This window comes from Sorex fumeus, unplaced genomic scaffold, assembly GCF_029834395.1.
Source record: "Sorex fumeus unplaced genomic scaffold, SorFum_2.1 ptg000061l, whole genome shotgun sequence".
Lineage (NCBI taxonomy): Eukaryota > Metazoa > Chordata > Mammalia > Eulipotyphla > Soricidae > Sorex > Sorex fumeus.
In genome coordinates, this window is record NW_026606118.1 from 30,594,742 (window position 1) to 30,696,785 (window position 102,044).

The 102,044-nt window shown below is 37.4% G+C and overlaps 1 protein-coding gene across 2 annotated transcripts; it reads left to right on the forward strand.

The window, feature by feature from the left end:
- Positions 1 to 6,870: 6,870 nt before the first annotated feature.
- Positions 6,871 to 96,073, forward strand: HBS1L (HBS1 like translational GTPase). Of its 2 annotated transcripts, XM_056125889.1 has the most exons (18): positions 6,871 to 7,043; positions 11,750 to 11,815; positions 20,145 to 20,258; positions 23,390 to 23,584; positions 62,804 to 62,912; positions 66,713 to 66,966; positions 67,434 to 67,599; positions 71,308 to 71,425; positions 75,446 to 75,592; positions 78,705 to 78,779; positions 79,538 to 79,655; positions 80,018 to 80,086; positions 82,432 to 82,536; positions 85,729 to 85,819; positions 86,186 to 86,294; positions 90,142 to 90,242; positions 94,036 to 94,180; positions 95,597 to 96,073. In XM_056125889.1, exons 1-18 carry the CDS (start codon positions 7,001 to 7,003, stop codon positions 95,606 to 95,608), a joined length of 2,037 nt encoding a protein of 678 aa, XP_055981864.1. In that variant the 5' UTR covers positions 6,871 to 7,000; the 3' UTR covers positions 95,609 to 96,073. The 2 variants fall into 2 exon arrangements, with proteins under 2 accessions (XP_055981864.1, XP_055981865.1); XM_056125890.1 differs by lacking the exons at positions 62,804 to 62,912; positions 66,713 to 66,966; positions 67,434 to 67,599; ... (9 more) ...; positions 94,036 to 94,180; positions 95,597 to 96,073 and adding an exon at positions 25,018 to 30,284.
- Positions 96,074 to 102,044: the final 5,971 nt, after the last annotated feature.

Here is a 102,044-nt window from a genome sequence, read left to right on the forward strand (position 1 = left end):
CAACTCAGGTGCCAGGTCATTCATCATGTTGACTTCTCGACTTAGGTACACATAACTGTTGCATTCAGAGATGTTCGTTCCATTGAGAGCAAATGGGATGTCAGGAACGAGACCATTTCTCATAAACATTTTCTTAGTGAGATTCAGCTGTAGTCCGCTGCCACACTCTAGGATGTTTTCTGGACTGTGTGGCCGCTTTGTGGCTACGCGACACACCATAAGACACTTAATACCGATCTTCCAGGATTGCCAGACCATATTTGATAGGGTTCAAATATGGTTTGAACCATGGGAATGCCTGCAAGGGTGATTAGAGGCCACCCTAAAAACCTGTATCCCTCTCAGAGAGCCTGACAAGCTACTGAGAATATCCGCCCACATGGCAGAGCCTGGCAAGCTATCCATGGCATATTCGATATGCCAAAACCAGTAAATACCATGGGTCTCATTCCCATGACCCTGAAAGAGCCACCAATACAGTGGCATCTGATGTCTAATAATTTTATTGTTTGTATTATTTTACGCTTTGGAATAATAAGATAGTTTGAGTATCTCATTAGCTCACTTTCAAAGCTGATCATTTGAGCACACAGTTGAATATAATATAAGGTTTAGGTAAATGGCTTTATGTTGCAGCCTCTGAAATTAGATGAGGTTAAACTCAGAAGATGATCCATCATCTGTGTGTTGGGCACTAACAGTGTCTTTACGCTATGCTCTGATATCAAACTGAATTTCATTTTAAGCTCTAAATTACAAGGCTTTGTAATTAATCTGTAAACTGTATTCACACTGTTATTTACTTCTTTGTACTTTCTTAGCAATTTCCCACAATAAAATTAATTTACCCAAAAAAAAGATACTATTAAGTGAATGAAAAAAAAATTTTTTGCCTCATCCAACAGTGCTCAGCGCTCAGAGATCACTCCTAGTGGGGAGCCAGGGATTGAAACTGGGTCAGTCATGTTCAAGGGACTCAACCTTTCTACTATTGCTCTGGCCCCTGGAAAGATCATTTGTAAATGAGGAGAATTATCTCCAAATTATATGTCAGATAAAGAAATGGTACTCATGGTGACATAAAATGAATTTTCCATAGTGAAAAAGAAAGAAAGAAAAACCATATTCACTAAAAATCAACAACAGAGTTTTAAGAACCTTGCCTTGAATGAGGCTGACAGGTTTAATTCTGGGCACTGCATGGACCTGTGAACACCTTCAGGGGAGATCCACAACATTGACCAGGAGGAGGCCCTGGAACTGCAGGGGATCGCCTAAAAATAAAAAGCAAGCAAAAAATAACAAAGATTCAAGTGGTCAACTTATCAAAGAGGATATATAGAAGTGTGAAATAAACCTAATATCTTTAGACTGTACCAAGTGATAATGGGAGATATGAAAGAAATAGAACTACACTGCTGATGACAATATGGAAGATTACAACTCTTTTGGGAAGGAGTGGGGTTTCTCAAAGATCTACTGATAAATGATCCGATCATCTAGCCATTCTGCTCCAGAAAATCAAGACTATGTTCATATGAAGAATTGTCATAATCATAGTAGTCTTATAGAAGCCAAAACTGGGAATGACCAAGATGTCTTATTAATTAACTAGAGAAACAAGCTAGAGGACAGCTATAAATGGATTTGGTCTCTGGGGAAAAGGGAGGAGGGAGAGAGATGAACTTTTCAAGCAACTGCATAGATAAATCTCAAAATTATGCATAGGGAATGAAGTCATATTAAAAATACGTATCACATGTCTTTTTTAAAAAATGTTTATTAGTGAAACCCCATGAGATATAGTTGTAGACTTACAAATTTTTGTGCTTGGGTTTCAGTTATACAATGATCAAGTACCCATCCCTCCATCAGTGCCCATTTTCCACCACCACGGGTCCCAGTATTCCTTCCATCCCCCATCCCCCCATCCAACCCTGCCTCTGTGGCAGGGCATTCCCTTTTGTTCTCTCTCTTACTTTGGGTGTTGTGGTTTGCAAAAGAGGCATTGAATGGCAATCATGTTTTGGTCTATAATCTACTTTCAGCATGCTTCTCCCATCCTGGGAGGATCCTCCCAACACCCTTTATTTGGTGCTCTCTTCTCTATCTGAGCTCCCTTTTCCCCTAGCATGTGCATATCACATGGTTTTATATATAACCTTGGGGACAAAAATATAGTACAATGGGTAAAGTGCTTCCCTTGCACAAGTTGACCCTGGTTCAATCCCTGGCACTCAATATGCCCTCAAGTCACCAGGAGTGATCCCTGAGCACAGATGCAAGAGTTTAAGTCCTGAGCACCTGTGTGTCCCCCCAAAAAAAACAAACAAAAAAGAAAAATAATAAAGGAAATGCAAACTGATATACAGTAACAGATAATTAGTTGCGGCCTGGGAACAAGGTGAAGAAGCAGTAAGGGGCAGGAGGGAGTGATTTAAAAGGTATTTCAAAGGCCTGAAAGATACTACAGGGGTTAAGAAGATTTGCTCGCAGGTGGCACCACATCCTGAACTCTGACAGGAGTGACCCTGAGCACGGAATCAGAGGCAAGCCCTGAGTACTGCCAGGTGTGGCTCCAAAACAAAACTAAAACAGCAACAACTTCCTGAAAGGTACTTCAGGAACTTTTAGGAATCTAGATATGCTTATTATTTTAATGAGTTAATGGTTTTAACACATATGATAAAGGTAGCCGTACTACTTTTATGTTTCCTTTCTGGTTTTTAAACAAATTGATTAAACAACAATTGTTTGTATAGTTGTTTATGACAATTATTATTTCATAATAAGAGATTCTTTTTCTTTTTTGGGGGGGTCACACCTGGCAATGCACAGGGGTTAATTCTGGCTCTGCACTCAGAAATTATTCCTGGTGGTGCTGGGGGGATGATATGGGATGCTGGGAATCAAACCTGGGTCGGCTGCCGGCAACGCAAACGCCCTACCTGCTGTACTATTGCTCCAGCCCTATTTTTCTTATTTCATTTAAAAAGAGTCAGCACATCAGATACTAGGATGCTAGAGAAAAAAAGATAAAGCTTTCCAATTAGTGGCCTAGACAATAACATTTACTGAGTAGAAAAGAAGTTTGGGGCATGTAGTCCAAGAAGGCCTTGGCCACTATGACAATGAACAATGACAAATGGGAAATGATCATTCTGGACAAGAACTGAGAACTAAAAGGAGGTTAAGTGACATGCATGATGCATGTAAAGTAACAGTATTGCAAACCACAGTGCTGGAGAGAGAGGGGGAAGAGGGGGAAGAGAAGTGTCTGTGATACCGGCAGGCTGGTGAAGGGTGAAAGAGCAATAACTGGAATTGTACACTGGTGAAGTGTGGTTATTGGAACACTGGATGAACTGAAATGCCATCCTGAACAATTTTGTAACTGTGTGTTTCACAGTGATTAAAAATATAAAAAGAAATTAAAAAAAACTAAAAGAAATAACCAAAATAAGAGGGAGAAAGTTTTTAACAATACAATTCACAACTGTGCTTCAGAAAATCAAGTACCTAGGAATCAATTTAACAAAAGAGGTGAAAGACTTATACAAAGAAAACAATAGCTCACTATTAAAAGAAATAAATGAGGAAACTAGGAAATGGTACACATCCTGGGATTCTTGGATTGGAAAGATTAATATCCTCGAAATGACAGTCTTGCCAAAAGCACTTTACAGATTCAGTGTAGTCTCAATAAAAACAATTATGACAATTTTAAAGACATAGAAGAAGCACTATTGAATTTAATATGGAGTAATAAAACACCTTAGAATAGCCTAAGCAAAACAAAACAAGGCTTTGGGATACTGGTTATATTGCACGGAAGGTATCTGAAGACAACAGAAAGAAATTTCACTTACCTTCTATTTACCTTTCTCCACCTAGAAAGGATCTAGCTCTAAGAGAGCCAAAGAGGAAGCTTCTTTTCATTTCTTCTCCCCATTTTTTGAAGCGGTTGTATTATTTTTTTCTGGTAGAGTTTTACCAGTCCTTTATCAGATGATTAGTGTACAAAGTAAAGAAATTTCTCATTACTTGTCTGTGGGCTGTCTTTATATTCTGATCATCATTTCTGTTGAGGTACAGAAGCTTCTTAATTGAATGTATTGTTAGTTTGTCTTAGCTTTCACTTGCTAGATCAATGGTTTTTCATCCTTAATGATGCCTCTAGCTTCAATGTCATGAAGAGCTCTGCCTGTATCTTCCTCTATGTACTGAATGGATTCGAGACTGATATTGAGGTCTCTAATCAATTTTGTTTTGGCTTTTGTGGATGGCATTAAAAAGAGGTTTGAGTTTTGTTGTTGTTGTTTTTTGACCTGTGGCCAACTAGTTTTCCCAGCAGCACTCGTTGAAGAGGCTTTTGTTGCTCCTTTTCAGATTTCTTGCTCTTTTATTGAAGACTGACTATAAATCTGTGGGTCTGTCTCTGGATTTTCAATTCATTTCTGTTTATCAGAGGTTCTTTCCTTATTCTAGTATTACACTGTTTTAATTATTGCCACTTTGTAGTACAGTTTGAAGTTGGGGAAATGATGCCTCCCATCTTTTTCCTGAGAATCTTTTTGGCTACTGAATAGGTACGGGTGGACAAGGGGAGCAGTTATTGTTCCATATGAATTTCAGGAGTGTTTAGGGTACATGACATATTTCTTTGAAAAATGTTGTGAGTATCCTAATAGGGACTGCATTGAGCCTGTATAATGCTTTGAGGAGTAAGTGCATGGGAAATGGCCTGCAACAGAGGCAGGCTGGGGGTGGGTGGGATTTTTGGAGTGTTGTAAACACTGGTGAATGCTGACATAGATCAGTAAAGACTTATTGAAATTAACTTTATCTTCCATAAGTTTTGAAATCCATGCCTCCTCAAAACTATAGATTTCCTAGTGAATTTTTCACAATTTACTACCCATAATCCAAATTCCTTTATCCTCAATTCCACACATCATTTTCTTGTTTAAAAGATTTGTCTTCATCTCTGGTAAAGATTCCCACGTTTGTGTAGGTATTGAATGTGTATGCTTTTCCTTTAATCTATGACATTGAATTTTAGGGCCCAGTATGATACTCAAAATTTTTGGGAATGGGCCTGGAGTGATAGCACAGCAGTTAGGGTGTTTGCCTTGCATATGGCCAACCCTGGTTTGATTCCCAGCATCCCATATAGGGCCCGAGCACCACCAGGAGTAATTCCTAAGTGCAGAGCGAGGTGTGACCCAAAAAGAAAAAAAAAATTTGGGAAGTTCTTTTCTTCCTTTCAGGACCTATTTTATAGGACTTTTGATTTTAGCACCATTATTTCATCTACTTTTCACAAAACAGAAGACATGATATTTACATATATCTTGCTGGGGGTTCAGTAAAGTGGGAAATGAGGGAGATAGACTGAGAAGAGTGTTTCCATTTCTCAGCTCAACCCACCTCAGCACCAGTTCTGGGGGGAAATGCCTGGCTTGGATCAGAACAGGCCAACTCTGTCCTAAGCACAGCACAGGAATTCTGGGTCCAATGCTTTTCTCTCACAGGAGGCTGTGGAATAGTGAAGACAGACAGTTTTTATTTAATGAAACTTGCTTAGAAATATGTGAGGGTGTAGAAAGAGGGAGAAGTACAGACTTCTCTGGAAAGAAACAGAGCAAGCATAGAAAAAGACAGGCAAAGGAGACAAGCATTCCAGGGAGAACAAGAGTTTTGAAAACAAAGTCCCAAATGGTTTTGGGGGAGGAGCTTTTTATATACTTCTTTCAAATGTTTATTTTTCCTGAAAGTTAATTTGGGTATTGTCACAGAAAAGGCTTGAACTGTTGGTGATGTTCTTTCTCATATTCTCATCTGTTGTAGTGTCCAAGGTCTCTTCCTAATTTCAGGTTCTTCTATAAATATCCTTTTCTGAGGGGTCCACCCTTTTCTGGGTGGGCTTGGGACTTCTGCATCTGGGTGGTGCTTCTCTTTCAAGAGCTCAGGATTTGTATTTCAAAGGGATGTAACCATTATGCCCTTGAGCTACTTCAGGGCTAGGGAATCTTCTTCAATTTTATTATTCCCCAGGAATTGGAATAATAACTTCTAACTCCATCTCCCACCCCATATGCTTCCAACAATTTCTATTTTACAGATGAAGAAATTGAGCCCAAGAAAGTCAGCAAACAGTGGCATAACTTGTACTGAAAATCAGGTTTGTGAATCTAATGTTTATGGTATCCAGTGTCTCAATTTAGCCATGAATCCATTTAAAGAATTTTTTTTCTGAGGCTTGGACTAATTCATGTTCCAAATGTATACAAGTTTAATACTGATTAAGTACCTAATGTACCTTTAAAGTAACTTCAAATAAAAAAATGGGCAAGGTCAAAAGTAGAAAGAAGGAAAATGTTTGCAGTAGAGGCAGGGAGTGGGCTCCGGTGGAGGTGGCGGGAGGGATACTGGGGACATTGGTGATGGAAACCGTACACTGGTGGAGGGATGGGTGTTTGATAATTTTATGACTGAATCTCAGTCATGTAAGCTTTGTGACTATCTCACGGTGATTCAATTTTAAAAAAATGGGCAAGGCATTGTCCATACTTCTTATTTATCACACATGCATACTTTTAATTAGATTATGAGCACCAAATGTGGAAAACAATTTAGAATGTCTGGTCCTACAAATCCAAAAATTGCAAGCAGCAGGAGCTGTTGGCTTGAAACTCCGCCCATGCTAGCCTATGGGCGGGGCTACGCCCCAATGTAACCCGCATGCGCAAGCGTGAGCACCCTTTTCCTCTCCGTTCCTCCCCCCCCCACCCCCTACTCCGCCACGGGAGATTTTTGACCCTCAGGAGTTGCCGTCGCGCAGTGCGCAGAAAAGACGTCAGACGTACGCAGGCGCTCGGGGCAGAGGCTGCCGGAAGCCAAGATGGCGCACAAGTGTTATCCAGGCCGCGGCTGGCGCCTTATCTACATCTGAGGGGTTGTTTCGTCAGGGACTGTGGCTGACTCCCTCTCCGCCGCTATGGCACGACATCGGAATGTCCGAGGCTATAACTACGACGAAGGTAGGTGGAAACGAGGTGTTGAGACGTCATTGTTGCTGTTCCAGCTGGGATCCCACCTGCTTGGCATCCGCTGGGATGGGTGATTTCCTCGTCCCGGGAGGGCTGGGATACCGAGGGGGCTGGGTTGGAGAAATGACCCGGACCTCCGAGGGCCAAGCGAAAGACCCTGGGGGGGGGGATCTTATTGAGGGAGGGGGAGGTGCTGCGCCGCGTCACATGGGAAGGACGTTTGGCCAGGTCGGGTCCTGCGATCCTGAGGCACGTAAGCACTGTCACGTCTCCCTACCATTGTTTCCTACCAGGTCCGCACACCCTTCCCTGCCTCCAGCTTCTCTTCTTCCACCGCCTTTCCAGTCGTGCTCATGAGAGAAGTTGCTGGTGTTTGGAAACAGGGATTAACTTAATGCTTACGTTCAGCTGTTGTGCCGTAACTTGTGTTAAAAGTTTACGGGACCAAACATTTGCGTGTGTTCTCGCATACTTAGTGCAGAACCTGGCTTGAGCCGCCGCCGTCGTTACCGTATTTTCTGATCTTGATTCAAGTTAAAATCAGAAACTTACGGAGTCAGTCGAAAAGAAAGGCACATGTTATGTGATGTAGAAATGATTGAGTTGATCAGATGATCTTGAGCAGTATAGCTCAAGATAAAGGTACTTTGGACGTTAGAAGAAAAAAAAATTATCAGTTATTGAAGGGAGGCTTAAAAAGGATTTCATGGAATTATTTTTAAATGATATTTTTCAAAATTAAAAAAAAAAAAAGAAAAAAGCAGGGATGTTCCAGGACTTTTAAAGGACTTGGAGGTAGTTTGTAACCAGCACAGCATCTGCATGCAGTGAATAATAAGCGTCGCCAAGCATCGTGCAAGCTGAAATTAACGAGTCCGAATAGTGCAGAAGAGAAATAGAGACACATTACTTTGTACAATGCAGACATACAATGCTTTCAGTATGTTGGTGGTAATTACTGGTATACCCAGCAGATGATTCTAGAACATCATCGTGCCCTAAATGTAGTGGAGAGCAACTGATACCCTCCGTTACACTTGGCGACGGTCTTTCAGTAAGGATGGAACATTTTTGGTTCCAAGTGTCCACTTCAAAGTGGAGGCTATTCCGGGTATTTCAGGGATATAATTGTTGCATATGGACCTATTTTTTCCTAAGAAATGACTTTAGCCTTGGAGATGGTTTTGCAAATACAGTATGTTATAAAAGACTTGAATAAGCCTAATTACTGCTTATTATTTTAATAGGCGTTTGTTATTTTCTCAACCAATATTGTTTATTCTGTGTTGAGTACCTAAGTACAGTTCTAAGCACTGGAAAATGACAGGTATTTGAGGGAGATGAATAGGTTACAAGATTAGAGCATAAGATGCTTTAAAATAAATAAAGGAGAGACCGAATTGAAAAAACAAAAGTCCTCAAAAGGGGCCAGAGAGATAGCACAGTGGGCATATGGTCCCCAGAACCCAGCCAGGAGTGCTCCCTTAGCATACAGCAAGGCTTAAGATGTGAGTACCGCTGTGTGTGACCCCAAAAACAAAATAAATAAATAAATAAATATATAATACAGGGTGCTCTGTATCTAGGTGAACACCTTATTCAGGATGGCTGGGGAGTTTGTGTAGGATTTCCAGGTGAAGAGGGATTCTAGAAGGACAGGCGCTTGACTTGAGGGAGTTAAGTGCTGAGTTTCTTTGGTAATATGGGGTCTGGTAAGGTTGTCATCTCTTTAGAACAATTAGTGACATCATAACCAAGCTGTTCTATACTGTAGGAGGTTAGCCCTCTACAGTGTTTAAAAATTTCTTGAGTACCTCCTTAGTTTGTGCTCCAAGACCTATTGGTTCTTCTTTTTACCTTCCACTCCATTCTTTGTCATTTGAATAGTATTTAACATGGTTCCTTCAGCTACTAGTTTAATAGTTCCAGAAAGGCCAATCATATTTACACTTTGCGTATTTTATAGGACTACTCCGGGCAGAGCTTCACCAGGCCAGTGGTGCTTGGGACCACCAGGAACACACTTAGCAGTGCTCTTGTTTGGGGACATCAAAGTGGCTGTGTGCAGTGCTGGGAGATTGAGCTCAGGGCCTTTCACATGCTTGGCATGTACTCTGTCACTTGAACTATCTTTTTGGCCCCATCTGTACTTTTTTTTTATGTGTAAGTCAATGACTGGTGCGATGCTTTACTATAAATGCTCCATTATTTGTTGAGAAGGAGCCAGTTTACAAAAATTCCAGGCAAGAATTCATTTTTTCTTTGTATATTGTGATACTTTTAGGATCAATTTCTGCACTGGAAAATTGACCTAGAAAAAAAATATTCTTATCGTCTTCAGTATTTAGATCTTTTGTGTAAGGCTTCTCATTTATTTCCTAATGAAGTATTATTAACTCAGAATTGTCATGTAATTATATTGAGTGTTACACATATTGCCAATAACACTGTTACTCATCTAGTTTTTCTTTGCCATAAACATTTTGTCTTTGAACATGTTGTTCCTGTTGCTAACTAGCTACTGCCCCTGCAAATTGTATTAATTCTGTATCCTCAAGGATCTTACATTTCATTTTCAGTTGTCTTAGTTGTTCATATGTTATATGTTCATAGTTAGTATGTCTATGTTGCTCACATCAGACACTTGTCTTTTGGTTTTGCAATGTGTCCTAGTAGAGTATTGATTCATAGAGTCGGAAAATGTGGTTGTCATTGTTGTAACCTAATTGACGTTTGCGTAGTGTTAGTATTTGTCAAATGAATGAATGACCAAATATATTGATGTAAATATACTCATATTTTTTGTGGGGTTTTAATTATAAGTTTTACTAATTTATGATAAAATATGTAGTTTCAAACGTGTCAGGTAATTGGTTAGATAGATTTTTCCACTCATGGAATAAAACTGTGGTATCATAAACCCTCACAGTTGACATAGGTTCTTGGATATTGACATTAAACAAAATGATATGTTATCACAAAATACCAACAAACTTCTACATAAAAACTAAATGCTTCTAACATTAAGTAATGATTAGTATTAATTCTTTCAGTCATTTTCTAGCTCACTTGTGGCTGTTTGGGGACGCAGGAGACAGGAGCAACTGCAGTCCTAGTGCAGCCCTAGAATAGGGTGCCTCCCTGTTGGGCAGCCATATGCATTTCCACACTCAGGCACCCCTCTACGGATTCCTTATACATACCAGTTAAACTACTGTTCACATTTTGGGGATATGAGACAACACTGTAGTGCCTGGAGAAAACCCTGCAAGTCCTGGGCTGAGTGTGCAAAGTCCATACAGACAGTGACTCCAGTCGGAACCAGTTATTTTTTCTCACAGTATAGTAGAATGATTTGAACAGGACAACGCTTTTCAGAGACCTCCTGAAGAGTTCTTTGAAGAGAACTGTGTGATAGAGAGTTAAGATTGGCAGGAGGACTTACTGCTTGCCCATTAATGGTCATGGAAGGCTTCTGCAAATAGGTGACATTTCAGTGGCAGCCTTTAAGTAGAAGAAAGACACAAGTTTAGGAAAATCTACGCTAAAAACACATTTGTTAGTAAGGAAAAAAAAGTCAGTTAACTTAAATGGAATGAGTATGATCAGCTGTTTTTTTTTCTAGAGATTTCCAAACTTCACATAAAATCTGCTTTCCTAAGGTCTGATTATATACATTCTATGGGGGGGGGGATTTAATATAGAGGGGTGCATGCTGAAAAAGTGGATTGAGGACATCTCTCTTTTTCACCAACATTAAAAAGATAGTTCAAATGTGTATTAATATGAGGTGCACACTTGGAAAAAGTGAAATATAGTTTATTCATGGGGGGTGGTGTGTGTGTGTTGTGGGGAAGAGGCTGCGCAAGTAATGCTCAGGGGCCCAAGTCTACCTTCAGGACCAGTGAGGTCGGATGGTACAATACATAAGCCTGATGTGATGCTCTTTGGACCCAGAGGTGCTGGAGCCCCCAAGATCACCCTGTTGTACTTGAGGACCACCAGGGTCTTACCGAGTGTGCTTGGGGATTGAGGTACCATGGATTGCACATGTGATGCATGTGCTTTAGTTCTTCGAGTTTTCTTCCTGGCTCAAAACTTATTTAATTTTAAAATTGAAGAACTGTATGTGTCTTTGTAATTATAGAAAGTCAGACACTATTTGCTTTGTGAATAAAAGTTTTTAAATAATAGAATCATTATGCTATATATACTAGAAATGAATATATTTATGCCTTCATTCAAAATAGAAAAAGGAAAAAAATTTTTTTTTCAAAGTTGGGGAAGGAGTTGAGTTAGACCAAGTTTTTAAAAATTTAAATGCAAACTTTGTTTTGGCAAATTGAGTCAATTCAAGATTTAAACAATTTTAATGAATGCTTTAATTTGTTTTAACAATTCATATGCTTCCTTGTCAGTAAGAATATAAAAAGAGAATTGGAGAGAGAGTACAGGGAGAAGGGGGTAGCCTTGAATATGGCTCGTCCTGGTTCAGTTAATGTACCACACATGGTCCTTGAGCTTTGAGCACCTCCGGGAGTGATCCCTAAGTACCAGGAGTATACCCTGAGCACTGCTGACGTGACTCGCCACCACCACCCCACCAAAAAAACAAAACCAGCAACCCCCATCCCTGTAAAAACCCAAAGAATTTAAAAAGAACTTGTAAATAAATTTCTCTTATGTTTTTATTTTAGATTTTGAAGATGATGATCTCTATGGCCAGTCTGTAGAGGATGATTATTGTATTTCGCCATCAACAGGTGAACTTTAAAAAATTATTTGGTTTTAATTACTTGGATACATAAAAATGTAAGCATTCTTGTCATTCCAGGGCTGTTGTTCTTCATAAGACTGTAACGTTATGCAACAATTAAAAACATAATTGCACATTAACTATTAATGGTGTATAAAATAATTTCTTTGCCAAAGAATAGAATTTAAAGGTTTGATTGGGGAAACTATCATTGTTCCAGTATTTACAACATGCATTTAATCTCAGTTGTACTTGAATGTTACTTTATTCTATTAAAAGCCTAAAACTTATAAAGATAGATTATAGATATTTCTATATTTAGCAATCTTTTGAATATTAGGGACATTAAAAGCTTATACATAGGCTTCCGTATTTCTTTAACTTAGCTGCTGTTATAGTTTGTTAAGTAAACAGATGTGTGTAGTTCAGACGTCTGATGGTGCCCAGGAGTGAGTCAGAGTTCAAATTCCTGTGTGATGCCACATCATAGCTACCTTTTGTCTCATCTGCCAAGAGATTTCTTCTTTGCCATTATAGAAAGAAAGCACTCGTAGATTCTTTCCAGCAAAGACCTAAGTCTTTGATCCAGATCTTTTGTTCCTCTAACAAGATTTTTCTTCAAATTTTAGCCTACTTCATAAATAATTGGTTTAAATGGCCTGCTAAATTTTACTGTGCCAGAAAAGGGGGTGTAATTAAATACAGTCAGTTACAATATAAGTGTACTTCATAAAACTTATTTTCCACAAGGTTAAGTGTTTTATGTAATTAACATTTCCATCCAAGTCTGCCTTGTTTTTAATATCCTGGTCTGAGTTGTCCCATAAACTGGTTCTGAGCATTAATCTACCCCATGTAGCCTCTGAAAACAGTGTATATCCTGTTTAACTTTCTAGTATTTCCTTTTCTGTAAAAAGGCATAGGTATTATTGAAGTTGTCTTAGCAGCTCTATACTTACTATTATATTTTTTCCTAATTTCATACTCTGGAATATCTTAGTTCTTTGTACTTTTTATGTTGTCTTATTTAATCATGACCTTTCCTTTCTTTTAGTACTACACTTACCTGTCAAGATCCTGTTCAGAGATAGAAATTGTACCAGATATTTTACCAGAGAGAATTTACTATTAAAAATTTACTATTACTAATTTACTATTACTCTTTACTGTTAACTAGACAGTAAGAGAAGGGAAAAAAATAAGATACTGGAAGGGCAGTGTTTTTTGGAGGGAGTAATTTCAGGAAGCATTTGTAATTCCTAGTTCTTAGGGAATGAATGTGTAGGGTTAGAGCCAATCTTCAGAAATGTGTGGAGGGACTGTCTGGAATTGGGACTGAGACTGAGTCTACTTCACTGCTTTGTCTCTGAAGTTCAGAGAGAAAGCTGGGACTCAGACCTGCAGAGGAGGGGGGCTGCATGCCTGGTACTGGGATCTCAGAAGGGACCCTTTGAAGTTGAATTCAGCCTTGTAAAAAGGGAATTCTGGCCAGCTAATTCCTTGTAGAAATGGAATCCTGGCCAGGTAATGGTGTCTGGAGGAGGGGCACATTGAAGCTGGTTCTGGGGCTTTTGGAAAAATGCTAGCTGGTAACAATTGCTGTTGTGGGAATAATATGCTGGAACAATATGCAGTGTTGCTGGACTGACTAGACTGGACTGAGAGCAAAAAGGAAAGTAACATGTGCCTTCCTTTACAACCTTCCAGTTCCCCCTGAGCATCTCCATGAAGAGAAGCCAGCTGTCAATGACAGGCAACTTTGCAGAACCTTAACACTCATTGCCAAACAGAGTAAAAAAGGGCAGGTTAGAGCTGAGAGACGACGATAGTATTTCTTGAAAGTTTTTATTTAGGGATTCCAAAGATCAGATATTGTGAGAAATGAGAGTTAAAAGATACTTTGATTTCTTCCAAAGAACCTCCCAGCTCCCAGGCACCAGCAGGTTGTAGAGTGTCAGTATTTTTAGGTTAGTTCTTTGGGCTTCTGCAGTTCCCCCCTCATTTGATGTAGTGATGAAGCGTTGTCCGGCAGGGCTAATTCATCCATTGCTCATATTCCAAGTACACTAGAAAAGATGGCACACTCCTGAAACTGAGTTGGTGATATGTGTGTGATCTTTAAAAATTAGATCATTAGAGTTTTTCCAAAATCTCTTACTTAGCAGAGATTGAAGTGAAGATGGTACAGAATTGGATGTTAATAAATTAGTTCAGAGATGATTCCTCTAAACTAGAGATGCTGTTTCAATCAGGGCAGTGTTCTCCAGGTGTGGGTTCTGTACCTTTAGGTTCTCTTGAGGATTAAAAGTAATTTTTGGCTCCACCCCGGAGTCCAGAATGTGAGAATGGAGCACAGCCTGATTTACTAATCTCATCAGTCTCACCAACTCCTGATTATGGTGGGAGAGATTCACTCAATTAGGACAAGGGTGGTAGCATAGAGTCTTGAAATGGATGCAGCTGAGTCTAGAAATTGAGGTGTATCGGATTTGGAACTTGGTTGAATATGGCTTGCACAAGGATGGAACTCTTCAGAGAGAAACCACTGAGAGACATTTTAATATTGCAGGTTAATCTGTTTAAGTTTGTCTGGGTCCATAATCTTGGGTAATGAGCTGACACTGTACAATAGTTTAGGGAGGGTACTTTCCCCTTGAACTGCTCAGTTGTGGCCCCCAAGCTCCTACTGGATGTGACCCCCAAACCACAAAATCTAAGGGCGATTGTTGAATTTTTTGGATGATAGGGTCCCCTCTCCCCCTCTAGAACAGTTGATTTTGAGATGACTGTTGAACACATATTTAGGAAATGGGTACTACAAATATTATAAAACTTCACTTGAGCAGTTATTAAAAGTACTGCAAGATAAATGGCATATTCAAAGTTTAAAGTTTATTTGAGCAGACATCACTTTGAAACATGCAGGCCCAAACTGGAAGTGGCTGGCTGGAGTGTTCCACCCACAGGTACTAGAAGCCAGGTTTTGGTAGAGAAGACGGAATCAAAGCAAGGAAATTGTTTGATGGATACAGCTCAGCATTTTCATTATTTGGGAAAGCCTTGTTGGCGTTTTGTGATTGGTGATGGTTCTTAATCCTACAGCATTTACAGGAATTACTCAGGTCTAAGCTTTCCTTTGCTTACCAAGGCTTAGAGCCTTCTCAGTCTAATGAACTTGTTTGATTTCTTCAACAGAAATTATTCTCATTCAGTCCATTCCAATGCAGACCTTTTATTGGCCTCAATTGCTGTGTGAGGAAGAACCATGTAATAATAATAAATTTATAAACTAGTTTGGTATAAGGCAGCTTATTAAAAGTCTGATTCAGACAACATGCCACAGTAGTCTTGTGGGCAAGACTTCCTGAGTGAAGGATCCTGGACCAGCTTCTGCATGAAAGTGGGCTTGGAACTGGTCAGTTTGGGAGTTAAGAGAGGTCTCCTTAGATGGAAGAAGTAGCAGTGCTTGGGCAGTGACCTCTGAATGAGGATTGTTTGAGAAGACTCAATTCATTCATCCATTTTTCAATGGGAAAGAGGATTAGGAAGGAAAAGAACTAAGTGGTGGGAGGCAGTTTCAATTTCAGGTGTATAATAGAATATTGAAGACTTTTAACAAGGACTAGTAGTACTTTAGAAAAGAGACATGGCACAAGACAGTGGGTTAGAGGTGGGAAAGATGTAAGGAGATGGGGTTCTGACACCCAATTTCATCCCTGGTACCATATGGTCTCTGAAGCACCACCATATCTAGTCCTGGTACCCTGCAACCTTGCCGGCCTAGAACAGCGTTGCATTGCCTCACTGCCCCAGGGGTGACCCTTATTTAAAAAAATAAAATAAAAGGAGAGACATGTAGATCAGAGTTTCCGAACTTCCCACATGATACCAGTTGGCTGACATGTAGATCAGAGTTTCCGAACTTCCCACATGATACCAGTTGGCTGGGAGTAATTTTATTTTGTTTTTGCTTTGGGGGCCATACCTGCAGTGCTCAGGCCTTACTCCCATTACTCTGCACTCAAGGGTCACTCCTGGAGGTGCTCTGGGGACCATATGTGGTGCCAAGAATTGAACCTGAGAGATTGTATGCAAGTCAAGCAATGCAAGTTCAAGGGCTTTTACCAGCTGTGTGGTCTCTCCAGCCCTGGGATTACTTTTAAAGTACAGATTTCCCCTGTTCAAAAGGTCATCATCACTGAGGATTTCCAGAAGACAAAACCTAGAAAGTCGTCTGAGCTATTCAGATGATTTTTGCTTAAGTTGTTTAGAAAAATAATTTTGGGTAGTTTCAGAAGTCAGGTCAGATGCCTTAAATTTAAGATATGTTGAGAGTTTAATTTTTCAGACAGTATTTTCATCAGTTTGTGACTTAGATTTTTAAATAGGTGAAATTATATCATTTTTCAGTCTGTTTGTTTGTCTGTTTACCTTATGGACTCTCATTTCAAAGGACCAGTCCTTGTTTCCCCTACCTTCACTTTTTCACCTTCCTGATGCCCCGTCGTTTGGAAAATCCAGCCCAGCATTGGATATAGTATATACAGGTTTCTGAGTTGGATTTGCTTTCATGTCAAAGGGGAGAGTCATATGTCATCGACAGGTTGGAGCTCCTGAAAGGCAGAGTAGAAGTCTGGACACCGAGAACTTCTTCTTCCTTACCATGTTTCCGGAGTGAAAGTTGTGATGTAGTATCTCATTTTTTGCCTCTCTTAATTCCTTTATTTTTCTTAGGTTTTAACCCCTTATAGTCCACAGCAAGGAGAGGAAATTGGGGAAGATCTATTTGTTACTTTCATTTATATTTTTAACTTTTCTTAAAAATTCATTTTTATAAAGTTGTTCATGATTTATTACAATATACCAACACCAATCCTTATCTTCCTACCACCATTATTTCCACTTTTTCTAACCACCTCTCAAGCCTGCCCCTGTAGCAGGCCCTGAATAATTTATTTTATATTGCTTGTTGTAATTCTCTAAAAATGATAAAAAAAATACTTCTTTAGAAGAAAATGTGTGAATATTGTTGTATCTTACATTGGAGCCATTAAGCCCTTGTAGAAGGGATTATTTACATGTTGTTACAGGTTAAGCTTATATATTTTTTAAGCTTGTTTGTGTGTTTATATTTTTTTTAATTGAGATTGGTTGCCTTCTACTTTACATCCCATCCAATGTGGTGTGCTAGCCTGGTTCATCAGTGTAGTCAACTTTGAAGTGTCCCCTATCCATAAATGCGGCCATATTCTCCAGGAATTTAAAAATTTTGAATGGGGTGATACAGTTGGGAGTTAAATTTTTTACTGGATGGTGACTTGGGGTGCCCTGGACTGCAGAGCCTGTTGGTTAATGAGCTTATTTGGCACCAAAGGCAGTTTATGGATATGACTGCCAGGTTTCCTAAAGAACAGGGAGGTTGGTGTGGGTATCCCATCCCCAACTCCATGAGAGCCCAGATATTTCAATCACAAAACCCACATACCTGAGTTTCTCAGCAGATCAGTTTCTGGATGACGCGTGGTCTGAGCAGTGGAGCTGAGCCGTGAGCATAGCAGTGCTACAGAGTGTGGAAATTTTTGGTTCCTGGGGCTCTGTTTGTGCGGGTGGTTGGCTAACCTGCCCCCCTCCAGGGTGCCCCAGATCACTCAGCTTGCACAGGGTCGGGGAAGCATCTCTGCAACTTGATTTCTTTTGCGATTTATTTATTTTTCTTTTATTTAAAACATTTTTTTATTTTATAAAGTAGTTCACAATATTTGATTACATTTAATATTTGAACACTAATCCCACCACCATTACAACTTCCCACCACCATATTTTGGATATTTCCATCATGAACCTCAACCCCTGTCCTAAAGTGGAACAGAAGTAATATATTTTGTGTTGTTTGTTATGAAAAAAAAAAAACACTGAAAATGCTACAAAAATTTCCTTAGAGGAAAGAGTGAAGATTGTTGTATTTGACCCAGGGGCCGTTAAGCACTTCTATAAGAGATCGCTAACATGTTAAAGGTTGAGCCTTGTGTGCTTATATACATATATTTATCTGTAAAAAAAAAATGCCTCTAGGATTGGTTGCCTCTTACTTTGAACCTCATCAAATATGGTGCAGTACTCTTGGAGTCTGGGTAGGGTGTGTGTCCAAGAATATGTTTACTCGTGGGTGAGGCTCGGCCTGAGCGTGTGAAGAGCTGCCGTGAGCATGAGGGTGCTTGAGTTCTGAAGGTTTTTGGCTGCCTGGGCTGAGTCCCTTGGGGCAGGGAGGAGTCTCACCCACCCCCTTCTGGAACATGCCAAGTGAGATAGCCTGGCACAGCTTCCGGTGGCATGGTTATGGCGAATGTCATGTTATGCTCCCTTCCTGGAGAGAAGGACACGTGATCTGGATGGTGGCTGGTGACGAATTTATCTGGCACCAGCCAGAGGTGGTTTATGGGCGTGACTACTGAGTTGCTGAAGATGGGTGGAGACTGCCAGATGGGTAGAGGATCCCCAATCACCATCCCATTGAACCAAAGTCCTGTATACCCGGGTTTTCTGAGGATTCACTCGTGGGCGAGGTTTGGCTGGAGCATGCGGAGAGCAGCACGATTTATTTTTGAGTCTCTGGCTGAAAGCCAGAAATTTTTGTTACTTTTGAATAAGATCATTTATAGTGGTATAAATAAAACAGTATGTTTATAACTGTCCAGTTTACGTTTTTTAATAGTGTCACTTAAGCCTAAGATGCAGTTTAGATGCAGTGGACATTTTTTTAAAAGGATGTCATATTAAGTATTACATAATTATGAGTACATTTGATTGTAAGAAATTCCTTACTTGAGATTTTATCATGAAAATCAGTCATTTTAGAAAACCCATGAATATATATTCTAGACTATATTCTTGCACTGAAGGCAGGAAAAATAGGAATATACATATGCACACATAGGTATCTGTATATCTAGAGTTATATACAGACACATATATAACATATATACCTATATGTGTGTATACACGCATGCATATGCAATGCAGTATGTATGTTCTTAGAACTGTATGTACACAGGTGCGTATATGATGTATGTTTTCTTAGAATCTGTTTTTTTAGAAAACACAGCCTTTGAAGTCATCTACTAAAATAGCAACTAGGGAAAAGTAAAATTGTGGTTTTCCATTAACTTGGAGAATGTTATCAAAACTAGAAATCATCTTTTTTTGGTCACTTTGGGAACTTTCCAAGTGTTCCCTGCGGTCCTGGGGCACTCCTGGTGATATTAGGTTGAGCCAGTGAGAAGGTCTGAGCAAGTGTCTGATGTTTGGACCCTGCACTACTGGGCACCACTAGGCCACCTGGGCAGTGTTTGGAAGTTTCCAGCGTTACACCCAGTGATCCTGGGGTGGGTGTGAGAGTGGGCATGTGGTCCCAGGGTTTAAACTTGACTCTTTGCGTGTTTTGCATGTGCCTCTGACCACTGAGTTCTCTTTCTGACCCGGATGTCATCTTAAGGTTACTTTTCATTACAGCCTTCTTCGTAAACCTGGTAGACTGAAGTTATAGCATTACAGTCTGTGTAGGCATTATACATACATTTTGAATGTAGTTTAGTTTCATACTTGCCTTCCTGGAAACATACACAAAAGTCACATGTGGAAGTGTTAAATTGTTGAAAACAAAAAAATTTGAATTAATTGGGCATCAGGTTTAGGCAGAGTCAGTTTGGGTATTCATGGTTTGTCTTCTTTGCTTGCATTTGGTATTTATCTTTTTTCCTTTTCATGAAATAGATATAGTTACTGTTACATATTGTCACTGCCAGTGCTGTAGAGTAGCATAGACTAATGTCTGAAAGTCAAGATTAGTATATGATACAAGTGCATATGTAATTGATAATATATGTTGTTCAAAAGTTGAAGCCTATTTGGAGTCAGGCAAAATTAACACTTCTTAGAAAAAGAAAATTTCTAGCTTTGTCTGTATTTCAGTATTTTCTTAATTATGCAAATAAGAAAGTTGATAAGAGTTTGGGATATTTATACCAAAGGAGAGAAAAATCTCAGGGAATGTGGGCTAATACCTAGCAGTAACACAGAAGGTGGTATTTGAAAACTGGGTTCCTTGGAATGGTTTAAGAGATTAGATAAGGGAGGAAGATGATTTTGAGAGACTAATGAATAGTAGGGATATTTCAGCAAGGGTTTGGTATTTTTTTTCCCTTATTTTGTTTTTATTATAGAGTAAGGGTAAGTGATTATGATGGTAGATAGTCTTTAATTTATGGATTTTATTTTATTTTTTGCAAAAAAAAGTGGGAAATTACTAAATTATCATTTTGAATCATTTTATCTTCTAGCTGCTCAGTTTATTTATTCACGACGTGACAAACCTTCAGAAGAATATGATTATGAAGAGATGAAAGAGTCCTCCAATTCTCTTTTGAGCCATCAATTAAGTGGAATTGATCAAGGTATAGTAAATAAGTAGTGGTTCTTAAAATGATTGGTAATCAGTATACTCAAATGTACAAATTTTACATAATTGTGCTCAGTAATCATGGTACAACTTTTTATATTTAAGGAAAATTTACATTTTATTAATATATTCTGTGAGGGGTGTATTTAACATTGGTTTCATATTTACATAGTTGTTTTTAGTTACTGTAATCTTAGAACTGTCTTTTTTAAAAAAATATTTTCCTCAGGAGTCAAACTTGTAATTTGCTTTTCCCTGCTCCCCAAACTACATTTATTATTTGTAAGATTATGCGTCCTTAATGACTTTATGAAAGAAGCTTCTTTTCTTAACACAATGTATGGTTTCAAAGGTTTATTCAAAATGATACTTTTAGAGTTCTGGGGTCCATAGCTATAGTACCTAGAACTATTAATGAGCGGGAGAGGCATTTGCCTTGCATGCTGCTGATTTGGCATCCTGTGTGGCCCCCTGCACCTTGTCAGGAGTGATTCCTTAGTGCAGAGCCAGGAGTAAGCCCTGAGTTCCATGGGGTTTAGCCTGGAACCAAAACAAAAATCAGTTCCATTGTAACATCTGTAAATTAGATTTCAACAAAGACATTGTAAATGGTAATGATATTGGTGTTAATTTTGTTTGTTTTTGTTCTTTGGAAAATCTTAACAGAGGTATTTGTATTTTGACTTCATTTATATATATATATATATATATATATTTTAAACAAATGCACTTCTAAACATATTTTGTTTCGTTGTAGTAGAAAAGCTATAGCTTAAGTGGTCGTTTTGCAAAACTGAATGAAACGGCTAGGTATAACACAATAATCAATAGACATATACTTATGTACCTTTTGTAATTCCTGCAGTAACTCTGTAACCAAAATCTTTGAGGCAAATTCTAATTCATAAAGATAAGAGAACTGAAAATCAACAATATACATAAAACTTGAGGTTTTCAAATTCCCTCAAATTCTCCTTTGGTGTTTTCAAAAACACCATTTCTCAGAATGCAATTTATATTGCATTTCACGGGCTTTTATGAATAATACTCTGTTTTGAACAAAAAGTATTTGATCATTTTTTAGCTAATAAACAGTTTCTCAAATATTTGGATAATAAGTCCAACATAAATTTAAAGCTAATAATCTTAATTTTGGATACTAATGATTCCAAATACATGAACAAAATATAGGAATTACTGAAACTAAAAGAGAATGCTCAATAAAGTTAGCCTAGCATCAGGTCTCTACTAAAAGTTCCTTAAATTACAAAATTTTTTTTTTCACATAAACCAAAAATAGAGGTGTTAAGTTAGACAGTCCTACTTCATAAATCCTCAAGGTGAACTAGCTGGTGGAACCTCAGTCAAATGAACTTCTGTCTCATTTTTTTCCCTACAAAATGAAGACAAATAGCTAGCTTAAGTCTTGAGGTTGTTGTGAGGATTAAATACATTAATACCTGAACAGCATTTAGAATAGTACCTGAAAAGCATTTAGTAAAGGTCAGCTATAGTCATACTATTATTATCATGTCAATTACTTATATAAGGCAGGGAGGAATGATTAATTTTCATTCTCAAATGTAACTTTGAACTTCATGTCTCATAATTGAGGCATAGTGACAGAAGTACATCTATTCCTATTCTCTCATTTCACAAAGTAAACATATCACTTTCCTTAAATTATATTAATAAAATATTTTCCATTTCTTTTCTTGGATTTTGGGTCACACCTGGCTGTGCTCTGGTCTTCCTCTTGGTTCTGTGCTCAGGGGTCACTCCTGGTTCTGTAGTCAGGGTTCACTTTTCCCTCCATGGTCAAGGATCATGCCTAGCAGTTTTTGAGGCAAGAGATTATAATGCTGGTAATCAGACCAGGGTCAGCAGCATGCAAGGCAAGCACCTAAACCGCTGTACTGTCTCTTGGGCCCAACAAATAAATACTTCTGAGGACTGTATCTATTAGCTCCTCTACAGTTTTTTACACAGAAGTCAAAGATATTTGCAGAACTGACTGAAAAATTTTATTTTTTTCTTAAGAATCTGTTGGTTTTGCCCCTCTACTTAAGTTATTTTGCTTTTTCTCCATTTACTGTTGATTTGACAAGCAGATGTTAAATATTTTACTGATTTATTCAAAGATCAGTTCTCAAACTCCTAAATTTCCCATTTTTATATTGTTATAAACTTTCCATTTAAAAACATTTGTAAAACAGAGTTACACCTAGACAGTGAACAAACCACTTCAGCTTTACTCATTACCAACAATGAGTGTAATTCCTAGCAAATATTTTAGCAAAATGAATGTTCATGATCCTTATCCTCATCTTTGTGCATTTTGTATTAGGTTTTCTGCCAATTTGGAGTGGGGTATTTTGGGAAGACCAGTCCACCTAAGCAGTGCTTAGTGGGCCAAGGGCCACTTCTGGCAATTCTAAGTTGATGGTAGGCTTAAGGATGTGATGTTGCTCTGGTCCCATGGTGCATATATCACCAAAAGGGACTCCATTGGTGCTGAGGGGCTTCCAGGGCTATGCCTGGCATTGCTCAGGGGCCTCCAAGCCTATACCTGGCGATGCTTAGTGAGCCATGTTGTGCTGGGTACTGAATCGGACACATTCTCATATAAGGTATGTGTCTTCATCCCTATACAAACTACTTATACCTGTTTTGCCCATTTTTAAAGAGTTCTGAGGATGATCTTCAGTTGTTTGGGGAGAGCTAAAGTTACCCTAAAAGAAAGCTAAATATTGTAGTTTGAGACATGTAAGAATACTTGGTGATTAGCTGGACTACTTATCTCATAAGTTAGAAATACTTATCTCTCCCTACATATACTTGAAAAAAATCATCCTCACTTACTGAAAGTTGGTACTAATAGGTATATATATATGTATATATATTGAATGTATATTTCCCTCCAACATTTATCAGTTTTATTTAGAGAATATTTGTGAAATTAAGAGATATGATTTCTTAATGTTTCTTAGATAATGGAAAGATAGGTATGTTTAGATAGAAACCTTGTCATAAAAATGTTTATCAGAGGAAGTAATATTGAATATCTTCTTATAGCTTCAAATTCTTTTTTGGTTTTGAAGATAGAATTATTGTTATTTATTCTAGCTCGTCTTTATTCTTGCCTTGATCACCTGAGAGAGATACTTGGAGATGCTGTGCCTGATGATACACTGATTGACGCAGTTTTGAAGAACAAGTTTGATGTACAGAAGGCCTTGTCAGTAGTTCTGGAACAAAATAAAACACAGAAGTTGAAGGTCAAGAATGAAGGAGCAGTATCTACGGGAAAGATAGCAAAAGGTATGCTTTAACTTGTTTTCTTTTGTTGATAGTACTTTAAAAGAGGCTTAGATTTGTTTTCTAACAATAAAAAAAATGGGCAGAACATTTTGCATGTAACAGTAACTGAATAATATTTATTGATGTTCCTAGTTTGAATTAATATTTTGGTGGATGTTGGGGATCAAATTCAGGGACTCAAATATGTGAGGCATGTACTGTACTACTGAGCTCCAATCTTAACCCTCTAGTTTGACAGGTTTTATGTATTCTTTTGTGTGTGTGTGTGTGTGTGTGTGTGTGTGTGTGGTGCCAGATATTAAAGCCAAAGTCTCACACACGTGAGGCAAGTGTTACACTTGCTAAGCTTCTTTTTTCACCCCTTCCAGAAATTTTAAACTGAGTATTGTGTTCCTTCCCCCTTTTTTGTTTGTGTATGTTTTACTTTTTATGGAAATCAAATGTATGAATGGCTTCCCCTTTGTTAAAAGATTTATTTCCCCTCTGCTTACTTCTGTGAATATTTGAATACAGGGGAAATGAAATGAGGTAAAAATAAAATAAGCTTTTGCTTCTTGTTAGTAACTCAGGACTTTGTATTACTATGTATTTTAAAATTTAAATGAAGCTAGAGATGGAAGTTGATTGCCACACAGTTCATGTTAATTTTTTGATGCTTATATATATGGCTTAGTTTTATTTAAACCATAAGAATCATAATTATTGCATAATTATATATATTACACTGTATAATTTAAATTTGTAGAATTTAAAATTCATAGAATTTTAGATTAAGTTTGGAATTTAGCCAATATAAGAAAGAAACTCAGATACTTTTATATTAATTGGTGTGATAACTAGCAATAGGAGCTTGATGATTGATTCTGGGTCAATTATTTTATTATATACTTTAAAATTTAAAAAAATTGGCAGGGTGCACTTTGATCAACATAAGACTGAATATATAATCTGTTATGTGTGTATGAATGTGTATACCTATCTATGTAGTGTATCTCATGTCATAGAAGGACTTTCAGGGATTGATTTGTTTGCTTATTAATACATTTGGAATAGTGAGAAAGATAAACCTAGTTTTTCTATTTTTTCCCCCAAGAAGTTTTGAATTTGAGAGAGAATCCTGGCTATATTTCAAGTATAGTAGAATTGTATTTTATAAAATTTCTGAGATTCGAATTTTGACTAATACTTATATTTGAATATGTTACTTAGCAAAGAATAAAGTCATTTTAGATGAATAAGGGAAGGTAATTGTTCTTGATAGCTTTTGAGAGTATCTGCTTTTATTAATTATGGGATTATCAAGTATTTATATATTATCAAAAGAAACATTTAGTAATTAAATGCCTCGTTTCATGTTTCCTTTTGTTTGCTGGGACTGTTTCCTGCATATGTCAACCCATGCATCTGAAAATCAATGGCTCTTGTAAGGTAAGGAGTCTTATTATCTTCCTCTGAAGTTTCAGCTGATAATGTTCAGAGCTCTTGTCCTGAACCTGTAAACCATTTGGATTGTAGTAGCAAGCCCCTTGAGTTTTCTGGCCCAGTAGCAAAAGTTGGATCGTATCATAATTCCTCTGTTGTACCAAGTCACTATTTACTCCACAAAAAAAAGAAACTTGACAGACCTAAAAGTGAAAAGAAACTAGAATCATGTAAGTTAACAAAAGGGCTGTCACTAGCTGACCTTATAGAGGATATGCCAAGAAATTCTTTTGAACTTCAGCCTTCAGTTAGTATGTCATCTGCAGATAGTCTGGGAGGCCTATCTGTAAAGAATGTAGATGCTGATTTGTTAAGACCTCATGCATCTGAATGTATTCCCAAAGATGATTCTGTGTTCAAAGGAATACCAGATTTGAAATCCTTAATGATAAAGAACACAGCACTTAATAATTCTTTCTTGATTCAAAATAACTCACTACCTGACTTGAAGAACATTCCAGTACAAAATAGCTTAGAAAGTTTAAGCAGTCCATCGCACTTAAGTGCCCCATTGGAAGGTATAGTTCCCGATAATTTAAGTGCTAGCAAGATGCCTGAAGTGGGAAGTGTTTCGTCACTTGAACAGAATGCTGAGAATTACCTTTCAAAAAATGACAATTTACAGTTTTCCCATTGTGAAAGTTCCTCCCTAGCTGAACTATTTCAGGAACACAAAGAAAAAAATCGAAGTCAGTGTTTTATTTTATCTGATACTTGTAACCAGCCATCTACCAGTTTCACAGATCTGAGTTTGGGGTCCTTCCCCTTGTCACAACTCGCAAATCGGTCTCATTCTTCCACTGGAATAGCAGAATTAACAGGATCTCTGTCATCTTTGGCATTTCGTAAACCTTCTCCTACAAGAGACCTTGAGAATTTGTCTCTTTCTGATTTGATTGCAGAAACAATTAATATAGACAATTCCCAGATTGAGAAAGAATCCTCTAAAGTCAGTTTATCTGAAGTGAATTCACCTGGGATTGATGCAAATATTGATCTTAGTGTCCTTATAAAAACCCCAGATTTTATTCCAAAACCTGTATTAGAGCGATCAGTTGCTCCAACACCAACTAAACTTCTAAGTTCAAAGTTAGGGAAAAGTTCCAATACTGTTATGGATAATAGAAGCAATAAAAGTTCTCTGACTAGAAAACCACCATTTCCTCTCTCTTGGACCAAGGCTCTTGCTGCTAGACCTTCAGCTTTTGCTTCAACATTGTGTCTTCGTTACCCATTGAAAAGCTACAAACGACGCACTCTTGACCTTTATAAGACTTTTCTTTATAGCAGACAAGTTCAAGGCATAAAGGACAAAGAATTAAGTCCTGTTATAGCAATAACACCATTTGACTTCAAATCAGCATCTCCTGATGACATTGTAAAAGCTAATCAAAAGAAAGCTTTTACAAGAGAATAGTAACAAGAAAACCATGATAACTGTTGTAGAGCTTTTTATTTTAATTTCAAGTCTTTATATTATGGAATTTAAGTTGTGATTTTTATATTAAATTGTCTTAAGTCAGTTGATAACTGTAGTTGATACGTATTTTTTGCACTGAGATTTTTTACTCTTTTAGGGAAAACTGGCTTTTTTCATGTTCATAGTCTATAATGGGTGTTATGTTTACAAATAATATTGTGAAATCAAACCTCAGATATTTTTGGTTGAAGAGTCAACTTTAAAAGTTTTTACAATGACTTATTTTCTTGTATAAAACTCTTGTGCTTGAAGAAAAAAACCATCACTTCAGAATGTTTAGTGATGAAGATTTTTCTTAGTGTATGTGTAGTAGGTTTTTCTTAGTTTATATGGAGTAGAATAGCTGGAACAATTATATTTTAAACTGTTAGTGGTATTATTCTTAGCTTTATTATATGTGGGTGAATACTAAAATTTTTCTATTGAAAACTTATTAAATTCCTCACATTTAAGAATACTGTTCAGGTTGTTGAAATACATTTTGATGATAATAAATGAAGTATTTTAAGGGATCATATAACTATTTAAGTCAAATTACTACAGAGTATTTTTTTATACATATCAAAATCATTCGTCCTAAAGGAACACTTCAGAAATAAATATGTAGAAAATGTTTTCAAGTATGGTTGTATGTTCTTTGGATATACAATTTTATTCAGATCATTTTTAACTTTTTTTTTTTAAACAATAATGTGGAGTTTTTCTTCTTGCTACTGACAGCTGCTATTACAAAATTTCATTAATCAATTAATCACTGTTTTAGTGAAACAAACTTGTAATTCATCCCTTCTATCAGTGGTCTTCAATTGGCAGTAGAATCTTGGGGAAACAGATACTATCTAGACTTGGTGCTCCAGTTTTTGAGAGATGTCCTTTGGGTATCTGAATTTTAAAATAGTTCACCAATGATTCCTGTTGTATTACTTCTATTCAAGAATCATTCCCTCAGAGCAGTTTTCTCAGCTGTTTTTGGATCCTGCTCCATTAACCTTGTTTTTTTCCTGTGCTTTTCCTTGCCTTCCCTTTCCGTGTCCCTATCCAGTAGGTTGCCCCCTCCCTCCCACCAGCTCCCCCAGTCTCAGACTGTGGCTTCCTTGGAATATTCCATATGGTTCCCTTGCTGAGAAATGCTGCCTTAGAGAAAATTTAAAAATCAATGGAATGAAAGGAATTACTAATACTAAAATTATCATAGGACAGGTTGAAGTTATAATCCATAGTGATTGTTAATAGTAAATAGTAAAAAGTTGCTATTTAGGAATTACAGTTTTTGCATAAGAAGTTGCTATTACTTTGCAGAAAAAATCATGTCTAAGATATTATTACTTAATGCAATAGAAAAGCTGGCCTTTTCCTAGTAAAGAAATATTTTTCTCTGGCAGCTACTTTGCTATGTATTTTTTTTATTCTTGTTTCTGTTTATTTTTAGAGTGACATTCCAGTATTTTTAGTTATGTTTGATGTTTTTATATCCAGCGGTTTGGTGGGAAAACTTAAGATAGTATTATATCTTCATTGTTCTTGTGACCAAACGTTTTCTTGTGATGCCTTTTAGGTTTTGTTTTTAATTGCATATTTCAGTACAGTTAAGTACTGAGCATTCATAGTGAAGCAGAAGAGATCATATAAATCACAAGTGATATTTTATGATCCATTTTCAAGTTTGAATTACCCCAACTGCTGATTTTGTTTTTCCAGTCTTGAACCTTGATCAAACATTTTAGTAATTTTGAGCTATTAGTATGACTCATCAGCTAGATTTATATATAGTCAGTCTCCAGCTTAGAAGTTACCTGTATGCTACCAGTTTGTTTGGAACTGATGATAGTTCCTGGTTACATTAAGAGCTACACTTAATGGACTCTTTGCATATAAATCCAGTTAACAATGTTGAACAGTTCTACTATATTTTGCCTTTTTTGGGTAGCAACTAATTTTCAGGTACAAGTACAATATATCTGCATTATTTTAAGTCTTTCAGTTTGAACTGGATCTTCTTTTGTTGAATGATCAGGATTGTAACTACCATTTTACAGAAGTTCTCTATGAGAGGTTGCTGGTGAAGGCAGCAGTTTTTAAATGTCTTATTTTCCTTTTTGTGGCTGCTGCGTTGTCGTGCTTGTGCATGGCATGCACTGGCCCTGTTGACAAAAAAGTGTCAGTCTTCTCTACTTAAGGTAGAGCTATGAGGACCCACTGCCCCTCCCCTTTCCACTCCTTGCAATTGACTTGTTAAAAGACAAGTGCCTATTTGTTCATGGGTATAGTCTGTGTGACGATTGCTTGTCCTAAGTGCTTTTTCTGTGTTAGCTGCCTTTTATTGATTGACTTGTGTTCTTGGTAGCACAAAGTATTAAGAATTTTTGGTTTATTTTCCAATGTAAATGTCAGTATTGCTATACAGAGCCACTTGTACTTTTTGTTATGATCAAACATATCAGCATAGAAATAGAAAATAGTATTGTAATCATATTCTAAATGATATTATGCAAAAGATATTAAAATTGCCACCTTTTACTCATCTTTTTTTTTGTTTTGTTTTTGTTTTTCAAAAAATGTGACGATCATGCATGTTTTGTCCTTTTGCATTCTAAAGTCTTTGGGTCCCTTCTTGATTTTACTACTAATCACAAGTCACAGGGTTTTATTTCTATTTAAATCAAATATTTTGTTAACTTTACCTTTTTGATCTTTTCTTGGTTTTGGGGCCACATCCAACTTTGTTCAGGGCTTACTCCTGGCTTTGTGCACAGAGATCACTTCAGGCAGGGCTTGGGGGATCATATGCAGTGCCTGGGATCAAACCCAAGTCAGCTGCTACCTAGCAAGTGCTTTACCCTCAGTTCTATCTCCTTGGCCCCTTAATTTGTATAGCAGAACTTTCATTCTCTCCTCTTTCAGTCTCAATAGTTTTGAATGTTTTTTTTCCTTAAACCTCTTCACCCTTTTTCTTTTTACGTAAGTTCTAACTATTCTTACTACGTTTCTTAGTATTTAATGGGAGTTCTTGTGATTAATAGTCACACCAAGGATCAAACTAGAATTATACTCTTTTTTTATATGTGAAAGGAAGAAGCAGTGTTAGATAAACAAAATTAAAAGAAAAATGATGAAATTTTTTATGATTGTTTACCATTTAAATTGACCATGAAATTGATCTCACAGTCTGTTCGTTCCACTGCAAATGAACATGTACAGAGTTGTATATTGTGGAAGACCTAACAGCAGATTTTCTGTTTTGTGTTCACAAAAGTATGTGGTTATAAAATATTTTGTGTCTTGGAAATTGTTTTTTGTTAATCAATGTATATAAAAAATAAGTTTATATAAGTGATAAGTTGACCGGATAGAGGAGGGCTAATGTGAGTTATTATACTGGTTTTATCTCTGTTCATATAATTATATAATGCTCAATATATGCAGTTGTATGTTATACATTTACTTTTTGGGATATGTGACTTGTCACATTTAGAGTATATATATATGTATATACATATATATATACTCACGTATGTATATAAACTGTGTGTGTATGTATGTGTACATACAGTTTTGTAAGAGCTACATTGGGATGAGTTAAAGTTCTGAGATTTTTCTTGAGTGTGAAATGTATCACAATTACCCATTAGGATTTTTTACATAAGGTTAACATTTTGTAATGGTATTTTAATAACTTATGCTGACATTACTGCTTTATGTTTCTATAAACAAATTAAACTACTGATTGTGAAGAATTTCTTCTAAGGTATTTGTCATTTCAATTTCTTGCTTCCTGAAAGATACACACTTGTGTTTAGGCCTCATGGAAATCCTACAGTATAGAACATGGTGAATATTGGTAATGCAGTTGCAAAAATAGCAGTGGAAGATAAAAGAATTGATAAGGCATTTATTTTTGGTGTTGACATACTTGGTTAACTTCACTTAACTTTAAGGACACATCATTGCATGAGATGTACAAAGATGAGCCTTAGTGCAAAGAGGGGGAATTAGGAGCACTTAATTACATAATTACATTTATTATAACCTGGCATATATAACATTACATGACAACTTTGCCTTCTTGATTCAAGCTACTACCATCTTATCTGCAGTTTCTTATCTTGATCACACATCACCATCTTTCAGTTGCATCATCCTCAATTTCTCTCATTTACTTCTTATAACTGTTCAACAGTTATATTTTTTCCTTCCTATAAATAAGTAAAGCTATTTGTGTGTATATAGCCAGTTCCTTGTCATTATTTGTGGTAGTCATGTTTTATAAAATCATAGATTAGCACCACCAGACAAAAACATGAACACTGAAAACAAATACTGAAATATTGCTTCTCTAGGAAATAATGGGTTAGATAAGGCTCTGCTAACATGTTTTTTTTTTTATCAGTCAATACATAGCCTTGTGTGTCTGTTTAAAGGTTATTTACTGTATGTTCTTGACTCATTGAACTCACAAACAACAGCACTAGCTCTAATGCCTGAATGAAGCTTTTCTGACATTAAGCTTTTTATTTGTAAGGCCATGATATCATGGCCGCCTTTGCTTAGGAATGCCAAAGTAGCACTTGATTACTCCCCTTGGGAGCCATTTTATTTTTATTTTATTCTTGTAACTTATTTATCGTAGGGGACTCAAAGGCAGTGCCCGGGAGACACCAGGAACCCCACCAGTGGTTCTTAGCCACTTGAGCCAGTCCTGGATGCCATCTCTCAGGCCCTGTGGTTCTGGGAAATACTTGCCTGTTGCAGCAGTGCATTGGGGTCTCCAAGGCTGCACCCAGTTCCGGATACCATGTATTCCTGGACTCGAACCTATGCTGGATAATGCCAAATTGCTGTATCATCTTGGTCTTTGGCGACCATTTTAAACAGCAAACTGGTCAGCAAAAAAAGTGTTGAGGAAAGACGTGGCAGTAAGTCCGTCTTGGCAGAGGACACTTATTTATAGAAGCAGAAACAAGAGAAGATGGAGTGTCACCTTGTTGGACTTCGGCTGTGGATGTGCATGGGGGCGGGACTGGGGGACTTTGTGTCACAAGTATCAGATGAGTTACGAACAAGTATTTCTGAGCTGAATTTGCAGATCTGGAATCTGCAGTAATGGGGTTGAGCTGTACATTGCTCACCCACTGCTCAGCCCTCCTTGCTTTTTCTCATGAAGACCATTAGGCTGGGTTAGAACTTCTGAAATATTTTACTGGTGTTTTTTTCCCCCACTTTTTGCTTTCATTTTACCTAAGACATTGTATTTTTACAGAAACTTTTCTAAAATATAACTTTGAATTTTCTGCCCCATTGAATATAAACCGCTTAAATTACTTTTTAACTCCTCTCCTTAGTCCTGCCCAAACCTGTTCAGGCACACCTACCCAAGTTTCATCTGCCTCCGTAGTGCTTTTCTCCTCCATGTGGCTGATTGCTCTTCAGGTTATGGCTTACATATCACTTTACCCCCAAGTTTGGTGTTTGGAGATCCTTTGTACCTCAGATCCACCATATTTCTCTTATTTTACCATGTGAAATCATAACCTTCCTATCTTCCCATTACCTGGAGTCCTTCTATGAGGATTTCATCTGTCACTACTGCATCGACAGCTTAGAGCATACCTGACACCAAAATGTAGAAAAGGACTTAAATAAAAATAATTGAATTACCATAGTCTTGGTCCCTGGAGAAAGCTGCGAATAATCTTGTATATTATGTAAATGTGAATGTGTTCAAATACCTTTAGACAAATGGGAGAATGTTAGAAGATTGAACAGTCTCCTTTATCAAGGGATCAGGGATATCTTTTCTTACTAATGCATTGAAATCAGTCTCATTCTTTTCAAAAGCTGTAAAATATTCTCTAATTGTTTGTGTCATTGACAAACATTGTAAATATTTTGTTGCTATTGTTGATGATCCTAAGGGGAACATCCCAAATTTGTAGAAATTTTGTTTGTATGTTTGTTTGTTCAAGTCATACCTGGCATTCCTAGGGGTTACTCCTGGCTCTGCACGCAGGAATTACTCCTGCTGGTGCTTGGGAGTCAATGTGGGGTGCTGGGAATCCAGGTTGGCTGTGTGCAAGGCAAATGCCCTCCCTGCTGTACCATTGCTTTGGCCCAGTAATTGATTTTCTAGCTCTATGATGAACAACGGGAGGACAGTGCTACAATGCTACATGATAAGTATATATTTTAAAAGCTTTCAATCGATGTTGCCTCATTATTCTTATAATAAATATATTAATTTCTTTTCCATAAATTAACGAATATGCCTGATCCAGATTCTCACTGATACAGATAGTATTCTAGAATGTATTATTGACATAGTACTGCTTGTATGTCAGTAAAACCCAATGTTTTTTATAATGTGTAAGTCTTTATGACTGAGAGTAATTTCTTTGTTGTGTTGTCTATTCATTTCTTGAAAATGTCTACTCCTGTGTTTTTGTTTTTTGTTTTTGTTTTGGGGACACTCCTCGCAGTGCTCAGGACTTACTCCTGGTTGTGTGTACAGGGATCACTCCTGGTAGGGCTGGGCATGTTGCTTGGGGTGTCCCCAAAACAAAAACAAATACGCTCTTTCAGTTTATCAAGCTCTTCTCATGCTATTACCACATTTTAATTTACTTCAGCTTGGATATTTGGTAGTTTGGGTTCCTTATTCTTTTTTTTTTTTTAAATTTTTATTAGTGAGACACCATGAGGTACAGTTGTAGACTTACAAATTTTTGTGCTTGGGTTTCAATTATACAACGATCAAATACCCATCCCTCCACCAGTGCCCATTTCTGTGTGTATTTTATACACCATTTCTTTTGAAGTGCAGAAGCCTTTTAGTTTAATGTAATCCCATTTGTTTATATTTGCTTCCACTGGCTTGGTAAGTGATATTTTATCTTTGAAGGTGCCTTTATCTTCAGGGTTGTAGAGGGTTTTGCCTAAATTTTTCTCCATCTGCCTTATGGATTCAGGTCTCATGTTGAGGTTTTTAATTCATTTTGATCTGACTTTTGTGCATGGCATTAGATAGAGATCTGAGTTCATGCTTTTACATGTAGCTTCCTAGTTTTCCCACTACTAATTAAAGAGCCTTTCCTTACTTCACTTCATATTTCTTGCTTCTTTATCAAATACTAAGTGATTGTGTATTTAAGGTGTGTCAGGATATCCAACTCTTTTCCATTGATCTGCGGGTCTGTCTTTACTCTAATACACGCTGTTTTAATTACTACCGCTTAGTAGTACAATCTTGAAGTTGAGGAGGCTGATGCCCTCCATCTTCTGTTTCCCAAAGATTGCTTTAGCTATTTGTGGGGGTTTATTGTTCATATGAATTTCGGGAGTGTTTGATCTATTTCTTTGAAAAATGTCATGGATATCTATAGGGACTGCATTGAATCTGTATAATGCTTTGGGGATTAATGGTCACTGGACAAGAACTGTGTTGAAAATAAGTATAGGGATATATGTGATAACCTTTAAGTATCTGTATTTCTATATTTTGGACTATAATGCCCCAAAGGAGGGGGGGGGGAGAGAGAGAGAGAGAGAGAGAGAGAGAGAGAGAGAGAGAGAGAGAGACAGACAGGGAAAGACAGGGAAGATGGAAGAGAGGGAGGGAGGGAGGAGAGGAGAAGAGAAGAGAGATAGAAAGGAAAAGAAAAGTGCCTGTCATAGAGGTAGTTGGTGGTGAGAAATATACATTGGTGAGGGGATGGGTGTTGGAACAGTATATGACTGAAACCGAATCATGAACAAGTTTATGACTGTGTATCTCACTGTGATTCAATTAAAAAAAAAAAAACACAAGAAAACAAGAACGAAAAACCACCACAGAACTCCACAAACAAGGTATGGGACAGTGAGAAGATCAGGAGACGACAATGACAGTAAAATTCAGATAGTTTGTATGACACATGTAGCAAAAATTTTTTCCCATTTCTTTTAGTATGTTAATAAATTCAGTGCTGTTTTGTTTAGTATTAGAGTTTTAATTACTAAAGCTTTTGTATTAGGTTGTTAGGTTTTAGTATTTCATAGAATATCCGGGCTTTTCTCTCCAGTTTCATAGGTTTTGGGGAGGGGGTGTGAGAGTCCTCCCCAGCGACAGAGCTATACCCGCTGGTGCTCAGGAGACTGCAGTGCTGCAGTAGCGATTTGAGGTCTCTGAATGCCAGTCATGTGCTCCAGCCCTTTGGGCTATCTCTTTGGCTCTACTTTTTCTACAGTTTTCCTGGGTTATGTCCCATGACTTACAGCCGCTCTTGAGTTGCTGAAACATTCAGTTGTAATTTTTATTGGTATATTAAATTCTAATAAAAGCTTTTAGGGTGGGGAATGCACTCTACATAAATGCTGAAAAGCTTTAGATACAATTTTATAACCATTTTTTGTTTGTTTCCAACATAATTCAGTTGGTCTTGTTATTTTAATATTTTATTTGCTGATTTATGTAAGATTATTCCATGTATTCATAAAAGTATATGTGGTGTTATGTTGGACTTAAATTGTTGGACCTTAAATTTTCCTTCTGACGCTTGTAGAGCATTTAGAAAGTACTTTCATTATCCTTAAAATATTCAGATTATATTTGATAGGCGTTATCTTACTCAGTATTCTAGGGTCACATTTGAAATTTCAGTTTTCATAGAAAACTGTTTTATCCAGATTTCTAAATGTATTTAGCATTGTAATTTGCAGTCATATATGTTTAGATATTTCTATACACTGGTTAAATCTCCGTTATCATTTAAATGCTGGGTTTTTTTTTCTCTTTATCAGCTTTGTTTTTCTGGCATCTTGATTTATCACCTTGTAATAATTTCCTGTCTCCCCCAAAGATTAGTACCCAGGTATTAGTTTTATTGGGTGTTATTAGTTAATCTATGACCTAATCTGTTTTTCTTGTTTTATTTACCTTACTGAATGGAACCTGTAATTTACATGGATTTTTAATTCTTTCTCTTGAAAAGTTAATTTTAACATATATTTCAAGCAGTAACATACAGGAAATCATACAACAAACACTCCTGTGCTCATTGTCTAGTTTTACAGAAGGTAACATTTCTCCATGCCCAACCCAGATTTATACTTTATTGTGAAGAATAATAATTGTAGATTGAAGTCCTGCCTCCACATTTTGCTATTAACCGTGAAGCTGATATGTTTTGCTTTATCCTTTTACTTAACTGTGTTTTCACAGTTACTATGTTTTCTCTGAATATGGTATTTGCAGTGACTTATGGATTCTCTTAGCCTTACGTTATTTGGGGGTACTCTGAGAGCATTTTCTCAAAGTGGAAGATAATGTCCCACAACCTGGGGGTGGCTGGAATCATTTACGGGGGTGGTAATTGCCCTAGTTACATTTGTGGCGCACTTTTTTTTGTTTTTACTTAGGGTAGATTTCCAGGTGGGCACAAAGTAATTTTTTTTTTTTTTTTTTTTGCATTTTGGGTCACACCGGCGATGCACAGAAGTCACTCCTGGCTCTGTACTCAGGAATTACTCCTAGCGGTGCTCAGGGGACCATATGGGATGCTGGGAATCGAACCCAGGTCGGCCGCGTGCAAGGCAAATGCCCTACGCGCTGTGCTATCAGTAATTTTTTTTTTAAGTTTTCTAAACTAAGCATTGCTGTTATTTTCTGAGTGATTCGCGGTATTAATTTTTATCTACTTTTAAAAGCAAAGAAAAAATTTAAAGTCCTGGTTTGAGTCTTTTTTTTCTTTTTCATTGTTTTTGTCATGATTACTAGTTTCCTGGTACTGTTATCAGAGACTACATGCTTTGCCTTTATTTCTGAAAAATTACTAGGCTTTTGTTGGTGACCCGGTGGAGTTTCAGAATATTTTTTTGTAGACACTTGTCAAGAAAACTAGTTTTAGATAAAGAATTTATGTCATGTTTGTTTTTAAATTGTTACAGAGTTCAGTAAATTCAAATTCAGTAAATTTGTTTTCGTTCTAGGTTGAAAGAGGTAAATTTAAAGTGTATAATTGAATATTTCATTTCATTCCTTACCGATTTTATCCATCCAAAATTTTGTCCATTCTGATGTTTTAAATGGACATGTTCCTTCTGCATGTTCTTTTTGCATGTTCCTTCTGTGTTACTGAATTATTAGTGTGAAGTTCCTTTTTGCTTTGTCTTACGACTTTTATCTTAAATTGAATTTGTTAATATTAAAACTGTATATGATGCTTTCTCTAAATTCTTTTTGTTTATACCGTCACTTTTACTATGTTGAGTTGCTTTGGCTTAGTTAAGTTCCAGTATTGTGTGTAATTTGGGTTTGTCAGAGACTTTAAAATTTTTTTAAACATTTTTAGAACTTTTTAGGAAAATTACATACTGTTGCTTTTGAACTTAAATGTCAACCCCATCTCTGTATAAGTTAAGACAAAGTGAGTCTTACATCACCAATGGAAAAACTATATGTTCACATGGTTATATTAAAAAAAGGTCCTTCTACAAAATCAGTATCCACTTAGTATACAAACAGCAATTTAGAAAGAACTAATCATTTTTTAAAAAATTTTTAAAGTTTTTTAAAATTAAGAAAAATGTTCTAAAAGTTGAGATTTCTTCCACATATGGGATTGATAGGATCAGATATAATACCTTCCACTACTTAAAAATTATATTGTCATCTTTAATATTTGTGTGTACTGATAAATTGTTTATATTTTAACTTTGCATGTCATTTAACTTTTTTCTCCAGATTAAAAGCTATGTATTGGGACTGGAGAGAGAGCTCAGTGGGCTAAGCACATGCTCTGCTTGTAGGAGGGCTGGGTTTGATCCTTGTAACTGCTAGTGGTCTCTCCTGAGCCTCCTAGGAGTGACCCTGGTTACTAAGTCCAGGAGAGCCGGTGGTCATTTCTGGGTGTCATCCCAAACCAAATAAATACTGAAACAAATGAATAAATATGTTGTTCTCCACTAGAAAACTGAAGATATAATTGTACTTATACTTTACCTCTCCATTTCTCATAATATTGTTAATATTTTTAGTTCTTAAGGAATGTACCATTAAAACATTTATATTCTAAACTAAATTTACATTAACGAAATGATAAACTTTAAACAATTATTTTTATAAGTTCTGGCTTTCAAGGTTCAGTTCATCAGTTTCCTTTATTTGTGTTTGTTTGTTTGTTTGTTTTTGGGCCACATCTGGTGGGTGATTCTCAGAGCTCCTTCCTCTGCTCTCGGGAATTACTCACCATATGGGGTGTCAGGGATTGAAACCGTGTCTGCCATTGCAAGGAAAATGCCCTATACTATTTCTCTAGCCCCGTTTCTGATATTTTTGTTATTTTATTCATTGCCAAGATTTACAGCATCTTTTTTTCATTTCAAATTTCACGCTGTTTCATAAGTTTTTAACTAGCCATAGTTAGAAATTGATTTTTTTTAATGATTGTTTGTTTTCACTTACTTGACTTTACTTCTGATTTGATCACTCCTCTCCCTCTCCCCCCCCAACTCCCGAAATATGCATGTGTGAAATTCTTTCCAAATATGGAATATTTGAAAATGGTTCTGCGACCTTTATTTGCACTGCAAATTGACAAATCCACTGGAGAGCTTTGCAGATAGTGATGCAGTATTTTATATGTTGTCACCTAGCCAGATTCTGCTGTTTTATGTTGTGAGTTTAATTTTTCTTGTAGGTTTTTGTATTTAACCTGGCCTACTTTGTAACATCTCCTATTTTAGAAATTATTTCTTGTGTTCCGATTCTCTTCTTTACACCTTCCACCATCCTCTTTCTTGTTACCCGCTTGCTGGCCTTTTCCTGTCTTTTCTTTCTGTTTAGTTAGAAATGATATTTAAAATTTGTTCATTTTTTTGTCTTTTTAACCAGGTGTTTCTTTGTCTAAGGTCCTTCTTCACTGTGTTATATGTCCCCCTTCCAACTGTAAAACTAGATTGTCTTGAAAGGCTTGTGAGTAATTTCTCCTCGTGACCACAGGACAGACCATTTTGAAACAAAAGTTTAAGTTACTTACGTGTGATTTCACTGCTCTTATTCCTAACGATTTTATCATGACATATGACAAAATAATCTAGAAGAAAATCTATTTCTTTTTTAGAAAAACTTTCAGTAATTTTGTACATTTAGAATTTTGGAATGAAAATTAGCTGCTTGTCATAACAATAAATTGGACCTTTATTTCTAAAATAAAATAAATATTGGTTTCCTCATTAATTTGAACGTGTATAATAATAAATGCCACCAATGGCAAATGAAAAAAGTTAGAATAATTTCCTATTGTACTTGTGTCACACATTCATATGAATGAATTGCTAACAGTATATTCTGAGACTAAAGTCAGGAAATTATCTTTTAGTTTTTTGATGATTGTTTTCTTAATCTGACAGGAGAGTAGCATTCCCTAAACCACAAATTTGAGTAATGCATGTTCTTTATTTTTACCAAAATAATCCAGAGATTAAAATACATAAAATGTTTTTGTGTTAAGGAAAAATTCCTATTTTTGAAAGTAGGAAAGCCCTAGTTTTGATATTCTAACTTATTTGTATCAGATGATATGAACTATTGTAATAAAACATCAACTTGTAATTTACTTAGCTGTGTCACTTTACTTAAATGTAGGGAATTTAAAGTGTTTATTGTTTTGTTGATACACCTTTAAGTGTACTTTTACTTGAAAAATTTCTTTACTAGTTTATCACTGAATTTTACTTCCAGCTTAGAAGAATAATATACTTGCGCAGAAAACTTTAGAATTAATTGTCTTTCTACTTTAAAATTATGTGGGCCTTGAAAGGAAGTGGTTTATTTCAGTAAAAATGTAGTTCAAAATGTTCTCAGATAGGTCTTAAGATTCTCTTTGTATATCCACCTACACTGGAAAAACTGAAGCACTAATTGCTTAATTTAAAAATAATTTGCTTTCTGCTCTCCAGTTTTATCTTCACAAATAGTCAGTGACGGGTTGCGTGAATGTTGAATGCAGTTTTCTTTTCATTCTAAGTACTTTTCTTAAACCATGGAAGTTATAATCATTGTATATTTTTGTAGACATTTTAATGCTTCCAGCTAAGACAGCTATAGATACATTAAAGTTTTGCATATTTGGTATGTACTAAGCAAGTGTTCATATAGACGAAGGTAAATAAAATTCAGTTCAGCCAGCATTTCTTGCAAGGTCACTTTTAATCAGAAATTTGTGATAGTCATTGAAGACAAAGGTTTACATCTCAGAACTTTCTTTAGAATTTTGCAGTGACCCCTTACAGCCTGAGTTTGATATTGATAGACCCCAAAGACAAGCAGATGTTCTTATCCTGAACTCTTTACCTGTTTATTCTCTTAATTATGACTTAGTGCTTCCTTCCAGAACTGCTATCTTCCATTACGTGTATATATATGTGTGTATATATATATGTGCATATATATACATATACATATATATATGATCATTACCAGAATCTGTGAGATAGGTGAGAGTAACTGAGAGTCATAAAACAGTTTGCCTTATTCACAGGAATATTAAAGAGTACACTGTAACGCAATCAGTTTTATTTTTGAATACCAGCAGTTGTTTGCAACAGATCAACAGATTTTTTATACTTTATAGTTTAACCTCATTTGTTGTTTTTGACAAGCAACTAGTAAGAATAAAATTAAATCCCTTCTTAGCAAGACTGCTTTATCATTAGTGGAGACACTCAATTAAAAAATATTTTAAAATTAAAAAAAAAATCTAATCACAGTTAAAAACTTACTTTGAATTATTCTTTTCCCTACAAGATTAATTTACCTAAGATACTTGAAATTCATGTATGGAAATTATCATCAGTTTCTAAATCCTTACAAACTAGGAGTCAAGAAATACAAGTTCATTTGTAATTCATTTACTTATTTTGGGGGATGGCCATACCTGGCAGTGCGCAGCACTTATTTCTGGCTCTGCACTCAGGAATCACTTGAGGCCGGTTCATGGGACTGTACGTAATTGAACCCAGGTAGACTGCGTGCAAGGCAAGCACCCCTGTCACTACTTTGATACCACTTTCCCTTTAAAAAGCAGTGAGTTGATAAGACTCGTGCCCTGCATGTTGCTGACCCAAAGCCCAGCATCACAAATGCCCTTGAGCTTTGCCAGGAGCAATCCCCAAGTACTGCCAAGTGTCCACTCCCCCACCTCCAAAGAAGGAAAAAGAAAAGACAACAGTTCTGGCCTGGACTGGAGCTCATGCATGGAGAACCTTGGGTTCCATCCCATCACAACATTCCTCTGTGGGATTCAAAATGCTAAAAAAGAAGCAAGCAACCAAGAGAAAACCCAGCAATTCTATTTGACTTAAAAATCAAGAATTTACTTTTTTTATAGCTGCTGCCTGGTATCGGGGTGTGTGTGTGTGTGTGTGTGTGTGTGTGTGTGTGTGTGATCATCAACGATTTACTTTTGTATAGCTGCTGCCTGGTATTGGGGTGTGTGTGTGTGTGTGTGTGTGTGTGTGTGATCATCAACGATTTACTTTTGTATAGCTGCTGCCTGGTATTGGGGTGTGTGTGTGTGTGTGTGTGTGTGTGTGTGTGTGTGTGTGTGTTTTGGGGGCCATACCTTGTCAGGGTGCTCAGAGATTACTCCTAGTAGGCTCGGGGAACTATTTGCAGTGCTGGGGATCAAACTGGTTTGGCCATGTGCAAGGCAAGCACCATACTCAATGTACTATTACTTCAGCCCATGGTGCTACTTTTAATCACAAGCTTAAATAATCTATTTTCATAAAATTGGAAAATTTAAATGAGCTAATGGGAAGAAAAAAATCATGATTAATCCATAATTCCGAATTTAGAACTATTAGGATGTTGATGCACTTAAACCACAATCAGAGGCAATATTAAACATTTAAATCTAACTTCAAATATTGTACTGAATTCTTTTTATCTGTTACATAATATAGTACTCGTAGACCAGGAATATTCTGGGTTTGCTGTCAGATCATCTGAAACTAAAAAATCACTAAGTGTCTTGTCCTTTCCCATACAATTTGTAAATGGTGGCATTCTGAATAAGAGTTTTTAAAATTTATCTTTTAATCATGGTGAGATGCACAGTTACAAAATTGCTCACAATTGGGTTTCAGTCAAATGTTCCGACATCCATTCCTTCAACCAGTGTACGTGTCCCACCAGCAGTGTCCCTAGTTTCCCTCCTGCCATTTCCCCCCACACAGATACTTTATTCTTCACTCTCTCACTCTTTCTCCCCTTCCACCTCCTCCCCCTCCCCCCTCTTTCAGTAAGATGTTTTTGATAACAAATCCTCCCTTTAACCCTTACATCTGGGATATCAGTCTTTTTTATGAAAAATAGATCCATGCTTTACTGTTCAACTTTATAGACTCAGTTTTTTTACTCTATTCAATTTTACTTTAAATTGTAAATTACATATAATGAAAATGTACCATGATAAATCTATCTATAAACTTGTTCAGTAGTTCAACCAGTCTCTAGAACTTTCTCATCCCACAAAACTGAAACTCTTCCTCCCCTCTCCACTTGGTTTTTGTGGACTCCTCGGTGCTCAGGGTGCTCTAACTGGCTCTGCAGTAAGGGATCACTCCTGGGGAGCTTGGGGGACCATGTGAGATTCCAGGGAGCGAGTCCAGATTGGCCACATGCAAGGCAAGCATCCTGTCCCCTGTACTATCTCTCTACCTCCCCCAAAAAGCTGATGCTCTTCACTCCTTCAACAGCTCTCCATTTTCTCCTTCCCAACCCGAGCAAGCACCTTAGGCCTGTTCTTCTATGCCGGTAAATTTAGGTGTCACAGAATTATGCTATTTAACCAAACAGAGGAATTAAAATATATTGATTTATTACTGCCAAAAAATGCTTCATTAAACATTTTTGTACCTCTCTGCATCACCCTCCACCTTTCCCCACCTCCAGTTTTATAAGAATGTAATTCTAGAGATGTAGTGCTGAATCAATGGTTTGGGAACATTGTTAAAGGCTCTTAGTACATACTGTGGAGTTGTCATTTGGAAAGATGGATGCGCATTTATTTCTTCACTTTTTCATAGTAGCATTCAGGGCTGTTTTGCAAGGGACTAAGTACTTTTGATAGTTTTTGTATTTATATTGGCGTTTCATCTATTAATAGAGCAGGTTTTAGAGTAAAAGGCTTATGCAGCATTGGGGAACCTTATTGTGTTGATTGCCACCTATATGTTGCAATTTTATTAGAAAAATTAGTGTTATAGTCCTTGTGTCGGCTAGTTTGATGGTAAATATAGTAATATACTAATACATTTTTTACATAATGTTTACTAAATTTGGACTGTCTGGATTGTTGACGTTTTTCTTTGATAGCATTTTGAGATTTGCTCAGATTTCTCAGGGAAAGCTTAGACTAAGTAAAATTCCTTGGGGCAGAGTATCCAGAAACACTGATATATGTCGTTGTTTTCTGGAGTTTTGATGTATAAATAATTTCATTCTATGACTAGGGGGATAATACAGTGGGTAGAGTGCTTCTCTTGCTTGCAGCTAACCCATATTCCATCCTTAGCACTCCATATGGCCTCCCGAGACACTCCACAACTGACCCCAAAGTGCAGAAGGAGGAGTAAGCCTTGAGTACAGCCAAGTGTGACCCCAAAACAAAATAAAACAAAATAATAATTTTGTTCATAAAATGTAAAGCCCTATTTGCTCTATTTATGGCTTAATAATATAGTTATCAATAATATTTGTAAATGTAATTAATATGAATAAATATAATTTTTAAAGAATTGTTAGTACCTGTGACTTGTAAAGCCACTTAGAATATCTTCTTTTATTGTTATTATTTAATTAATTTATTTTGCTTTTTGGGTCATGCCCGGCTATGCTCAGGGGTTACTCCTGGCTCTGCACTCAGGAATTACCCCTGGAGGTGCTTAGAGGACCATATGAGATGCTGGGAATCGAACCTGGGTTAGACGCGTGCAAGGCAAACTCCCTACCTGCCATGCTATTACTTAGAATATCTTGCTAGTTTTTCTTTGGTGGTGCGGGCATGTCTTGGGCCATATCTGGCAGTATTCAGAGCTTACTTCTGGTTCTGCACTCAGGACTCACTCGTGGTGATGCTCAGGGAATCTTAAGCATATTATCTGTTTGAGCTCACACTGGATAATCAATTTTCTTGACAAATCCAGAGCAATTAAGATCTGAAGTAAACAAGGCATAACAAATACTGATCTGCCTGTATTATAAATTATCTTTATAATGCATGTTCCTTCTCATTTGTGGGATATAAAAAAATGTAGTTTGAGACTAACACCTGAAGACAGTAGAAACAAGGGTCAGGAGGATTGGTCCACACTTGGAAGCCTGCCCCAAGGGCTGGGGAGAAGGCAGTTGGGATAGTGAAGGGACCATTTGGACAATGATGGTTGGAAAGGATAGCTGTGGATTTGAGAGGTGCGTGCTGAAAGTGGGTGAAGGACCAAACGTGATGGCCTCTCAGTGTCTATTGCTACAATAATGCCCCAAAGTAGAGAGACAAAGAAGAACAATGCCTGTCATAGAGGTAGGCTGGGGGAGTGGGGGTGTGGTGGGAGGGATACTGTGGACATTGATGGTGGGAAATGTACATTGGTGAAGGGGTGGGTGTTGGAACAATGTATGACTGATACCGGACCATGAAAGCTTTGTAACTGTATCTCACGTTGATTCGATTAAAAAAAAAAAAAGTATGTGCCTTACCTCTACAACTAGCCTATAAATGGGCACTTTTTGATGCTTTTCTACTACTTGTAAAACTTTCCTGTCAGTACCAATAATTTTTTGGCAGTGATTATCAAAGCTTGATGGGCAAGAATTTCCTTTTCTTTTTATTTTTGGTTTTGGGCACACTTGATGATTCTCAGAACTTATTCCTAACTTTGCACTCAGTGATCATTCCTAGCTTTTGGGTGCCAGGAATTGAACCCAGTCAGCTGCATGTAAGGCAAGTACCCTACCCTCTGTACTATTGCTCCGGCCTGGATACCATATTTCTTAAAATGAACCTTTTCCTGAACTGAGAATAACTCACTGGTTTAGGGAATAGATAATTTTTTCCCCAGGTATTATATGATTACATTAAGTATTTGGACAAAATTCAGTATCTTATTGACTTGATATATACCACATATTAGACTTATGTTGTAGGAAAATGTCACAAAGTATCCATGGGTTAGTTAGAGAGGTAAGGCACATACTTTACATGTTCTCCCATTGTTCATCGATTTGCTTGAACGGGCACAGTAACGTCCCCATTTTTTTTGAGACTTGTTGTTACTGTGTTTGGCATATTGAATACGTCACGGGTAGCTTGCCAGGCTTTGCTGTGCGGGTGAGATACTCTTGGTAGATTGCCAGGCTCTCCGAGAGAGACGGAGGAATTGAACTTGGGTGGGCCATGTTGGCTGCATGCAAGGCAAATGCTCTACCTGCTGTGCTATGGCTCCAGCCCACTTTACATGTATATTTTATAATACAGGCAGATCAGTGTTTGCCATGTGTTGTTAATTTCAGATCTTAATTGGTCTGGAATTGTCAAGAATTTGATTATCTAGTGTGATAATAAATTAGTAGCATTTGCAGTAATATATACTTTAAAATCTAAATATCTAATCAGTCCCCAACCATAGAATAAAAAGGATAAGGTGATAGTACCACATATTTTGTTTTTAGAGGAAGAGTAACCTAGCATTCTAGTTTCAATTGGAAACTAAAATTGTATTAGAAACTTCACCTTTGTTAGGCAGGAATTGATTTAAACACTAAGTTCTAAATTATTCATATGTATATATATATATATATATTTTAAAATTTGAACTTTAATTTAGAAAAAAGCCACAACTGTGGATAACATTGTAGAATTTGGTTAGCTAACAAAGCTAACTTCAGTTTTGATATGTGGGATATTTCCTATTTGATGGTATTGTAAGGTCTGTTGTAAAAAAAAACAAAATTAACCTAAACATTCATATTTTAAAAACTTTTAAAAAAGTATATATATATATATATATATATATATATATATATATATATATACCCACTGGCCCTGCTCTACTGATTCCCAACTAAATCTCCTAGGAGATGCACTTCAAGCAGCTGAATCTTATGGAATCAGTAGTCCCTGCAGCTGGAAACTCCACCCTTGGGATTGACTCCAATATTGAAGTCAAATATAAAAAAATCGATTTGTGTGAAAATTGCTATATCTGATCACAGGTTTGTCAAGTCCTTCTTTAAGAATTAATTATGCTGTTTATTGCTCTAGGAGGTGTTGCACTCTAGAGACCTCAGGATCTGTGGTCTGGGCCAATGAGTTGACGTGGCAGTGGCTATGGGAGGCGGGTGTGGCTGCGGGGTTTTCTGGAAGTATGGGAGCTTCCTGGGAGGCTGCCCACTGAACTTCGAAAAACACCAGACTTCTCAGCATGGGCACTGGGGTACCTGAAATTGTTCCCAGATTGGTGTCTGCAGAGAATATTCTTGAGGTGGTGGAGTTGAGCCCTTGCTATGGCTGCCAGAGCTTTGCTGGGATAGGTACTCCGTGTGCCTGCATCCCAAGGGTGCCCTGGAGTTTCCAGCTGCAGGGACTACTGATTCCATAAGATTGGGCTGCTTGAAGTGCATCTCCTAGGAGATTTAGTTGGGAATCAGTAGAGCAGGGCCGGTGGGTCTTTATATATATACTTTTTTAAAAGGAGTTTTTAAAATATGAATGTTTAGGTTAATTTTGTTGTTTTTTTTTTACAACAGACCTTACAATACTATCAAATAGGAAATATCCCACATATCAAAACAATAAATATATTCTTGCAAACTCTTCCAATCAAATATTACAGCTGTGGGAATCAGTATATGTATGGAAATATGTTGAATTTTATGACCTTAAAGTTGGACAAAAGAAAATTGTTGCTACGTGATAATATTTTAACATTATCAGAAATTTGTTTAAAGATGATTAACCACCAAATTCGCAAAATCAATCTGGACAAAAACATAACACTGTATAGAAGAACGTGAACAGTTTATGTCATATTGGATAAATTAATTTCATGAGGTAGGAGATGCAATAAGAAACCAGATTGAAGGAAGATTTTTGTCTTGGAATCAGTCTGAAGTAAACAGGAACAATCAGGCATATGATCTTCAGAAATTTTAATTTTTTTTTTTTTTGTAAAATGATGGCCTTGACCAAGCAGCCTATAAAATTATGTGTAATTGTAAAATTGCATTGTTGTATTGAATTTAATTGCCATGCAAAGGCTCTTAAGTAATCTAAATACTATTTTCTTCCCGCTTCTTAACACTTAAGGCCGTTTCTCATTCTTAGTCTTCTGTGAGCTGTTTTATCCTTTCTGCATACTTGATTTTCCGGGTTTTTATCCATTGTAAATGTTTTGAAAGAATCTCATCCAGTCTGTGTCTAGATCTCCTAATGGAGTTCTAGGAATTTAGGTCTCTATTTTCTGTTTCTTACCAGTCTCTTATGCTTTGTTATTGCTCAGCAAAAGCCCACATTTAATCTCTTGCAAAATTCTCTAATTTCCTTGCTTATATTTCAGTTTTGCCTATCTATGTAGAATGAAAGCCACCTGAAAATTGGGGCTATTAATCATTTTTGTGACTTCAATGCCAAGACTTGTATTAACTTGGAAAACTCAGAAGACCTGGGATAGAATCTAAGTAGCAGTTTGAAAAGTAAATTTTTTGGTAACATCTTCATCCATCCAGAAAACACTTCTGTGGACTGCCATCATTCTGCACTTAATGAAAGGTCCATTTAAGAAAAGCAAGAATTATTTATTTGACTTTTTTTTTGAATGTCTATCCCAGTGGTAATGACATACCCACTCATTATTCTGTGTTAGACTTGGGCCTGTTCTTTCACCTCCTTAAATATGTCAGGCACCAGGCGTTTCTAACCTTGTAATATCTTATATGTCTCTTTATCTTCAGCATTCTAGATCAATCCATAGAATTCTTATGCATATTAAAAAAAAACAAAGTTCTAACTGCTCTCTCTTTAATCTTGCTTCAGTTCTTCATGTATAGTCAAAATAGTTTTTTTTTAAAAGCACAATCTGATAGGTTACTTTAATTGCTTAAACTCTTTTAGCGGCTCTTGTGTTTCAAAATCCAGTGCTCTACGTGAATTAAATTGACTTTATATCTATCACTGCCTCAACACTTTAATATCTCTTTTCCTAATGTTCCAACCATGCTGTTCTCCTGGCAGTTATGTATATTGTTTCATGTTTCCCTTAGCATACTATTGTGTAATTGACATTTTCTTTCCCAGCATAAACTATTTTTAAATATTTTTAAACTACGAATTTTTTTTAACTGAATCATTGTGAGATACATAGTTGCAAAGTTGTTCATGATTGGATTTCAGTCATACAATGTTCAAACACCCATCCCTACTCCAGTGTACATTTCCTACCGCCAAGTCTCCAGTTTCCCTCCCTCTTGCTCTCTCTCACTCTCCGCCCCGCCCCCATTCCATCTCTCCCTCCCCTTTTGGGCATTGTGGTTCCAGGCATGAATTATTATGTGGTTACTATAGAGTAGTTGTCTGTAGATTTCTTGGTGTTGAATAAGGAAAAGGAAGTCGGTATTTTGAATATTCTAGAGACTTAGGCTGTGTTGCTTTTGATTGGTAGTGTGAAACATGGACTACTTGATGCATATTTGCTTTGGGCATTTTATACGTGTTAGTTACCTCATATCTCTATTCTGTAGATTCTGTTATTTTCGTTTTACAGATGAGAAAACAATGGGCCAGAGAATTGAAGTCACTCAGTTGAAGCCTCCTAACTAGTAAGTGGTAGAGTTTGCTTCCATCTATGCTATCTGGCAGCTGACCATGTCTCACATACGTGACCAAATTCTAAGTGACTGGCAACTTAGGACATGAAGTGGTTATTGAGGCTTTCATGAGTGTGAAGGTGTGCAGGGAAATTCACATGTACTTCATTCTGTTGCCAATAGCACAAGGAAACAATTCTATGACTATATCAAAGGTTCATAGTAAACCTTTCTGAAATAAATCCACAGGTCTTTGATCATAGAACACTCAAGTTGACCTCTGTAAATCATTCATTGTCAAGAAGTCTTGGCTTCCTTGTATTCATATTTTTTCATGAATATAAGGATAGTTTTGCATGAGAATGGCCATAGCAACAACCGTGGTCATGGATGTAAGAAGCAAATTTTTGCCAGAGATTCTCAGCTAGTGAAAGGAACAGCAAGGAAGAGAGGGAGCTTGAGAGATAAATCGGGATCATGTTTCCAAGGAATGTGTGAAAGTAGGTTTTTTGATTGGCTGTGGGTGCAGTGCAGGGCTGGATACAAAGCCACTGAACATATTCTAGCTGGTGAGAAAGATGATAAAAACCTAGTTAAGTGAGAGAAAGCAGAGGTGCCATAACTAACTCTGCAATCCTCTAAGGAGCTGTTCTAGGTAACTGGGAAAGAAAAGTCCAAATCTGAGAAGTGTTTATGAGGAAAACATGAGTAGAATTTTGTACTAATTTTTTATATAGAGGTTTGTAAAAAACAGGGAACCCGGAATAATTGACAGGGGCTTTAAGCATGATGGGATAGAAAAGGACTCTTAAGAATTGCTCATTGTATGGGTAAAAGATGGGTAGATATGTCTTTGAGATGGTTTTTTGTACGTTGGGTGATCAAAGTATATTTTCCTAATAATACTTTGAGTATTCCTCTCCTGCAGGAGATTTTTGCCCCCCCAAAAGCAATTGACTATTTGGGAAAACTTGTTGGGTTTATTGCTAAACATCTGGAAATGGCAAAGCAAATAAACACGGTTCTCCCGTTGTTCATCGATTTGCTCGATTGGGCCCAGTAACGTTTCCATTTTTTGAAACTTGTTACTGTGTTTGGCATATTGAATATGTCACGGGTAGCTTGCCAGTCTTTGCCGTGCGGGCGAGATACTCTCGGTAGCTCACCAGGCTCTCCGAGAGGGGTGGAAGAATCAAACCTGGCTCGGCCGGGCTGGCTGTGCGCAAGGCAAACGCCCTACCACTGTGCTATGTTTTAACAAAATGTTAATATTGCCGAAGTTGATAAATCCTGCTTTAGAGAATATGATGAGCGCAGGTTAGATTTTTTCATGTGGAAAACTTTGTTAGCAAAAGAAAATTATCAGAGCACTGAAAAAAATCTACCAGTAATTGGTTTTGTTCAGCATCTTTTAAAAGTGTAAATGATGTATAATATGTTGAGTACTTAGGGTACAGTGAAACAAATCCAAAAAGATGTAGTTCTTGATTAGAAGGGGATTCTTGGTCCAAAAAAGGTGGGTACTTAACACAAAACAATGCCAAAACATTACTTTCGGTTTTACTAGGACATTCTGTTTATAAAGTTGCCATTGACCGTGTGAATGTGGTGGTACCGTTGTTTCAAAACAAGAGCTATTTTTCAGTGGTTATTTTCAGTTATATTCAGGGTCATTGAGGAAAAGAGTTTGGGTTCTGGCGCGCATATTTCTAAGTGTTTTGGCAAATAAATTTAATGAAGGTTTTTATAATATAGATAGATCAAGTCCCCTAAAGAATAGTATAAAAATTTTGTATGTTTTGAAATGATTTAACATGGATGCATTTTCTGTGTATGTTTATTGCTCATTCCAGAGGTGCTTCAAGTACTGTGAATTGAGCCTGAGCCTCCTGCATGCAAAGAATGCATTCTGCATAAGTAATCTTTAAAATATGTATGATTTGGGCTTCTTATTTTAATTACAAAAAGAATGTATAGCATTGTAATAGTACATAGATTTTGAAATGAACCTTACTTCCTCTTTTTCCTAATACCACATTCTAGAAGTAACCACTTTTGAAACCACCTTAGAAGTTACCACCTTAGATACTTGTGGATTTTTTAAATACCAGTGATATAGCTGTATTACCGCACCCTTCCCCCAGCTCCCCCGCCCCCCCCCCCCCACATTTTATATCTTGGTTTTTTTCTTCAGACGTATACATCTATTACTGTTGTAACCAATTGTCTGAGTGCATCAGAATTTTTTTTTTAGCCATTTTCTTATTTTTTGTGGGGGTTGGGGGGGTGGCTCAGTGTTGGTGGTCTTACCCAATGGTGCTCAAGGGTTATTGGCTCTGTGCTTAGAGATCACCTTGGAGACCATATGAAGGTGCTGGGGATCGAACCTCCATCATCCTTATGCAAGGCAAATACCCTGTCTTCTGTCCTATTATTCTGACCTGACTGCTTATTTTCTTACCTATAATTTTTTATTTTTTATTTGTAGTTGAACGGATTTTTAAAAAATTACTTTCATTGAGGGGGGGTCAGAGTGATAATATAGTGGGTAGGGCATTTGCCTTGCATGCAGCCAACCTGAGTTTAATCCCAGCATCCCATATAGTCCTCTGAACCCTGCCAGGATTGGTCCTTTTGAGTTCAGAGCCAGGAATAACCTCTAAGCAATGCCAGGTGTGGCCCCCATTTCCCCTCCCCCGAAAAAAGAGATTGCTTTCATTGAGACTGTATTACCATTGTATAGATTGATACAGCTTCTTACCTCTGTAATGATTCTTATATCATACACATTCACCAGTCACCATCCACAACCAGCCATTTGAACCCCTTTTCTTGTTCCACACTTCTCTTTGTTAACCAAAATTGTGTTATCAATCTAAGGGTTTCAGTTTTCGTTTGTTATGCCTCTTTTTAAAAGATTCTTTTGGGGATGGGGATGTAGGGGATTTCCCAAAGGTTTCCCAGGATTTTCCAGGAGTCCCAGAGGCTTCACCAGTAATGGTCAGTGGGTTGGTGTTTCAAGCAAAGGACCTGAAGATGTTATGCTACTGCTTGGACCCTGTGGTGCCAGGGACACCCACAACACCCCAGTGATGGTTCTTGTGGGACCATGTTGTGCCAGAAATAGAACTGCTGTGCTGTCCATCTGCCCCAGCTTTTTCTTTTTTGTATTTCCAAATAAGTTAAACCATGCATATGTACTATTTTCCTTTTGACTTATTTCACTTAGCATAATACTCTCAAGATCCATTCATGTTGCTACAAATGGCAGGGTTTTATCTTTTTTTTTTTACCCCCCTTACATGGTTCCAAAAGTACACCATATAGAAGTTAAAATTTGGGGGGAGGAGGGGAATCCACCATGCTGTTTCCTGTAGTAACTGCACAGTGTATATGCCTCAGCAATTCATGGAGACTCCCTTTTCTCTTCATCCTAGTCATCATTATTGTTTCTGATCATATCAGTCCAACAGATACACTCAGAGGTGAAATCATGAGGCTTTGGTTTTCATTTTCCTAATGATAAATGGTGAGGAACATTTCAGATACATTTGCTGGTTATCTGTGTGTCTTTGGTAAGATGCCTATTTAGGTTTCCATGTCCATTTATAAATCTGGTTGTGCGTTTCTGTTATTGAGTTTATCTGTTTTGGATACTGACCCTTTGTCTGGTACATGGTTTGCGGATACCTTCTCCCATTCATTGCCTAAATGATTTAATGATGACCTTTTGCCAGATGGAAACTTTTTGATTTGATACAGTCCCAATTGGTTTATCTTTTATTACCCTTGCTGTTGCTGATCAATCCACAGAGATCTTACTAGGTTAATGTCTTTCCACCTTTGTTCTCCTCTGTTTATTTTATGCTTTTATATTAAAAGTATTTTGTCCATTTGAATTAATTTTCATAGTTAAGATGGTGCTGTAGTTTCTTCTATGTGTGGTTTTCCCTTTGCCATTTATTGAAAGGTTTTTCTTTTCTGCACTGCATACTCTTGATTCCTTCGTCATAAATTCAAGGGCCTATGTGTGGGATATAATTAGTTTTGCTATTACATATATTACATATATACTAAACAATCTTCATGTATTGCTGCATAGTAGTAATATTATTTCTGTAAAACATTCTAGAAGTATGGTGCTGCACTGTAGCACTGTCCTCCCATTGTTCATCGATTTGCTCGAATGGGCACCGGTACCAGTAACGTCTTGCAACAAATTGTGAGACTTGTTGTTACTGTTTTTGGCATATCAAATACGTCATGGGTGGCTTGCCAGGCTTTGCCGTGCGGGCAAGATACTCTCAGTAGCTTGCCGGGCTCTCTGAGAGGGAAGTATGGTACATTGTAGTTTATTTTTAAATTTCTCCTTACCAAAGATTGTTCCAGGCTAACAGTATCTTGCTAACAGTGTGAGATAGCACTTCACTCCCTTTCCCTTGGCAAAACAAGATGCTTGTAAATAGGTAAAAATATTCAACTCAATCCTCTACCTCCTTCGCCCTTCTCATTCCATTCCTACTTTCCCCTTTTCAGTTCTTCTTGACTTCCTGCTCACCATCATCCCTCCCCTCCCATTTCTAGCCTCCCTTTCTTCAGCCATACCTTTGAGCTGTTTGCTTTGACCTTGTCTGATTTTTCTCTCATTTTCTTTTTCTGACTTGTTTTTGCTAGTAGGAGACTCTTACTATATCTATCTGTATCTACACCAACTCTCTCTGTATATATGTGGTATATATTTTTGCATACATTTTTTATATTTGCTTATAGTGTCTTAAAACAGAGAGGAAACTTCAATTTTTATGTAAAATTTGTCAGTTTTTTTTTTTTTTCAGGACTGGAAGTGGGGCATCTAAAGTAGTTACCAGGGCATCCTGAGGCCACTCTCAGCTACTGGGCCAACCAGTTAAATGCTGGAGCTCAGTAGTGGTGGGAGGTGCTGGCTATTAGAATTTTGGGACTTGTGCAGGCAAGACATATACACCTGATTCCTCACCTGTCTTTCCAGCACTTGTGCATCTTTCTCACGTTAAGGTTATAAATATATTCTTATGTATTTTTTCTTACTATATATATGTATATATATTTTTAACTTCAATTAACAGGGAGCTTATGATGTGCTAGACATGAGCCCTTTGCTAAGAAGCATGCAACCAATGTTCTCAATACAGAATGAATAATATTTCATTCTCCCACTGATTTGAAAAACCTCTTTGCATATATTGAATTTCTTACTACACATAATTATTTATTCCCAATTACCCAGTTCTTACTCATATGTAACAAAAATATATTTCTATTATTGGTCTATTTGCAGATATGCTCTTTCAGTTTATCAAGCTCTTCTCATGCTATTACCACATTTTAATTTACTTCAGCTTGGATATTTGGTAGTTTGGGTTCCTTATTCTTTTTTTTTTTTAAATTTTTATTAGTGAGACACCATGAGGTACAGTTGTAGACTTACAAATTTTTGTACTTGGGTTTCAATTATACAATGATCAAATACCCATCCCTCCACCAGTGCCCATTTCCCACCACCACGGATCCCAGTATCCCTCCCACACCCCCCCATCACCCCCATCCTACCCTGCCTCTGTGGCAGGGCGTTCCCTTTTGTTCTCTCTCTCCTGTTGGGTGTTGTGGTTTGCAAAAGAGGCAATGAGTGGCAATCATGTTTGGTCTATAATCTACTTTCAGCATGCTTCTCCCACCCTGGGAAGATCCTCCCAACGCCCTTTATTTGGTGCTCCCTTCTCTATCTGAGCTCTCTTTTCCCCTAGCATGTGTGGCTGGCCTCCAAGCCATGGAGCAAAATTCCTGGTACTAATCTCGGCCATTCTTGAGTGTTAGTCTCTGAGTGCCCGAGAACAGATGACTGGTTAAAGAAACTTTGGTACATTTACACAGTGGAGAACTATGTAGCTGTTGGGTTCCTTATTCGTATCCAAAAAATTATATTGGTCACCGACTCACTTTTTCAGATGAACTTCAACATCAGCTTGACTTGTGTTCCCCAAATGTAGTCCCTCTGAATTCTGTATGGCTTCTATACATCTATTAATAAAACATGAAGCATAAGTAAAATGTAATGCACAAAGTATAAGTAAATGAAGCGAGGTACATTCCCTGTGATACCATCTTTCCTATGATTAGGTACATGTTTGTTCTAGCATTTCTTGATCCTATAATGATTTAAAATCACTTTAAAACAAAAGGTTGATTGCTGTGGCAATGTCCAACCTAAAAATAATTACCTAAAACTTGCACTGACCACAAATTGTAGCAATTATTTTTAATTTTAGAGTTTTCTGGCAATGATAAGATAAAGCTGCAGAATAAAATTGATATTGTTTTAGTTTGGGGACAGTTTGCTTTCACATTAATTTAATTAAATTTTTTTTTTTACAACTTCTTGAAGTAGATTGCATAGGTCCTGATATCCTTTTGCAGGCAGGATAAACTCATTTTTTTGAATATTTGATGACTAGGTCAGGTTCAGGTTTCATAAATTACCTAGTGTCAGTCTTAGATTTCTAGCCAACTAGACTAATTAGAATTAATCATTACAGGGTAAAAGATGTCTATAGATTTTAAGGAGGATCTTAGGCTTAAGTGAAGTCTCATTAATAACTTGGGGAAAAATTAAGGGACTTACAGAATGAGATGTCAGCACATATTTTATCATTTAATCTTTTAAAATTATTTTAACATTGTTTATTAACTTATTGTCATATGCAAGTTTCCTATGTTTTCTTTTACCTATGATCTTAATGTGGCCTTCAGCATTTCTAAACAGTTTTAGTAGAGTTCCTTCCAGATTTTAGAATATTTTATTCTAGGTTTTTACTTTCTACTAATTAAGAGTTCTTAAAAATTAATTTATATACATATATTTTGATTTAAAAGTTCTTACATTAAAGTCTCATTGATCACTGACCAATCTTTTTCAGAATTTTTGCTTTATTGATATTATTTTGGAGGGGTAAGATGTGCCAGAATCTTAATTCATTCCTCACTCATGCCAGGCTTATATTTATTTCAACTGTCCCTACTACTGAACCACATCCTTAATCCTCATTTGACTCTTAAATATGCCTTTTCTCATGTTACTTTGGCTTTTTTATTCTTCAAGGTCAGGACAGATATTTTTTATTATACTTATATGATACTCAGGTGCATACTTTGATTTGTTACTATATATCTCACCTCCACAACTTTTTAAATTGTGAGAACAGTATATAGTTCTTTAAGCTAGCGCATGGTTCATATCTTTTTCCTTTTTCAATCTAGCTACATCAGGGACCGAGATTATATATGCCGCATTAGGAAATGAACCTCTTGGAACCTCTTTCTCTAAGCTGAAGTAGAATTATTGATGCCTGCTTGGTGTGTTTGTTATGAATGTAAAAAACATCATGCAGGAAAGCATAGGAGAGGGCTCATAGAGTGAAGTTGATTTTCTAGAACCCAGACACTTAAATATGTCTGATACTAAGTACAAACATAGAGTAAATTGAAATTTTTGCCTAAAGAAGAGATCTCATATCTTGTAAAAAATAGGTTACCTCTCAGAATTTAAATTTATAAGGATCATTTATTAAAGTCTTTATCAAATTCTCATTGATGGCAGGTGCTGTATTATGTGCTATAGACTATGCGGATATGTGTAAGGACAGTTTCTGCTCTCAAAGAGTCATTTAATCGTGTGCTTGAATGACCAAAGGAATGAGTCAGGACAGGGGAATTGTGTAGACCTGCAAGCAGAGAATTTCTTTAAATTTAATCTGTGACAAATTGGTGCAACTGGGAAGACTGAGTTTTGAATTCTTTGGTATATGCATTGAAGCATATTCATCAGGATAAACTATCTCAATAATTTCATGTTCAGATGAAAACCTTATATAGATCTCAGCTCTAGAAAGGAAGTAATACAGCCCTGGAAGGTACAGCCCATTCAGGGCTAGGAACAGCTAGGAACACTAGGAACAGAAGACTAGCAATAGCAGGAGCAAGAGGAAGCTCAGCTGGACAGGTAGGTGAGGTGATTAAGTGCAGGCTCTGCCAGTAAGGTGAAGTCTCCTCACTTGTGTTTGTTTGGTTGTGTTCTCCATCTGAGTGGAAAAAAAAATAAACGATATTGATTCTTTTCCGTTCCTATTAGATACTGTGCATTAATCACTAAAATATCAATCTTTAGGATGCCATTTTTTGTGTGTGTGACTGTGATTCAATTGAGTAGATTATAAATGATTTAGGAAAGGACATTGGTTATTTTCCTGTGGCATGATACATTGTACTTTTTATCTCCCAGTGGACTATTAGATTCACCTTGTTGTTTAGGATTTATAAGCAATTCATAGAACTAGAAATCATTTAATTCAGTATACAGTTGAAAAAAAGTTAAAGATAATGAAACTGAATAAACTGCCTAAGTCGTAAGGTAGATAAGTAGGTCAGGGAGGAAACTCACTAGTTGACACATTAGAAACCAGAACCCAAGCAGTACTCACTCCATATATACTTTTTTTTGAGATTTGAAAAATTAAGACTTATTCTCTTGAAACTGTAAAGATTATTAATTTCTAGCTGTTTTGGGTGGGTAGATTAGCTCAGATAACATTGTATACTTTAAGGTGATGTATTTGAATATTCACATGTGTGGCTTTTAATAATCTATGGCTGATTGTGTTCATTTCTGATCTGTCAGTAGCTTTTCTCTTGCCATTGGCATGATGCTAGTTAAGGGAACCTTGCGATATCGTTGTATATGTGAAAGTACATCCTATTGCTATTAATAGCAGTGGAAGTTTCACTCGATATGTGGTTTTCTTTGACTTTGGAAAACATCAAAATGGATTAATATTTCCAAAGTAGCCTGAGTTAGGCTTACAGAGGGAAGGTTTCAGAGTTAAATTATTGACCTCCTTGAAGTAGCATGCAGAATTTTGTGTGTGATGTGGTTTTCTGTCTAAAGTAACCCATTCTTTTTATTAGCTCCTTCAAAGGAATTTCTAAAAAAAATTTAAAAAAAAGTAAGAACCACTGCTCCAATGAGTGATAATAAAAGACTTTTTTCCTTTTAAAGAGATATTTACTTAACCAACGTTTTGGAAGTATGACTAATCTTGGAGTTGATACCTCATATAAAATAATTTCCAGAAATGAAAAATAATTATGCACCATAAATGTTAGCTTATATTGTGATTCTTTTTTTAATATTTGGGGAACTTTCATGTTATTATTTTTAAAGAAGTAAAAATTTTACAGTATTTCAGTATATTAAATATTTAAGTGGCTCAAGATTTTTTTTCTATTCAAAGTAGTTAGGAGATACTAAAATTAATCTTCATATGATGTGAGAATTTGGCTTGTGTGCCCTCAGTTAAGAAATATTTGTGCATCCCCATCCAAGCTCCATTCTTTTGACATTACCGCAGTCTAGCATGCTACTTTTGTTTTTTTGCTTTTAATCAGCAAGTCTTTCCACCCAGCCCTGTCCAGTATCATAATACTCTCAGTATCTTCCTTGTTTCCCTCTCTTCCTTTCAACCTTTGGTGCAGTTTTGGAAACTTCTTTTTTCATGAGAAGCAAAGTCTCCTATAAATCTGTTTAATGTTTTTCCTACTGCTTTGCCTTCATTTATCATCTTAAAAGCTACTGGATCTGGAAAGTGGAACTTATTTTTTTGTTTTGTTTTGTTTTTGGGCCACACCTGGTGGTAATCAGGGGTTACTCCTCGCTCTATGCTCGGGAATTACTCCTGACCATGCTTGAGGAGACCATCTGGGATGTGGGAGATTGAATCTGAGTTGGCTGTGTGCTAGACAGGTACCCTACCTACTGTACCATCTCTCCAGCCCAGGAACTTAATTTTTTTTTATTTATATATATATTTTTTTATTAGTGAAACACCATGAGGTACAGTTGTAGATTTACAATTTTTTGTGCTTGGGTTTGATTATACAATGATCAGATACCCATCCCTCCACCAGTGCCCATTTTCCACCACCACGGATAATATCCCCCCCACCCCCATCCCCCCATTCCCCCCTGCCTCTGTGGCAGGGCAATCCCCTGTGTTCTCTCTCTCCTTTTGGGTGTTATGGTCTGCAAAAGAGGCATTGAGTGGCAAACATGTTCAGTCCATAGTCCACTTTCGACATGCATCTCCCCTCCTGGGAGGATCCTCCAAACACCCTTTATTTGGTGTTCCCTTCTCTATCTGAGCTGCCCTTTGCTCTAGAATGCCCGACTGGCCACTAAGCTATGGAGTAATCATCCTGGTGCTGATCTCAGCTATTCTTGGGTATTAATCTCATATTTTGTTACTTTATATCCCCCAGATGAATGCAATCTTCCTATGTCTATCCCTCTCTTTCTGACTCATTTCGCTTAGCATGATACTTTCCATGTTGTACCACTTGTATGTAAATTTCATGACTTCATTTTTTCTAAGAGCTACATAGTACTCCATTGTGTAGAAGTACCAAAGTTTCTTTAACCAGTCATCTGTTCTTGGGCATTCAGGTTTCTTCCAGTTTCTGGCTATTGTAAAGAGTGCTACAATGAACAAACAAGTGCAGATGTCACTTCGACTATACATTTTTGCCTCTCTGGGATATATTCCCAGGAGTGGTATTGCTGGGTCAAATGGGAGCTCAATTTCTAATTTTTTGAGAATCATCCATACTGTTTTCCAGAAGGGCTGAACCAGTCGACATTCCCACCAACAGTGAAGGAGTGTCCCTTTCTCGCCACATCCGCGCCAGCATCCGTTGCTTTTGTTCTTTTGAATGTGGGCCAGTCTCTGAGGTGTGAGATGGTATCTCATTGTGGTTTTGATCTGCATCTCCCTGATGATTAATGATGTAGAGCATTTTCTCATGTGCTTTTTTGCCATTCTGATTTCTTCCTTGAGAAAGTTTCTGTTCATTTCATTGCCCCATTTTTGGATGGGGTTGGATGTTTTCTTCTTGTGGAGTTTAACCAGTATTTTGTGTATCCTGGATATCAACCCCTTGTCAGATGTGTATTCGGCGAATATCCTTTCCCATTCTGTAGACTGTCTTTGTATTTTGGTCACTGTTTCTTTGGAGGTGCAGAAGCTTCTTAGTTTAAGATAGTCCCATTTATCTATCTCTGTTTTCACTTGCTCAGACAGTGGCGTGGCATCTTTGAAGATACCATTAGCTTCAATGTCATGGAGGGTTTTGCCAACTTTGTCTTCAATGTACCTTATGGTTTCTGGTCTGATGTTGAGGTCTTTAATCCATTTTGATCTTACTTTTGTACGTGATGTTAGGCAGAGTTCTGAGCCCATTTTTTTGCATGTAGCCGTCCAGTGATGCCAGCACAATTTATTAAAGAGGCTTTCCTTACTCCACTTCACATTACTTGCACCTTTATCAAAGATTAGATGATCATATGATTGAGGGGAGATGTCAGTGTATTCAACCCTGTTCCATTGGTCTGCAGTTCTGCCTTTGTTCCAGTACCATGCTGTTTTAATTATTACTGCTTTGTAGTACAGTTTGAAGTTCGGGAGGTTGATTCCTCCCATTTTCTTTTTCCCAAGAATTGCTTTAGCTATTCGTGGGGGCTTATTGTTCCATATAAATTTCAGGAGTGTTTGCTCCATTTCTTTGAAGAATGTCATGGGTATCCTTATAGGGATTGCATTGAATTTATACAATGCTTTTGGTAGTATTGCCATATTGTGGCCTTTTCCAGTGCCTTTGTTTCTCCATTCTTTTTGTTCCCTTTATTTTTATTTTTTGTTTTATTGGTGGAGGGCACAAAACCAGGGTTTACTCCTGGCTCTGCATGCAGGGAACACTCCTGGAATTGCTCTGGGGCCCATATGTCATCCCCGGAATTTGGGGTCAGTCCTGTGCAAGACAAGCACCTTACTTGATATGCTGTCTCTCAGTCTCCTCTTTTTGGTCCCTTTAAACTACTCCTTTGAAGTTCTGTCGTTTGTTTCCTGGACCGAACCTTTTGCTAGTTCTCACTATTATCAGCCACACAAAACAAACCCAGTCATTTTCTTATTCATGAAGGGGTGGCAGCTGTTTTACAGTTTTCTTTTTCATGATCATAGTTGTGCATCGATGTGTGAAGACGCCAATAAGTCCAACCCTCAACTTTCAGTTCTGTAACTACCTGTTGCCAGTGGCCTTCAATACTCAACAGCAATTCATTAGATAAATCTCTTCAAAATCATGAATTCACACCTTCCGTTCTGACCACAGCCACCTAGTTGTGCTTTTTATAACAAACTTTTTATAACAATCTGTGGACTGGTCCAAGATTCTTGAACCTTGGACCAGTCCACAGTTACCCAGGTCATCCTATATTCTACTTTTGTTCTCTTATTGATTGTGTTCAATTTTCTCTTATTGATTTTGTTCTCTTATTCACTGATTGTTTTTTGAAATCCAGCTTAGAGCTTGTAATAATAAATTCATTGCCCTTTTTTCCTTGTTTTTAGTTTAGGGTTTTTTTTGTTTTGTTTTGTTTTGTTGCCAACAGGTCAACTATCAGTTCTCTTCTTGGTTAGGTAGTCTTAAGGGTTACTTTATATAACAGTTCATTATTATCTTAAATGAATCCTTAGCACTATCCAACGATTCTCCCCATTTCTTGGTTTTGGTTTGGTTTGAGGGCCACGTCTGGCTGTGCTCAGAGTCCACTCCTGAGTCTGCAATCTGGAAGCACTCCTGGCATACTCAGGGGAGTCAGGAATTGAACCTTGCTTTGCACAGTCTCCTCCCCCCTCCTCTCTCTCTCTCTCTCTCTCTCTCTCTCTCTCTCTCTCTCTCTCTCTCTCCCCTAAACTCCCTCCCCCCCCCCATATTTTTTATGTTAAAACATTTTGTGCAATAATTATTGAAACTTTGCTTCACCAGTTTTACCTTTATTTACCCGCAGTCTCCATGGGTAACAAGCTGTGTTATGGAGAAAGCAGAAATTACTCATTAGCAGAAATTGTTCACCTCCCAGAATCTTAACATACATATCTTTTGTTACAAGAGCCTTTCTGCTGTCTTAGTTCACTTTCTACTTGAGCTTTACAAGTTTTAGAAGTATTCATCTATATTATTCCTTCTCAGAAAGTTCTGAAGTATCCAAATTGGGCTTTAGTTTGTATATTCAACCAGTCCCTCTTGATTTTAACTTTTCCTTCAACTGATCCACATACTCCTTTTCTTCTAGCTAATTTTTTAATAGTCATTGTAATCTGTTTTTATTTTTTACTTTTGGTTTTGGGGCCATACCTGGTGGTGCTCAGGGCTTACTCCTGGCTCTGTGTTCAGGTGTTGGGGAATCATATGGGGGGTGCTGGGGACTAAGCCAGGGTTGGCTGTGTACAAGGCAAACACCCTACCCACTCACCATTGCTCTGTCCCTTACAGTCTCATCTGATTGCCTTTGGAACAAGGGTTGATTTAGAATTTATAATTTTTTTCTGATTTAGGAAAGATGGTGCTATGTTTGGACTATCTTTATTGTGATACTCATAGTGGGATTATGGGATATCTCTCTCTAATCATCAGCACTTTCTATGTGGAAATAGATAGGTCCATACCCAATGGTGCTCGAGGCTAGCTACTGGCAAGTTGCTTGGGGATCTGACTTCTGATGGTATACAGGGGACACATGGGGATTGAATCTGGGCTTCCTGCAAGCAAAACCTGTGCACTAGCACTCTGAATTATCTTTCAGCTCTCCCCACATCCATGTCATTCTTATGGAGAATTATGTAGCTGCCTTCAAGAGTCCCATGGATTGCACATATTTTTTTTAAAGGATCAAGCGAATGTCTTAGAGTTATACTTTGTTGTAGCTCACAGTTTTGTCTTCTTTTTAAAAATTTATCCGTGTTTCCATATTCACTGACACCTTTCCCATATTCTTTGTATATTAAGTTACTTCCTATACAGTATTTTATGCGAGTAAAATACATGTGATGTTTCTGCATAATGAAGCCAACTCTCTGCTTCTTCATGGGTTTATAGTTATCATGGGATTAAAAATAGTTTAACCATCTGCTAACTGACCAAACACTTTTAGTACTGTGAAAGCGTGTGGTAGAAGAGGGTAATAGGCCCTAGGTATACCATCTCAACAGAGCTGAAGAAACCACTCTTGTGATCTCTGAATACTGAAACTTAAGAGTCAGTTCAAAATTAGGAAGAGATTTGTTGGAGGGTAAGCATCACAAAGTCCTGGCTCTAGGGGATTTCCCAGAATCGGGTAACAGAAGGATTTGAGCATTTTATTATTTTGCTAATTTTTTAAAAAAAGAGATAAGAAATGTCTATAAAGATGAATTTAGTGAAATTGATATTTATAATATGATCCTGTTTTGAGAATTCAACTTTAATTAATTAGACTTATATTTTGCTCTTTAATTAGGAAAATCAGTAGGCTGTCAGTTATCTCGAAGTGAATCTGAAATTGTGCCAAAGGTTGCTAAAATGACTGTGTCAGGAAAGAAGCAAACTATGGGATTTGAAGTACCTGGGTAAGATTTTTAAACTCTTTCCCCTCTCCTTTTTTTTTTTAATTCAAAGTTGCATCTTATTATAAGGAAAAACTACTTCATCTTATTGCTAGCATTGAAGTTTGACAGGTTCTCAGTATGGTTTTACATAACAGAATATAATGAAAAACTAGGCTTGAATCTTCTTGTTAATATATTGTTAGTTTGCTCATTACACCAATGAAGCTTTATTGAAGTATAACCCTATGAGAATTCATATGCCACTAGATGGTGCGAGTAAGTAGTATTTGTGAATTACACATTGTTGGTGAATCATTGAATTTTTTCACTCTAAGAAAATTTATTTTTTAAAATTATTTTCATATTTAATACATTCAAAGTCTAACTCTCTACAGAGATGATTGAACAAATGTGTTCTAATCTTGGTTTAAAAGGTACCCACCCCCTTTACGAAATTTAGATAAAACTTGGTTTACTGAACGTAAGGGCTGGAGCCATAGCACTGCAGGTAGGGCATTTGCCTTGCTCCCTGCCTTCCCGGCCAACCCAGGTTCAATTCCTCTGCCCCTCTCGGAGACCTCAGCAAGCTACCGAGAGTATCTCGCCCTCACGACAAAGCCTGGCAAGCTACCCATGACGTATTTGGTATGCCAAACACAGTAACAACAAGTCTCACAATGGAGATGTTACTGGGCCCACTCGAGCAAATCCACGAACAATGGGAGGACAGTGCTACAGTGCTAATAAATGAATTAATCTATAGTTGTAACGTGTAAATTGTAATGTAGCTAGAATTTAAAATATGTATGAAAATGGTACTAATAGTCATTTATTAGATCTCTAAAATTCTTTCCTAAATTTTTAAGGAAAGTGAGTTGCATGAGACCTAACAACACATTTGAAAAATTTTTTGTTTTTTAAAAAAAAAATCTTGGGGCTGGAGTGATAGCACTGTGGGTAGGGCATTTGCCTTGCACGCGGCTAACCTGGGCTCGAGTCCCAGCATCCCATATGGTCCCCCTGAGTAATTCTTGAGTGCATGAGCCAGGAGTAACCCCTGTTCATCACTGGGTATGACCCAAAAAGCAAAAAAATAAAAAATACATTAAAAAAATTAAAATAAATAAGAAAAACTTACTTAAAAAAAATCTTTCTACAAATGATGATTGTTTTGGGGGTGGTGGACCACACCCAGCTGTGCTCAAGGCTTACTCCTGACTCCAAAGTCAGGAATCACTCCTGGCATGCTCAAGGGACCATCTGGGTTATGGGGGGTTCAATCTGGCTCAGCCATATATGCAAGGCAAGTGCTCTACCCACTGTATTATCACTCAAGCCCTCTGAAAACATTGTTTTAATCTGTTATAATTTTTTTAAAGTTTAATAATTTCCTGGGCTGGAGCGATAGCACAGCGGGTAGGGCGTCTGCCTTACAAGCGGCCAACATGGCCGACCCGAGTTCGATTCCTCCGCCCCTCTCGGAGAGCCCGGCAAGCTACCGAGAGTATTCGATATGCCAGACACAGTAACAACAAAGTCTCCAGTGGAGACGTTACTGGGCCCGCTCGAGCAATAATTTCCTGATCTATTATTTGTCAAGTTGATATATTTTGCCCACCAGAGAGACATGTAAGAAACTCTTTTCAAATATAAACAATAAAGTATTTTTGTTTTAAACTTGAATATAGTGGCTAGGGAGATAACTAAAATGATTTAGTGCACATGTAGAAGTCGGTTCATTTGAAAGACTGAGAAATGCAAAATTTGTTCAAGGAGCAAGCTACATTTGCTAAACCACTTTTGTAGGACTTTGGAAGGAAATTAGGAATAAAGTAAATGCTTAAGAGATTCTTTTCATTTGGTCTTAGCTCAGAGAAACATAAAACACTTTGAATCCAGATTTATATGCTATGGATTTCTTCATAGTGTAATTCCCAATGGCATCTCACTAAAAATATTGTGCTTTGCTGATACAATAAAATTTTCTTTACAAAGATCAGTAGCGAATACCTGTCTAGAAAGTGCATATAAAAGTTATCAGAACATTGCAGGCAACAAGTAACTGTTCAACCTCTTAAATCTAAACCATTAGCTTTCCAGTATTATTAATAACTCAAGAATAAAGATTAAGTCTCTAGCTTCATGTAGAAATATTCTACTTTGGGAAAGTAGTCCATTTATAGTAATAGAAAAAGTTACAAAATTATATCAGAACATACCTGAAAACACGTTTAACCAACTCACTTTTTGTTTTCTGCCAGTCATTGTACCATTGAATCTTGAGTGGTAATTTTTAGAATTTAATTTTACGGATTTTTTTTTTTTTAAATCTTGAAACTTTGACTTTCATTTTATAAGATCCAGACATTTTATTTATTTATTTATTTATTTATTTCACTTTTTGGTTCATACCCTGCAATGCTCAGGGATTACTTCTGGCTCTGCACTCAGGAATTATTCCTGGCGGTGCTCAGGGAATCATATGAAATGCCGGAGATACAGGTCATCCATGTGCAAGGCAGAGGCCCTCCAGACCCAGATACAGATTTTTTAAAATTAAGTACAGACTTAACTACTTTTCGAATTCAGTCCCTTTCCTTTAATGCTATACTATTTGGTGAATTAATTAGTAGTTTACCTGAGATTTACTTGAAAGTAACGTTCTTGTGAGAATAAGAGAAGAGCAAAGCTTTTAGGTTACTGAACTGTAAATGAACTGAAGTTAGTTCTGAGATCTGTGAAACCAGTCTGTCCCAAACAGCCCCTGGAGGTCTCTGCCAGGAGTTGAGCTTCTGTGTCTATCCACTCTTGAGCTGTAGCTTTCTCCCTTACCATTTTAGAATTACTGTAAACTTCCCTTGAAGAAAGGGTTCTGCAATGGAAAACAGAAAGGTTTGAAGCCAGAGACTGTGGCTTCTTTCAGGTTTATAGTCTTGGCATTCTGGTTGAATAGTTTGAACAGATCTTGTACATTTGTATTTATGACTCCCATGTACAGAGTTGTCATGTTGGGGATTTTATAACTAGCTATAGTTATTTATATAGGTCCAAATTAGAGTTTTATTTGTTCTCAGTCAATTTAGCCTGGAATCCTTTGAAGAACTGGAACATGTTCCATCTTCTGAAAAAATTCTCCCATCCAAGATGGATCTAATCAGTCTAGGTAGTATTTAAAACTGAGCACCAAAATTAGTGGAGATTTGCAAAAGCAAAGCAAAATGGGAATAGATACAAGATTTTTATAAATAAAAGACTCTTGCCTCAGACATGGGAGGAAGGACTAACTTTGCACTTTTGAAAATGCCACAAGAGAGGTCAGAGTAATAGCACAGAGGTTAAGGTTAAGACTTGAATGGGGCAACCTCGATTCAGTTCCCAGCACTGCATATGGTTCCCTAAGTACTTTGAGGAGCCATCCTTAGGTTCAGAGCCAGGAGTAAATCCTGAGCACAGCCGGATATGTTATCTCCAGGAACACATCTGGTACTAATTTTTACAAAGTATCCCCTTTATGCCAATTGTTTTAATAGAATTATATTGCTAAGGCTCTAGGCTTATATCCTAAATTTCAGTTATTTGCAGAGTATATTCATCTTATCTTTATTTCAGGTATGCTAATTTTCTGCAGGGATCTTCTAGGTCTGTATTTGTGTGTTTGAGTCTGGTCAATTATTGTTTCCATCTTAACAGGCTCGAGCCACTTAGCAGAGATCCTTTTTTTGGTGTACAAGCATAAGGAATACGAAGAGACCATCTCTTTTACATAATAAGGGTGCATTAAAATTGGTTTAACACTCATTTCCTATCTCTCCTTTCTCTAGAGTAACTGCTGAAGAAAATGGTCATCATTTCCACACACCTCAAAAAGGACATCATGGTGAAGATGTCAGCATTACTTCTGATGCTCTGGAGACCAAATCAGCTCTTCCATCCCACACCATTCAGGCATCAGACGAGCAGAGTGCAACACCAGCATCACTAAAAAAGTCTAGCAAGCTGAGGCAGCAAATAGATATCAAAGCAGAACTGGAGAAGCGGCAAGGAGGGAAGCAACTCCTCAACTTGGTGGTCATTGGTAATGCCCCATGCTTCTCTGGATTGTCGGTCAACTCTGCATTAGCCCAACCATATTCTAAGTGGCAAATGGAAACCCTTGTTCCACTCCAGGATTCCGTACAGGTGTAACAGCCATAAACCATGGAGTCATTTCATCATAATGCTTTCTAGTCACCCTGGGGAAAGAATGCCAAGTTACCACAGAGATCATTTGACTTGGTTGTGGTACTTTTCGATTTTATAACCTTTTTTTGAAAATGACGTGTTAATAATTTAATTTTTAAAGAATCAAGGAAATTTTCCTTTCTCTAAAGAGACACATTTTATTTTCCCCTATTTCTATATTTTAAACTGCCATTTAATAGGAAAGATTACATTTGTTACTCCAGACACTGATGAACTACTGAATTGCATATTTCTACAATGCTCCAATGTGAACAATGTTGAAAATGTCCCTCATATTAATCCTGAATCACTTTTCCGTAGGTCATGTTGATGCTGGGAAAAGTACTCTGATGGGCCATTTGCTTTTTCTACTGGGTAATGTAAACAAAAGAACTATGCATAAGTATGAACAAGAGTCTAAGAAGGCTGGCAAGGCATCGTTTGCATATGCATGGGTCTTGGATGAGACTGGCGAAGAAAGGGAAAGGTAGTTATATTTCAAAATTTTCACTTTGAAATCCTAATAGTCTTCTAAATAAGTATGTGTTAAATATGTGTGGAATATATCAGAAACTACTTTAGCAATTGTTTTTGGAATAAAATCTCAGTTATCAGGGATATAGTTTTACTGTGGGTTTCAAACGATAAAGTCATTTTCTCCTCTGAATTCTATTAGGATAATTTAAAAGAATGTGTAACCCAAAAGTCAGGACACACACACACACACACAAAAAAGTGAAACCCTAAGCTTGTCATTCCATAGGAGACGTTTCACTTGCCACTTTTTTAGTATTTGTCTAGTTGTCTTGTTTTTGCGTTGAAACCATGAATAAGGTTTTATATCATATTATAAATGAAAGGTAGTATATTTTATATAGTCAAGTCTCTACTCTCTGGGACTGTGCAGTACCTGGGATCAAACTTAGGGCTCTTGCATGAACCATCTTCCCCACCACAGACTTAATTCATTTTTGTATTTGCTGTACTATATTTTTATAAGACTTAGTAAAGAATTAGTTATAGACTGGAGAAGTAGTACAGAGGTTAAGGCTCTTAACCTTGTATGTAGCAACCTGGATTTTATCTCTGGCATTGCTAATGATATGCTGAGTGAGCATTGCCAGGAGTGATCTCTGAACCCAGAGCTGGGAGTAACCCCTGTGTACTGCCACCAAGTGTAGTCCAACACCCACCTCACCATCCCACCACCCCAAAAAGAAGAAATAATTATCTCCTGCCTTAAACTTGTGATCCAGCTATTCCAGAATCTGTTTGCTGCATTCAGGACTGATTTAAGAGAGATTCTATTAAGAGAATGTAACTATGCATATGCTTCTGGCCAAAGAATCAAATTCTTGTGAAGTATTTTTAGAGTGGTTAGAACTGTTTGTGATTAGAAATCCATTGGCACATTTATGAGGAAATAAAGAGAATGACTTAATGCTTAGTGAATTTAAGTCAAATGGCAGATAATATCAACTATGAAAATGATAATTAAGGACGGAAATTCTCTGAAAGTCTTTCTAATTGAACAGAGAAATGACTCTGAATTCCTCAATACCTTCATTCTTGAATATGACGAGAATATATTTAAATTTTCACACTTTAAAAAAATTATGTGAATTTTTATCCCTGGTTTCTTGGGATAGTCTGTATTATAATATCACTGTCACTGTCACTGTCATCCCGTTGTTCATCGCTTTGCTTGAGCAGGCTCCAGTAACATCTTCATTCATCCCAGCCCTGAGATTTTAGCAGCCTCTCCTTACTCGTCTTTCCCAATGGTGCCGTATTAGAGGCTCTTTCAGGGTCAAGGGAATGAGACCCATTATTGTTACTGTTTTTGGCATATTGAGTACGCCATGGGAAGCTTGCCAGGCTCTGCCGGTATTATATGAAGCAATCATCAATAAAGATCCCAGTATACCTTAGCTCTTCTGAGAAGTTGGAATTAATATGTGATTTTTTTTCTTACACTTAAAAAAAAAAAACCTGCTGTATATGATTACAGCTTGTTTTCCAATCTAGAAAGAAAAGTTAGTTGGGCAATAGCGCATTATTTTAAAACTAATTTTGGAAAAGAGTGAAATTTTATCTGAAAATCAACCAGGGCATGGTTAGAACTGTATGTGATTAGAAATCCAGTGGTACATTTGTGAGGCACAAATTGCTCTAATAATAGAGTGGATAAGGGGCACTTGCATTGCACTCGGATAATCTGGGTTGATCCCCAGCATCTCATATAGTTCCCTGAACCTCACAGGATACCTGAGGGCTGAGTGCAAAAACAAACCAAAAAAAAGACCCAAAAAACCTTAAACACAAACTGGAGTCAGAGAGATGGTGCAAGAAGTAAGGTGCTTACCTTGCACATAACTGACCCAGGCTCAACCCCCAGCACCGTGTATTATCCATCAAGCCTTCCAGAAGTGATCTCTGAGCCTCGAGTCAGAAGGAAGCCCTGAGTACAGCCAGGCGTGGCCCCGAACCCAAAAAATAATAAAGAAATAATAAAGAAGCAAAAACAATATTAGAAAACTAAGTAATTTCCACCTCTTGATTTATTAACCAGATTATTGAAGCATGTGGTATTTTAGTTTCATATCAGGATGTGAGTAAAGAGATTGACAAAAATGTACTATAAGTTAGAGTCACTTATTTTAATATGTAAATGGAACTGTTAAAAGGATTATATCTCATTCTAAGAGTAATCATAATTTTAGATATTTTTAAAAACTAAGCAATGGACTGACTTACTGTCCTACTTCTGCTGCTATTCTCTGTTGCTTAGCAGCATGAATTTTTCAGAATATACCTTAATTATTTTCTAAGCAATAGAATCTTCGAGTATATAATGGAAGTATTAACTTTGTGCTTCCTAGTAGCTTCTAAAAAATATATATTGTGTTGCTTATCTCATGGTGTTAAGTAATTATAAATTCTCTGTTCTTGTTCATGTATTGTACAGGAATGAGTAAAATTAGTGATATTTTCATTTCTTTACAAATTCTTTACAAATTTCATTTCCTTACAAAAAGCGTATACTCTGAAGAAAGATATCTAGGGAGGAGCTCAGAATAAATTTTACTTCATCACTATTGTGAAGGCAATTAATTGGGAATTACTGAAGAGAATTAAGAACATTTTGGTAAATAAATTGCCTGTGGTTTCAGATTTAACTATAGCATGTTGAGTAAAGAGACCCACAGTTACTTATGGTTAAGTGTGTACACTTAATTTGTCACTATAATAATGATATGCTCTGTATTCGTAACTGGTTTGTCTGGGGCCAACCAGGATGAATAATCATTTAGATTACTGTCTATCTGATTTTCCCTCCTGTGTACCTGAGCTCTAAAGTGATGAAGTATTTGTGTGCCCTCTATGAGTTTTTTTATTTGAATCTATATTTCTGTGACCAAGAGGCACAGCCTTGGTCTCCAGAAGGATATTCTTTTTTTTTTTTTTTAATTTTTTTGCTTTTTGGGTCACACCCGGCGATGCATAGGGATTACTCCTGGCTCTGCACTCAGGAATTACTCCTGGCGGTGCTCAGGGAACAGTTGGGATGCTGGGAATCAAACCCGGGTTTGCCATGTGCAAGGCAAACGCCCTACCTGCTGTGCTATCACTCCAGCCCCTCCAGAAAGGAGGATATTCTGAGATACAGAGTTAACTACTGTATATATTTCTCAGCTTTTAAAAACGTTACATCTCCTTCTATTTTTCTATTCTGTTAAATGAAAATACTATAAGTTTATTTCTGTAATTAGTGAACTATAAGCATAAGATGAGGAAAACTATTTCCTGAATAGTGGTGATTCTTCGTGTTATCTTTTTTGTGTGCATTATTTTTTTGTTCCCTGTTTGGACATGTGAATTTTAGAACTTTCTTTGCTTACAATTTATACTGTTTCTTCACTCCCCCACTCCCACTCAAAAAAAAAAAGACCTCTAGTTTTGATTAAACTCCTTAACATTTATTTTTAATTATACTCTTGCTGTTTCTACAACCCTGTTATAAATCTTCAGAAATTCTAGCTGGAATTGATAGCCAAATAATTCAAAATAATTGAGTATAAGATGAGATTCCTCCTTCCCAACCCACCCCCCACACTTTAACCTGTTATCCTATTAGAAAAATTTTTTCCCCTAGTCATTGCATTCTAACGTTTTTATGTATTTTTTTTTAAAGGGGAGTAACAATGGATGTTGGTATGACAAAGTTTGAGACTACAACCAAAGTCATTACATTAATGGATGCTCCAGGCCATAAGGATTTCATTCCAAATATGATTACAGGAGCAGCCCAGGTACCAGATACTTCTTAACTATAGAGCACTGACTATATAGGTTTCCTGATACTCATGATGTAATTTCACGATTTTAGCTTTTAAGATAGATTTAAATTTTAGACTTTCAAATTAAAGAATGAGAAGAATATTTTTCTTTTTGTACTTACAAATCATTTCTAACTTATTAAATAGAAGGAAGTGTCTGAAAGCCATAAACATTTTATAGTAAAAGTAACAGTGAATGGCTAGGTGAGAGATTTTATTTCACTTCGTAGTAACTTGGAAAAAATATTTCAACATCTCCTCTTTTGCTATTTAATATTAAAACTATATCATTTTATTCAGATATAATGGAGCTTGATAAGTTTCCCGTCTCAGTTATTTCTTTAGAAGATGATTTTAAAAGTTTATGAATTGAATCTAATTCTTATAAAAATTAAATTACATATTATCCCCCTTTTCAATTAGTATACTTCTCATTACTTCAACCAAAGAGAATATTTTTCTTGGGACCGGAGCAATAGTACAGCAGGTAGGGCATTTGCCTTGTATGCAGCCAACCTGGGTTCAATCCCTGTCATTACATTATGTCACCCGAGCACCTTCAGGAGTAATTCCTGAGTGCAGAGTGAGGAATAACCCCTGAGCATGGCCGGTAACCCAAAAAGAAAAAAAAAAAATATATATATATTTTCTCTGTTTCCTGTATATTTCTCTGTGATGTATATGTGTGTATTTTTTCATTCATTGATTGCTTATTGTGAATGTCTGCTGTGCGCCAAAAGCTATAGATGGTGTGAGATATGATGGACTACAAAGCTTAGTTTATTTATTGATTGATTGATTTGGGGGCCATACCCAGTATAGCTCAGGGCTTACTCCTGGCTTGCTTGATTAGCAGTCGCTCCTGGCAGATTAGAATGCTGGGGAGTGACCTAGGTCAACCTCATGCATGGCAAGTGCCTTATCTTCTTTACTGTCTCTTTGACCCCAATAAGGGACACTTAAATTGTTCAGTGGGAGAAGCCAAAAGTAGAACAAACAGTTACAATTAAATGTTTTTATTCCTAGAGCCTTAGATTCTGGAGTAATATGAAAATCATTTATCTAAACTCCTAATGGAATTGGATCTCTTAGAAAGAATCTCTTAGAGATTATCCTGTTGAATTCTATTAAATGCCAGCTAAGAAATATGCAGAGATACTAATTTTCCCAGTGTGCAGCAGACTGGTTGATTTTGGGTAGGTACAAATAAGCATACAGGGCATGCTGCCTCTCTTTCTGGTCATCACAGTGTGGAGAGGTTGGACATGTACAGAAGAGACACAAACACACATATATCACAAGAAGAATCTACATGGCTTCCTCAATGAGGAGAGCTCGTCTCGTTTTGTTTGTTTAAAAGACTTTTCTGAAGGATTGCATTTGAGCTTCCAAAAACAATCAGTTGCATAAAAAGAATATTTGTAGGGGAAAAAACCCATAAAGTTTTGGAGGTACCAATAGAAAACAATATTAGAAAGAACAAGAGTTTAGTGTCTTACAGTTCACTGAATTTCAGATTTAACTAAAGAAATGAAATATAACAGTTATTAGCAACTGCAGATGAGAAAGGTTTGTTGCAGTGATTGAACCTATAGTTTGCAAGGTCAGAATGAGTGCTTGGTATAAACCTATGTACCTCCCAGTATTTCTGTGAAATAAGTACATTGATAACGTAAGAGATTAGACAACTTGCTTCAGGCCTAAGGCTTTTGAGTAATGATTACAGAGGTGAGTTGAAAGAGCCAATTTCCAAATTGATTGTTCCAGTGTGTACTCTTAACTGAGAATTCTTTTTATTTTTTATTATTTTTTTGTGTTGAGTCACCATGAGATACACAGTTACAAAGCTGTTCATGATCATATTTCAGTTGTAGAATGATCCAACGCCTCTCCCTTTACCAGTGTCCATTTCCCACCACTGCTGACCCCTGTTTCCCTCCCGCCACCCCCTCCCCCAGCCTACCTCTGTGACTCTATGGCAGTCACATTCCTTCTCTCTTACTCTCCCCTCCACCCATTTTGGGCATTATGGTTTGCAATACAGATACTGAGAGGTTATCTTGTTTGTCCCTTTGCCTATTTTCAGCACGAAGCTCTTACCCAGAGTGATCATTTCCAACTATCATTTGTCATAATGGTCCCTGCTCTAACCCAGTTGCCTTTTCCCCCACCACTTGCGGCAGGCTTCCAACATTGACTAATCCTCCTTGCCCTTGTTTCTAGTGTCCTTGGGTGTTAGTCTCTTATTATGCTTTTTTTTTTCATATTCCACAATTGAGTGCAATCATTCTGTCTGTCCTTCTCCTTCTGACTCACTTCACTCAGTGTGACACTTGCCATGTAAGAATTCTTTATTAGAAGAATTAGCTTCCACTAAACAAACTAGATTTCCACAGAGTAATAAGTGACCGATGTACAAGTAAGAGTATGAAAAGAAGGAAAGAAAGATAGAAAAATTATAGATTGCCTACCAGACAAGACATAGGGATGATACTTCGAAGTGTTCAAAGTATCTTATAAATTTTTGGCTTTAGTTACTATATATATACATATATATATTTAGTTTAGTTATACTAGTACTAGTTATATAGCATAGTGTGTAGGGCGCTTGCCTTGCACATGGCCATACCCGGGTTCAATTCCTCCATCCGTCTCAGAGAGCCTGGCAAGCTACTGAGAGTATCCCACCCACACGGCAGAGTCTGGCAAGCTCCCCGTGGCGGATTCGATATGCCAAAAACAGTAACAAATCTCACAACGGAGACATTACTGGTGCCTGCTTGAGAAAATTGATGAACAACGGGAGGACAGTGCTACAGTGCTAGTTATTATATTGCATGTATGCAAAACTTGATTTCTAAGAGAACAGGTACATAGCAAAAGATATATAAGGTAAACATGAACTTAATACTTTAGAACATTTTGTTCTGACAATGTTCTTACAAAAGTAATTCATAAAAAATGAAAGTGGAGGTAAATGTATTGCTGCACAAAGTCTTTATCACAAATTTTCAAAGACTGCAACTAATACAAATATAGAGGCCTGTAAAGTTGGTATCTGGTAGGCAGAAGAGGAAATGAATGACGTCTTGGCTGTCTTTTCTTCCCTCTCCCTCCTCCCTCTCCCTTCATCGTTCTCCCCTCTCCCCTCTTCTTTTACCCCTCTCCCGTCCCCCTCTCCCCCTCTCCCCCTTTCTCCCTCTCCCTCTTCCTATCTCTCATGATCTTCAAAAACAGGGAACTTTTTATTTGTTTTTTTTTCTTGGTAGCTTTGAGGGAATTCACTCACAGTATTTCATACTCATAAACAGTGCTCAGAGAAGTAACTGTGTAGCTCCCTTGTTCATTTCTCAAGAGTGACAGTCCTACAGATGTGTATCAGACTCAGCCTAAAGGAAATAAGTTGTTTCTTTACATCTCTGCTGCTGTGCTTTGTAGAATTCCCTGAAGGGGGTAGGGGATATATCCATGTATTTATCATTTTTCTTTTTGGGTTTCGATGGAATTTGAGTTTTTGTGTTTATTGACCATTTGTTTCCCCTAGCAAATTGTTTGGAATCTTTAGCTAGTTTCCTATATAATACGGTTGTTTCTGAACCTGCATAGTAAGGCCATAACTTCTACCATGTAAGTTAAAACTGTTCCCATTTATTTATATCTTAACTTCATGTTTCTTTTTCTTTGTCTAGGTATTTAAATTTTTGCATGACCAAACATGAGGGTTTTGTGTTTGTCATTTTAATATTTTTTGTGTGTTGTGTCTACATTGTTTCTATTTTTATATACTCTTTATGTTCTAATTTGACCCTGTCTTGCATTTTTAAATTTCAAAAGAATAATCCATTTGTAATTCTTTTGTTTGAATTTCTGTAGTATGTTTGATGTTACATTAGAGTGTGCCTTTAAGATCTAACACGCTTAACTGAATATTCCATTCATTGAGTTCAAGTGCTGTGACATTACTTCAGTTTTGTTTTGTTTTTTCTTTCTTAGGCAGATGTAGCTGTCTTGGTTGTAGATGCCAGTAGGGGAGAATTTGAAGCGGGATTTGAAACTGGAGGACAAACACGAGAACATGGTCTCTTGGTTCGTTCTCTTGGAGTCACACAACTTGCAGTTGCAGTGAATAAGATGGATCAGGTATTAAAGGCTTTCTAAGAATTTCTGTGAGATGCTAATTAAGTTATTATTTGCTATATAAGTTGATTTCAAATATGACTAGTGTATATTTTACCAGTTTAGTTGCCAAGGAATAAGTTTATGATCCCAATATTAATTTTAAATAATTATTTTAGCTTTTCTAATTCCTTTGCCCAATGTATTATTTTTCTTTTTATAACTATTTTTGGTTTGGGGCCCACACCAAACTTTGTGATTGTTAGTTGCTCCTGGATCAATGCTCAGGGATTGTTCCCAGCAGTACTGGGGAACATGCTGTGTTATTTTTCACGCCAAGCCTTCCTTAGACCAAAAATACACTCTAACCTCTTTAGGCCCTCTCCTCTATATCTTGATATTAATACGCCAAGCAAGAAAATTTATTATTTTCAAAATTAATTTTGAAATACTAAAATTACTTTTAGTTATAAAATAAAATACTTTTTATTTTTTTAAGAATCCGGGGGTCCCCGGAGAGCTAAATGTAAAGGGGTTAGCACCCTGAGTGCTGCTGACTCTGGTTTAACTTCTGGCCCCTCCTGCTTCCCTGAGCGCCACCAGGGCTCATACACAGCCAGGAATAACCCCCGAGTACTTCCAGGTGTGGCCCCCAAACAAGCAGAAAAAAAAACCTCAAGGTGAAATAACCTATATTTCCAACCTCCTTTTCACCAGCTAACTTTTAACATTTTATTGTGTATATCCAGTGAAATGCAATATGCAGTACTCGGGCTTTGTCCCCAGTATTGCATGGCCTTCCAAGTGCCCTGGATGTAACCCTGGTCACCCTGACACTGCTGGGGAGACGCAAAAAATGAAAAAAAAATTTTTAATTGAAAAACATTTATCAGTTCTTTTTCCTCTTTTAGAATGTGTACGGTTGTTGTGTATTTGTGTGAGTGTGTGCATTTAGAAATTGTGTAGCCTATGGAAATTTTTGGATTAAGAACATTCATATTTTTTTTAAGACTTGCTGGTGCGATAGCATAGTGGGTAGGGTGTTTGCCTTGCACGCAGCTGACCCAAGTTCGATTCCTCCGCCCCCTCTCGGAGAGCCCAACAAGCTACTGAGAGTGTCCCGCCCCGGCAGAGTATGGCAAGCTCCACGTGACATATTCGATATGCCAAAAGCAGTAACAACAAGTCTCACAATGGAGACGTTACTGGTGCCTACTCAAGCAAATCAATGAACAACAGGAGGACAGTGCTATACAATGCTGCAGTGCTGTACATGATCCAGTGACTTTGTGGCCTGGGAGGTGGCTCAAAGGTTGGCACACATGTTTTGCATCAGGAGCTCCAGGTAAAGTCCAAAGCAGGCTGGTCCCTGAACACCCTTTGGGAGCGTCAGGTCAAGACTGGTCACTTTTGCTGGCTGTCCTGAAAAGCAAAACACTTTGAGCAGTGGCTCATTTATTAACTTTAGGCTTATAATATGTATTCACTTTCTCAGCTTCTTATGAACACAACTGTTAAAACATTAAACAATTAAAACATTGTTTTTTTAAAAAATTGTTTTTCAGTTTGATATAAACACATTTTTTATGAGTATCAGTACTGTTTGTACTTTGCCTAACAGCCATGAATTTAGATTTTATAACTACAACTTTCTAACTTTTAAAAGCCTGGCAAGCTACCCGTGACATATTCAATATGTCAGACACAATAACAAGGAGTCTCAAAATGGAGACGTTACTGGGCCCGCTTGAGCAAATCGATGAACAATGGGAGCACAGTGCTACAGTGACAGTGCAGTGTAATTGTTAAATTAAAAAAATATATAATTTACATTTAGGCTTAATTTTTTAAGCATTTTAATCCTTTATCTCATCTTCAGGGACTCTTCCATTTTTTTCCTTCACCTTGTCTTTATGATACATTCTCTACATACATTTGCAGCTACAAATATTTCTTCTCTTTTGTTTTCAGTTTTGGTTTTGTTTTCAGTTTTGGTTTTGTTTGGACTTCCCCAAGCAATGCTCGGGGATCACAGTGGCTGCTTCCAGGGACACTTGGCCATTCAGGTTCTGGGTTCAGTTCTGGAGCTGGAAGATGCAGAATGCTCAGTCTCTTCCTTTAATGCCGGGGCCCATTAGGACCGCACTGCTGGTGTTTCGGGGTCTCCAGACCCAACCCTGGTGGTGACAGGGATTGGAGCCGGGTCGTGCACCCTGAACCCTGAACCCTCTCCTTAGCCCTAAATACTTCCTTTAGTGTTAATTCTTTATTTACTTTTACCTTAAATTTTCTTTTCTGCATTCAGATACATTTTTTCTTGTAGTTATCTGTGATTTCAATACACATACCTCTTATTTTTCCCCAGAAGTTCATTGTGAAAAATTTCAAATATTAATAGTAGAAAGAACTTTGTAGCTATATTATGTTCCTACATAAGGCTCTGCTAGTTCTGTGACCACATTTTCTTTATTTTCCAGTCCTCTGTCCATTAATACATTCTATTTGGACTGTAATTTCAAGTTAGCTACAGACACTCTGCTAGCCTTTATACACTGCAGTATGTACTGTGTTATCTAGAGTTCATGAGATATATGCAGTTTTAGTCTATTTGATCTGAAGGGTATGTATTTAATTTTATATATATATATTTTTTGTTTGTTTGTTTTTGTTTTTGCGCCATACCTGGAGATGCTCAGGGCTTATTCTTGGCTCTGCGCTCAGGAATTACTCCTGGCAGTGCTCAGGGGACCATATGGGATGTTGGGAATCGAACCTGGTGCAGCATATACAAGGCAAGCAACTTAAGTGCTGCACTATCTCCAGCCCCTAATTTTATTTTATTCCAGATGTTAGTGTAAAGAAGTTAATCACTTTTTCCTCCCAAAATTTGAAATTAACTTTTAGCATATACAAATCATTCTATGTGTATGGAGTTTGTTTCTAGGCTTTCTGTTGCTGGAAACTTTACCATTAGATCATATTGGTAGTAAGATTTGCTATTCTGACTTTTAATAAATTTTAAGTAATTTAATATGTATATTTTGTGGTCTTGATTATATTCTATTGCAGAATTTAAATTTTATTTAATATATCTTGGTCGGAAGCATAGTTTTAAAATAAACTGAATATTTTTCAGGTTAATTGGCAACAAGAAAGATTTCAAGAGATTACTGGAAAACTTGGACACTTTCTTAAGCAAGCAGGGTTTAAGGTAAGAACTTTTATTGTTTGTTTATTTGTTTTGGGCCCAGACCTAGCAGTGCTCAGGCTTACTCCTGGCTCTGTGCTCAGGGCTCACTCCTGGCAGGGCTTGGGGTACCATAAATGGCACCAAGGACCAAACCTGGGTCGGCTACATGCAAGGCAAGCGCCTAAACCTCTGTACTATCTCACCGGCCCAGGTAAGATAATTTTTAATTTGTTTGCTATTATCTCACCTTATATTGGTGTGGAAGAAAAAGCTAATATGTTTGGCACATTTGTCTTTTTAAATATTGAATTATTTCCATTTCCACCTCACATCATAAATATATGTAATAGTAGATATTTATTATTTATATTAAATTCTTTGGATTATCTCACCTTATGTATTGTATATGCTGTAAACTGGCTTGAATTGAATATACAAGACATTCTTCCCATATATTAAATTAGGTATATAGGACTTGGAAAGTCAGAGAGGAATGTTAGAATGAAGAGGAATATTTCCAGCATATATGTAAAGCACACCTGTATTACCAGTAAAAATGCTCCATTATATTGGAACAATTTTGGAGGTTTCTCAAAAAAATTTAAAAATTAAGCATTTTTGGATTAGGTGGCTTAAAGACTGTAATTATCTGGTTTCTGTTACTTTAAAAGTACACTGATATTGCTTTTGTAACTTAGTACAGTTATGGTTTTGGTGAACCTTATAAGATTTAAAAAATAATTTTATATTAAGTTCATATATTCAACCTTTTTTAATAGGAAAGTGATGTAGCTTTTATTCCTACGAGTGGTCTCAGTGGTGAAAATCTAGTTACAAGATCTCAATCAAGTGAGCTCACAAAATGGTATAAAGGACTATGTTTATTAGAACAAATTGGTAAGTATACTGCCATACTATTTTTAGTATTTTATAAACTTAGTATTATTATTTAGCTTTCTTCATGGAGATAATAATGCATGAAGCAATATCAGATTTGTAACCAAAGAAGCTAAATTATAAGTTCTGAAATAATATACTAAACTAAAACTGTTTTTCCTATAATCCCACCTCTCAACACAAATCAGTTAATGTGTGAAAAAATGTTATAAAAACTACGAAGTATTGTATGAAAAATGGTTGTGTGTGCTATTAGTATTTATTTAAAAGATTTTTTTTTTAAGAGTCATGGGAAAGTAGTGGGGTGCGCTAGATCTGAGTTAAAAAAAATTAAAAAGTAAAACTTTACTTTTTTTCCCCAGATTCCTTCAAGCCTCCCCAAAGATCTATTGATAAACCTTTTAGATTATGTGTATCTGATGTTTTCAAAGGTAAGCACTTCCTCTAGCCACAGGAATTGTGTCCCCAGGCTGCCATTCTCACAGAATCTGATGTGAGCAGTGGCCCTTGGAGAGCTGTCTCTTCACTTGTTTATTTTACACATACTTCAGATTCACCCAGGCCAAAAATCAGCCTTGCTCTGTAACTTCCCCTATCACAGTGGATGTGCCCTTATCTCAGATTACTCAGTTTTGGTCACTTCCCTCTGTGTTATCACCTGCTGTGCCTTCTTCCCAAGTTCTTCAGTGTATTCCATTTCTATGGTCAGTGTTTGCATATCAGTCAACCTCCTTTGCTTTGGTGCAGAAATATCATCATGTCACTTCTTTCTCCTCAGCTCCTCTTGGCTTTTAATTACATCAGCTGAAGATGTAATGTAAGCCCTACACCTAAAGTCATGATTTATGATGCTCCTTTATTACTTCATCTGTTTCTGCATATCTTGCCCCTCCCGTATTATTTCATGTGGTTCACATGTGACACAGGGTCTGGCACATCCTGTGTTCAGCTCTGATTCTGTGCCTGTTGTACTTGTAGGTTCCGGGTCATCAATATTTTTCTTCTCCCTTCCCATACACAAAAACTACTGGTGAAGACCCAGGCCTTATTCAGATGCTTGGCTAAGACATAATCATGCATTCCATTATCTAGGCTTTAGTGCACTGTGTATTCAATATTATGTGGATGTGGCGTAGGCTCTCTCGCCATGTGTGTTCAGTGGTGGCCATGAGCTGCTTCCTCACCCCGGCCTGCAGCTGCCACCAACAGACTCATGAAGGAGGGAACAGAGCCCCTAGTTCCTGGTAGGTAATCAGTAGCCATTTATTCCAATTTCAGTCCCGCTGTTTACATTTATTCCACTCTCCCCACACACCTGTTCCAGTCTCAGTCTGCACCCATTTCAGTCTCAACACTGCCCCTCATTCCTCTCCTACTTTCCCCCACGCCACTCTGCCACTCTGCCACTCTGCCCACGCCCAGCCTCACAGCCTTGGTCAGAGCCCAGCCTCCAAGGGTTGGGGAAGCATCTACATATAGGTTAAATAGCACAATCAACATATGTAAAGCCATCCCTTCCTTCCAGGGAAGCTCTTCTAAGACAAAGATCTCCTGCTAGGAGATCTGCTCAAGGAGGTAATTTCATACTTCTCCTTTCCTTAGTTCAAAAGCCTTCATCTTAGATTTACTTCTTAATAGTCTTTCTAGTCATTTTGTATGGACACAGTAAGAGATATATTAAGCTTATAGGGTGGTTCTCCTGGGGACATCTCTCTATAGATCTCAGACTACAGTGCTCAGGCCAGATTAGTCCTTCCTAACCCTAGCAGGGTCCTTGTTCAGTCACTTCTCTTTGGGTCATGACAGAATTTGTCTATGACCATGCTCTTAACTTGTTATAAGTTTTATAGCACTTAGTCTGTCCCATTTTGATGCCAGAGTAGCTTACAGTTTACCCTGGTCCATCCAGCCCCTTCATTGCACCCTGCTTTTGGGGTGCTAGGAACTAAGGGCAATTGAGACTTAAGTCGAGTAAATATGACAGATGCCCAGTAGTACTATTATTATTCAGATCAAATATTATTCATAGTTAACTCCTAAGTTACAAAAGCATAGTATTAACTGTCTTCCTGAGTTAAAGAGGACATTGCTCTAAGATTAACTATGTAAAGGACATAAGAGAAAGAGAAAAGGAGTATTTCACTTACAGATACAAAATTCAGAGTCCTTAGAAGGATCTGGCCTTACAAGTCATAAGGTCTGATTTGGGCATATAGGAAATTAACAAATAGGGAAAGCAGAGCACAAAGGAGAAGTTAAAGATGAATACTGAGGAAAAAGGAGAGCTTTGGGAGCAATGTGATGGTGTTACTCAATAAACCTAAGCTCCTTGCAGTGGAGGAGAAAGGACAAACCAATGTTACCCTACGGTGAACTTTTTTCTGTTTCTGTTGTTCATTACAAGTAAGTGTATTTGTCTCAGAACAATACAGTTGCTTTTGTCTTTCTCTTCAGTAGTATAAACTCTTTATGGATAACAGGTTCATCTTTTCATCAATTTATCCTGCAGAGCTTTGCACAATGCCTTAGCACAAAGCTCTTAGAACAAACTCCGTACTCAAAAGAGGAATTAATTCCTACTTTATCTATTTGTTAGAAAGTGAAAGTATAGGATGTGGTATGTTATTTTTAGTACACTTGTTTAAAATTCTGAAATAATTGCTTACTTTCATTGTACTATTAGTTTTATCTGACTGTCAGGGACCTAAATAGCTAACAGTGCTAATCACTATTGGTAAACAACTGTTCTATTGTAAGATTTTGACATGTTTTGCAGATCAAGGATCTGGATTTTGTGTAACTGGTAAAATTGAAGCTGGTTATATCCAAACTGGTGACCGACTTCTAGCAATGCCTCCTAATGAAACTTGTACTGCAAAAGGTATTCTTCTGCAAGATTATTTTGTTAAGTAACCTTTATGTTGAGATAACATATTTTTAAAAGTTTAGTTATTAGCTCTAGAGTAAATAACCTCTTACTGAAATTGTAACTGACTGTCAGAATGATACTAACTGTTGAAGATAAAAATGTGAAGGCATTAAACGATTTTTTTTTTGTCTTGTGACTGTGTATATATATATGTATATTTAACTGCGGTAGCATTTTTTTTTTTTAAAGCACTGATTTGAAAAGCATGGTTAGATTTTCCCCAGATGTATAGACACCTGAAGGATCTATTGAAAATACAATTCAGTTGCACAAATTAAAGCTAACCCCAACCTGGCATTAGTACTTGGTGACAAACCAGACTGCTACACTCTCTTGTTTTCAAATGTGAATTTCAGAATTACTGTGTTAACAGCTTTGATCATGATTATACTAAAAATTTTATGTTACAGGAAGACCTAAGAAAATGAGATGCAAAAACACCTAGTCTTGAGAAGAGAATCTGAACTAGTTTAAAGTACCACAAATACTGTTTTTGCAAATAAATCTAATATACCACCATTCGTAATGACTAACAATTATTTCTTTCTTCTGGTTATTTGACCTCAGGTATACTTACTGTTCTTTACTAAATTATTTACAAGTTTATACTTATTTAATTAGTCTTCCAACATGCCCTTCACTCCAACATAAAAATGAATGTTCTTTATACTATAAAGTAATATAACATTGCTTATGACAATGTGAATCTAAGTTTAGTGTAAATTTAAAGTTTAAACTTAAATGTTGGAATATTAGAATATTTAGTTTTTTCCCTTGTTAATAATTATTTGTAGTTTATAGTTAGAATTAAACCCAGTTGATTGGACATTTTGTTGAATTAATATGTTTACTTTAAAAGCTGGTTGCCTAAAGAATATCTGTTTAGGTGACAGTTTAACTGATATTTAAAAATGAATATGGCAATGAAAGCCAGAGTTGTCTTCATTTGACTTTGCTCTTTATTCTTACATAGGAGCCATTAAAAATTGCTTGCAAAAGAAGTAATTTTTGAAATGGACTGTTTTCCATTGATTGTTTGCAGTTTCAAATTTTTGTCTTTTAGAGTGTTATTGAAATGCTAATTATTTCCGTGTTATCAAGCTTCACTGAAAATAGATTTTTAAAAATAATCAGTAGGTATGAATTAAACCATGGTCCTAGAAGTATTTGCTCCCTGAAGCAGAATTTGGTCACGTCTGAATGTCCCACGTTCTTTCTCTCTACCCTTCGTGGTCTCTTCCTGCCAGAGCTTGATTCTTCAAGAAGTCAGATTAGAAACACCCAGAGAACGCTGCTCCACTCCTGAGAGCCGCCTGTCTATCCAGCTTGAAAGTTCTCAGTTCTTAGTTTCTAACCTGATTGCTTTTGCTTGCATGGCTTGGTTGTTTCATGTACCGTTCCCTCTGAACTCTAGGTGCTCTGAGGCTCACTATTCATTGCTAAAAAGGAAAACTGAGTAAACCTGCCACTAAAAAGGGGAAATTATAAATTTCATTTTCACGTATCAAGTTCATGGAAAATCAAAAAAATTTTAAGGATCCTTTTGTGTAATGTCTGTTTATCAAAGAAGGGCCTTAGGAAGATAAATTTTATATGGGACAGTATAACATAGTTTGTGGAGGAAAATCAGATGTGTTACTTTATGAAAATCTTATTAATTGAATTTCAAGTATGCAATCTCCTTAAAGTCTTAAAGTTGAAGGAAGGCAAGCTTCACTGTATGTATTTAGCTAGCTCCTGTAATGGTTCCATATGTCATAGCAAAAGTCAGGTATGGGCATTTTCATAATAAAAGTTAGGTATGGTCATTTTAAATTTGTATTAAAAAACTGAATCATTGAATAATAAAAATTCCTTAGCATCATAATTGTTAACATTTTTAGAATCGAAATCTCTTTGATACCCTGATGAATGTTATGGCTCCTGTACTCAGATTGATACAGATGTACTTATACTGAAATTTTATATAAATCTATATAAAATTTTAGGTTGCATCAGATCAGTTCTTCTTGAATTTCCTACAACTCTAAAAAAATTAAAAAAAATTGCTTAAGAGTATGTTACACGGGGTATGATTAATCTTTTCAGAAGGCTATCAAGTGAGTTCCATTTTACCAAAAAGGGCAATTAAAGACTATTCCACATGGTTAACCTATATTCTGTCTTCCTGAAATGATTTACATTTCAAATGAAGGAAACTAATTCCTGGAATTTACTCCACAAGAGTAAAAAATATATACCTTTAAAAACATTTGAATAAGGTAGCTGAGTGTTGCTCTTTGGAACTGATCTTCAGCATCCCTGGGTTTTAAAAGTACATGCAACACTTAGGTCCATGTTTAAATTAAATTTCTCACATGACCTCTGTCTTCCTTTTCATGTTAACCAGTTCTCAGTGTCATGCCTCTCTGGAAAGTAGGTCCCTTGAGCAAGGATTAGTGATGGCCTGACGAGAGGACCATCTGACTGAGCACTGATGCACTCAAGGGTCCTCCCGAACACTGGTGATTGTTTAGGTGTTTTCTACACAAACAGCAAAGCTCAAAGCTTGATTCCTTATCCAATCCCACCTTTTATGTAATTGGAATTGATTTGAGCTGTAATTTATGCCTTCTTCATCAGTCTGAGAAATACTTGAATGGGGTCTGTTTAAAGACTATGCCAGTTTTTGGTTTTTATTTATTTTTTTTCTTTTTGGGTCACAGCTGGCGATGCACAGGGGTTACTCTAGCTCTGCACTCAGGAGTTACTCCTGGTGGTGCTCAGGGGACCATATGGGATGCTGGGAATCAGACCCGGGTTAGCAGCGTGCAAGGCAAATGCCCTACCCACCGTTCTGTCACTCCAGCCCCATATGCCGCTTGTTTTAACGAATTAGAAACTCTTGATTCAATAAGCAGAAGTCAGCCTTTTGTGAGCAAATACAAGTCACTTTATGTTTGGGGTGGCGTTCCAGAAGAGTCAAGCCGGTAGATAGAGGAAGTGTGTTTTCCTCAACGCTCAGTTACACTTCTCACTCTCAACTCATTCATATTGAAAATGATGAATAGAGACTGATGAAGCACAAATCAGCCAGCTCTCTTGGTTGTTATGGTTTAGTATTGAGGTGTTTCATGGTGTGCTTTGGTTCTTACTCACTTCCAGGAATTACTCTGCATGATGAACCTGTTGATTGGGCCGCGGCAGGCGATCATGTTAATCTCACATTGGTTGGGATGGATATCATCAAAATCAAGTGAGTGAAAAAAGAGGAGCTTAAGCAGTCAGTGATAGGATTTCAAAACCCATCAATTTTTGCAATTCACCAGTTTAAAACAGTGAGTTTTAATTTGACTCTCATTTGGCCAAACCTGACACCTGGTGGAAGTATAAGAATGTGAGCCAAATGTTCTTTAAAATAAAATTGATGCATTTGTTGCACATAGTTGGCATGAGTGAAAGCTATAATATGCAAGTTATATATGATAAAAAGTTATGCTTTAACTAACCAGAAGGGAGGATTTAGAAACACTCCTATATTTACCTATTTACCAAAGAGTTTGGATGTAAATTACTTGTTTCCCAACTGTCTTTTTTCTTTGTTTTTCAAAATTTGTTACAGTGTTGGCTGCATATTTTGTGGCCCCAAAGAACCCATTAAAGCTTGTACACGTTTCAGAGCCCGAATTCTCATCTTTAATATTGAAATTCCTGTCACTAAAGGATTTCCTGTAAGTTTCTAAGTGTCTTATACTGTTTTTAAAAAATCAAGGTAATTTTTTTCTTATCAAGTAATAGCTCTCTTTGCAATGGCGATGCCATAGTTTCCAACTAACATTTTGTAGCGGGAGATATTTTCAATTTCATAATCAGTAGGATACAAACTGATGTTAATAGTAAAATTCATCTAGGGAAAGTGATACTTTGTGTTCTAAAGTTTACCTCACTAGACTTAAATTCTTCAGTCTTTATTTTGTTTTAATATGTATATTTGAAGTTTTCTAATTATAAAATCAATACATTATAGAAAATATGGTAAGCAAAAATGTAAGGAAAATAAAATTGTTTTATACTTGACTAAAAAAATATAAATTACAAAGAGCAGGGTATATACCTTTATATTTCAGTATATTTTTACGTGTACTTATTACTCACATAAATGTAATGGTACATTTTTAAGTATCTTTGATGTGCTCTAATTTTGTTGAAATAGCTTGCCCGGACCCTATATGCTGTGATACTGAACTGTAGAACAATAATAAACCACGTTATTGGAACATGTATATTCTTATGGGAGGAGGGGATTTGTTTCCATAGTATTATTTACTTGTGAAAGATGTTACCTGTGAATAGCATGAATTGCTTTTACATAGTTCTTTTTATTTGGAGGGAAGGTGGTGGGCTATATTTTGCCTATAGTTAAAATCTTGCTTTTGCCATTTGGAGTCCAGCATTTTCCAGTGTTTTTCTTGATGTGTTTATGTAATATTTATTTTGTAATAGTAAAAACAAAACAAAAACTATCACTTAATAGTTTGTCCTTAAATATATAGATTTTTACCATTTGATGCATCTGTGAAATAAAAGGCCTCAAAGTAATTGACCTTTACATGTCAAAATTAGTGTGATGTTTTCATGGCTGGTAATCAGTTTTACAATTTTGCTCTTATATGCCTCTATTTGAGATACCCATGCTTATATAATTTTTCTGTCAATTCTTCATGTTATTTCTGTGATTATATAAAATTGTATTAGTAACTCGGGTTCAATTCCTCCATCCCTCTCGGAGAGCCCAGCAAGCTTCCAAGAGTATCCCGCCCACACGGCTGAGCCTGGCAAGCTCTCTGTGGCATATTCGATATGACAAAAACAGTAACAACAAGTCTCACAATGGAGACATTACTGGTGCCTGCTCGAGCAAATCGATGAACAACGGGATGACAGTGCTACAGTGCTACAGTATTAGCAAGGTGCTATTCAAGTATGCATTTTAAAATGAGCCTCATTTCTTGCATATTCCAAAAATAGGTGTAAAAGTTCCTCCAAAAATTGTTATACTTGAAAGAGTTAATTTTTTAAGTTATCAAAGTGTATGTTTTGGTAGGCAAGACATCTGATGTAATTGCCGTGAATGAGTGGCACTTATTCTTAGAAAGCAACACGTCGCCCGGGGAGAGGCGGGAGAGCTTTGCCACTGGTGTTTTCACTCATGCAGCAATACTTTTATTGCCGATGGAACTGTAAAGAGGTCAAGAAGTCAGTAGTTACTTTGAATAGTAATGCTATCTTCCTGTCTACTGTCGTTTCTGAAAAATAAGTAGGAATTGAAAGTTTTTCAATTGTTCTTCTATTAGATTCCCACCCTCAAATATTGATTCATGAAAATCAGGAAGAATTTTGTTTCAGTTTAAAAGTAGTCCTATATTGTTTAGTCCACTTTCCTGGGGTCTGGGGCCAGGGGTGGGAGTGGGGGGTGGGGAAGGGTTGTTTTTGTTTAAAAGTTAAATTTTTTTTGATTTTTAGTTGGTCCAGAGCACCAACTATTCCTGGTGGTGCTCTGGGGACCATATGGGCTGTCAAAGATCGAACCCAACTTGGCCATGAGTAAGACAAGCACTGTACCAATTGTACTATCTCTCCAGCTCCAGATTTTTTTTTAAAGCAAGGGACAGTCTTTTAAAGTAATTAAAACACAACTGTTCAGTAATGCTTCCTTAATGCTACTTAAAAATGTTTAAATTTCCCTTGGTTTAATTGGTAAATCCTTTATTAAAGAAAAAATAATCAATTAGATTTTCACTAAATTCATGCTCAATATTTTTATGGTAAAATATAAAATAAGATACCATCTTACTCAAATGTTTAGTGTATTATTTCAGTGCCATAGTATACATTACACTATAGTCATCAGTACACTTTCCAAAATCTTTTTGTCCTAAACAGAAAACCTGTACCCATTAAACAGTAACATTCTGGGGTCTGAGTGATAGTACAGCAGTGAGGGTATTTGCCTTGCACATGCCGACACGGGTTCAATCCCCGCTATTCCGTATAGTTCCCTCAAGCACTGCCAGGAGTGATTCCTGAGTGCAGAGCCAGGAGTAACCCCTGAGCATTGTTGGATGTGACCCGAAAAAAAAGCAGAGAAAAAAAAAAGGAACATTCCTGGCCACAGATACAATACAGGGCTTAAGGTCCTTGTCTTATCTATAGCTGACCCCATTTCAACCCTCAGCACAGTGTGTGGTCCCCTGAACATCTCTAAGAGTAAACCCTGAGCGCCACTGGGTGTCCCCCCAAAACCAAAAGAAAAAAAATAATGACGTTGCATTACCCCCTGTTGCTGTCCCCTAGTAACCACTGTTTTACTTTCTTTATGAATTCGCCTATAGAGATCCTTTGAATAATAGAATCATAATATGGCTTGTCCTTTTGTGTCCATTTTATTTCATTATCATCAAGTAATGAAATAAGATGATCGGTCATTCATGTTGCAGCATCTACTAGAACTACATTTATTTTTTAAGACTGAATAATAGACCACAGTTGGCATTTTTATGTACATTTTGTTTATCCATATGAAGAGGTGTGTATCACCGTGGTTTTGATTTGCATTTCCCTATATGATTTGCAAATGTCTTTTTTCATTCTGTGGGTTTTCTGTTCACGTTTTTGATAGTGTTCTTTGATGTATGTTAATTTTTTAATTTTGATGTGATCCAGTCTACCTGTGTTTTCTTTCATCACCTATATGTTTGATGTCACATTCAAGAAATCATTGGAAGTTTTAATTTGAAGATTTTCTTCTCATTTTTTTTCTTGTTTTCTTTCTTACATGAGATCTTTGATCTGTTTTGAGTTAATTTTTGTACAGGGTGGAAGCTAGAACTTCAGCTTCATTCTTTTGAATGTGGATATAGAATTTTACAGCAGCAGTTTTTGAAAAGACTGTCATTTTCCTAATGTATAGTCTTGGTACCTGTTGAAAAATAATTGACTTTGTGTGCATTGATAATGTTTAAATGGGTCACCTAGAGGTATCAAGAAAGTAATTTGACTTATTTTGCCTCATAACACATAATGTCGCCTATCACAGTTTATAAATAGCACTACACGGATAATTGCAGATGCACAGTTCTTTTGGAGTCTTCTAAAAACTGAGTCATTCTACTTGAATCTGTATTACTCTTATTCTACTTCACTTTTACCATGTAATCCTGGACAAGCACCTCTCTGAGTTAAAAGACATACTCCAGTCTTGCCTCTCAACCCCACTGTTTGTTTCTCTAAAAACCCATTCTTCACACATCTGTCACTGATTTTATAAATGCAAGTTAAATGATACGTGATATGTCCTGGCCTCTTACTACCTTTTTTTCCTATTAAGTTAAGGAACAACTCGAAGTATTGGGTCTTAGAGTAGGCAGCCATTGATGTTGAAAGATTCCAATCGGTAGTACTGACCTGGGCATCAGTTTAACCATTGGTATTTCATTAACCATATTATAACCAAAATGTTAACCATTTCTGGAGATGCTCTAATTAAAAGTCTATCACTGTTGCAATTTTTTGTTTTAGGTCCTGTTACACTACCAAACTGTCAGTGAACCTGCTGTTATTAAACGATTGATTAGTGTCCTAAATAAAAGCACAGGTGAAGTCACAAAGAAAAAGCCCAAGTGAGTGTTTTAATGTGTAAAAATGCAAACACAAGCATTTTAAACAATTTTCTTGTGGATTAATTTATAGGTTTTGTATATCTCTGTGAGAAGTGAAGTCTCTTTTTATTTAGTCCAGAAATAAATTTTTCAAGGCCGAAGTTAATATAAGCACAGAAGTATATATTGGCACGCAAGTTTAGGTTTGATTATACATGCAGTTTCTATTAGGGCAGGGGGAGGTGTGAATTATAAAAGAAATAGTACTAGAAATTGAACTTTCAAGGGGTTGGAGAGATGGTAAAGCAGGTAAGGCAGTCAGTTGCTTTGTACATGACTTACCTGGGTTTGATCCTTGGCACCACTAAGGTTCCCCTCCGCCTGCCATGAGTGATCCCTGAGCACAGAATTCATCCTCTATTTGAAAAGATTAATTTGAATTATGCCTTGCCAGTGGATCCAAATTTCAACTGATTGCTCTTTTTAGTTTTCTTATCACTTCTCTTATTGAGAACCTTTTCCAGAAGATTCAAGGAAGAAAAAGATCTAAACACTGCTGCAACTCCCAGACATTCCTCCCCCCCACCCCCCTCAGAAGCTATTTTTTCTTGCTGCTCAAAGTCCTGACGCCATTTTGGTGTCCTGTCGATTGTAACAACTAGGCCGAGGACAAGGTTGGGAACTTTCAAAGGAAGTGCTTCAGGAGAAATGTTCTTACCCTAATTCAAATAAAGACTGAGCACAGTTTGGCTTGGCTGCTTCACTTTTGGGGTTTTCCTCACTTCAACCCCATGGGGAATCCCACCCAAAATCCCCTTGATCAGTCCTCGGGTGAGGAGAGCCTTTGCACCTGTGTAAGAGGCCAGAGGTGGTTAGGGGGGTGATGGGCAGCTAAAGTGGAAGAGAGGATCTTCCGTCTGCCATGAATCTGTGTCCATTTCAGAGATGTGCCTCTCTCTATTTTGATACGAGTCTAGCTTCTAGCACTAGTTATTGCTGTGATGTTCTGAGAAATGTGAAATAACTAATGACTAACATTTCTTGAAGACAACTGTTTTCCAGACTGCGATCTAGGCTTTCCTGTGGTTTATATGCTCGGGCATCCTGTCTTAACAGGTGCTTCTATTTTTCAGATGAGAAAATTGAGACTAAGAAAAGGTATCAGACGTGTTAGGGGTCACAAAATTTGCAAGTGACAGAGCCAAGATTTTAGCCCCATTAGTTGGTTTACATAAATGATATTCTTGTTAGCAGGGGGCATGTTGTTTGATGCTGAAAATTGGTATGGGGAATTCTCGTTGAAATTGGTTCACTTGAGATATTTGAAAATGTTGCTGAGCCTTAGGAGGAGACAGAGAACAGCAATTGTCAGCCTCTCCCCCTGCCCTCCCCCCCAACCACTAAACGCTGAGTTCAGCAATAGGCAGTATAAGCCAGTACACTTTCTTAAAAAAGTGCATCAAAATTTCCAAAGATTGGCTTAAAACAATGTTAGTCCAAAGTTCCAACCCTTAGGAAGAAAAATTTCCTAAGGGATGATGACATCTCATAAACACTAATAACCTGCACTTCATTTACTTTCTGGAAAGTTTGTTCCATTCTATATAGAACAAACAGATCTATGGTGTGCCTAAAGTGGAAATGGTGGTGAAAAGTTAAATATCAAATACCCAGTTGTTTCGCTTGGTTGAACCAGGCTCTCCCTCAGCTTCTCCCGATCCTGCTACAGTGAGGTGGGGTCTTACCCAATTAACATGTTTGCCTTGCTGTTCCACTATTGTTTACCACAACCTTTTCTCTTATTTTGTTTTGAGGCCACCGCTTCTGTGCTCAGGAATTACTCCTGGCTCTGCTTTCAGAGAGCCTGGCAGGGTTTAGGGGACCATATGAATGCCAGGATCAAATATGGTCCAGTTCCAGTACATCCAAGACAAGCTCCTTAACCTCTGTACTGTTGCTCCAGCCCCAAGAAATTTTGTTTGGTTTGGGGTTTTTTTCCTCTCTTATTTTTTGGGGGGGCCATAACTGCATGGTACTCAGGGCTTATACCTGGCCCTTTGTTCAAGGATCACTCCTGACAGTGCTCAGAGGACGTTATGTGGTGCCGGGATTGAACCAGTGTCCGCCTCATGACAGATAAGCACTTTACCCTCGGTTTTATCTCTCCAGCCCCCTTTTCTCTTATTTTCTACCAATGCCGTTTTACTTTTCACTACCATTTCCACTTTAGGCATATCATAGACTTGATTACTTTATATAGAATGGAACAAACTTTCCAGAAAGTAAATGAAATGCAGGTTATAAGTGTATATGAGAAGATGTCATCTTCCCTTAGGAAGATGCCGTTTCTTCCTAAGGAATGGGGCTTTGGACTAACATTGTTTTAAGCCAATATTTGGAAATTTTGATGCACTTCTTAAGAAAGTTTACTGGCTTATTCTGTCTGTTTCTAGACTCAGCTTTTAGTAGGTGGGCTGACAATTGCTGTTCTCTGACTCCTTCTAAGGCTCAGCAAAATTTTCAAATATCTCTTGCTGGGTTCTACCTCTTTTAGTAATAAATCTTAGTGAGGTCCATATACAAGGATTTTTGTTTGCTTATTTGTGTGAAGCTTTACATACAAATAGGCGAATAAAAATTAGACCCATGTTCCATTCCCCATGCATACAGAACAGTATTTTTGTTGGAAAATTTTCTTAAATGATTATGTTCTAAGATGTTGTCAAAGAACCAATCCAGCTGTGAAAAAAAATAGAGGGAGAAGGAGGGATTCACAGTGCTGATTTGGAACAGGAGAGAGAGAGCTGGAGGGAGAGGAGATAGAGGAAAGGAGAAAGGAAAGAGAGCACGGAAATGCAAGCACTAGGTGGGTTCGAGTGAATGCCTTTCCTGCAGATCTGGATTTGACCCTGGCAGGCCAGGAGCTACCCCCAGGCACTGAGTACCCCAAGTATTAAACCTCCAGTAGCCCCTGAGCACTACAGAATGAAACCTCCAAACAGACAAAAGCACCAGAGTCCTGTATCGATGATAGCTGGCTATCCAATTTGTAGATAACTTCCTAACACTGACCAGATAGGTTTGAAATATTACTGGGGAAGATTTAGGACGTTGTACCTCTCTTAGAATGCTTGTTCCTTCCTATCCCGAATACATAACTGAGCTTCTCAACCTCCTGAGGGAACCAAAGGATACACTTTGGTGGTGGATCTTGAACATTTTAAGTTATAGATCTTTTGATGGATAGGGTTGTATTTGGAAGTTCAGCATATGTATAGATATGTCTATCCTTCCCTCCTCCTTCTCCCCTTCCTTTCCTTTTGTTCTCCCACCCTCCTTTCTGTCCTTCTGACTTTGGGCCGCTCCCTGCAGTTTTCAGGGGCTATTTCCAGCGGTGCTTGGAGAATTGTTCCTGGCACATGCGCAGGGGACATGAGGTGCGAGGGATCAGACCATCGAACCTTGGCCTTCTGTATGCGTGGTGACCTCTCTCTGTCTTTGTCACTGTCTCTGTCTCTGTCTCTCTCCTCTCTCTCTCTCTGTCTCCTTCTCTCCTTTCCCCCTTCCCCATCACCCCCTTCTCTGACCCTAGGTAATATTTCTTAAATCTAGAATTAATTTTCTTATTTCTTTCAGCTAGCCAAGAGAATTAAAATATATACATACATTTTTTTTCTTTTAAAAAATTATTTTCTTCAGATTTTTGAAAAACTCAGATGTTTTGTCAGTTGACTGTAGGATATTTCTTTTTCTTGGGTTATTCCAGTTATTCATCTCTTGACAATGTATTTGTTCCTTATCTCTGCCTCGCTAGATTGCTGACTAAAGGCCAGAATGCTCTCGTAGAGCTACAGACACAAAGACCCGTTGCTCTTGAGCTCTACAAAGACTTCAAGGAGCTGGGGCGGTTCATGCTGCGTTACAGCGGTTCCACGATCGCGGCTGGTGTTGTCACGGAGGTATTCTAAAGTGACTGCTGATGTGTCCTCGGCAGCTGTCTTTTCTCTTTCGACTTTTTAAGTATGATTGCAAAGATCTTATGGTTTCAGAGGAACATAGCTTTGATAGAATAAGATTTCAAAATGTGTATGAAAAAAATAAAAGAATGATGGGAAGAAAATGTTTGGTCTTTATAATGATTATAGACTTCTTATAATGAGTTTCTTGTAATGAGACTTCCAGACTCTTTTCCACCAGTAATATTGCTTAAACCTAAAAAAAGTCCTTTGAGAGAAATAAATACACAATGCTATTCAAAATTTGAGAATTTTAAGATTTTAAGCAGCAAATGAATTGATCAGAGATTTCATTTAACAAATGAGCCTTCATTACATTTCTTTTTCTTTAAATAACTGGTGCATTTGAAATGATTTCTTCAGAAAGTTCCCTTCATCTACTGAAAACCTTTCTATTAAATATAGAATAATTCAAGATATAGTTAATAGTTATGAAGAAAACTCTAGAAAAGAATCAGGAATTTTAGTAAGTTAAATTGTGTTTCATGCTTTCATGATTACTGTTAATCTTGTATTCTATTTTCATTTGATTATATTTATTTTTATGGGGGGGTGCTTTGGGCTACACCAGCAGTATTCAGGCCTTGTTACTAGTTCTACACTTAGAGGGGTTACTTCTGGAGGAGCATGGCATTCTGTATGTCATGACAGGGATAGAACTGGAGTTTTCTGCATGCAATGCAAGTGCCCTATCCACTGTATTGTTGCTCTGGCCCCTTTATATTCTGGAGTTTCATTATTTCATATGATGACTGTTTTCTGCATAATACTGTTTAGTTCATTTAATTGGATATAATTTGAATCACTAATAAAGCTTTAATGTACATTAGCATTCACTTTGCACAATGTTTCACATAATAGGTTCTCGAGTTAAACTGCCCATGTTTATTTTGCGTCCCCTGCATCCCCTTACTCCTAGCAGCACAGGTACATGTCTCCAATTTATCCTGTAAAAGTGCAGAGAATCTATCTCCTTGGGTGGTGTGAAATGATCCACGCAAAATAGAAAATAGCACAGTACGGGCAAAGCCTCTGGGCCGTGCTGTCTGCCGTCAGCATTATTTTCAGCATACATTCAATCTATGAATGCGTTCTTTGTAAAAGAGCCTTAGAACATGACTTACTGGGGCTGGAGCCATAGTACAGCGGGTAGGGCATTTGCCTTGCACACAGCTGACCTGGGTTCGATTCCCAGCATCCCATATGGTCCCCCGAGCACTGCCAGGAGTAATTCCTGAGTGAAGAGCCAGGAGTAACCCCTTTGCATCGCCGGGTGTGACCCAGAAAGAAAAAAAAAAAGAAAAAAAAGAAAAAGAACATGACTTACTAATGAGAGCAAATTTTTTTTTTTCTTTTCAGATAAAGGAGTGATGGGTCAGAATTTCTGCTTTTTCCGAAGTCAGTGAAATCACTAACCTCTGTTTTCAAAGAATCCAGTTAAAGGACAAATATGGAATTGTTTATTTTTTTTTAAAAAATGAAACCGAAGATTATAGCTACCATCAGCTGTCCAGAAATTTAATAATTACTCCCACAAAGATTTCTGGTTGTCAACTGGCAGAGCAATTATACTTTCATTTTAAAAACCCAGCTTTCCATTTGAAGTATTGGTAAATGGATTTATTGAGATTTATGTATCAGAAGACATTGAATCATCATGAACTCCCAACCAAATCACAAAACATTCATGGTTTTCTCTCTTGATTTTCAAAATACTACACAAGTTTTAAGGAAAAAAAAACTAAATTGGTTTGTTGAAGTAGTTAATATTTAAACATTTAAATATTTTTTCATTAATCCTAAGATTTGCTGAATAAAGATATTTTATGTTGAACAGACGAATGTTTTTTCCTCCAACAAGTAAACTTTTGAAAGAAGTTTGAAATTATCAGTAACTGTTCTTTGAAAACCAGGATCTTAACTTAAGATGTTAGGCCAGCTAATAAAATGCCTTGGCTTGGGTATAACAGTAAAATTGTTTTGTTTCTTCCACATCAATGAGATTCTCTACCATTATCACTAAATATGCTTGGGAATTTTGTGGGATCTTTTCACCTTAGACTTTGCCACTCTTTCACATCATAGTGATGGTCAGGGTCAAACCCAGAGGAGCTGAAAGGTCCTGCCCACTTCCTCTATCTGGCCTGATAGTTCAATGTGCTTGATCACGTGATACACAGCTGCCTGGTACCTAGAAGTGCAGGGGCCACCTGGGCTCCACCTGCCGCAACTTTGGGGGCCACATGCTGGGGAGCAATTCCAGGTCTTCACACTTAGGGACATTTTATTTGTTTTTTATTTATTTTTTAATTTTTATGAGTGAAACACCATGGGGTACAGTTGTAGACTTACAAATTTTTGTGCTTGAGTTTCAGTTATACAGTGATCAAATACCCATCCCTCCACCAGTGCCCATTCTCCATCACCACTGATCCCAGTATCCCTACCACCCCCCACGTCCCCCATCCCACCCTGCCTCTGTGGCAGGGCATTTCCTTTTGTTCTCTCTCTCCTTTTGGGTACTGTGGGACATTTTAAATCTTTTCCCAGCCCTGAATTCCTGCAATCTTACCCTGAAGACTAAACCCATCAAGCTTAGTCTCATCCATTCCTAACTTCTTGTTTTCACTTTAGGAATGTCTTTTATAACTTTGCCTTCGCCTATGTCGACTATATAGTTTATATATTTGATATCTAGTTTTATATGTAATACCTTGTGTATTAAAGTTGTGTTTTTATTTAATGTTCCAAGAGGAGCTTTGCCCTCAGTTGAGCCTGAGTAGGACTCTGATAAACTATTTATGTTCGATTTATAGTCTTAGACTATAAATGTTAGATTTATTTTTTGTTTATATTATTATGCATTGATGGCTTGCCATATATATATGTGTATATATAACTACATTTATTTTTTTAACTGCATTTCTTTTCAATTAAGAACAACTTCCATATGGTGAAGTGCACACGTCATACATGATGTGTTGCTTGGTAAATGATCCGAAAGTACAAATACCTGTGCTGAAAATGTGGTTGTCATTTCACAATGAACTTAACTAGGGTGGGAATTTTATTTATACATTAATCAGGAGTTTAAAAGATATATGTAGCAGAAGCCTTCTATATTTCACCACGTAATGCTGCAGCATAATTCTCACACCTGCTTTGTTTAGTAATAAAAGAACAATTGAAAAGCAAACAGACAAAAAAACCAACTTTATAAAATGGTTACACCACACTTTTTTGCAGAATAAAAAAATGACATAAAATCTGAGATGACTATGCAGTGAAATACAGGTCCTAAGTACTATGAGGTATGATCCCCAAACCAAATTAATGTGGTAATAGACTAGAGGTAGTTTTGACTTTCTTTGATCTGTTTAGATCATAGCACTGTCATAATGTTAGATAGGACTCATCTGAACTTGGCCTTCTCAGTGTTGGTTTTGAGCAGAGATCCCATTGGAACCCTCTTTAGAATTAGAGTCTGCTTTTATATTTTTCACACCCTCTCTCCATGGAGTGATCAGGCAATAAAGTGCAAGTCTCTCCAGAAGCTCTAGAAACATCTCATCATAGACTATAATTGAACTTAGCTTTTTTCCTTGGGGCATCCTTGAATTTCTTTGTGAAGTGAACATAGCCCCCAGCAGAGAATTGTGGGTGTATAGGAAATTCAAAATTCTGTTGAAGAGGAAAACCATCAAAGAAGATTAGACAGAAAGAAAGGCCTACCCAAGTTCCATCCCCAGCATGCATAAGGTCTCTGAGTACTGCCAGGGGTGACTCCTGAGCACAGAGGCAGGAATAGGTGCGGCCTAGAAGAAAATACAGCAAAAATTAAGCCTTGGGTTTTTGCCATAGTACTAAATCCCCAAAGACAAGTGGACACAGGAACTAACTATAAAACTTTAAAATTTATTTTTAATTTATTTCATTAATTTACAAATTTATTACTCAGAGCATTGCTTATAGGTGAGAGGGTCGTGTTCTGAGAAAGGGGTCAAGAAAATGGGTTGACAGGATCTTAAAAAGTTCAGGCCACAGTCTCAAAACTAAGGGGTCATAGAAAATTTTGCAGCAAACATTTGTTGATAACCATTATTTCTTGATGTAATCAAAGATCAACAAGACATAACTAGTCAAAATTATTTTCTTTGCACTGCATCATGGAAGACTCAGAAGGACTGTTAAGAAATTTGAACACAGAATTTTGAGGAGGGCACCAGTGACAAGGGTTTTCAGAATTCTGAGCTACTAGAACATGAGCATAATTCTGCAGTTTTATTTTTTGCTTTTCAGGTCAGACCCAGTGATGCTCAGGAGTTACTCCTGGCTCTGCACTCAGGAATTACTCCTGGCTGTGCTTGGGGGTACCATATGGGATGCCAGGGATCAAACTCAGGTTGGCCGCATGCAAAGCAAACACCCTACCCACTGTACTATTACTCCGGCCCTTGCACTTGGATATCTTAAACTTCTCTTAAAGAATTTATTTGAAACAACGTGCTTTACAATACTCATGATAGGGTTTCGTGCATATCGCATTTCAGCATTATACCTTCCTGGAGTCCGCCTCCCTCCACCATTGTCTTGGGATCCCTACTTTCTCTACCTCCATTCCTCACCAAGGTCAGCTCAGAATTGTAGACCATTTTTCAGGCATTTGTGCATTTAAGCATGTGTTATTCCCTCTATTTAATTAATTTTGCTTTTGGGATCACGCCTGGTGATACACATGGGTTACTCCTGACTCTGCACTCAGGAATTACTCCTGGCGATGCTCAGTGGACCATATAGGATGTTGGGAATCAAACCCAGTTTGGCCATGTGCAGGGCAAATTCCCTACCCGCAGTGCTATCGCTCCAGCCCCCCTTATTTTTTTTTATTCCATGTAAGAGGTAGATCATTTTGTTCCGTGTCATGACTGACTGCACTCAGCATGGGTAAATAAAAATTTTAATTTTTATCTAAAAGGTGTGAGAAATGCAGGTAAAGCAGTAGCAGTTACTCATAGTGACCACAAGAGGGAGATGTTTAGTCATTTTTAGAGTTGGGACTGACTTGGTCTTAGGCTTCACTGGTAAACGAGGACTTGGTTATAATATATTAAGAGGTGACCAGAGCTTCCTTGTCTGGCATTAAGAGCTAGGCCAACTGTCAGAGGTTCCCTTTTTGCTCTGAGACTGAAATCACTAAAATACATAAGTTGATCACTTGATAATGTAAAACACAATAATGAACTGTGTTACGCGTACTCCAAATGTGGATATGTGAAGTGAGGGAATAAAAATCTAAGTTACTGTGGTGCTTTAAAAGAAACTTAAGTGATGGCCCAAAGATCTGCACCAGGGCATTAGGGCATGCACACAGCTGACATGGGTCCAATCCCTGTGATGCCCATAGCGTCCCCAGTGACTTAGGTGAAGTGTGGAGAAGAGAGGAAGGAGAAAGAGGAAGCCTGAAAGAAGAAAATCTGCAGTTGCCACCTGGAGAAAAGTTGGAGAAATCTAGAACTGATAAGAGTGTTGTGAGCCTTGCTCCTTGCAGGAAAGGAAAGTCAGTCCTCGATGTTACCCGGTCCTTTGGGGTCAATTGCCTTTTGCTTCAGAAAAGAATTTCAGGAGGAGATGGACCGTGAAGTAAAAGCAGGTTTTATCTGGAAGTTGGTGGGGAGAAGGGAGTGAGGGGGGGATGTTGGGGGTGGGGGCCAGCTGAGAGAAACAGACAGAGACAGAGAAATACACTCGATAATATGTGGGTTTCTCCAGGGTGGAAAGCCCCAGGACACATCCTAGCATTAACATATGAACGTCTGGGACTGGAGCAATAGCACAGCAGGTAGGGAGTTTGCCTTAACATGAGGCTGACCCGGGTTCGATTCCCAGCATCCCATATGGTCCCCTGAGCACCGCCAGGGGTAATTCCTGAGTGAAGAGCCAGGAGTAACCCTTGTGCATCACCGGGTGTGACCCAAAAAGAAAAAAAAAGTATGAAAGTCCACATCTCCAGAGATATGGACGACATGTGTTCAGGCACCACGTGTACTGGGCAGCAACCCATGGGCATGCATTGTCCTTGTTCAAGTTTGCTTTTATAGGTTTTCTCCAAAGCCGCCCCACATGGACCTTTTTACCTAGGTAAGAGTCTGTTGCACCCAAAAGGAAAGAGAGCAAAAGGGAAAGCCCTGCCACAGAGGTGGGGTGGGGTGGGAGGGGGATAGGGTGGGGTTTGTGGGAGTGATACTGGGATCATTGGTGGAGGAAAATGGGCACTGGTGGAGGGATGGATACTCGATCATTGTATGACTGAAATGTAAACATGAAAGTTTGTTAAGTCTATAATTGTACCTCAAGGTGATTCACTAATTTAAAAAAGAAAAAAGGAGTCTGTTACTTGGGTGGTTGAAAGGGGAGGAGTTGGGAGCAGTTGATGGTCTTGGACATTCCTTTCCTGACCTTTGTTCCTGCTGGAACTTTGCTCAGAGAAGACCCAGCCTTCTCTGGTCTGTGCTGGCGCCAGGTGAAGGTCTTATCAGGTTTCCTTGCTGTATCCACAAAGTAGGGGTTTCAGCGGCATTAGCGCTAGGTGCCATGGGGGTGGGGCGAGGGTCCTTTTCCTTATCTACTGCTGACTCCTTCACTTATACCCTATAGGGTCCCCCAGGTCCTGCCAGCAGTGAGCCCTCAGTGCAAGGTTAGGAGTGATCTCTAAGTACTGCCGGGTATAGCCCTCAAACATAAAACTGAAAATAAAAAAGTAAAAGTAAGAACCATCAATTATCAATTGCTGTTAATCACATAAAACAAAGCATTAAGAACAGTAGGGGTAACTACTAATGGGATTAATTATAAAAGGCAGGATTATTAACCTTTTAAACTAGTGGTGAGAAAAATGAAGTCTGATGGAATGTCCACACCACTACCTCTCCAGAACCAGGGCTTAATATAAGAGTAAGACTTCGAGGGTCTTACACTGTTATCAGAGGACTGAAAATATTCAGAGAGCAAATAAAGCACACTTAGGCCATGATAGTCACTACATACTAATGTGAGGAACATAAGGACAAAAATGAATATACCAAATAGCGTGAAAATGCAAGTGAACATTTTTTAGATGTGAGAAATTAAAGGGAGTTTTAACAATACTTAATTTTTTAATTGAATCACTGTGAGCTACAGTTACAAAAATTTCAAGTTTGCATTTCAATCGTACAATGATCAAACACCTGTCCCTCCACCAGTGTACATTTTCTTCCATCAGTGTCCCCTGTACCCTCCCCCCCCACCCCGCGCACGCGCGCACACACACACACACACACACACACACACAACACACATTACCCTTGCCCCTGCCCTGGTCCCACACTTCCCCTACCTCTATGGCAGACAATTCCCTCTTACTCTTTCTCTATTTATGGACATTATGGTTTGCAGTACAGATAGGGAGAGTCCATCATGTTGTCCTTTATCTACTTTCAGCACACATCTCTCATCCTGAGTGATTCCTCCAACCATCGTTGACTTAGTGGTCCCTTCTCTATTCCAGCTGCCTTCTCCCCCAGCTCACAAGTAGGCTTCCAACCTGGAGCAGTCTTACTGTCCTAGGGTGTTAGTCTCATATTATATTTTATATTACACAAATGAGTGCAATCATTCTGTGTCTCCTCTTTCTGACTCATTTCACTTAGCATGATACTCTCCATGACCATCCACTTATAAGCAAATTTCATGACTTTGTCTTTCCTAACAGCTGCATAGTATTCCATTGTGTAGATGTACCAAAGTTTTTTTAATCAGTCATCTGTTC

Excerpts from the sequence above, each read along its gene's own strand:
- HBS1L (XM_056125889.1), top strand. The coding sequence starts at position 7,001 with ATGGCACGACATCGGAATGTCCGAGGCTATAACTACGACGAAG. Across the intron at positions 67,600-71,307 it reads ACTGGCGAAGAAAGGGAAAG|GGGAGTAACAATGGATGTTG; the intron begins GTAGTTATATTT and ends TTTTTTTTAAAG. Across the intron at positions 85,820-86,185 it reads ATGGATATCATCAAAATCAA|TGTTGGCTGCATATTTTGTG; the intron begins GTGAGTGAAAAA and ends AATTTGTTACAG.